The sequence below is a fragment of the Balaenoptera ricei genome, unplaced genomic scaffold, assembly GCF_028023285.1.
Source record: "Balaenoptera ricei isolate mBalRic1 unplaced genomic scaffold, mBalRic1.hap2 scaffold_354, whole genome shotgun sequence".
Classification (NCBI taxonomy): domain Eukaryota; kingdom Metazoa; phylum Chordata; class Mammalia; order Artiodactyla; family Balaenopteridae; genus Balaenoptera; species Balaenoptera ricei.
In genome coordinates, this window is record NW_026777562.1 from 97372 (window position 1) to 216243 (window position 118872).

The 118872-nt window shown below is 41.8% G+C and overlaps 2 pseudogenes; both read left to right on the forward strand.

Moving 5' to 3' along the window:
* Nucleotides 1-46682: 46682 nt before the first annotated feature.
* LOC132358767 (aromatase-like) lies at nucleotides 46683-78171 on the forward strand (annotated as a pseudogene).
* A 13598-nt stretch (nucleotides 78172-91769) lies between these two features.
* On the forward strand, nucleotides 91770-98840 carry LOC132358768 (programmed cell death 6-interacting protein-like; annotated as a pseudogene).
* The last annotated feature ends 20032 nt before the right edge of the window (nucleotides 98841-118872 follow it).

Below are 118872 nucleotides of genomic sequence, written 5' to 3' on the forward strand. Positions count from 1 at the left end.
GTGACATGCAGCTTCCTACTGTCCTCCATTCTTACTCTCAAGATCAGTACTGAATCAACACTCTGGCTCAGAGACATTCTAATTGACCCAGAATCCAGGTAAAAGGGAGAGGTATCCAAAGTGGTCAGGGATGGGCATTAGTAAAGCAGGAAATATTTGCACTTTGCTGTATACCTGAAACTAACACAATGTTGTAAATCAACTATACTTCAATTTTAAAAAGTAGGAAATACTTGAACTTAGAATTATCTGGACCATCTACATGGCCTAAACATATGTTGAAATAGGCCTGTGCACCTGGATATGTCTGTAGTCAAGTCTAGACAAGCATCCAAATAATCCAGATCTCCAAAAGACAGTCCAGGATTTTAGACTTAATGTCTAAATTCATTAATTTGCATTAACTCACTACATGACTGTAAACACACAGTTTACTGTGACTAGAGCTGTACAGTAGAGGAAAACAGATTTTGGACCAGTGCACTTCACCCATCCAATTCCCTTGAACATCTACTGTATTTAATGTGTATACACGTAGCCAAGGCCATCATCTATACAGTCAAAGTGAAATGGAGGTGGATATAGTTGTCTATAGATAATGCAGATACAAAAATATGCTAGGGGAAAACAGGACTAGGAGGTGGAGACCAGAGGAGGACAGGAAGAGGGGAACTGCTGGTTTGCATGATGAAAGCAAACTCTCCCAGAATCAAATTATCTGGGTAATTACTCAACTTGAAATTCTCTTTCTCCTGTATTGACAAACCCCATATGTTTGTACAGGCTTGGTCTAAGAATTCTGAGTGTCATTGACTCTTCACTGGGCTGATGGGCCTATGTTTGAAAATCCTGTTTTCTCTTCAGAATTTTACCTCATTATTAAGTACTTAATGTACTTAACATAGCACTCTGAATGTGTTGTGAAGTCTGTTTTCATTAACTCTCAGAAAACTGGGATGTACCAAAATGAAAACAAATAAGGAAACACAAGCTTTAAATGACACATTAAACAAGATGGACTTAATTGATATTTACAGGACATTCCATCCAAAAACAACAGAATAAACTTTCTTCTCAAGTGCTCATGGAACGAACAATCTCTAGGATAGATCATATCTTGGGTCAAAAATCAAGCCTTGGTAAATTTCAGAAAATTGAAATCATATCAAGTATCTTTTCTGACCACAAGGCTATGAGACTAGATATCAATTACAGGAAAAAAATCTGTGAAAAATACAGACACATGGAGGCTAAACAATAAATAACTAATACTTAATAACCAAGAGATCACTTAAGAAATCAAAGAGGAAATCAAAAAATAACTAGAAACAAATGAAAATGAAAACACAACGAGGAGATTAGTTCAAGATGGCAGAGTAGAAGGACATGCGCTCACTCCCTCTTGCGAGAGCACTGGAATCACAACTAACTGCTGAACAATCATCAACAGAAAGACACTGGAACTCACCAGAAAAGATACCCAACATCCAAAGACAAAGGAGAAGCCACAGTGAGATGATAGGAGGGGCGCAATCACAATAAAATCAAAACCCGTAACTGCTGGGTGGGTGACTCACAAACTGGACAACACTTAAACTCCACAGAAGTCCACCCACTGGAGTGAATGTTATGAGCCACATGTCAGGCTGCCCAAACGGGGGTCCAGCAATAGGAGGAGGAATTCCTAGAGAATCAGACTTTGAAGGCTAGCAGGATTTGATTGCAGGACTGTGACAGGACTGGGGGAAACAGAGACTCCACTCTTGGAGGGCACACACAAAGTAGTCTGCACATTGGGACCCAGGGGAAGGAGCAGTGACCGCAGGGGAGACTGAACCAGACCTACCTGCTAGTGTTGGAGGGTCTCCAGCAGAGATAGGGGGTAGCTATGGCTCAACATGAGGACAAGAACACTGGCAGCAGAAGTTCTGGGAGGTACTCCTTGGTGTGAGCCCTCCCAGAATCCGCCACTAGCCCTACCAAAGAGCTGGGTAGGCACCAGTGTTGGGTCGCCTCAGGCCAAACAACCAACAAGGAGGGAACCCAGGCCCACTCAACATCAGAAAAGTGGATGTAAGTTTTACTAAGCTCTGCCCAACAGAGGAACACCCAGCTCTACACACCATCAGTCCCTCCCATCAGGAAACTTTCACAAGTCTCTTAGATAGCCTCATCCACCAGAGGGCAGACAGCACAAGCAAGAAGAACTACAATCCTGCAGCCTGTGGAAGAAAAAACCACATTCACAGAAAGATAGACAAGATGAAAAGGCAGAGAGCTATGTACCAGATAAAGGAACAAGATAAAACCCCAGAAAAACAACTAAATGAAGTGGAGATAGGAAACCTTCCAGAAAAAGAATTCAGAATAGCGATAGGGAAGATGATCCAGGACCACAGGAAAAGAATGGAGGCAAAGATCAAGAAGATGTAAGAAATGTTTAACAAAGAACTAGAAGAATTAAAGAACAAAGACCTAGAAGAATTAAAGAACAAACAAAGAGAGAGGAACAATACAATAACTGAAATGAAAAATACACTAGAAGGAATCAATAGCAGAATAAGTGAGGCAGAAGAACGGATAAGTAACCTGGAAGACAGATGGTGGAATTCACTGCTGCGGAACAGAATAAAGAAAAAAGAATGAAAAGAAATGAAGACAGCATAAGAGGCCTCTGAGACAACATTAAACGCAACAACATTCACATTACAGGGGTCCCAGAAGGAGAAGAGAGCAAGGCTCTGAGAAGATATTTGAAGAGATTGTAGTCGAAAACCTCCGTAACATGGGAAAGGATAGTGACCCAGGTCCAGGAAGCACAGACAGAACCAGGCAGGATAAACCCAAGGAGAAACATGCCAAGACACACAGTAATCAAATTAACAAAAATTAAAGACAAAGAAAAATTATTGAAAGCAATAAGGCAAAAACGACAATTAACAAACAAGGGAACTCCATTAAGGTTAACAACTGATTTCTCAGCAGAAACTCTACAAGCCAGAAGGGAGTGACATGATATATTTAAAGTGATGAAAGGGAAGAACCTATAACCAAGATTACTCGACCCAACAAGGATCTCATTCAGATTCGATGGAGAAATCAAAAGCTTCACAGACAAGCAAAAGGTAAGAGAATTCAGCACCACCAAACCAGCTCTACAACAAATTCTAAAGGAACTTCTCTAAGTGGGAAACACAAGAGAAGAAAAACCTACAAAAACAAACCCAAAACCATTAAGAAAATGGTAATAGGAATATACATACCGATAATTACCTTAAACGTGAATGGATTAAATGCTCCAACCAAAAGACACAGGCTCGCTGAATGGATACAAAAAACAAGACCCATATATATGCTGCCTACAAGAGACCCACTTCAGACCTAGGGACATATACAGACTGAAAGTGAGGGGATGGAAAAAGATATTCCATGCAAATGGAAATCAAATAAAGCTGCAGGAGCAATACTCATATCAGATAAAATACACTTTAAAATAAAGAATGTTACAAGAGACAAGGAAGGACACTACATAATGATCAAGGAAACAATCCAAGAAGAAGATATAACAATTATAAATATATATGCACCCAACATAGGAGCACCTCAATACATAAGGCAACTGCTAACAGCTATAAAAGAGGAAATCGACAGTAACACAATAAGAGTGGGGGACTTTAACACCTCACTTACACCAATGGACAGATCATCCAAAAAGAAAATTAATAAGGAAACAGAGGTGTTAATTGACACAATAGACTAGACAGATTTAATTGATATTTATAGGCCATTCCATCCAAAAACAGCAGATTACACTTTCTCCTCAAGTGCACACAGAACATTCTCCAGGATAGATCACATCTTGGGTCACAAATCAAGCCTCAGTACAGTTAACAAAATTGTAGTCATATCAAGCATCTTTTCTGACCACAACACTATGAGACTGGAAATCAACTACAGGGAAAAAAAGGTAAAAAACACAAACACATGGAGGCTAAACAATACGTTACTAACTAACCAGGAGATCACTGAAGAAATCAAAGAGGAAATCAAAAAATATCTACAGATAAGTCACAACGAAAAAACGACCATCCAAAACCTATGGGATGAAGCAAAAGCACTTGTAAGAGGGAATTTTATAGCAATACAGGCCTACCTCAAGAAACAAAAAAATCTTAAGTAAACAATCTAACCTTACACATAAAGGAACTAGAGAAAGAAGAACAAACAAAACCTAAAGTTAGCAGAGGGAAAGAAATCATAAAGATCAGAGCAGAAATAAATGAAATAGAGACAAAGAAAACAATAGCAAAGATCAATAAAACTAAAAGCTGGTTCTTTGAGAAGATACCAAAATTGACAAACCATTAGCCAGACTCATCAAGAAAAAGAGGGAGAGGACTCAAATCAATAAAATTAGAAATGAAAAAGGAGAAGTTACAACAGACACTGCAGAAATACAACGCATCCTAGGAGACTACTACAAGCAACTCTATGCCAATAAAATGGACAACCTGGAAGAAACGGACAAATTCTTAGAAAGGTATAATCTTCCAAGACTGAACCAGGAAGAAATAGAAAATATGAACAGACCAATCACAAGTAATGAAATTGAAACTGTGATTAAACATCTTCCAACAAACAAAAGTCCAAGACCAGATGGCTTCACAGGTGAATTCTATCAAACATTTAGAGAAGAGCTAACACTCATCCTTCTCAAACTCTTCCCAAAAACTGCAGAAGAAGGAACACTCCCAAAGCCATTCCGTGAAGCTACCATCACCCTGATACCAGAACCAGACAAACAGACTACAAAAAAAGAAAATTACAGACCAATATCTCTGATGAATATAGGAGCAAAAATCCTCAACAAAATACTAGCAAACAGAATCCAACAACACATTAAAAGGATCATACACCATGATCAAGTGGGATTTATCCCAGGGATGCAAGGATTCTTCAATACATGCAAATCAATCAAGGTGATACACCATATTAACACACTGAAGAATAAAAACCATATGATCATCTCAATAGATGCAGAAAAAGCTTTGGACAAAACTCAACACCCAGTTATGATAAAAACTCTCCAGAAAGTGGGCATAGAGGGCACCTACCTCAACATAATAAAGGCCATCTACGACAAAACCAAAGCAAACATCATTCCCAATGGTGAGTAACTGAAAGCATTTCCTCGAAGATCAGGAACAAGACAAGGATGTCCACTCTCACCACTATTATTCAACATAGTTTTGGTAGTCCTAGCCACGGCAATCAGAGAAGAAAAAGAAGTAAAAGGAATACAAATTGGAAAAGAAGAAGTAAAACTGTCACTGTTTGCAGATGATATGATACTATATATAGAGAATCCTAAAGATGCCACCAGAAAACTACTAGAGCTAACCAATGAATCTGGTAAAGTTGCAGGATACAAAATTAATGCACAGAAATCTCTTGCATTCCTATATACTAATGATGAAAAATCTGAAAGAGAAATTAAGGGAACACTCCCATTTACCATTGCAAGAAAAAGAATAAAATACCTAGGAATAAACGTACCTAGGGAGTCAAAAGACCTGTATGCAGAAAACTACAAGACACTGATGAAAGAAATTAAAGATGATACCGACAGATGGAGAGATATACCATGTTCTTGGATTGGAAGAATCAATATTGTGAAAATGACTATACTGCCCAAAGCAATCTACAGATTCAATGCAATCCCTATCAAATTACCAATGGCATTTTTTACAGAACTAGAATAAAAAATCTTAAAATTTGTATGGAGACACAAAAGACCCTGAATAGCCAAAGCAGTCTTGAGGGAAAAGAACAGAGCTGGAGGAATCAGACTCCCTGACTTCAGACCAGACTACAAAGCTACAGTAATCAAGACAATATGGTACTTGCACGAAAACAGAAACATAGATCAATGGAACAAGATAGAAAGCCCAGAGATACACCCATGCACCTATGGTCAACTAGTCTATGACAAACGGGTACAGATATACAATGGAGAAAAGACAGTCTCTTCAGTAAGTGGGGCTGGGACAACTGGACAGCTACATGTAAAGGAATGAAATAAGAACACTCCCTAACACCATACACAAAAATAAACTCAAAATGGATTCGAGACCTAAATGTAAGACTGGACACTATAAAACTCTTAGAGGAAAGCATAGGAAAAACACTCTTTGACATAAGTCACAGCAAGATCTTTTTTGATCCACCTCTTAGAGTAATGGAAATAAAAACAAAAATAAACAAATGGGACCTAATGAAACTTAAAAGCTTTTGCAAAGCAAAGGAAACTACAAACAAGACGAAAAGACAACCCTCAGAATGGGAGAAAATATTTGCAAACGAATCAACGGACAAAGGATTAATCTCCAAAATATATAAACAGCTCATGCAGCTCAATATTAAAAAAACAAACAACTCAATTCAAAAATGGGCAGAAGACCTAAATAGACATTTCTCCAAAGAGGACATACTGGTGGCCAAGAAGCACATGGAAAGTTGCTCAACATCACTAATTATTAGAGAAATGCAAATCAAAACTACAATGAGGTATCACCTCACACCAGTTAGAATGGGCATCATCAGAAAATCTACAAACAACAAATGCTGGAGAGGGTGTGGAGAAAAGGGAACCCTCTTGCATTGTTGGTGGGAATGTAAATTGATACAGCCACTATGGAGAACAGTATGGAGGTTCCTTAAAAAACTACAAGTAGAATTACCATATGACCCAGCAATCCCACTACTGGGCATATACCCAGAGAAAACCGTAATTCAAAACGGCACATGCACCTCAATGTTCATTGCAGCAGTATTTACAATAGCCAGGTCATGGAAGCAACCTAATTGCCCATCGACAGACAAATGGATAAAGAAGATGTGGTACATGTATACAATGGAATATTACTCTGCCATAAAAAGGAACAAAATTTGGTCATTTGTAGAGACATGGACCGATCTAGAGACTGTCATACAGAATGTAGTAAGTCAGAAAGAGAAAAACAAATATCGTATATTAACACATATATATGGAACCTAGAAAATGGTACAGATGAACCAGTTTGCAGAGCAGAAACTGAGACACAGAAGTAGAGAAAAAACGTATGGACACCAGTGGGAAAGTGGTGGGGGGATGGTGGTGGTGGTGTGATGAATTGGGAGATTGGGATTGACATGTATACACTGATGTGTGTAAAATGGATGAGTAATAAGGAAAATAAATAAATAAATAATAAACATTAAAAGAATATAAATAAATAAATAAAACTTTTAACAAAGATGTGGTACATATATACATTGGACTATTACTCAGCCATAAAAAGGAACGAAATTGGGTCATTTGTAGAGAGGTGGATGGACCTAGAGACTGTCATACAGAGTGAAGTAAGTCAGAAAGAGAAAAACAAATATCGTATATTAACACATTTTTGTGGAACCTAGAAAAATGGTACAGATGAACCGGTTTGCAGGGCACAAATAGAGACACAGATGTAGAGAACAAATGTACGGACACCAACGGGGGAAAGGGGAGGGGGGGTGGTGGTGGTGTGATGAATTGTGAGATTGCGATTGACATATATACAATAATATATATAAAATGGGTAACTAATGAGAACCTGCTGTATAAAAAAGTAAATTAAATTCTAAAATTCAAAAAAAAAATTTGGTTATTCAATGTCAAATAAAAAAAAAAAAACCACGACAACCCAAAACCTATGGGATGCAGCAAAAGCAATTCTAACAGGGAAGTTTATAGCAATACAATCCTACCTTAAGAAACAAGAAACATCTCAAATAAACAACCTAACCTTACACTTAAAGCAACTGGAGAAAGAAGAACAAAAAACCTCAAAGTTAGCAGAAGGAAAGAAATCATAAAGATCAGATCAGAAATAAATGAAAAAGAAATGAAGGAAATGATAGCAAAGATCAATAAAACTAAAAGCTGGTTCTGTGAGAAAATAAAATTGATAATCCATTAGCAAGACTCATCAAGAAAAAAAGGGTGAAGACTCTTGTCAATAGAATTAGAAATGAAAAAGTACAAGTAACAGCTGACACTGCAGAAATACAAAGGATCATGAGGGATTACTGCAAGCAACTATATGCCAATAAAATGAACCTGGAAGAAACAGAAAAATTCTTAGAAAAGCACAACCTTCCTAGACTGAATCAGGAAGAAACAGAAAATATGAACAGACCAATGACAAGCACTGAAACTGAAAATGTCATTAAAAATCTTCCAGCAAACAAAAGCCCAGGATCAGGTGGATTCACAGGTGAATCCTATCAAACATTTAGAGAAGAGCTAACACCTATCCTTCTCACACTCTTCCAAAATATAGCAGAGGGAGGAACACTCCCAAACTCATTCTGCGAAGCCACCATCACCCTAATACCAAAACCAGACAAAGATGTCACAAAAAAAGAAAACTACAGGCCAGTATCAGTGACGAACATAGATGCAAAAATCCACAACAAAATACTAGCAAACAGAATACAACACAGCATTAAAAAGACCATACACCATGATCAAGTGGGGTTTAGCCCAGGAATGCAAGGATTCTTCAATATATGCAAATCAATCAATGTGATAGACCATATTAACAAACAGAAGGAGAAAAACCATACGAGGATCTCAATAGATGCAGAAAAATCTTTGGACAAAATTCAACACCGATTTATGATAAAAAACCCTCCAGAAAGCAGGCATAGAGGGAACTTACCTCAACATAATAAAGGCCATATATGACAAACCCACAGCCAACATCGTTGTCAATAATGAAAAATTGAAACCATTTCCACTAAGATCAGGAAAAAGAGAAGGTTGCCCACTGTCACCACTATTATTCAACATAGTTTTGGAAGTTTTAGCTTCAGCAATCAGAGAAGAAAAAGAAATAAAAGGAATACAAATCAGAGAAGAAGAAGTAAAACTGTCACTGTATGCAGATGACATAATACTGTACATAGAGAATCCTAAAGATGCTACCAGAAAACTACTAGAGCTAATCAATGCATTTGGTAAAGTAGCAGGATACAAAATTAATGCACAGAAATCTTTTGCATTCCTATACACTAATGATGAAAAATCTGAAAGAGAAATTAAGGAAACACTGCAATTTACCACTGCAACAAAAAGAATAAAATACCTAGGAATAAAGTTACCTAAGGAGACAAAAGACTTGTATGCAGAAAACTATAAGACACTGATGAAAGAAATTAAACACAATACAAACAGATGGAGAGATATACCATGTTCTTGGATTGGAAGAATCAACATTGTGAAAATGACTATACTACCCAAAGCAATCTAGAGATTAAATGCAATCCCTATCAAACTACCAATGGCATTTTTCACAGAACTAACACAAAAAATTTCACAATTTGTATGGAAACACAAAGACTCTGAATAGCCAAAGCAATCTTGAGAATGAAAAAAGGAGCTGGAGGAATCAGGCTCCTGGACTTCAGGCTATTCTACAAAGCTACAGTAATCAAGGCAGTCTGGTACTGGCACAAAAACAGAAATATAGATCAATGGAACAGGACAGAAAACCCATAGATAAACCCATGCACATATGGTCACCTTATCTTGGGTAAAGGAGGCAATAACATACAATGGCGAAAAGACAGTCTCTTCAATAAGTGGTGCAGGGAAAACTAGACAGCTACATGTAAAAGAATGAAATTAGAACACTCCCTAAGACCATACACAAAAATAAACTCAAAATGGATTAAAGACCTAAATGTAAGGCCAGACACTATAAAACTCTTAGAGGAAAACATAGGCAGAACACTTTATGACATAAATCACAGCAAGATCCTTTTTGACTCAGCTCCTAGAGAAATGGAATTAAAAATAAACAAATGGCACCTAATGAAACTTAAAAGCTTTGCACAGCAAAGGAAACCATAAACAAGACAAAAAGACAACCCTCAGAATGGCAGAAAATATTTGCAAATGAAACAACAAAGGATTAATCTCCAAAATATACAAGCAGCTCATGCAGCTCAATATCAAAAAAATAAACAACCCAATCCAAAAATGGGCATAAGATCTAAATAGACATTTCTCCAAAGAATATATACAGATTGCCAACAAACACATGAAAGGATGATCAACATCACTAATCTTTAGAGAAATGCAAATCAAACCTACAATGAGGTATCACATCACACCGGTCAGAATGGCCATCATCAAAAACTCCACAAACAATAAATGCTGGAGAGGGTGTGGAGAAAAGGGAACCCTCTTGACTGTTGGTGGAAATGTAAGTTGATACAGCCACTATGGAGAACCTTATGGAGGTTCCTTTAAAAACTTAAAATAGAAGTACCATACGACCCAGCAATCCCACAGCTGGGCATATACCTGGAGAAAACCATTAATTCAAAAAGAGTCATGTACCACAATGTTCACTGCAGCTCTATTTACAATAGCCAGGACAGGGAAACAACCAAAGTGTCTATCGACAGATGAATGGATAAAGAAGATGTGGCACATATATACAGTGGAATATTACTCAGCCATAAAAAGAAAAGGAATTATTTGTAGTGAAGTGGATGGACCTAGAATCTGTCATACAGAGTGAAGTAAGTCCAAAAGAGAAAAACAAATACCATATGCTAACACATACATACAGAATCTTAAAAAAAAAAAAAAAAAAAAGGTCTGAAGAACATAGGGGCAGGACAGGAATAAAGACACAGACGTAGAGAATGGACTTGAGGACACGGAGATGGGGAAGGGTAAGCTGGGATGAAGTGAGAGAGTGGCATGGACATATATACACTACCAAATGTAAAATAGACAGCTAGTGGGAAGCAGCCACATGGCAAAAGGAAGATCAGCTCAGTGATTTGTGTCCACCTAGAGGGGTGGGATAGGGAGGGTGGGAGGGAGACGCAAACGGGAGGAGATATGGGGATATATGTATACATATAGCTGATTCACTTTGTTATACAGCAGTAACTAACACAACATTGTAAAGCAATTATACTCCAATAAAGATGTTAAAAAAAAACAAACTGGGATGTATAGACTATTAGTGAAATGCATGAATATAAGGTTTCTATCATTTTCAAATTGTGAGGAAAACTGTAGTCTCCTGTCTTTGGATGTCCCAGACACCTGCCCCTGCCTTCATTGACATCTTACTCTTCCCTCCCCCAAATGGAAAATCATCTCATTCAGAAAGGCCCCACGTATTCAGAAATGCCAGCTGGGAGTTGTCACTTTTTATTTCTAAGCAGCACCCTTCACCATTCACGGTGCTAATATTCCACAGAAGTGTGTGGCATTGGCCCATGGAAAGAATGTTAGCTGGGCCCTCCTCAATCTCCTGTATTAGTTGGTCTCTGGGACTGAAACTCTTATCTGTACTTGTAGAAAGTCAGGCTAAATTAAACTTTTTCAAACTGACGAGTCGAATGGAATTTGTGTACTTTCAGATGGATATGTCAAAGTCTTAAGTTCTTAAGTTATGAGACATGGAAGTTGAGCCTGTGGCCCAGGTGATTTTTAAAGTTCCTTTCAGCTCTACGAATCTATAAAAAAGGAGGCAATGAAGCCTTGAATCTGGGCTCAGCCATTTCTTAAATGTATGCTTTGGTCAAACTGTTTAGTCTTTCATACCTCACTTTTCTCATCAATCCAATGGGGATAATAAATTCCTCATAAGGTTGATGTGGCGATTAAAGGGATAATTTACGTGCCGCTCTCAGCACAGTGTCTGGTATAGGGCAACATCTCAATAAACCTTGGGCCTGAAAATAATGATGCTCAGTAATTAGGCTGATCATGACACCCTGAAACCTCTTTTCATGCAGTGGAGGGGGCAGAAGATGTGCCAGATGCTTCAACATTACGATCTCATTTTAAGCTTCATGACAACTCTCACATTACTATAACTGCCCCAAGAAGCCCCACATTATTGATGACAAGACAGAGGCCCAGGGATTTGGGGAGACTTGCCCTCAAGGACCCAGCCAGTAAAGGAGCTGGATTCTAGTCCATTTCTCATCCCAAAGTCTTGGCCCCTCCATCATGCCACCTCTTTGCAGCAGGACTCACTGCTGGAAGGCTGAGGAGTCTAGTCCCAGGTTCCTGGCTCTCCCCCATGTGGTGTTGGGTAAACCCCTTTCAAGCCTTGCTCATTCCCTGCCTCATTACCCAAGGAATCTAAGTCAGGAAATACTTTACTTTCTTCATCCAGAAAATCTGGATGATTCTACCTGCCTTATCCACTTCCCATGCATGTTTGGAGGCTCTTTCTCAAGAGACGTAGTGCATGGGAAAGTGCTGTAAAACTTCACTTAGTATAAGGTGGTAGTATTAACGTGTGGATTCTATCAGCTGCCTCAACTGGAAATTATCAGATTCCATTAAGTTATGACCTAACCACTAGGAACACTTTTAGTTTTGCACAATTTCAATTCATTTCAGATGTGGTCCTGCATGAAAAAAAACAGACAGTGGAGAAAAAAGTAGTAATTTACTATAAACACACAGGGGGCAAACTAGACCTCATGATGGCCATAAAATTCTCTCCATTTAGGCCAAACTGACAAGTGCTAAGAAGCCCATTATGATGGAGACAGCTGTTCGGCAATCTCTTCTTTTGGCAAGGATGTTAGCTATGAATGAAATAGTCACTCATCTGGTTATTTCCAAATGGCCAGGTGTTTGGCATGGAGGAGACCCAGCCAGACACAGGCACGGAGGCTTCCTCTTCTAGCCTAGTGCAGCTTGGATGGATGAGGAGCTGAGAACACTTCACTCTTCTGCCTCTTTCCCATTCCAGTTTATTGTGACAGGTGTTCATTCTTTCAGACCAAGAAAAACAATAGTAACTGTACTTACTTTCTTATTATATTAAGTCCTTTACATAATCATTTCATTTAATTCTCCCAACAATACTAAGTGGCAGGTACACCCCCATTTTACAGATAAATTCTGCCCTTCCATCCACTTATATTCTTTTGCTACCTGCTTCATAGAGTTTCTCAAACCTACCCACACAAACCCCAACACACAGGCTCAGTGTCTCAAGTTCTCTTATCAAAACCTGCCCCCCCCCCGATTTTTTTCTTGATCTGCTAAACTTAACTACTCACGTTATAAAGCATAGCTAATATTCAAAATGTTTTCCTCCCTTCCAACATAGGTTTTTGTTTTTCTAAGGAACTGTCTAAAAGAATTATAAGCATCAGCAAGCAGGGTTCGTGGAAGTAAAGGAGGGAAGAAAGGAGGTGCTGCCTTCCAGATACCCCTAAAATAATAGCACCTACTTTACCTACACATGAAGCTGGTCCTACCTATGGAGTGGTGGCTAGCTAGTAAGGGTTCCACAATCAGAATGTCTAGAGGAGTGAGACACCTATGATCAGGACAACTGTAAGGAGAGCTTGTGGAAGAAAAGGAGCACGTCTCACCTACAGGCATTGAACGTAGGTTCAGTGTTCTAAAATTCAGTGTCAGACAAACCGAAGTCATCCATGAGCTGGATCAGGCTCACTAGTACCTCCCTCCCCAGGGGAAATTAACCCGTTGCCTGGCCACCAAAACTTTCCCTCAGGCAAGCTTACAACCTTCCCCAAATGCAGCTTGCTACTTTTACTACTCACAGAGATTTAGAAACAACCAAAAACTGGAAAAGAGAAATCAGTTGTCACTTTGGAGAGATTCCCGCCTGTGATATAGCAGGTGTGGATGACATTTCTTTGTGTGTTGTCCTGGAGGCAAGTGGAAGACGAAAGAATTGTTATAAATTGTTAATGAGCCACACTAACAGCTCTCCATCTCCAAGTGCTTACCATGGACCAGGTTATCTCATTTAAACCTCACAACAGTCATGCAAGGTAGAAATTATTCCACATTTTACAAATGACAAAACTGATTCTCAAAGAGTAACTTGCCCATATCTCTTAGCTAAAAAGTTGAATCCCTGACTTATGCAAAGTCTATGATCTTTCCTGAAAGCTAAACAACTAAGAGTGGGATTTGGTCCTTTGTAAAATCAAATACAGTATAAATATATATGCCTGTAATTTTTCATTGGTAGAGATGTTAAAATTGTGGTATGGGGTGGCAGAAATTCAGGTATTGAGAAAGTGATACATTTTTGCTCCTATTTTAGCTCTGATTAGCCACTCCACCACGGGAATGAGCCCAACAACAATGACCTGGGACTCTGGCCTGTCTCTCCAACCACCAGCCAAGGGTGGGTCAAACCAGTTATATCGATTTGTCTATATTAAGGAATCAAAGGAAATTAATTGATATATTTTCTCTAGTCATTTATCTATTATTCATCTCACTATCTGACACAAAGCCTGAACTCAGTACATTTTTGGTGGATGAATGAGGAAAGAATCTTTGAGCCAACAAGAAAACCAAGTTCTATTAGATTCACAAAAATAATTGGTGTCACATGTACATATTCTAAACTGTGTCCTTTGCATGTAAGGCCACTAAATGCCAATGAACCAGCCTGACATGGACAGTGAACAAGACCTGGCTACACATTTAAAACAAGAGAAACATGGCCAAGCAGGGGGAGCTGGATACCTCTCCGTCAGGGCTACTAGGGAAGGGGTTCCTGCTCATTAGGGAGTTACACTACATGAACCTTGGGACCTCCTCTGCCACTGAGATTCCTCAAGTCTGTGAGTTGGTACCAGTTCTAAAACAAAGTGGTCAGCACTTGAACATTTTCTAAAGGAAGCCAAAGAACTGGTCCTGTGGAATATACAGTCTCAAGAGGCCATCTTCCAGAAGAACCTCTCTTAGCTTCATCATCAGTCCTGACCACAAGGATCCCAAGTATGTGGTATTTTGTGCACAACGATCATATTTGATCACACTGGTTACCAGGAGAGGTAACACTATGTGTATTTGTAAGTATAACTCATTTGCAAATCAACTAAAAGAACATATTTTGTCATATTTCAATGCAATTATTGCTGGTTCTCCATCTTAGATCTCATTCTATTCTCTCCAGTAACCTGTGCTCCTACTTCTGGTAGATCTTTTGTGGCTACTTCCACAGGGGTTCTCTTGGTAGCCCCTGCCTTCTGTAGTGCCCCTCAGCCTGTCTCAGGTCAGGGAACCCCTGCCCTGGCTGCTGCTCCCAGGCCTGCTCTCCTCTCCCCTCAGACATGCCCTGTGTTTGTATTTGCTTTCTGTCCTTCTCTTTCTTCTTCCACTGCAAATCCACCTCCCACATTTCACTCATCTTCCTGAACCTCTGTTATCTCCTTTTTCTTTCTTTTACACCCCAGCCACCTTCCTGAATTGCTCTGGGCAGGGGTTCACCAGTTCACTGGTTTCATGGGCCTTTTATTGTGAGCTGTGAAGCTGAGGCGCCCAACCCCCTTTTACTACAACAAGCTCTTGCCTACATGAGGTGTGGCTTTTCCTCCCTGAATCAATTTCCTGGACCATCCCTAACAAACTACCAAAAACTAGGAGGCTTAAAACATCAGAAATGTGTTCTCTCACAGTTCTGGAGGCCAGAGTCTGAAATCAGGATGTAGGCAGGGCTGCTCTTCCTGGGAGCCTCCATGGGATAATCCTTCCTATCTCACCAGTTTCTTCTTGGCCTGCTGAGCTTGTGGCCACATCACTCTAATCTCGGCCTCTGTGGTCACGTCGCCTCCTCCAGTTTGGGTTTGTCTCAAATCTCTCTCTGCCTCTCTCTCCTAAGCACACTCATCATTTGATTGGGCTCAGGCAGGTAATCCAGAATGATCTCATATCAAGATCCTTAGCTACATCTGCAAAGATTCTTTTTCCAAATAAGGTCACATTCACAGGTTCTAGGGATTTGGATGTGGACATATTTGGGGGGGGGGCCGGGGCGGAATCATTATTTACACTCCCCCACTATACCCCCTCCCAGGACATGGCTGGCAGTTCTCACTTTCTAGAGCAATGTTTGCTAAACTTGAACATCTGAGTCACCTGGGGATTTTGTTACTAACTCAGTAGGTGTGTGTGGAGCCTGAGATTCTGTACCTCTATCAGGCTCCCAGGTCATGCTGATGCAGACCTAGGTGGTCCAAGGTGAGCACTGTTAAAGTCTTAACAGTGAAGTCCATACAGCAGGAGGAGCAACACCTGGGAGCCTGTTAGGATGGAGACTCTCAGGACCAACCCAGACCTGCCGAGCCCAAATCTGCATTGCAACATGATCCCCAAGCAATCTGGTTGCAAGTTAAAGTTCTACAAGTATTGATCAAAGGAAGTTTTCACATTCCTACGTGACACCCAAGACCCACTCACCGTACTCTGCACCTGTGCTTATTGAATCTTCATCCCTGTTTGGTCAGGTCTTCAGTTCCCTGCGTGGCTGTAACTCCCTTGGGACCCTGAGGGGAAGGCCCTGGAAGGAAATGCACCCCGTCCTTCAGTTCTATTGCACAAACCGCCCATCTTGAGACCCAAGGCAAGCAGCCACTTGCCCCAAGACTGTGAATATCACACTGTATGATCCCAAAGAGCCACAGCTCACAGAAGCTACCAAATGGCATCTTGTCCTTCTCAGAGAAAGTGCTACAAAACTCTCCTGGGAATCCTGGACTTTCTTCCTGATATAGGATCAATTCCATGTGCTTTCCCCACCCTTCTGATACTCAGAACAAACTGTTACAAGGAGTCAGACAATGCAGACATGTCCCTTCGTGCCTCCCAATATACTAAGAAAAAGGATCCCACAACAAAAATCTTCTCTCAGGCATCTTCCATCATCACTTCTGTGGTTTCTTTGCTCAGAGAGTTTACCCTGAAAAAGAGCCCACTCCCTTTACTGCCCCGTGCTGCCTCCACTAGATGTGCACAGTCAGGCAAAGGCTGAAACTAGTTGAACCTAGGATTAAATTCTAGCTCTGCTGTTTACCGCTATGTGTCAGGGGGCAAGTTGCGTAACTTCCCAGAGCCTAGTTTGACCCATCTGAAAAACTGGGTATAACATGTGCCCCCCAGGATCCTTTGATTAGACAGAGATTGGAGTACTGGATAGAACCACACACGGAAGGGGCAGCGAAGGGGTTCAGAGAGTGTCCATGTTCTTTCTTTGCTCTTCCTTTGGTCCTCTCTTCCCATGGCCCTTAGGAAAATGGATGGTCCAGTGCATCTTTCCGTTTTCTTCCTCCACCTGTCTCTTCCTGGCTCAGTGGTCTTTCATATAGTTCACTTTGAAGAAAAGATGGGTCCTAATCTTGTCTTAAGAGGTCTATCTACACTCATTTCTAGATCAAAATTAAATTATGTGAACGCTAAATAAGAAACACTCTGAATTTTCTAAATGTCCATAATTGAATTGCTTTTCCTAATGCTTATGCAACTTCCATCTTGCAACAAAAATAATGCATTCTTGCCCCATTACTTATTTCTTCAACAAACATATATTAGCACATCTATGTAGCCAGGCCCTGTTCTAAGTGCCTGTTCCCTTGCAGTTTATATGTTGCAACAGAAAATAAATAAGCTAACAGATAATAAGCAATATCATTTCACATAATGGTAAGGGCTGTGAAGGAATTAAACTGGACGATGAGATATGATGGGGTTAGAGGCTCTGTTTTAACGTTAGATGGTCAGATAAGGCATCCCTGAGATACTGAAATTAAGACCAGATTGACAGATTAATTTAACATCTGGAGAAAAAATTTTCTAGATAAAGGAAGAGCAAGTAAGAAGGCCTTGGGTTTGATGAAGCTTGAAGTATTCCTGGACTCACAGGTGGTCTAGCTGCAGTGTCATGATCAGAAGGGAGCATGAAACAAGGTGAAAATGATGAGGAATGAAGATGTTATGGACTGAATTGTGTTCCTCCTAAATTCATGTGTTGAAGCCCTAAACACCAATGTGACTATATTTGGAGATAGGATCTTTACATAAGTAATTAAGGTTAAGTGAGTCTTCCCATAATGTTAGGAAGAGTAGGACCTAATAGGATTAGTAACCTTTCAAGAAGAGATACTAGACAGCAGTTTAATCACATGAGGACAAAGTTGGAAGGCAGCCGTCTACAAGCCAAGAAGAGATTCCTCACCAAGAACTGAACTGGCCGGACCTTTATCTGAGACTTTAGTCCCCATAACCGTAAGAAAATTAATTTCCGTGTTTAAGCTACCCAGGCTGTAGTATCTGGTTGTGGCAGGTTGACCTAAGACAGCAGACAATGCTGGGCCACAAGGGCCACAGTAAGAAGCTGGCTTTTAAGAGGGTTATGCTGAGTCCACCTCTTCGCAGCTCACACAAGTCAATTGTTTGGGTTTCAGGAATTTTGTGAGCTGTTAACTGTCAAGTTGGCAGCTAGAAGTTGTCCATAATGGGAGTATTTACACCATGGAAATAGGCAAATACTACTAATCAAGTCTCTTCTCTCTCCTCCCAGAAGCCCCTTCCAAGAGAACCAGTTGTCAAATATTTACCAGCACACTAATGAGGCATGTGCAATTTAAGTTCAATCAGATGTCTCTGGAAGGTTTAAGCAGGATGATGAGTTGACCTAATTTATATTTTGAAATAATCACTCTGGCTGCTGTGTGGAGAACGGTTCCTGGGGGATGAGAGTGGAAGCCAGAGGACCCAAGAAGAGAGGCTTCAATCCAGATATTATGACCCAAAGTCCAGTGGTCATTTTACTGTCACAACTGAGGACTGACTGCCCTTAGTAGTCCCTTCCCGAACCTACAGAATCTCTGCTCCTTTAATCTTTTGCTCAGGTGCCCAATTTCCTAAACCTTCAATCAGAGACCAGCTCTCCTCTGCACCCAAAATTACCATTAGGGTCAGGCTTCACATTTGAGACCCTCAAATAAATCGGAGCCTCAAAGACCCTCGGAGAGGCAGGGCCTTTACGAGCATATGGCTCAGACCTGGTCTCCACCCCCAACTCTACTCAATGTGGAAACTGAGCCCTGGAGAAGCTTAATGGCTTCCCCATGATAGACAATGGGTAGGGGAAGAGCATAAGAGACACTGGCTCCTTGTCCAGTGTTGTTTCTGCTACATGGAAAGGCTGAGAGACACTGAATGCAGAAGTCTGTCCTGCCATTCTTACTGCAGGTAAGACCAATAATAAACGACAATGACAGTAAACTTTTGCAAACTGTAAATTAAAAAAAAAAAAAAGATTTGCAACTTAGGACTAACATTGCTTACTCCTACCCTGGAGAGCACTAAGACTGAACTTTGGCTGCTTCGTCTGTATAGATCAGCCCTTGCCCTGCTCCTCTTGGCCTCGTTTGCCTCCTTGGATGAATCATCTGTGACTTGGTCTACGTGACCAGAGATGGGACATTTCCAAGAGAATTGCTGGATGCAGGTACCTACAAACAGGATCATCTTAATCCTTCTGAGTCCAATGCTGCCCCAGCTTTTACATTCCCTTCATCACAACCTGTCAAGTCATTTTCGGTTTTCCGGTTGGCTACGCATGTTTCCAATGATATGCATTCTGATCAGCACTCTCTGAGGCCTTTATGAGCATGTTTCCTGTCAGGCCACTTGGAACACATTTAACAACAGCATGGGGAGAAACAGCTCTTATGAAACAACCTGCTTTATACTCAATCTCAAGAAGATGTACCCTCAATGCTGATACTTTCTCAAAGCTTCTAGTTGTTTATGATATGAATGCCAGTAACTTAAAGGTGGCCATAAAGGCAATCAAAGAAGCTTTCATCTTTTAATCACAAGAAAACAAAAGAGAGAAGTTAATAACCCACCCCTTTCAAAAGACCTTACAATTATAGACCATGGAAATAAAAGTAACTTAAGTTCATTAGGATGAAACAATTGCATATTTTCTCATTAGGAATTAATCGTATCTCAGGGACTCAGGAGAAATTCTTTACATGATTTTTATTCTTTTCATAGATTTATGGAATGTTATTGCTAGAGCAAAAAGATCTACCATCTACAAACCCTGAAGGTTAGATGTTAAGAATTCTGCCTAAGGCCACACAGCTCATGAACACCAAAACAAAGAAGAAACTCAGTCTCCTGTTTCTCAGCCCAGTGCATGCCCACTCAACTCTCATTTCCCCCTCCAGAAAGCTCAGGCTACACCCAGCCCGGTATGTCAGGCTGTTCGCTGCCTCGATGGTGGTACTACCAGCCCAGGGATGGGGTCGAAATTTCAGTTCAGCACTGCATTCACTTCCTGGACTTACCTGCCTGTCCTCTGTTCCTGGCCGGACCCTGGTCCTCCCTTCCCAAAGCATAAAGCAAGGCAGTGTCTCAGAAAGCCTGTGCTAAGTGAGGCAGAAATGGCAAAAAACATTCTGCCCATTGATGAATGCAGCTGACTGCTTCAACACTTCACTCCAAAAACATCTGGATGTGGGCCAGACTTGGTCTACTTGGCCTGTATTCAAATTGTTTTTCTTGTGCCTATGAATCTTGGTTCTATTGATTACAGGGGAAATTGTAGGAAATGAATTGACATATGAAGTTTTCATGTCATTCTTGCATTTCTAAGGATTGGCATCAAGCTCATGGTAACAACACAGGTATGAGATGCTCAGGTGGGAGATGTGAACTGAAAACTCACTTTTTTACCTTTCTCTTTTATAAATTGTTTTTATTCTGGTAAAATACACATAACACAAAATTTACCACTTTAACCATCTTTAAGTATACAATTCAGTGACATTAAGTACAGTCCCATGGTTGCACAACCATCACCAAGATACATCCCCAGAACACTTTTCATCTTACAAAACTGAAACTCTATACCCATTTAACAATAACTTCCCAATCCCTCCACCCTCCAGCCCCTGGCAATCATTATTCTACTTTCTGTCTCTATGAATTAAACTACTCTGGGTATCTCATATAAGTGGAGTCATACAGTATTTGTCCTTCTACAACTGGCTTATTTCACTTAGCATAATGTCCTCAAGGTTCATTCAAGTTGTAGCATGTGTCAGGATTTTCTTCATTTTAAGGCTGAATAATATTCCACTGTATGTATATACCACATTTTGTTTATCTATTCATCTATTCATAGGCACTTGGGCTGCTTCCACATTTTGAGTAGTGTGAATATGCTTTTTTGGTTATGTACCAGAAGAGGAATAGCTGGATTATATGGTAATTCTATTTTTAATTTTTGGAGGGACAGCCATACTATTACTATTTTCCATAGTGGCTGCACTATTTTACATTCCCACCAGCAGTGCACCAGTTTCCAATTTCTACACGTCTTCATCAACACTTGTTAATTTCCATTTTTAAATAGTAGCCATTGTAATTAGCTGAGGTGGTTGAAACCCCACTTTTAATCCATATTCTTCTATTGGATTCTTCCTTCTGGCTCTGCTCAGAGACTTGGTCTTCTAGAGAAGGGATGCAGGTGGGGAATTCTCTCAATGCTGGTATCTGGTCTACAGAGTTCAAGAAAAACCAACACAAACATCAGCTTTTCTTTCTTAGTAAGGGCTTTACCTGTCTGATTTGAATACTTGCCTCAGGGCAGAAGATGTTGAAGGACCATGGTGGAGAAAGTAGCCTATGAAGATGGAGAGTGTGGGATGAAGAAACTAGAGGACACATTGAGTACAAGGAAGCTGCTGAGAGGACCAGGGTGGGTCATGGGATGGGAAAGAGGAAGGACCAGGAGGTGCCGGCTAAAGGTGGTTATCCCGGACCCTCAGAAGCAGTGTGTGCTGAGACCTGGTGCTGACCAGACTTCCGCAGGACACAGACAAGCACAGGGAAGTTAAACTCTAAACCACAGGACTGCCTGAGCATAAAACAGTAACTGAAATTACTTGGGAACTCAGTTATCCTCAGAAGCCTTGGATAGACTTTGGAAAATTATATGTCTTTCCAACTATCTGTTCCACATAATTTTCAAGTGATTCTCTTACTTTTGCTTGAACTGACATAGCTTGAGGGTGACCCTAAAATTATATTGTCAGTTTATGCTCTTCTGGAAGAGCCCATTTGAATTATTTCCATAAATCTCAAGTTACTAGATGATATAATGAAAAACTTCTGGGGTTCTCTGGGTGTGCCAGCCATGTTCTGTTTCTCGATCTGCTGCTTACATGCATATATGTTCACTTTGTGAAAATTCATTGAGCTGTGCCTTTTTCTACAAGTTTTATATTAGATTTCAATAAAAAATTAAAACAACAAAACAAGAGATCCATGGGTCTTGACACAGCAGGTTCCAGAGAGAGCAGTGCACCATGTGGCACCCACCCCAGTGACACAGAGGAGTAGAGAGTGACCAGGGAGTGAGGCATGACCACCAACTCCGTAGCTGGCTTCCTAGGGTAGTCAGCTAACTCACTCATATCAAGACGTGGTTGGATTAAAGAAACTAAGCAGTGCCATGGCACCTTCATTTCCTGAGTGCAGGCTGAGTGTCGCAGAACCACCTGGCCTGGGTTTGAATTCCAGCTCCACCACATGACCCAACAGCATGACCCTGGGTTAGCGCCATAAACACCTGGCGCCTCAGTTTCCACATCTCTAAAATAGGGGTAGTGATAGGTTTGACTACATTAGATTTGGATCCATGTCCCACACAAAGTAGAAAGTAAGGGTTTGGTTCTGTTATATCTGTGTACCAGGCACTTTAATCCTCACATCAACTGTAAGAAGTGGACTCAGGGAAGAAGTGATTTCAATGAGGCCACATGCCTAGTAAAAGCAGAATTGAGATCTGAATCCCAGGTTTGCCTGGTTCCAAAGCCCACAATCTAAGGCTTCCTGACAAAGAGGGAAAACTCTGTCCCAGAAACCAGGAAAGAGAGGAGATGATCCAAGGAAAATCATTCAAATGCGAGGAAAAATGTAAGACTTTGGAGTAGGCAAAGGAGATTACTGGATAGCCTTTCAATGGGATGCTGGAATCTTTTCTGATTCTGTGAGGGCTCTGTGCCTCTCATTGCCTTTGAGTTATTTTACAACTCTGAAAATTCAAAATAAGGTATAGCAATGCAAAGAATTCTTGTCTAAAGACAAGTAAATAAATTCTTGAACTCCTAAAAAAATAATAAAGCAAGTTTCAAGTCCGTATACAAGGTTATTTTAACATTCCTTTACCTCATACAAATCTGCGGTTCTTTTGACGGCAAATGAGAACATCTTATCCATGAACTCATTCGATCAATGAGTTAGATAAAATCTTTGGCCAAGTCTTCCTTTTATGTTTGCATAAGACTCATGATTTTACTGGGTTTTTTTTTTTTTAATCTTCTAACACACAGAAGAGGACAAGTTCAAAAAAAAAAAAGAGGACAGGTTCAGATTTGTGTCTCATGGTCTCCTCAGGAAGGTCCACTCTTTGCCACAAATGCAGTATTATGATGGACACCCAAGTAGCTTATCTTTATATTTTTACTTTTTTTTATTATTTTGGCTGCACCACACGGCTTGGGTGATCTTAATTCTCCGATCAAGGATTGAGCCCGGGCCCTTGGCAGTGAAAGTGCCAAGTCCTAACCACTGGACCACCAGGGACTTCCTGCAAATCTTTAGATTCAACGATAAATGTTTCTATTTTATGAAAGTCTGTATTTTTTAAAATGACATAAGTTTCAGCCTATAGACACAACTCTTCAAAGAGCTTGCCCTTACAAATTACTTTGTCTCTGGTGCTGTAACTGTAGTCAAAGTTGTCCACAGTCTGAGAAACATTTACACTGGACAAGTATATTATTAGACATATCAATGTTCAGCTTGAGGTTTACCTTTGGAAAATAACTTGTATATTGTAGCTGGAGGATGTTTCCTGAGCTATTATGCCACTAAAACCTCTTAATGAAGAACAAGAAATGAAATAGTTGGATAAGGGCGTTGGCACTGTAATGTGGACCCAGGTGAAGGACCTAGAAATATGGATGGAGGCTGCCTTGAAATGACTGAAATTCTCTGACCAGAGAATCAGGAATGAGGAGGTGAAGAATTTATTGACCCTGCATTCAGGAGCAGAGGGTAGGCTCAGCCCTCTTGGATGTTCCAATCCAGGCCCTGAAAATCCTGACAGAGATTCCTGAGTCCTTGGAATACACCAGGGCCTCTTTCAGCTCCCCATCATGGAAGGAGGGCCAGAGAGCGCAGGTCACAATGCCACTCCCCACCTACGCTCAACTGAAGATGCGTCCCTCTCTAGGGGAAACGAGCTGAGACATCTGCCCCTGCCTGAAAGTTCTGGGGTCTACCACCCTCACCCTCATCCGAACTTAGACATTCCCTGTCCCTGGCTGGATATGGCCCCTGAGATGTTCCATGGTGCTGTTTGAAACAAAGGAACAAGAAGCTTTTAGGGCCAAGGAACACACTGCACTCACCAGGAGGCCCCAGCAGCTCCTAATGGAATCAGCATGGGCCATGACACAGACTCCTTCGTTTTAACTCCTGATCTGCTACCAACTGTGAGATGTTAAGCAAGTTGCTTCATCTCTCTCATGAGGCCCACATTTCTTCATCTATAAAGTGCAGATAATACTGTATAGGGGTGTGGTGGCCATATTGAAAGTATGCACAAAGGAAAGTATTATTAAAACACCCAGTACAGTTATTGGTCTGGTAATATGTTGATGCTAGCCTTGAACTGTTTGCATTACTTTCTAAAAATAAAAAGGCTGTTAAGAAAATTTTATGAGAATTCATCTTTCCACTTGTATAATTTTCATTAAAAACTCTGGAAATGTTAGCATGTAAAGAATGCCAGATACTCATTTTCTTTATAAATATATCTCAAAACAGAACACAAGTAAATTATATGCACATCATTAATCACAACCTTTTGTCTCATTAATAAAAGCTTATTGAAATGTGAATTAGGAACATAAGGAGCATCCTTGAACTTTCTGATCCATTTCTTCAGGCTTAATTGAAGAACCATACAACACTCCCCCCTCCCTGAACTAAATTCAAAGGAAGAGAGAGAATGGAGAATGAGCCAAACCCCAATACTTGGGGATGCCCATGCTTAAAATGTTGGGGAAGAATGCTCCAAGTCATTGCCACTCAAAATAAAAATTAAAACTACTAGAATAGCTAAAATTACAAGGGCTGAAAATACCAATGTTGATGAGGATGTGAAGTAACTGAAACTCTCATAAACTGCTGGTGGGAGCGTAAAACGGTACAGCTTTGGAAAGGTTATTTTCTTATACAGTTGAGCATGTACCTGTTGTACATCTGCACCAAAGTGTTTGCTCAAAAGAAATGAAAATGTATATCCACAAAAAGACTTGTGTAAGAATATTCATAGCAGTTTATTTTTTATTTTTTTTTAAGATTTATTGATTGATTGATTGCTATGTTGGGTCCTCGTTTCTGTGCTAGGGCTCCCTCTAGCTGCGGCAAGTGGGGGCCACTCTTCATCGCGGTGCGCAGGCCTCTCACTATCGCGGCCTCTCTTGTTGCGGAGCACAGGCTCCAGACGCGCAGGCTCAGCAGTTGTGGCTCACGGGCCCAGCTGCTCCACGGCACGTGGGATCCGCCCAGACCAGGGCTCGAACCCGTGTCCCCTGCATTAGCAGGCAGATTCTCAACCACTGCGCCACCAGGGAAGCCCCCTCATAGCAGTTTATTCATAATGATCAAAAGCAGAACACAATACAAATTTCTACCTCCAGGAAAATGAATAAATGAACTGTGGTATAAGATGGATACTACTCAGCAATAATCATCAACAAACTACTGATAGATGATGGGTGAATTTCATAGACATTATGCTGAGTGAAATAAGCCAGTCATAAAAGAGCAGACAACATATGAATCTATTTACATGAAGTTTTACAAAAGACAAAACTATCTATAGTGAAAAAAAATCAGAAAAGTGGTTTACTCCGGAGAGGCATGAGGGGACTTTCTGGGGTGACAGGATGTTCTATGCCTCAGTAGGAGGAGGATGTGTGTGCTCATGTGTCATAGCAGACTGTACACTTATGATACGTGCATTTTACACTATATAAATTTTACCTAAAAAATGATTGAAAACAAATGCTGAACTACAGTTAGTAGACTGCATTTCTCAGTTCATGGGTGAGTAACTCTGAAACTACTTTCTGTGTATCCTAGTTTTGAGCAAATGAGTAAATTTTTAAGAGGACTCAGGGCCAGATTTCTTACTATCAGAGAAAAGAGTTACAAACATGGATAAAGGAAACATTAGCATGTTCCCTGAGGTTATAGATTGAAATTGGAGGTATCCATATGAACTCATGCTTTTTAACAGATAAATAGGTATATAAATAATTTTCTAGCTCTGTCCACTGAGAGCACTTAAAGCAGTGACACCCCAATAGCAATGAACACATCTAGCACTTATGTCTTGTTTTCTAGCTACCATTATTCACTAAAATGACCAGGGATCCTTGGAGAAAAGCCTTGTATTCCAGAACTGGACCATGAAAAGCACAAGATGAGCCTGGGACATCTTTTTGTACCAGAAACTAAGGAGATGCTCAATGAGTACTTGGGAAAATGACCCAGGATCAGCTCAGAGGAACTTCTACTGGCCAAATCTGCAACAATTTGAGCATCAATAATAAAAGTGTGTTATATTCCACTGTATAAAATAAGAATCCATAAGATCACACAGTTATGAATAGATACATACATACATTCATAAGTAGGGGAACGGATAAAACTCTTCCTTATAGAAAAATGCTAACTAATAAATACAGAAGGAATGATGGAATTAAAAAATCATCAAAGGACACTAAAACTAGTTTGATAAGGGTGAAAACTTAATTAGGAACAGGTATTTATCTAGTCTCAAAGTATTTCCTAGCAAATTATTTACTTCTTACAAAGGAAAAAATGGTAACTTTATGGTGGAGAAACCTGGCAGATGCCACCTGTTCCAGTTACTAGGGCTACATAACAAATTATCCCCAAACTCACCACCATTGATCAGCCATTCATTATGCTCATGGATTCTGGGGTTTAGGAATTTGGACAAGGTACATCAGTAATGGCTTGTCTCTGCTCCATGATGTTGGAGTTCTCAGCTGGAAAACTTGAAGTCTAAAGGCTAGAATCTTCTGAAGGCTCCTTTACTCACATACATCACCTACTTGATGTCTGTTACTGGGAGCCTCAGAACTTCTACATGTGGCCAGTTGGGCTTCCTTACAGGATGGTGGCTGCCTGGATTCACTACTGTACAGTTACTACTTCTCACTTTGTTATTAGTAAGTAGCTTATAGGGAGATAGTTTGAGACTGTATAAATACTGTATCTCAATCATGACTTTTCCACTACTTTTAGCATCTACTGATGATTTTTGCCTGCAACAATTGTAATTGCAGTATTGTTGCAAACTCTATTTTTAAATGCCAGTTTACTTCACAGACATCTACCTTTCTTCAAGAAGTCCAAAATCCAAACAGAGCAATTCTTAGAAGCATAGAATCCGTTTGTCTGGCTCACAAGCCTTCACCTTTGAAAAAGTCCCTTGGTTTTTCTAGGTTGACAGTCTTTGCTAATCTCATAGGTTTTTTAAAAGGTATCTCATCATATGTTTAATCGCATTTCTTTTTTTAAAAATTTTTTTAAAAAGACTTTTTTAGAAAAGTTTTAAGTTCACAGCAAATTGTGGGAAATAGAGAGTTCTCATTTACCTCCTATATCCCAACCACACAGTCTCCTAAACTATCAACATTCCCCACCAGTGTAGTAAGTACATGTACTAAAATCATTGAATGTGCACTGACACATCATAATCACCCAAAGTCCATAGTTTACATTAGGGTTCACTCTTAGTGGTATTTGTTCTACGGGTTTGGACAAATGTATAATGACACGTATCCACCACTATAGTATCATACATAGTAATTTCACTGTCCCCAAAAGCTTCTGTTCTCTCCCTCCCCAATAACCCCTGGCAACCACTGATTCTTTCACTGTCTTCATAGTTTTGCTTTTTCCAGAATATCATATAGTTGGAATCATACAGTATGTAGCCTTTATAATCTAGCTTCTTTCCCTTAGTAACACGCATTTAAGCTTCCTCCATGTCTTTCATGGCTTGATAGTTCTTTTTTTTTCCCCCCCTTTTAGTGCTGAATAATATTTCATTGTCTGGATGTATCACAGTCTATTTATCCATTCACCTGCTGAGGGACATACTGGTTGCTTCCAAGTTTTGGCAATTTTGAACAAAAATGCTATAAACATTTGTGTGCAGGTTTTTGTGTGGACATAAGTTTCAACTCCTTTGGGTAAGTATCAAGGAGCACAATTGCTGGACTGTATGGTAAGACTATGTTTAGTTTTGTAAGAAACCACCAAACTGTCTTCCATAGGGATTATACCATTTTACATTCTCACCAGTAATGAATGAGAGTTCCTGATGCTCCACACCCTCCCAGCATTCAGTGCTGTCATTGCTCTGGATTTTAGCCATTCTAATAGGTGTGTAGTGGTATCTCCATGTTTAAGTGAATTTGTTTGAACTGAAGTATAGTTGATTTACAGTATTGTATTAGTTTCAGGTGTACAGCAATGTGATTCAGTTATATATATATTTTTAGATTATATTCCATTATAGGTTATTATAAGATATTGAATATAATTCCCTGTGCTATATAGTAAAACCTTATTGCTTATCTATTTTATGTATAGTAGTTTGTATCTGTTAATCCCATAGTCTTAATTTATCCCTCTCTTCCTCCCTTTCCCCTTTGGTAACCACAAGTTTGTTTTCTATGTCTGTTAGTCTGTTTCTATTTTGCATATAGATTCATTTGTATTATTATTTAGATTCCACATATAGGTGATATCATACAATATTTGTCTTGCTGTCTGACTTACTTCACTAAGTATAATATTCTCTAGGTCCATCCATGTTACTGCAAATGGCAATATGTCATTCTTTTTATGGCTGAGTAATATTCTACTGTGTGTATATGTATGCATATATATACATATGCCACATCTTCTTAAGCCAATCATCTGTTGATGGGCACTTGGATTGTTTCTATTCTTGGCATTCTTAGCACTTCTATTATTATACACTGAAGTTGAACATCTTTTCATGTTTGAATCATTTATATTTCCTTTTTTGATAACTTTGTTCTTATTTGTCTATTTCATATTTACTTGCAGAAGTTTTTTTACATATGAATAAATAACTTTGGAATAAAGAAATATATTATGGAAGATAGCCCCTTATCAGTTACACAGGTTGTAAGCGTTTTTCCCAGTTTTGTGTGGCCCTTTCTCCTTTTTTTTTTTTTTTTTTTTTTTTTTTTTTTAATAGCTACTTTATTATTTATTTATTTATTTTTGTTTGTGTTTGGGTCTTCGGTTCGTGCGAGGGCTTTCTCTAGTTGCGGCAAGCGGGGGCCACTCTTCATCGCGGTGCGGGGACCGCTCTTCATTGCGGTGCGCGGGCCTTTTCACTATCGCGGCCCCTCCCGTTGCGGGGCACAGGCTCCAGACGCGCAGGCTCAGTAGTTGTGGCTCACGGGTCCAGCTGCTCCGTGGCATGTGGGATCTTCCCAGACCAGGGCTCGAACCCGTGTCCCCTGCATTAGCAGGCAGATTCTCAACCACTGCGCCACCAGGGAAGCCCCTTTTTTTTTTTTTTTTTTAAACATCTTTATTGAAGTATAATTGCCTTACAATGGTGTGTTAGCTTCTGCTTTATAACAAAGTGAATCAGTTATACATATACAATATGTTCCCATTTCTCTTCCCTCTTGCATCTCCCTCCCTCCCACCCTCCCCATCCCACCCCTCTAGGTGGTCACAAAGCACCGAGCTGATCTCCCTGTGCTATGCGGCTGCTTCCCACTAGCTATCTATTTTACATTTGGTAGTGTATATATGTCCATGACACTCTCTCACCCTGTCACATCTCACCCCACCCCCTCCCCATACCCTCAAGTCCATTCTCTAGTAGGTCTGTGTCTTTATTCCCGTCTTGCCACTAGGTTCTTCATGGTCTTTTTTTTTTTTTTCCTTAGATTCCGTATATATGTGTTAGCATACTGCATTTGTTTTTCTCTTTCTGACTTACTTCACTCTGTATGACAGACTCTAACTCCATCCACCTCATTCCAAATACCTCCATTTCATTTCTTTTTATGGCTGAGTAATATTCCATTGTATATATGTGCCACATCTTCTTTATCCATTCATCTGTCGATGGACATTTAGGTTGCTTCCATGTCCTGGCTATTGTACATAGAGCTGCAATGAACATTGTGGTACATGACTCTTTTTGAATTATGGTTTTCTCAGGGTATATGCCCAGTAGTGGGATTGCTGGGTCGTATGGTAGTTCTATTTGTAGTTTTTTAAGGAACCTCCATACTGTTCTCCATAGTGGCTGTATCAATTTACATTCCCACCAACAGTGCAAGAGTGTTCCCTTTTCTCCACACCCTCTCCAGCATTTATTGTTTCTAGATTTTTTGATGATGGCCATTCTGACCGGTGTGAGATGATATCTCATTGTAGTTTTGATTTGCATTTCTCTAATGATTAATGATGTTGAGCATTCTTTCATGTGCTTGTTAGCAATCTGTATATCTTCTTTGGGGAAATATCTATTTAGGTCTTCTGCCCATTTTTGGATTGGGTTGTTTGTTTTTTTGATATTGAGCTGCATGAGCTGCTTATAAATTTTGGAGATTAATCCTTTGTCAGTTGCTTCATTTGAAAATATTTTCTGCCATTCTGAGGGTTGTCTTTTCATCTTGTTTATGGTTTCCTTTGCTGTGCAAAACGTTTTAAGTTTCAGTAGGTCCCATTTGTTTATTTTTGTTTTTATTTCCATTTCTCTAGGAGGTGGGTCAAAAAGGATCTTGCTGTGATTTATGTCATAGAGTGTTCTGCCTATGTTTTCCTCTAAGAGTTTGATAGTGTCTGGCCTTACATTTAGGTCTTTAATCCACTTAGAGTTTATTTTTGTGTATGGTGTTAGGGAGTGTTCTAATTTCATTCTTTTACATGTAGCTGTCCAGTTTTCCCACCACCACTTATTGAAGAGGCTGTCTTTTCTCCACTGTATTAAATGTGTTTTTGATATATATCTATTTAGATCATTACATTTATTTGGGGGGGTATTTTATCTGTTTTGTTACTATTGCAAATGAATTCTTTTCTACCATCTTCTGATTGCTGCTCGTACACAGTTAAATGTTTATAAATAGTTAAATAGTTCAAAAGTTCCCTAAGTTTATATCACTTAATGGAAGGAAGAAAATTTTATTTCTTTCTATATCAGTCACCAACACACAGTAGTAGAAAATGAATCTAGGTCTACATACAAAAGCTAAAGAACATTTTGTGTCCTCTTCTTACCTAATCTTAAAACAACCTCATGAGGGAGATGTTATGATAATCCTCATTTTACAAGAAATATGAGATCAGTGCAGTGCATCAGTTTGATGGCTCACCCCAGCTCCACAAAATCAGTGATTCTGTTCAGGCAGCTTAAACAACCTTCTCGGTCCATCTTCAACTGGTTCAAGAAGTCACCCCTACCACAAGGCTTTCGTCCCTGTGTTTTGTGTGAAAATCTATGTAGGAAGAAAGAGGAAAACAGTGCAGTTTCTTTCAAACCTCAGAAAAGGCAGAAATAAACTTCACAAAATCCTAGAACAGAAACTGAGGCAGATGGACAGAACTCAGAAAGAGAGCCAGCTAGAACCCCTGGAGGGATGAGTTTCTCAGGAAAAGTCAGGCAGGATAGTGCCCGGTTAGAGAAAAAAACAAGTCGCTACATTTGTCTGTATGTTTATTCTGAATGGTTTTTCCACTCCTTATATATATATACATCTTTGGTATATTTTCAACTGTTTTATATAATGAAGTTTTGTGTGGTGTTTTACAAAGAGAAATCTATTTTTATGGAGCTAGAATATGGTGAGGCTAATTTTGTAGCTTATCAAAAAGCAGGTGCTCTGCAGGGAGGCAAGTGAGCCTCTGTGGACACTTAGTGAACATTTCTACATGGGAAACAGCAAAGGAAGGTTCTGAGGGACAGCCACTGAGAGGCCAGGGCAGTCTGGGCAGGAAACCCATACTCGTCATTTCTGAATAGAAGCACATGGTATTTGAAAGATCTTGAAAAATTGCTTGCAGTATTTAAGGTGAAGCAACACAAACAGAACAGGAGCTCTCACCTGATCTATGTGCCATGCTCCTCTTCTGCTCTGCAATACTATTTCCACATTTTCTCTTAACTAGAGTGCTGCTTTGTTGACCTAAATATCCGTATTCAGTGTATGGACCCTGTGAGCTGATAGTACTCTATGTTCAAACCTGATTTACTTGATTCTTCCACCTTCAAACCTGCCTTCGCCTGTGACACGTGCCCTCCTTGTTCTCCAACTACTACAGCCTGTCATCCAAGCCTATCATTTTTGCTTTCAAAATAAACTAACCCTTTCTCCTTATTTATTAAACACATTTTGACTGGGCACTGACTGCTGGTATATTCAGCCACAGCACTGGGCACAGGGTAGAGAAATGAGGGCGGTACCACCTGTGGTCATGGGAAAGGGCGTATTGAGAGAAGGTTTCAGGTGAAACTGTGCAGCTCAGGTCAAGAAGGATGAGGAGCTTCCCTGCTGGGCTTCCTGACATGAACTCTTTCTAATTCAATCCACCATGCCTTCTCTTCAGCCTGACTGCTCTCCTTCATTCCTGACTCAAAGCTTTCAAGTTCCTTCCTTCATCCATTCAGTTCATACACCGAGTCTGTATGGCTCTGTGCTCAGATATACATATGGGGTGAGATCCAGTCCCTGGCCTTAAGGAGCTCAGCAGAAGAAAGACCAGCAGACCCACAATTACGGAGAGAGCAGCCTGAAGCAGGGGTAACAGGTGCTCTGCGGTCTCAGAGAGGGCATGAGAAACTCTGCTAGGCAATGGAAAGAGCTGGCCTGAAAGATGACCCTGAAGAAGTTTATCAGCTAGAGGTGGGCTAAGGTTAGGCAGAGAGCATCCCAGGCACAGGGAGATACAGGTGGAAAGACACAGAAGAATGAACGGAGGGCTCAGGGATAGCAGTCCCTCTGCACGGTGGGAGAGGAGGTGTATGGTTAGTGTGGTAATAACCCAGATTCCGACCACACCACTGGATGTGATGGCCATATGTTCCCTCCACCCTGTGGATTTACCATCCCTGAGGATGCCTGAGGCAATAACCACTAATAATAAGGTTTCAAATGAATGAAATCCCATGCAGCCACTTCTGACTCTCATCTCACATGCCGCTGCATGGACATGGCTGGGCTTGTACGGGGCTCAACAGTCACTGTGAATCAGGCTCTGGGATCAGGGTTCATATTCACAAGTCACAGTGTGGACTGAAGGAGTATAAGTTGTACAACTGAGGCATCTATTGCCCTAGCTGCAGGAGTGTTGGCATCTTATGGCTCAGATGAATTTTCCTCTAGGACTTGCTCTCATTTGAAGAGAGCGACCTCACCCAAAGCCATGACCCCTTCCCGTAACTCACATCTGGTGATAACCCACAACCAGTGATGGATGCAGGGAACAAAGCCTGGGCCCCTTACCTTGATACAGAACAACTCTAAGGGACCACTCCAGCTCCAGGGCCTCCCATGGGACTGGCTGACCTTGTCACTCTGCATGGCCATTCAGCTCCCTATTCCTAATCCTGCTTCCTTCACTCCACCATAGGTGTTCATCCCAAGAGCACTCCCAATGCACACGAATCTCTGCCTCAGAGTCTGCTCTCCAGAGAACTTGATCCACAACAGATACCCTAGGCAGCCTGGTTCCCATTCAAACAAGACCAGATAGTATTAACATAGTTTCAGAAAGACTGAATCAATCTGAAGAAAGCTGGTCAGCCGTGGAAACCAGGTAAGGTAGTTACTGGCAGTGCTCACTCATGCGCTGTGCTGGAAGAAGGGGACTTGTCAGGGCCTCACAAGCTCTGTTCCACCTGGAAGAACACGTCCCTCCCGGGGAGATGGGTCTGTAGGGCTGCTGAAATCTGGTGCCATTAAATGAACCCACATCCTATAACTAAATCCTCTTTCCCCTCTCTCATGCTCATCAAGAGACAGTGTGATTCTCATCTGCCTTTCTGTGTACCTGCAGACAGAGAGTGCCTGAATGTGCAGTCCATCTGGCAGTTACGCTTTCTTATTATCAATCAGCACATTGACATTTAGGCTTGGAGTTTGTCTCTGCAAACTCCATCAGCCTGAGTGGACTGACGGGTGCTGAGAGTGGGGAAGACATATGCACAAGCCCACAAGGCAGAGTTCAAAACTTAGATGATAGTCAATCCTCCATGGCAATGCCCTTCTGGGGTCTCTTGGTGCACAGACAGTCCACTTCTTCTTATGATATCTCAGCCTAGACTTTCAAATGTCTATAGACTTAGCTCAAAGGCAACACAGAAACAGCTGTGCTTTCCCCACTGTTGCCCCTTCTCAGACCAAACTCACTAGGAAACAGACCTGTTTTCCTTCAGATGTCAGGGGGAGATGACTATTGGGAGGCTAAAGAGCTTTTTCACAAGCAAAGGAAAGGAATTGAGAGCTTCCCCTGGAATGAAATACGACTAAGGCCCTCCTGTGAGGAGATATAGTTGGTATATTAAAGCAAGATTTCTACAAATAATCCCCTTGAAATAAAGGAGATGATTTTGCTGTTAACTGCTTTCTGAGTTCACTTTAATACCTCAACAGTAAATTGACTGAAGTTGGTAAAATAAAAATTCACATTTTAAGGCAAGACCAGAAAAATTTCAACATAAAGCTTTTTCTCTGCCCTTTGGCCCCTTTCCTCCTCTCTAATGTGCATTGTGCATCTGCATTATGCATTAACCAGACCTCCCCAATGGCAGAAATACCTGCTTAACCATAAAGATCACTTTTTCTTCTTCTGACGCCAATCACGTAACTACTTAGAAGATAACATTTCTTTCTCATTCCTGTAATGGTTATAATGACCCACCATTCACCTTGTACATGTAAACATCTTTGGAATACTTTATGTACAAAGCCAATATATCATTTCCCTTAATGATAGTGGTTGGTGCAGGTCAGACTGGTCAGACAACCTGGGGAGATACTGGACCAAACTTAATGGAAGTCCTTAGCTTAAATACTTACTTATGATCTCACCAATGTTATTAGCTATATTACCTGTATCTGCCTATTTACAAGATGATTGTTTCTTCCATTACTAAACATGTGACTGAGCCTCAGATAAAATGAATGATGATTAGGCAACCTGAAATTATTCACCAAATATATAGTCCTAGAAGATAAATGATCTCAATAGTGTAACTCTAGATATGGGAAGAAACACAAGAGGGAACCATTTCCTGCACCATAACAGACTAGTAAGACAGGCAGTCCAGAGACTTGGCTACTGTTAACAGAGCCTAGTCTAGTAATAAGTAATAACAAAATCCTCACATGACATGGGAATGAAGCTTCCTGGCACCTTAGGACAAATTGGTCATGAAATGCCTACCAAAACTTGGTTGAAATTAAGACCAAAAGGAAAGTGATTGTAAAATAAAGAGGGTTGCCCACCATCCAGTTCGACAAGAATCAAGTCATTAGCCACTGCAGTCACTCACCTACAGTACCCACTGAATGGAATTCAGGCACAGGCCTTCAGATAATTTGATATTTTCCAAAGAAATTTTTTTATGTACCCAGTTTCTTGCATCTTCAAATAGTCAGAAAAGCACTGAAGCCATTAACTGTTTGTTTCTCATGAATACTAGCAATCCTGTACTGAAATGAGTGCTTCATTGCACGTACCCCTTCACCAAAATCACATATACGCTGACCTCCCACCGTGACTCTTTGAAACAGTTCTCAGAACTTTTGCAGAGACTGTCTCCTTGGTTATAAACCTCAGTTGGCTCAAATAAAAGTTTCCATTTACTGCTTAGATTGATTAATTTTTTCATTGGCCATATTGTAAGTAAATAGCCAGTCAAAATCGTGTCAGCCCAGCTGCTTGATGCCTAAAGAACATCCACTCAGCTTCCAGTCCCCAAGAGCAGGAGGCCAGGCTATTACCTTCCAGATCCTGTCTTTGAAAAATGGAATTCTCGATGGACATTTCCTGTCTCTCACAATCTGGCATTTCTTTGTGGGGAGAGGGGTATTCTCCAAGTCTCTGATTTTGAAAACTGACTTCAAAATGGAATTTAGGAAATCACTCTCATCTCTACACCACCTCTATCTCCTCCCTAATCTCTCTCCTCAACACCACATTACATCCTGCTCCTACATGACGTGTGGGTCCTCAGAGGTCTACCGGAGGAGAACATGTACAACCTCTCGTCATTTGGTCAGTTGAGGTGACTTTCTCCAAAACAGGTGTCTGTGTCAGGTGGACATGGTGACATGACGGCAGAGGTGCCGGCAAGGCCTGTCTCAGAGTGGCAGTGCTGGTGGAGAGCTCCAACTATCTCCCCAAGCCCCTCTCTTGCTCCTTAGGCAAAGGAGGCTCAGGGAGTGTCATGAGCAGAGCCCAGAACTGATTCTTAGACCAGGGCGCCTTCCACCAGGACATTTGCTCAGCTGTTTCACTAACACACTAACCAATCACACATTTACACAACTACCTAGTCCACAAATGTTCACTAAGCCCCTACCATGGGAAAGCACAGAGCTTGGGTCACTAAAAGGAGTGGGAAGAAGTGCGGGTGCTGGTGGGGGGAGCCATAGATGGGCACATGCAGAAGGACACGATATAGACCCTGGAGTAGTAGCCCGTGTCTGCAGGAGGCCTTAGCTCCAGGGGACAGAAGAGGATTCGAAAGGTCATATGAAGGGCCAGGGGAAACATCCCCACCTCACAACTTGGTAGAGGGCTCCAGGTGCTTCGAACAGAGGACAGCCACTGCCAGCCAGGACCGGCTTCACAATCTGTGGGACCCAGAGCAAAATTAAAATCTGAGGCCCTTTGCTCAAAAAAAAAAAAAGTATTAAAATCAAGACAGTAAGAGCAGAACATTAATCCAAGCATGGGGCTCTTCTAAGTACAGGACCCCATGTGACTGCACACTTCACATGCCCATGGAGCTGGCCCTGATGCTACTCATATTTACCATTTCATTCACAAAGCCAAGGAATGTCAGACCACCCAGTACCTAATCCAGGCAACTCCTGACCAAAAAAGGAAGCAGAGGCCCAGAGAAATGAAGTGACTTGTCCACGGTCTCACAGCTGGTTACTGGCAGCCAAGTCTCCTTAGAAATCAGCTACACCTTGCTTTTGCCAATCAGAATTATATCTTATAGATTTGTCTACTTGCTTGTTTACTTCCTACTGTAAAGCTGGCTAGGTGTAGGATAAAAAGAAGAAAATACGCTCCTTTGAACATAAAATAAGGCCCCCCAAACCTGAAGGCAGAACCCTTTATCTGCCCCAGATTCTCCAGTCACCACTGCTGGCTCCTCTTTCTGGGGAAGCAGCCCAGGTCCACCCAGGAAGTCTTTCCACTGTCCAGATGCTCAGGCATGGCTCATGGCACTCCACCACGTGACTGGCATCTTTCGAGGGTCTCCTGACCATCCCTGATGTGGGTGAGGGGGGGCAGAGCACAAATCACGACCTGTCACCGCTGAAAGGACCATGGAGATGAGCAGAATAACACTTCCATTCTATAGATCAGAGACCTGAGGCCCAGAGAAGGGCTGTGGAGAGTTGGGAGAAGAACAAAGGTCTGCTGGTAGAGAGCTCCCCAAATGCCAGTCTTGGCTCAGAGGCTGTGTGTGACCATATTGTCAGCTGTACTTCCTTCTCTACAACATTGGGAGGTAAGCGGAGAAGAAAGACAAGAAGGTGTGATGGAAGGGGCTTCTGAGCCAGATAGACCTGGCCAGTTCTGCTGCTTTCCAGCTGTACAAGTTTTGCTATCATGGAAATAGTAAGTCTCAGTTTCCCCATCTAAAAAATGAGGATAGAATGTACCCCACACTGGATGTAATGAGATGAGATGCCTAAGAGGCCCTGATCCTGCCATTATAGCATGTGCTCAACCAAGGTTGTGTCATGCCCACCCTCCCTCTCTTCATCTGCATCAGGAGTTCCAGCTGGGGCCACAAGCAGATTTGGAAACCTTTCATGGGTGGTGTGAGGTGAAGCATCCCAGCATCTAGTTGCATCTCCTGAAAGACATGGACCCGAAGACCTTTCGAGAAAAGACTTTAACCATGTATACAACTGGGGTTCTGACTCACTGGCAAACTAGGGTTCAGTGTGAGGGATAGGGAGAAGCAGGGAGATCCTCATTATGGATCAGCAAAGGCCTGGCGTCACATCAGACACACCCAGAATGCCCAGAAATCTTTGAGGGAAGAGGGAACCTTGAAATAGCTGCTAAGACCCTGTGCGCCAGCAGGGGAAGTTAATAAGTAGTAAAATCCATGAGCTCCCATTAAGGAGGTCTCCTCGTTACTCAGGCTGCTGAGGCCTGCAATTGCCTCCACCCCACACAATGCCATGAAGAAGCCTACAGGGGCCCCTATGGGTGGAGGACTCCAAGGATTGCCCATTGGCCATTTCTGTCACCAAAGGTGCTCCTTTGCAGCTCACCACTCATGCACCCTCCTCCATGTACCTTTCATCCTCCTGCCTTCACTCCTGCTGACTCTCAGCTTAAAAGCCCCTTTGTACCCAAAGAAGTCTTCGCCCGTCTCAGCGCCTCTCCTTGGGGAAGCTCTTCTCAACCCATCAGCAGGAACCTCGAACACATTTGTGGTCCTTCACACTGGCCTGGATCTCTCTCCCGTTGCAGCCTCTCCCTGGGGCTGGGACCCAGGCCTTTGTCCCCAGACACTGTGAACCTCCTGGGGCAAGAAACTTTAAACTGGTCACCTCTGTACGCTCCTCAGTGCCTGACACAGTGTTGGTGAGTGTCTTTGGTTCAATAAAATGGGATAATTGGGTCACTAATTATTCCACACATGTGCAAGTCTCTGCCCTCTACATTTCAGTCCCAGCGTTTGAGAAAAACAGAAAAGCGGGGCAAGAGGCCCAGATGCATCCCTTCCTGTGCTGAGAGCAGCACTGGGGGAGTAAGCAGAAGCCCACGGCACCCTTCCCCACCTCCTGCACCACACACACCAACCAGCACATGCACATTGCAGAGCCTTCACTGGTTTCCGGGCATTTCATTATCTTCGCCATTTTTCCGATGGCCTATGGGTCACAGAAAGGGGTCACACATGAGGTCACTGGGAGGGTTTACACCATAATCTCCCTGCAATTCACTGGGGAAATCCACCCCTGCAGACCCACCACCTACAGGTTTTCCACAGCCCTGGTCTCCCAAGTGCCAGCCCTCAAGACCCCTTGCTTCCGCATGTCCTCAGGCACTCGGAGCTCCCCAAGGCTTCCATGTCCTGAGCAACCCCTCCTACCCAGAAGCACCTGTCTCTGAACCTGTGTATCCAGCCTTGGCTCTCTCTGCAGTGCCATGGACTCTGATTACAGACACTCCCATCAGAGTTCCTGCAGGGGACAGGGGCACATTTAAAACCATGCACATAAGGATGGAGGGCTGAGTTCTGGAGCATAGGCACTTCTGCGGAGAGAAGAGGGGGTGAGGGCTTGGACTTAGTTGTACAGTTCTAGTTCTCTAAAGTGACGGGCAGGGGTTCTAAAGCCAATGTGGCAAATAGGAGGGGTGTCCATGGTTGGCAAAATACTCTGTGTGTTGTGTGCACGCATATTTCATAATTTAAATTTTATAAAAAGAACAAAAGCACTTGAGGATATAAGTACAACATACTTCAGAAACATATGACAGCAGTAGGACTCTCCTAGACCTTCTGTTCATTCTTAGGCATTGGAATAATTTTGGCCTCAGTCTGCTCCCCAAATCAGCTCTCCTGAGGGACCTTCCTCCCCTCCTCTTCCCTAGCCAACCCTGGGTCCCTGCTCCTTCTTCCCTCCTGCCTGTGGCTGGCCTGCACCCCTTTCTTCCTGGGGCCCAATCATCTCTGCTTCCGAGACCAAGCCTGGCCCTACCAGCCCCCAAATTCTCCCCCATCCTGCACATTCTTATCTTCTTCCCAGTGGCCCTCAGGCTGCTTAGGGCTGCCAGCCACAGAGCCCACATTGAAATTAACAAAAGGAATGCCTACAGAATCCTCACACATTCCTTCAATCTCATAGGAAGGAGGGTGTGGCCAAGAAGATCCTGAACTCCTTTCCTCCCAGGGTCACACCAAAATTACGACTATTTACAGAGCAACTACTGATGAGAAAGGTCTGAAGACTAGCAGAAATGATCTTCTACAACTAAAGATATAAAGAAGGAACCACAACGAGACAGGTAGGAGGGACAGGAGACATGGTTAAGACCCCTACATCCCAGGTGGGCAACCCACTAATGGGCGGATAATTATGACTGCAGATGTCTTCCCCAGTGAGTCAGACGTCTGAACCCCACATTGGGCTCCCCAGCTGGGCATCCTACATAAGGAAGAGGAGCTCCCAGAACGTTTGGCTTTAAGGCTAGTGGGGCTATTTTCCAGAGAACCAGTGTGCTGCGGGAAGAGAAACTCCAGTCCTAAAGGGCGCACATAAAATCTCACATGCTCCAGGACCAAGGGCTAAAACAGTAATTTGAAAGAAGCCTGGGTCAGACCTACTTTTTCATCTTGGAGAGCCTCCCAGAGAGGCAGGAGGCAATTGAAAGTCAGCCTAGGGACTTAAGACACTGGCAGCAGTCATTAATGACAGCACATCCCACCAAGAGAACACTCACTGGTGCTGGTAATCACCATTGTGGAATTCTCTGTTTAGATTATTAGTACAGGGACTTGCCCTCGCCCACTTGCGAGTCTGTGCCAGTTCTGGGAAGCCCCAGTCCAGGCAGTTAGCTGGGCAGGGATACTGCCCCACTCACCAGCAGGCCTGCTGCCAAAGGACACCCTGGGAACCCAGCAGCCCCAGGACTGGCCCTACCCACCAAGAGGTCAGCAAAGTCCCAGGACCTCCAAGACCCTGACGCTAGCCATCAGACCCAAGCCCACCCACCAGAAGGCCTACATTAGCCCTAAACCTGGCCTCACCCACAAGGGGTTAGGTCCCAGCCCTTGCAGGCTGACACCAATTCTGGGACCCCCAGGGCCCTGCTGCCAGAGACCCAGGACCCAGCTCTACCCACTAGGGTGCCGGCACCAGCCCTGTGACTCCGTTGGCCCTGGCACTGCCCACAAGCAGGCCAACACCTGTTCCAGAAACTCCAGACCTTGCAGCCAGAGACCCTAGCACACAGCTCCAGCCACCAATGAGCCGCCCCAGGCCTGGGACCTGGTCTCACGCATGGGTGGACACCAGCCTTGGGACCATCAAGGAATGCAGCCAGCTATGTTAGGATCTGGGGCACTCACCAGTGGGCCAGCACCACCCCCAGGACACCCTGGGCCCCGGCACCACCCACGAGTAAGCCAACACCAGGTCCAGGAATACCAGCCCCATAGCCAGAGAAGCCAGGACTCAGCTCCACCCATTAGTTTGCCAGCACAAGCCCCAGACCTTGGCCTCACCCACCTGTGGGTGGGAACAATCCCTAGAAAGCCCTGGGGCCCAGCTCCAACCACCAGTGGGATGACAGTGGCCCTAGAACCACCACAGCCTTGCAGCCAATGTGTCAAGACTCAACCCACACATTAGGAACCCAGTATCACCTCCCGACCATGCCCTGGGTCCCAGCTTTGCCCAGCAGCAGGCCTGAACCAGCTCCAGGACACCTTGGGCCCCTCAGCCAGCAATGACAGAATCTGGCCCCAATCACCAGCATGCTGTCACTAGCTCTGGGTCACCCCAGACCCCACAGTCACCCAAGTCAGGAATTGGCCCTGCCCACCAGTAGGAGGACACCAGGCCCGTCTCCTTCTGAGCCATGGCCCCATCATCAACAGGCTGATCCAACTCTGGGAGCCCTGGACCCACAGCCAGCCACCCCAGGACCAAGCTCTGCCCACCACCAGACCAGCATTAGCATAAGGACCCCTTTCCCAGGGCTCCATAGCCAGTCACTCCCAGCCCTGCCCACCTACAGGTGGCAGCCTATGCACAAGGCAGGGCCTGGCAACAAACGTACGTGGGTGCAGCCACATCAACCACCACACCCACAGTAGTCAGCCTGCCACAACAGACAGACACACGCAGTCCACAAAGAGGATATCCCTAAAGCATATTGCTCAGGTGACCAGAGGGGTGTGCACTGCTGGGCCCCATAGGACATTTCCTACATAAGGCCACTTCTCCAAGATTGGGAAACAAAACCAACCTACCAGTTTAAGAGAGGTTTCGCAAAACATTAAGCATACTAGCATTCACATTATAGGGGTCCCAGAAGGAGAAGAAAGGGGAAGAGAACACATTTGAAGACATAGTAACTGACAAATTCCCTGCCCTGGGAAAGAAAAGAGACATCCAGGTTCAGGAAGCACAGAAAGTCCCAAATAGAATCAACCCAAAAAGGACCACACCAAGGAATATTGTAATTAAAATGGCAAAAATTAAAGATAAAGAGAGAAATTTAAAAGCAGCAAGGGAAAAAACAAACAACAAGTTACGTACAAGGCAAATCCCATAGACTATGAGCTGACTTTTCAGCAAAATTATGCAGGCCCAAGGAGTGGCAGGATACATTTAAAGTTTTAAAAGAGGAAAACCTACAACCAAGAATACCCAACAAGTGTTTCCTTCACATTAAAAAAAGAGAGAGCAAAAGTTTTACAGACAGGAAAAAGCTAAAAATGAGTTCAGCACCACAAAACCAGCTTTAAAAGAGATGTTTAAAAGACTTCTCTAAATGGATAAGACTCCCAATAACTAGAAATATGAAAATTTCATTAGCAAAGGAAAAAAGTCTCACTAGTAAAGGCAAATATACAGTAAAGGTAGTAGATAAACCACTTACAAAGCTAGTGGGATTTCAAAGACAAAAGTAGTAAAATCTTTTATATCTACAATAAGTAGTTAAAGGATATGAAAAACAAAAGGATCTAAAATATAGTTCAAAAACAGTAAGTGGGGTGGTGGTGGGGGGCAATGCAGAGTTGTTAAAATGTGTTCAAACATAAGAGATCAGTAACTTTAAATAATCATGTATTTACATAGATTGCTATATTTAAACCTCATGGTAACCACAAACCAAAAAATCTGTAATAGATACACACACTTAAAAAGACAGGAATCCAAACATAATACTACATATAACCATCAGATCAGAAGAGAAGAGAGCAAAAGAAGAAGAAAGGAACAAAAGAGAACCATAAAAACAACCCCACAAAATGGTAACAAGTACATACCTATCAATAATTACTTTAAATGTAAATGGACTAAATGCTCCAATCAAAAGACACAGAGTGGCTAAATGGATCCAAAAACAAGACCCACATATATGCAGCCTACAACAGATTCATTTCAGCTCTAAAGACACATGCAGCTTGAAAGTAAGGGGATGGAAAAGATATTCTACACACGTGGAAATGAAAAGAAAGGTGGGGTAGCAATATTTATATCAGACAAAATAGACTTTACAACAAAGACTGCAACAAGAGACAAAGAAGGACATTACTTAATGATAAATGGAGCCATACAACAAGAGGATATAACAATTGTAAATACATATGCACGTAAAAAGGAGGACCTAAATATACAAAGCCAATATTAACAGACATAAAGGGCGATTAATCAACAAAACAAGGGGACTTCCCTGGTGGCGCAGTGGATGAGACTCCACGCTCCCAATGCAGGGGGCCTGGGTTTGATCCCTGGTCAGGGAACTAGATCTCACATGCATGCCGCAGCTAAGAGTTCATATGCCACAACTGAGGAGGCTGTGTGGTGCAACTAAGGAGCCAGCGAGCCCCAACTAAAGGATCCCTGGAACCACAACTAAGGAGCCCACGTGTACAACTAAGACCTGGTGCAACCAGATAAATAGATAAATAAATATTTTAAAAATCTACCACAGAAGAGGCAAAAATGTACAATGGGGAAAAGACAGCCTCTTCAATAAATGGTGTTGGGAAAACTAGACAGCTACATGCAAAAGAATCAAACTGGACTACTTTCTGCACCACATACAAAAATAAATTCAAAATTGATTAAGGACTTAAATCTAAGACCTGAAACTATAAAAATTCTAGAATAAAACATAAGCAGTATGCTCTTTGACTTCAGTCTTAGTAATATTCTTTCGGATATGTCACCTCAGGCAAGCGATACAAAAGCAAAAATAAAGAATAGGGACCATAGCAAACTAAATATCTCTTGTGCAGCAAAGGGAACTATCAATAAAACAAAAAGACTACTGAATGGGAGAAGATATTTTCAAATGACATATCTGACAAAGGGTTAATATCCAAAATATACAAAGAACTCATATAACTCAAAAAAAAAAAAGAAGAAAACCTACTTAAAAATGGGCAAAGACATTTTGCCAAAGAAGATATACAGATGACCAACAGGCACTTGAAAAGATGCTCAACATCACTAACCATCAGGGAAATGCAAACAAAAACCGCAATATCACCTCACACCTGTCAGAATGGCTATTATCAAAAAAACAACAAATAACAAGTGTTGGCAAGGATATGGGGAAGAGGGAACCCTCATGCACTGTTGGTGGGAATGTAAACTGGTACAGCCACTATGGAGAAGAATATGGGGATTCCTCAAAAAATTAAAAATAGAGCTACCATATGATCCAGCAATTCCACTTCTGGTATTTATTCCAAGAAAACAAAAAACTAATTAGAAAAGATATATGCACCCCTATGTTCACTGAAGCCAAATTATGGAAGCAACTTAAGTGCCCATCAATAGATGAGGATAAAGAAGGTGTGTGTGTGTGTGTGTGTGTGTGTGTTTAATGGAATATTGTTAAGCCATAAAAAAGAATGAAATCTTACCATTTGCAGCAGAATGGATGGACCTAGAGGGTACTGTGCTAAGTGAAAATAAGTTGGACAGAGAAAGAGAAATACTCATGATTTCACTCATATGTGGAATCTAAACACCAAAACAAATGAACAAACGTAGTCAAACAGAAATAGAGTCGTAGATACGGAGAACAAACAAATAGTTGTCAGAGGGGAGGAGGTTGGGGGGAAGAAAGAAATAGGTGAGGCAGATTAAAAGGTACAAACTTTCAGTCACAAAATACATGAGACATGATTATGAAATGTACACTTGGGGTATATAGTCAGTAATTATGTAGTATCTTTGTACAGTGACAGATGACAGCTAGATTTATCATGGTGATCATTTCTAACTGTATAGAAATACTGAATTACTATGTTGTGTCTAGATACCAACATACTGTGTAGGTCAATTATACTTCAAAAACAAAGAAACAAACTCACACAAAAGAGATCAGATTTGTGGCTACCAGAGGTGGGGGTTTGGGAGAGGGGTGAATTAGATGAAGGTGGTCAACAGGTACAAACTTCCAGTTATACAATAATAAGGACTAGGGATGTAATGTGCAACATGACAGAGATAATTAATACTTCTGTACATTATATATAAAAGTTGTTAAGACAGTAAATCCTAAGCGTTCTCAGAAAAAGGAAAAAATATATTTTTTCTATTTCTTTAGTGTTGTATCTCTACAAGATGATGGATGCTCACTAAACCTATTTTGATAATCATTTCAGGATGTATATAAGCCAAATCATTATGTTGTACACCTGCTGTATGTCAATTAAATCTCAGTAAAACTAGAAAAAAATATATCTGCACTCCAATTTAAAAAAACAAAAAACAAAAAAAACAGAATCATCAAATCAAACTGAAAATTGTCCTCCACAGGAGACTGGCTGCTGTGGGGAGCTTGGTTGCTGAATGGCACCTGAGCCTATTTCTGGTGGCAACTACTATGTCTGTCCTCTCTTTTCTTCCTGCTTCCCTATTCCTTCTCTTTCTTCTCTCCCTTTTTCCTTCCTCTCCTATTCTTCTTTCCTACTCACTCTGACATTGGCCTCCATGTACACTGCTTCATCTAGCGTGGTGCAAGAGATTTTAAGCCTCATCAAAGCCAATAGAAAAAGACTGCCCTGAGTGAGTTACATTGAATTCAACAGACAACTTTATGGGAGGCTCTGAGATTGCCTCAATGATGCCCATGAAACACCTTCTTACTGGAGAAGCTTACCCTTTTAGGGAAGTAATTTTGAGCAAGGAAAGGGGTTGGAGGATGCTTTTTTTTTTTTTTTTTTTTTTTCAGTTGATTTGTCCACCAGGGAAAAAGACTGCCTAAACAAAATCTGCTGATGAAGTCACAGAATGACTCCACCACTGGAATGAGCTTCATTTTCATGTATTTTGTAAGAAATTTAGCTCTCAGTTGAGAATTCAGTCACTCTTACCTACTCAACGGCAAGATGATATGGTTCTATCAGACCAAGAGTCTAAACAAACATGAGATTCTACCAAGGTCAGAAATGCTGCACTTCAAGCCAAAAGATCTCTCTTGGGCTTGATTGTTTTGACTTGTAACTACAAATCTGTCTTGTCTAAGTGTCCAATCACGTTATCAAACAAAGCACCCATCTCTACAGTACAGCATCCTCTGAAGCAACAGGAGTCCTAGATGTACCTTTGGGGGATTCTCTAATTTTTCTGCCACTCTGATTTCCACAGGACTTTAAATTGCTTCCCCTAAGATCAAGCAACACAAGATGGTTTTGGAAGTGCTGAACCCAAGGCATTATAACGTCACCAGCATGGTGACTGAAGTTGCGCCTGTTGCCAGCATTGCAATCCTGCTGCTCACTGGCTTTCTTCTCTTGGTTTGGAATTATAAAAACACATCCTCAATACCAGGTAACACAGTCATTTAGCTCTGTATCTAAGGAGAGTGTTTCCTTGGGCTTTTGGTCCATGAGGGTAAAGGAAATTTGCAAAACAGCGAAGAGTAAACCTGAGGAGATGGCTGAAGCCCACAGCATATTAGCAAATGAATTCAGGTGAATATTTTTTTTTAAACATCTTTATTGAAGTATAATTGCTTTACAATGGTGAAGGTGAATACTTTTATACCAATTATCTGTACATGTTAAATGAAAGCACTAAAAAATATATTAGATAACCGCTTCCAGTCGGCATTTTGTTTTGGTAAGATAGACTTGGCACAAGTATCCTTTAAAGTAAGTTTGCGATGGAGTGGAGCAAGGTAAAATTCCAGGTGTTTTTTTTTCATTCAAATTCATTCCAATTTTGCTCTAAAGGTGAACATGTCTCTGGAATGCCTTCTGTACTCCTTTCTGTCTCCCTCCCACTTTGCCTCATCCATGTCCTCTGCCCTCTCCCTTTCTTGAACCTATTCCTTCTCTTTATCCCATTCTTTATTTTCTTTTATTTTGGGGCATGGTGGTGATGTTGGTGCCACCACAAGGGCTGGATGGGACCTGGACAGTGGAAGAAAAATGGGGATGACTATAGTTCCCTTGAAAACCTAAAAAAAACTTCCACAAGCTCTGTGGATCAATCAAAAGTAGAGTATAATATAATTATCCAGATAATTCCAGTAGAAACCCCATCACTCCACACTACCAGATTAACTCAGAAATATCAGATGGTTTTTTAGTTTTCAGGGAAAACTCCTCATAGCAGGCATCTGTCCCCAGTTCCATAAGATATCCGATAAGGCTTTATTTCAACAGCAGAGTCCTTACACACTTTCAAGCGTCGTGGGTCTCTTCACGGAGTGATGTCGAGTGGGAGTGTGGCGCTGCTGCAAAGTGCCCTGGGTCTGGATTCTCCATCGTTTTCCAGAGAACTGACTGTCTCTCTGCCCAATTCAGCCTGGTATTTTAGTTTACTATAAGGCTCAATGGAATGGAATGTTTAGTTTGTTTTGTTCTCTACTCCTGATGGGGGTCTGAAGGAAGACTGTTCCACAGTCTTTTAACTTGAACCCCTTCCCCACCACTGCTCCTTCCTCACTGGATTTCTCCTCCCCCAGTGGGCACCCAAGTCAGGGTCCGTGAATGGTGGAGGTGAGGGAGGAGGTATTTTTTAACAAGTCCCCCCAGATGTTTATGTTGCAGGTGATGGTAGAACTCCCTTGGACCTTTGGGGAGGGGCAAACACAAGAACTGGCATCCTTGAAGCCCTGGACCAGGAGCCTAGCTGGTAGCTCACTCTGTCCACCACCTCTGGGCTGGGGACATCATGCTGTCATACACTGACAGTCTATGACACTATCACATAGTCCTGTGGTTCTCAGCCCTGCCTGAGGAGGGTCGCCATGTGGGTTTTTGATTTTTTAACATCTTCCCAGGTGGCTTTCCTGAGCAGTCAGGGTTGAGAGCCACGGAATGGAGCCCAACCCGTTCATTTGACAGAAGGGGAAACTGAGCCTCAGAGAAGGGCTCTGCCTTGTCCAGGCAAACCGTTGTGACAAGTATGAGTAATTATGGAGTTCAAACTCCTCAGTTCACGGGGGAGGGCTTAAAGCCACAGAAGGGAGATGGCTTGCCAGCATCTCAACTGGAAGGAGAGTGGCAATAGGGGAACCACCAGGAAGACCTAAATCCCAGGTAGATGATCATTTTGCTACCAGCGAGCTTCTAGTTCCATGCTTTCCTTGGGAAAATGTGAGGTCTGGTCAGAACCTTCTAGTTCTAGGAACCTCTGGCCCAGGCTGAGATCCCGTGACTCCTGGTTGGGGAAGGGAAGGTGAGGACACTGGCCTTGTTGGATGGGTCTTGCTGACCAATACTTCTGAACTCCTTTTGCCAGATCCCTCCAAGCACTGGCTCTCTGGGTTCTTAGCTTTATACATATGGGGAATCTCAGGGTCAGTGAAGCCAAAGAGTTGAGAGGGTACAATGAGCCAAAGCCCTCTAGTAAGTTACAGTTTTCAAAGCAGTTTCACACCCACTTTCTCCTGTGAACCTCTGGGCACTCTGGTGAGTAGAGTGTGTTGATGCCTATTTTACAGATGAAGAAACTGAGACTTAAAGATGCTAGGTGTCCATAACTAGTAAGTGATGAAACTGGGACTCAAATCTAAGCTTCTTAAACCCACACTTACTGAGAGGCCCTGTATTATCAGGTGATGGGGACAGGGGGCTCGAGGAGTGTGCAAAGGTGACACACATAGGCAGAGGACTTAGTGCCAGCAAGGGCCGTGAGGGTTCAGAGAGGAAAGAATCATTCCTATTTGGGGGTTCTGTAAGCTTCAATTTGGGGAAACTGCCCCAGTTCACTGATCTCTGCCAGGATTATAGTCACCTGGCACGTGGCAGCTCTCCCTTCCCCAAGGATACAGGGCAATGCCCAACCGTGCATGTGGGTCCTCTCCCCCAGAGGCCCTCTCTGCCCTGGGCACCACATTCTTTATGGGAGCACTGGAAAAAAAGGACATGGCAATAGTCTCCTTTTGCCCATTAAAAATCTGTTTTACAGAAAATGCACAAATAAACATGTCATCACAGACCAGGACAAGAAGTAGCATGTTAGCAGCATCCTAGAAACTCCTCTTGTGCCTTTTCAAACATACCCACTCTCATCCCCAGAAGTAAACAACCTTCTATTTCTTACCGATTGCTCCCCTGCTTTTTTATAGATTTCTCACCTAATTTCATATTCCAAACAACGTACTTTAGTTTTGCCTGGTTTTACATGCTTTAGCAATAGAATCCTACATTATTCTTCTATCTTGCTTTTTTGCTCACTTTTTTGCCTGTGGGTTTCATCCAGGTTGTGGCATGCAGCTGCAGTTCATATGGTATGCAGTTATATGAACACCCCATGGTTTAATCTCCCATTCTACTGGTGATGGACATTTAGGGTGTCTCCAGCTTGGGGCTATTGTGAACAGTGCTGCTATGAACATTCGTGTGCACAGGGTTCTCTAGGGTATACACCCAGCATGGAACGTAACAGCTTCTTGATTAGGACAGAGGGTGGGAGGCCCCAGCTGCTGGCTTCATGGAGGCCATCTCTGCACAAAAATGCAGTGACGTATTTACTGCTCCCCTGGGGGTGTGCAAGAGACTCCTGCACTCACACATGCCTAGATGAGCGTTCCCAAATCTGAGAAGCAGAGAGCAGTGTAATGTGGACACAACCAGAGTATTTCCCTAATATTCTACCAAAATTTCTCCCCGCCTAGAGCATTCTTCTCTCCAACCGGAAGGTATAAGATATACACATTAAGTGAAAAGATCATATTGTGTGATAATTATTTGATTTTGTGCTTTTTTTCACATTTCTTTTCCCTGCCCAGGATCTGATGGGGACCTAGTTATACCTATCATACCATCACAGGTCTAACTTGGAGCTATATCTATACCTAGAAGGGTCTCAGTGTTTGTTGGATGAATTAAGCTGACATAAGATGGATCGCTAAGGACTCAAAACTCTAATTCTCTCTGGTTAGAACACTCAGGTTCTCAACTCCTAAGGGAGTTCAACACAATCACAATCTCCCTTTTTCAGGAGATACAGCTCTCCACTTTCATATTTTAAATTAGAATGGTGGTTCCCAAATACTAAGACTTTCTACATGGCACGAAACTTTTACATAAAAACTGAAAAGTGAAGCCTTGATTTGTATGTCTTTGTTCCTCATGGCCCTAGCATATGAAGTAAATGTTTGTTGAATAAGTCTATTCCCAAACAGACAGACGTTTGACTTCACATGGACTAAATGTATGAGAAATAATATATTTTTCCATTTTTATCAAAATGTAAATACACCTAAAATATTCTAAATAAGGATAACATTTAAATCTTCATGCTTTACACAAGTCTAATTAACTTTTAAAATTCATTCAGGAAATATTTATTGACAGTCTACAATGTTTCAAGCTGTAAATATTTAGCAAAGTATTTTGTTATTATGCATAATATGTCAGTTGATAAGAGGTCAGTATATCTGATGATATTTTAAGGAAATATGTATATAATCAAATCAGCTTGCTTAATTCTTTTAAGAACTTAATGAAATTATTTTAATATAAAGTCAGTCATCTATTCATAGTACTATTAGAACAATCCTAAGATTAAGACCCTCTGACCAAAGAAACTAAAATTCGTTTTGGTTCTGTAGACATTAACAAAGACCTTCACTTTAGAGACAAAAAAGCAGACAGTCTTGTCCACATTAACCCAGCTACTTCAGATTAAGGAGTAATCCTTGTTTGTCAAATCTGGGGCTAAACTTCCAATTTAGATGATTCATGCAAAAACTTAGGTTATGTAGATTATTACAGAACTCCAGACCAGGCAGTGAGAGTACTGTACTGTCTCAGACAGTTGTGTGAGTTTTGGCTCCATGACTATTTCACTGACAGAACGGAATTAAAGGAGTAATATATAGAAATGGTATAACTTTACAATAAAACTCCTAAAACCATTCCAACAAGCTTTCGACAAACTTTTCACCACCACCACCACTAAAATCAAGCTGCCAAGTTTGTTCTCTGACACAAGCAACAGCAACTCCCCTGGCTGCTCACCAGATTCACAGTCTTCACAATTCTGTCATCGTCTGCATCAGCAAGGGTGTAAGGGCCACGGCTCTTCACTAAAACCACATCACTGGACTCAGACTCTGGTCTAGACACTGATCAGACCCACTGCCTCATTCCTCAATGCTTAGTTTTATTTTGTCTAATGAGATTTAGCTTAAGATTCTCTTCCTAAACCAAATCCTTTTGAAGGAAAAAAAAGAGGAATGGATGTTTTTGTTTGGACATTGTCTTTGCAGACCATGTTTCTCACAGTTAAACAGATGACACCAAAACCACAAACTAATTCAAACCCACCCATTCCGTTGACCGGTGCTTTCAAACCCAAAGCTTTCAGACAAAACTAGGCAGCCAGACAGACCTGTCAGCTTGTCACTTGTCCTGGTTTTCATGCCTGCTACCAGAGGGACTGATTGACTTGTATTTGAAACTCATTGACACCGTTTAACACAGCAAGAATAGACAACTGGGGCTTCCCTGGTGGCGCAGTGGTTGAGAATCTGCCTGCTAATGCAGGGGACACGGGTTCGAGCCCTGGTCTGGGAAGATCCCACATGCCGCGGAGCAACTGGGCCCGTGAGCCACAACTACTGAGCCTGCGCGTCTGGAGCCTGTGCTCCGCAACAAGAGAGGCCACGATAGTGAGAGGCCCGCGCACCGCAATGAAGAGTGGCCCCCGCTTGCCACAACTAGAGAAAGCCCTCGCACAGAAACGAAGACCCAACACAGGCAAAAATAAATAAATAAATAAATAAATAAATTTAAAGAATAGACAACTACTCCAGTCCATTCAGAATGAAATGCTTGAGATCAAATGGAACTGGAGTACTATGTATTCTGGAATACTTTTTACTCGGAGCTGTGAAGAGCCTCATGTTATGCTTATGTTGTTTTTTAAATCTTTTTCCCTTTTTCTTTTTAAGTAATTCACCTATATGTCAGAAGATTAAAAGAACATTTAGATAAAAAAGAACAAGAACATCAGTAAGTTAAAGTAATTGCTCCTTCTGGTGTTGAGGAAATACTGATTGTAATCTGATGACTTTCCTAGGTCCTGGCTATTTTCTGGGAATTGGGCCCCTCATTTCCTACTGCAGGTTCCTCTGGATGGGGATTGGCAGTGCCTGTAATTACTACAATAAGACATATGGAGAATTCATGAGAGCCTGGATATATGGAGAGGAAACTGTCATTATTAGCAAGTAAGTCTGTTAATAATCAAAGATGTATATTTAATATCAAGGCTGGGATTTTTCCTTTTAAAAAACAAACTGATTTTGATATCTTGCTGTCTTTGTTTCGAAGACTATGTTTTTACTACTTAAAGGAAGGTGAGTGATTTCCAGGTAAAAATCTAAAACTGTAGACAAGTGGAATAATTGGGCTTTGCTTGAAGCCAAAGGTACACAGATAAAGAACTCTGGAAAGTTGAGAAATCATTCAAAATCTCCCTGAGCAGTGAATGTAGAAACTTAGATCCAGGTGATTTGGCTTTGACAAAACGTACTTAGAGAGAGATATTAACTTTTTACTTTCCTAAGTTGTTAGTCTTATCTCTACCATAAGCATAAAACAAACAAACAAACAAAAAAAACAATAACAGAAGCAAAAGCCTGAGACAGAAAAATCTGACTATATCAATTTGTTGTCGTGTTTCTAATGCCAGGCTACCAAGAAACTCCAGGAGGGTAGACAGTGAAGAAGGCGCCATTCATACACTGCTATCCCATTGGTGACTCTGTGCCAGTGTCCTTGCTGAGTGATTTTACATAAATCAGAAATAATATTGCCGGTTAAAAGAAATGGTGTTCCCCCAATTCCCCCTGCTCTGTTATATTTTCTGGATAACTAGAAGATTGAATTCACTCCAGGGTTAACAAAATGTGCGCCCACTGTGAAAAACTAGGCTTCTGAAATATTAGTTTTCTTACTGATTGGTCATAGAAAACGGAGAGTTTAAAAGAGAGCACACTTCACTAGATGTTCTGAACATTCAGCTCTCTTTCTTAGACTGTCAGCAAAGCTAGCTTCAAACTGTCTCATTCACGATTTTTTTATATTTATAATCCTTGATAGGATTTACATACAAACTAAGACTGACCAGGGGATTTTACTGATTTATTAGAATCATTTGTTCAGATACACACTATTGCCCAAAAGTAAGTAAAGCATTTCTGGAAACTACATTGATTGTTTTCAGGCCAAGATAATGAACATCATTTCATAAAACACCATGATGAACTCAAAGCCTAATTCCTTGAACCAAATACATGAAAGAAGGGAACAGGGGAGAAAAATGTTATTCTTCCAAATATTTCTTACTATCCTAAAATGTTATTTTCAACCAAACAAATATCTCGGTTTTTGCCTTTTTTTTTTTTTTTTTTCATTTCACTCAGTTTGGTGTTGTAAAAGTTTGACGAGTAGCTAAGGCAGACCGTGTTACACATCTAACCATAAATAGCTTCAGGTGGAAATGTCATTTCATTGGGTTCACAGTGAAACACCCCAGTGCAGTGGTTCTCAGACGGTGGCCCCCAAACCAGCAGCATCCACATATTTGGGAACTTGTGAGAAATGCCCATCCTTGGGTCCTACCCTGACCCACTAAATAAGAAAATCTGGGGGCGGGGCCCAGCGATCTGTTTCCACGAGCCCTCCAGGTGATTCTGAGGCACACTCCAATTTCAGATCCACTGCTCTAATGGCGAGGCCAGAGTTACTCTTGGATTTTACTTCTCTTGGTCTATGGAGCTCTGCCTAGCCAAATTTAAGTGAATTTGATATGCTCTCATTTTCAAAATCAACACTTTACTCACTTGTACAACTGACTAGAGCCTCAGAAATGTCCTGGAACAGATGGCGATTGGGCTTGGAGGACTGGGACACTGCCTTCTGCTCTTGCATCCCCCAGCACAGCAAGTTGCCTTCCAGCCCTCCTCAAGTCAGCGTCTGCCTTCCCTGTCACCCCTTTCCCTCAGATACAGGCAAAGGGACCTGCAGGATATTCATCCAAAAGGATGACGCCTGCAGCTCAGGATCTAGAGCAGTGCTTCTCACCCGGGCTGCACATGAAAGTCACCCAGGGAGCTGTTCAAAACCCCACTGCCCAGGCCACAACCCAACTGTTACAGTCTCTTGATGGGGTGGACCCAGGCATCGGTAGTGTTTAGAGCCCCAGGTGATTCCAATGTGCTGCAACGCTTGAGGGAGGAGAGAAGGTAAGAAGCTTCTGGGGCAGGGGGCCTTTCCCTGGGGTTGGGGAAACACCTAAGCAGGTTGGAGGGGTTCTGTCTAATTTTCTTACCCTTAAGTGTAGCTCAGGTGGTGGGAGTGCAAGACTAGACCTGGAGGGAAGAATGAAGCACGTGAGAAAGGACCAGAGGACCAGGATAGAAATTGCTCTTAGACACTAGATACTTAGATCACCAGACAAATTCCCAGGAACCCCAAAGGCAATTCCTGAAATAGGATCCTCGTTACAGCACAGGTGGCATCTGATCACTCTGCTATCTTAGGTAGGAAGGTGACCTTAGCCACCCTGACAGGGTCAGGTGCTGATTCACGCTGAGGACCTGGACAACATCCCACTCTGCCCTTCCCCCAGCTCTCCCAGTTCTTTCCCTGTTCTGTCCTCATAGGCTTTTCTCTGGTTGGAGTCTCTGTGTTCTCTATAATTGCCTCTGAGCTGCTCAATTTTGTTGTTAAGGGCTGAGCTCCCCGCGGGAATAGGACATGTTTGTCCCCATCTCCTTCCCTTGTCTGCTCTTCAGGTCCTTCCAGAACTACCCGTACCTCTTGAAAAGACCCCATTGGACCTCAGAAAGCTTTTTCTTTTTCTTTGAATAGTTTGCCAGATTTTTTCTCTTTCAAAAAGTTTGACATCTGTAGTCATTACAACTGTGCTGAGATTATGCCCCAACTTTCAAGTCAGCTGAGTTCTGAAGTCGGGGGTGCTGCAGAACTTCAGGGGGGGACGTCAGGCACGAGTGTTGCCAGGATTCTGCCTGAGCAACTGGGGGCTCTGGAGGGAGCTCCATCTGATCATCTTAAAGTGCGTAAAGTGTGCACGATTCCCAGGCAGGGATGCTCTAAATTACTGAGGGTCTACAGACGTTACACATGACACTGTATGTTGTGTGTATGTATTAGTGTTTGTAATAGTATCAAAAAGGAGAATGTGGGTAGCATCCATAAAGGGGAATTAGCAATTAACATGCTAATTGGGGTCATATTTGCACATCTGTTAGCCATTTAAATACTAATTATTGTTATAGTATTTGTATACCTGTATTTATTGTGTATAAATTTATAAGGAATTCATTCATTTATTTTGTAAGCATCCACTATTGAGAATTATACTAAGCACTGGATGATCCTAAACTACCATAGAAATTATTGGCTCTCCATTCATTCATTAAATAAATATTTATTGAGAACTTTATTATGTACGACAGGTATCATCATGAACAAATCACTCCCTAATCCCTACCCTTGTAGAGGAATATATTGTTACAGTATTAATATACCAACAATAAAAGGCTAAAACATAGTATTATCAGTAGGGTGAACAACTGTCTTGGTTTACTTGGAACCAGAGGATTTCCCACACTGTGGGATTTTTAAGCTGGGCAAACCAGGATGGTTGTCCACACCATTATCAGGTAGATATGGGCTATATAGAAGATGAGGTGGGTGGAGCAACTTTGCGATGGGGAGAAATCAGGATTCCATTTCAGATATTTTGACTTGACTTGCCTAGTACCGCTGAACAGGATATTAAGATATCTAGGATACATAGGATATCTTTTTCTCTTGCAGTGACCTCAGTATCAAACCATTCAGACCTTCCACTGTAGTCAGAAACTAGCAAAGGAGGCTGAGAAGGACAGCCACACAGAGAAGGGAAAACCAGGAGAGCGTGGTGGTCTGAAAGCCAGACAAGAATGCATGTCAGAGAGGATGGAATTGTCAACTCTCCAGATAGTGCCACATGACTGGACAGAGATGTGAGCATTGCATTTAGCACCAGGGAGGAAGGTCATGGGTGACCTTGACAAGGGCAGTTTCAGTGTAGTGCTGGGGGCAAAAGTCTGACCACTGTAGAGAATGGGGAGAGAAGAATTGGAGGCAGCAGGTATAGACACTCTTTCCAGGAGTTTGCCATAAAGGAGGCAGAGAAATGGAACAGAGCTGAAAGGGATGTTTGGTCCAAGGAGTTTTTATTTGTTAAGATATAAGATATTATGACATGTGTGTTTTGATGGGAATGATGAGTTACAGAGGAAAGTGTTGATGCAGCAGACAGGAGGAGTGTGCCAGGTGAGATGACAAGCGGGTCCAGGTAACAAGTGGATGTGGCCTTGAAAAGGGACCTGGAAGTTCATCCACAGTAACAGGAGGGAAGGTTGAATATATGGGCACTGATCCTGGTGGCTGGACTTGCAGAGGTTCCAGTTGCTTCTGTTTTCTCAGTAAAATAGGAAATAAAGTCTGTAGCTGAAATTAAAGGTGAAGAACTACAACACTGGGGGACAGAGGAGACAGGATATAACAGTCATCCAGGAAAGCAAGAGAGTGACTGGACTTGGGAAATGTAGTAGAACTGCCAGCTGCACTAAGGGCCCACTTGAAATTTAACTGAGACCTGCCAGTGTGAGTGTGTGTGTGTGTGTGTGTGTGTCCGTGTGCATGTATGGATTTTTCCCCGGCCCCATTCAGCTGCCAGGTGCAAGCACAGAGTAAGCTAAACTGAGAGCTGGATTCAGCCAGGGTTGAGGTTTTACCAGGCAACTAGGACAAAGTAAGCAGAGGGTCAAGGGAGTTGAGGATGCATGAAAAGGAGAGACTCTAAAGATCGACAAGAAAATACTTTTCCAACTTTCTAGTAAGAAAAGTTCAAATGAACAGGAAAGTTAGAAGAGCAGTCCTCCGCCTTTTTTCCCCATGGCCTTGACCTTCTGAAGAGACCACATCAGTTGTCTTACAGGATGTCCCACATTCCAAATTTCTCTCATTGTCTCATTATGGTGTCATTGAACATATTCTTCTACTCCTGGTATTGCTTATAAACTGAACACTAGGTCTATAGGCTCTATTCGATTCAGGTTAATTGTTGTGTAATAATACGTTCCTGTTAGTCCTAGGCACTTCACATTGCATCACATCAAGAGACCAGGGAAGGTGGTCCCATATTAGTGATACTAAATTTGATCAGCTTAGGGTGGTTACAGTCAGATCTCTTTGTTACAAAGATTCTTCTTCTCTTGCAGTGACCTCAGTATCAAACCTGGGTAAGGATATTAGAGGGCAAAGGACAGGGAAAACGTGGTAGAATTGATGGAGTGTAAGTCACAGGCACAGAACAGGTCTACACAAGGCACGTGTTTTTAAATGTTTGGTACCAAATATTCCATTGATTGCCTCCCCCCTATTTCTAGTACTCATCAATCTTGAACCTGACCACAGGTGTGTGAGTTCTTTAAACTCAGAACGGGAGGGTGGCTTTTTCTTTACCACCTAAGGACTTACTTCCTGGCTACTTTTCATTTTGAAGAGACGTTAGGTTTGCCATCTTTGGGGATGTCTTTTGACTTCAGTCACGTTTCAAGAAGAATAATGACCCCAGGGATCAGGCATCTTACACTGCCCACTGTCCCTTCTGAGCTTGGGGACTCACTCTGTCTCTCCTCAGTGGTGAGAACTCCTCACTCTCCCAGCCAGTCAGTCAGTCAGTCAGTCAATGTAACATCTCCCTCACCTGGTGTTACAGGCCAGCCCACACTGTGGGAAGGAGACCTCTGGTGTTCTCCTGAATATCAGGGGAGCCCTGGGCTGACATCCCTAGTTCGTCACCAACCTTCCCTTCTTCACTTTCCTGATTTACTCCAGTTAGATAAAGCCAGCCTACTTTTGATAAGTGACCTTATTTTAAACTGCTCGTCCTTGGTGACAGTTTGCTTGCTATGTGTATCACTTCTGTCTTGCCTACTTCATTCTTTGCCAAGTCAGAGCCTCTGTCTCAGGATAACTGAGATGTTGGCGCCCCCTAAAGGACAATTGATTTAACGTTCGCTCTTTATTAACTAACATTTAATTGGGTTGAAGTTTTTAATTGACCAGTAATTCCTCAAAACATATGGACAGACCAATGTGTTTCACGATATACGGAAAAGCTCTGAAGGTCAGACCAGAAAAATAGTATTCTGCTTGTTGTCTAAACACTTAAAATTTGCAGATATGAGTTTGTGAATAAAGAGTATACAAATTACTTTCTGCTTTGATTATAGAGTAGGGGAAGACAAGAATAGCTAAAGTTCTGAAATCTACTAATTAATAAGAATTTTAGTCCTTACTATAGCATGATGTTTCTACACAGGACAAAAATTTATCTGTGTGTCAGTCAAATTAATTCCCTGGAATGTACATAAGAAGTATCTGGATTTTTGTTTTTTGTTTTTACAGTTGCTAGCAAGAGAAAAACTTGTCCAAAACTCAGGATAATTTGATGAATATTATCTTGCATCAATGCAAGAATATATTTGACTTAGTAGAGAGCATTTTGATTAAAAATAGAGTTTTCTTCCTGAAACAAATATCAAGTAAATAATTCATTCGGGTACTAATCGTGTTTTCACTTCTCTCCATTGCCATTATTTCAGGGGCTTCCTTTTAAAGCTCTTGGAATACATCACAAATGTGATGGATTAAATACTTAGCCTACAGCCTAATCTACTCAGCCAGAGATGAGCTCTTTGGCCCACTGTCTTCTATGGGAATATGTCCTCACAGACATTTACTGAACAACCTCACTGAGATGAAGTCATCCTCTTAGGAGCCAAATGTCAACTCAGAGAGAGAGGAACTAATGAGAAGATGGCCACCCTAGCCCAGTGTAAGAAAAGTTACATAGGCTATAGTAGCCACTCCCCATCTTTGAGGGTTATGTGTTCAGAGAACACCCATAGTAGGAAAATTTGCAGTTGAGAAACAAAACTTCAGTGGAGAAGTGGGGACAAAATAGCAAAGCTGCAGTGAACACCTGTTTACTCGTGTTGAACTTAAAAACTTCAACAATATTAAGTTCACCAAAATAAGAAAAGATAACATCTAAAATAAAGCTAACACCAGAAATGTTATGCATCTTGAATTTGCGCAGTTGAGCACTGTGCAATTCTTTCCATCTTCTATCCCCTGCACACCAGATTCTCCCTCATCTGCAGTATCAAAAAGATGTTCATAAACATATTTTACTTTCCTGCAATAATGTGCGTATTTTCTTTTTATTCCTCTGCCCAAATGTTTGGTTCCTTTCTGATGTTATGATCTGTGTCTCTGAACTCCACTCTGGCCTTGGAGACATGGGATAATGGGTAATCCTCATGTGGGAAAGCTCTGGAAGATCTATTTTAACTTCCCTAGCAGACCTGAGCAGGTTACCTCTCGAGCCCCGAAGTTAATGGTTCTATCACTTTAGCTCTGCCTATTGGCAGCTCCTCACCAGGGCACACAGGATGGGCAACTTTTATATACGTTCTGGCTCCTGCCCTGTAAACACGGCCAAAACACAGACTAATGCATTGGCTTTCTTCATGTATCCCGTAGCTGCAATGCAGAAAACCTCTACTCCTTCTCTGCTCTCCACTCTGCCCCTTTTTAATTCCCAAACTCCGCTTCCTTTTTCTGATTATCTCCAAGAAAAATGGCTATCAATTTAAAGCTACTCAAGTGGAAATTTTTTGAAGTTGCAGAACTGCCATGCTTACATATTACCAAGGGGAATTTGCACTTGGCCGTGTGGTCCATGTATAAACACTGTGACATAAACCCTGTAATCTGAAGAGCCTGTTGTCCTGCCCCACAGAGGAGTCTGGATAATGTGCTTGGAACAGCTTTGCTAGCACGGGGAGGTGGAGGGTGATACATGAGACCTTGTCTGTATCTGAGCACAAACCCTGGGGTCCTACTGTCTACTCAGCAGCAGAGTCAGTCGAGGGCCCCACGCCTCAGAGGTGGCATTACCAGGGTCATAGGTAAAAAAGCTGAACTTGGAGGGAGGTGGCTGAGACATGACTTCTCTCTCCTCCCTCCCTCACCATATCTAGGTGCCCCTGTGGGTAAGGATTTTGGGGTGGCTGTCTGCACCTCCTTCTGCCCTGGTCTGTCTGCCGTGTATCCTCACTGAACTGACTTTCCTCTGTACCTTTAGATAATCTCATTTGATTTCTCCAAGGGGTGTTTGGTGTTCAGTCTTCGCCTATAATACAAACACTGGCACTTATGAAAACAATGGACATACAAACACCACATGTCCTGCTTATATATTCCTATGCTCTGATAAACTCCATCCCGTCTGTGTTCATACCCCCTCCATCTCACTCACCATAAGGAGGGTCAACCACATAGCTTATTAACGAGGACATTTTGGACTTCCAGCTTCCTGAGCCATGCTCATCATGGTCACAGACACCACTTAGCCCTCACCCAGGTAGCCTGCTTCTGTCTAAGCCCTGCATGAACCTTTTCCAACCGCAGCCCCGTTGCACAGGAAATGCAGTCACCTGCAGAATTTAATTTTTCTCTTGGTAGATGAAAATTAGTTTATACCTCCCACACCTGATTCTTAACTTCATGAGTTCCCAACAGACATTCTTTTCTTCTAAAGTCCCTCTTTCACTGAGCAGTGAATGAGGAGTCCCTCTCCTCCCCAGATCGTCATAAACATGGGTTCATCTCAGCTGTTTCCTCTCAAGCCTTCCTTGTGCTGCTTGCATCCACCATCTAATAAACCCACCCCACCTTTTATCTTGAAGAGAATAACTATCCATTTATCCTTTATCCTCTCAATCATCAAATTATTTAAATGATCCATTTATCCTTCCAATGCCATAGCCTAATTTATAAGCAATCTTAATAAAGCATCTTCTCGGGACTTCCTTGGTGGTGCAGTGGTTAAGACTCCATGCCCCCAATGCAGGGGGCCTGGCTTCGATCCCTGGTCAGGGAAGTAGATCCCACGTGCATGCCACAAGTAAGGAGCCCACATGCCGCACTAAGGAGACCGCCTGCCACAAGTAATACCTGGTGCAGCCAACCAACCAACCAAATAAATAAATAAATAAATAAATAAATAAAACATCTTCTCAACAAAGTGAGTCTCTGCAGAAGAATTCTGTACCACTGTCCTAAGAAGACAATATTCTCCTCACACACGGAGGTCCCATGACGTCTTCATTTAGGATTTTACAACATGTTATAATGCTCATTGCCTTATCGTGCCCCAATTAGACTGGGATTTGGGGCAGAAAGCAAGTCCTAGAGGAGGAGATGGGTGGGGAGGGGCTGCCTGCTCCTTCCTAGTTGCTCTGAAGGCCCAGCTCAGGCCTTAACAGCCGGGCCTGGGGGTGGGAATAGAGGGCAGAGCAGTGGAAGAGGAACCAGGAAGTTCAAGGAAGCCTGGGTTCCTGGCAAGGTCCCAGGGTTGCCACAGCAAGGGCTATCTAATGGCTCAGCGTGTCCTATGTCCTGGGAGAACTCTGTGACCCTGGAGACCTTGATGAACCATGATGGATGCAGAGCCCCAGGACAGCTGCTGTCACCACCACAGACAGCCTTCCAGCCCAGCCCAGCCAGCCAAGCCCAGGGCCAGAGGTGCCCAGGAGATGTCCTTCAGTCCTAGAATGATACCCCCCTGGAGGGACCAGGCCTGATTAGAGCCTCTGGGGGATGGGTGGTACAAGGCAGAACTGTTGCTTCCAAACTAAAGAGGTAAGACTTCAGTTATTCCAGCAACTTCTGATTATGAGGCTCACTTCTACATGGGGAGCACTGTCTGGAGTGGGGCTGCTTGAGGGCTGGAGGCTCTCAGGAATATGGTGTTGTGGAGGGTTCAGTTTCTTACAGCCTTGCAGCTCTGACAACGTTAGAGGGTCGTATTTTAGTGACTTGGAGTTAGGTACGGGGAAATAACGAATAACTCTGTGTGTGTGTGTTCGATCTTTAGGGATGCTCAAACAGAGAGCTAGCAGGTAGAAATGTTTCAACTGGAGAAGGAGGTTCTTGTGCTAACACAAGTGCTTATTTAATCTGAATACTAGAAATTATGCATTGCATTTAGATCAACAGGCATTTGGTATGAGAGCCACCTGGTAAGCAAACTCGTCACACTGAGTCCTCCTGACCCTCAACAAGTAACCCCAAGGTTTGCTTTCTCTGCAGGTCCTCAAGTGTGTTCCACGTAATGAAGCACAATCACTACACATCCCGATTCGGCAGCAAACTTGGGTTGCAGTGCATTGGCATGCATGAGAAAGGCATCATATTTAACAATAATCCAGTCCTCTGGAAAGCTGTTAGAACTTACTTTATGAAAGGTATTCAGATGTCTGGCTACATTCTGCTCTTTTGTCTATGAATATGCCTTCTTGAAATCATTTTTAACTTCTGCTGCTTCACAGTTTTGAAATAGTAAGAGCTAACATTCATTATACATGTACTATGTAGTAGGCAGTGTTTTAAGTACTTGTTACTTTAATCCCACAGCAACCCCATGTGGTAAATACTCTTTATCACTTATATTTTACAAATGAGATAACTGAGGCATAATGAGGTTAAGTACCTTGCCCAAGTTTCCACCATTAGTAAATGGTAGCATAGGATACAACCCCAGATCCTACATATTTAACCACCACAAACTCTGTTTTTCTTGTTAACACACAAACAATTTCACGAATGTGAAGGGGAATTGGCACCCTATATACTTAAGGTCACTTCAGTTAAGAATTTAGTGTATCAGCCATATAGTTGATTTAACAATGCCAACATGTTTGCTGAATCACTGACTGACATCCCAGATGTTTTAACAGAAAGAAATTTGCAAATTAGAGAATTTTAGAACTGAGAAGGGCTGTATCTTGTCTAGCCTCTGAGTTTTATACTTAAGTAAATACATTTTTAGAGCGCTTCTGATTTCCCCCCAGGCAACACAGCGAGGAATCAATGAGCAGAGACCAGATCCCAAACCTCCCTATCTAGTGATTTCCCTCTTTACTATATGCCGATGGAATGGAAGCCTTTGGGAAATAAACATGACCAACCTTTGACATTAACATCAGAGAAGATGGTCATGTACTAGAAACCTTATCATTGATGGACTCTGGTGCTAGATGGGTTGTAGGTCTGACCAGGGACCATGGATATTCTTCCCTCCAGCCAGCCTCTGTAGTGAACCTAGATGCCTCCTGTGTAGCTGCCGAGACAGGGAAAAACTATGCCTGTCCCAGTCTAGTGGTGATCCCCCTCCACAGAGCTGCCCATCACCAAGACTCAGCACAACTCTAGCACAGATTCCACTACCTTAGTTTCCTATTGCTGCTTAACAAATTGACACAGACTTAGTGGTTTCAAACCACACGTTCACTACCTTACAATTTGATGGGTCAAAAGTCTGACATAGGCCTCACAGGGCTAAAATCAAGGCACTGATAAGGCTGTGTTTCTTTCTGGAGGCTCTAGGGAGAAAGTGTTTCCTTGACTTTTCCAGCTTCCAGAGGCTGCCCACATTCCTCGGCCTGTGACCCTTTCAGTGATATTACATTCTGTTTATATGTTTGAAATGTGGCTTCAAGCTCTTGAACATAGAGGCAAATCATACATCAGCCTGGGAGTGATAAAGCCGACCCTTCCATGCAAAGTACTGAGTCATTAAGGAATCATTTGTCCTACTTGTGGATGTGACAGTCACCCAGGAAACAGCATCCTGGCCTTTCATATCTCCAAGTCCCTCCTAAAGTAAGAAAGTATGCTGCCAACCCAAACTTCTTTTTTATATATGGGTGGAAATGCTTATAGTCTAGGACCACTCACCAGGTCTCCTTTCTTATTTGCAAAGTGTGCCTTCAGGGGCTTCTGCAGCACAGCTGATTTGTTTTGTCTGAGGACTCTGCCTTTAACAGCAAGTCTGAATAAAAAAGACATAAAAGGGACTTCCCTGGCGGTCCAGTGGTTAAGACTCCACGCTTTCAGTGAAGGGGGCGTGGGTTTGATCCTTGGTCAGGGAACTAGGGTCCTGCATGCCACAAGGGGTGGCCAAAAAAAAAAAAAAAAGTGATTACTACTAAAGAAATCTTAAAGAAACTTAGAACAAGGAGAGAAAGAATTTTTAAGAGTTAAACTCTCAGGTTAGACCACCTACCTTCAGGACCACTAGCTGCTCAGAGGGTTAGGAGCCAAGCAAAGGGAGAAATCAGAGGCAGTTCAGTCTATCTGGTTTCATTCATTTCATTCACTCATTCATTCATTCCTCAATTTGACAAATATAAATCAAGGGCCACCATGTACTATGGACTTGAAGTACAATGTTAATAGGTTGTCACTGCCCTAAAACAGTTCCCAGTCCTGTGAGGAAGACTGCTCAAACAACAAAGATTTGTTTTGCTGTTATGACATTAACTAAGTACAATAAATCTGGATTTGTTTGAAAAGAAACCGAAATTAAGAGAAGGGTACATTTGGTAATTTAGGAGCCTAGCATTTTACACATATGAACTACAATTAAACAGGAAGCACCTTAGATCTAAAAGGTAAGATCCAATTTGAATAGTTCTATAGCAATATTCTGCCACCCACTGAAACATAATACATCACCCTGGCCAAATTCAAACCTTCTTTAGAGGAAAATGTATATAATAAATATGGAAAATCATTGATTTGTGATTTATGACCACAAGTAATGTTTCATTTGCTGTCTCACAAATATGTCATCATATGAAGAAAAATTTAATTTTGAATAGTTTGTTTTAAAAATACTTATTTATTTATTTATTCAATCATTCATTTTTAACCATAAATGTGATAACCTGCTATGGAGAAAATTAAGAGAATACAGAAAAAGTATAAAGAAGAATATGAAAATCTCCACCCATAATAAAAATGTGGACAATTAAGCTTCAAACACAAAACGCCAAAATTGCCTGATAGTTTGTGTGCCCTGGAGTTGGAGGCGGCTCACTCTGACGTGTACCCTTCAGCTTTGTCTGGCCCCGGCCTGGTGCGCATGGTGACCGTCTGTGCTGATTCCATCACCAAGCATCTGGACAGGCTGGAGGAGGTCCGCAACGAGTTGGGCTATGTGGACGTGTTGACCCTCATGCGGCGCATCATGCTGGACACCTCTAACAAGCTCTTCCTGGGGATCCCCTTGGACGGTACTGAAATTTTCATTCTTGTGACTTGACATTCAGCCCTTTATTAAACAGGGCATGAGAAGGATAACAGACTCAAGTAAAGATATGCTCTTTTGTACACTGCTCTTCTTTAAACTTTTCTAAGTATTCCTAAAAATTGTTCCTGGTATGTCTGCCTTGTTCACTTATACGATCATAAATATCCATAGCAGGCGCCATCTTCTATTTCTTTTGTATCTCTCCTCATTGCACTAGGAAATAAGATTCTACCCACAGCTGAAACTTAACAGATGTGATCATTTGATTTATTCATAAATATATCCTACCACCAAACCTATGTATTTAACCATTTCCAACCATTCTTTTTGCCACAATGTATAAATATGTACATATATACATATATATATACACACATACACACATATACATACTATATATATATATGAATACACATACACACCTCTCTCACAAAGCCAATAAATATGAAAACTTTGACTCTATCTATATGATGATAAGGGTACTGCTGCTGCTGGAAATGATGATAACTAACATTAATTTAGTGTCTACTATGTGCCAAGCAGTATAAAAAGTTGCTTCACATAAACTTTGTCACTTAGCATTTATAACAATCCTGGCAAGATGTCTCACTCAAGAAACTGCTTTCCTCACTATATTACAGAAACAAATATTAAACACATACATGCAACTCTACCGCCAACAAAAGAACAAACATTAATCATGTGGATTCATTCCATTCTGCTGCTGTCAGCTTAATGTAATTTCTCCTGACTTGATTTCAAGCAGTGTTCATTGATTCATACATTCATTCAACTAATATTTATTTTTTAATTGTACTGAAGTGTGGTTGATTTACAATGTTGTGTTAATTTCTGCTGTACAGCAAAGTGATTCAGTCATACATATATATATTCTTTTTCATATTCTTTTCCATTATGGTTTATCACAGGATATTGAATATAGTTCACTGTGCTATACAGTAGAACCTTGTTGTTTATACATCCTATAAATAATTATCTGCACCTGCTAATCCCAAACTCCCAATCCTTCTCTCCCGCACTGCCATCCCCCTTGACAACCACAAGTCTGTTCTCTATGTCTGTGAGTCTGTTTTTGTTTCATTGATATGTTCAATTGTGTCATATTATAGATTCCACATATAAGTGATATCATATGGTATTTGCCTTTCTCTTTCTGACTTACTTAGTTTAATATGATAATCTCTAGGTCCATTCATGTTGCTGCAAATGGCATTAGTTCATTATTTTTAATGGGTGAGTGATATTCTATTGTGTATATATACCACATCTTCTTTATTCCTATGTCGATGGACATTTAGGTTGTTTCTACGTCTTAGCTATTGTGAATAGTGCTGCTATGAACATAGGGGTGGATGTATCTTTTTGAATTACATTGATAGTTTTGTTTGGGTATATGCCCAGGAGTGGGACTGCTGGATCATATGGCCACTCTTTTTTTAGTTTTGTGAGGAATCTCCATACTGTTTTTCATAGTGCCTCCACCAATTTACATTTCCACCAACAGTGTAAGAGGGTTCCCTTTTCTCCACACCCTCTCCAGCATTTATTATTTGTAGAATTTTTTTTTTTTGGGCCACGCCGCACAGCATGCAGGATCTTATTTCCCCAACCAGAGATCAAACCCATGCCCCCTACAGTGGAAGAACAGAGTCCTAACCACTGGACCACCAGGGAAGTCCCTGTAGACTTTTTAATGATGTCCATTCTGACTGATGTGAGGTGGTACCTCACTGTTGCTTTGATTTGCATTTCTCTAATAATTAGCAATGATGAGCATCATTTCATGTGCCTATTGGCCATCTGTATGTCTTCTTTGGAGAAATGTCTATTTAGGTCTTCTGCCCACTTTTTGATTGGGTTGTTTTCGACTAATGCTTAACTGATTGCCTATTTTATGCCAGGCTAAGGTTCTGGGGACAGAGCAGTGGACAAGACAAAGTCCTTGCCTTCAAAGAGTTTACATCCCAGTAGAGATATGTATGGTAAACAAGTAACTATCTAGTAATATTTTAGGCAATAATAAGTGCCTTGAAGAAAAAACAAAGCAGGGCAAAAGTCTAAAGAGTGAAGGGGGAAGTCAGAGGGAGGCCGAAGCTCTTGTGGAGAGAAAGCGTGGTCAGGAAGGCCTCTGTGGAGAGGACATCTGAAAATAGCCCCAAATGAAGTGTGACCATGAGCCATGTGCAGATCTGAGGGAAGAACATCACAGGCATAAGAACAAGGCACGATCTTCACACTTGCACAAACCAGCTGAGCTATCACACCTGCTCCCTGATTGACCACATTTGGACAAGCAGACAAGCAATAAGCCCTCCCTTTCTCTGCTCCACTCTCCCCGCCTCATCTCCCCAGCTCTTTAATGATTCCTTACCAGAGTCATAGGAACCCCAGCTGATTGACATTAGGATGGGAGCCCCATTCACTCTGAGGACATTAGTCACAGCCTCTTGCCTCATCCCCTTTCACACAGGGACTCTGAAAGTCCTGTTTGCCTGTTCCACGCACATCTCTCCTAAGGTATGACAGGTACCTATTTTAGAAGTCCCTGCTCCTTGGTTCCCCACTGGCCTTGATTCTTAGGAGGGATCAAGCAAAGGGAATTGTACAGCTCTCTGTTAACTTATGGATGCAGACTGCAGTCTAAGAACCTGCATAACCCATACAGACTTATGTGTATTTCCCTCTGCTCACTGGGTCCTTGTTAAACTCTCATTTGGCCTGAGGGACCCAGTGCACCAAAGAGGAAAGGACATGGCCCTGAGGTCAGACAGAACTGAGCTCCAGCCTAGGGACTTCCTGCCACACTGGCTCTACGGTGTTGGGCAAGCTTCTTCATTTCTGTGACCTGCAGCTTCTACAGCTGCACAATGATGACATTCTCACTCCCCTAGCAAGACTGTAAGGATTAAATGAAATCTCTTTTGTAAAGCACCTTACCCTGATCCTGGTATTTAGCAGTTGAAAATAAATGCCTCTTCCCTTCCCTTGTTTATAATTTGAAAAAAGCAGGGGTTTTCTTTTCTCTAGTATTCAATTTAGTTCAAGAACATCCATTAAGAGCTGACTGTGCACGAGACTCAGGACAAGGTACTGAAGATTTCAAGAAGAATTCTACACTCTGGACTGAAATATAAATAGCAGAGTGGTGAGGCTTTTTGCCTTTCCAGGTACCAGAATTGAGGACATAATGGCCATAATTACTAGTACCCTTCTTATTTCCCATGGTCAGGAAAATAGGAGGGAGTTGGAGGCTCAGCCAAGGAGAAGGATGTGACATTCTAGGCTGTGTCTCTAGCAGACTTGAAAACTGGCAAATCTCTAACTAACTTGGCCAATTTAGAAGACAAGCAGAATAAATTGGTCTTGATTTGTTTGGTGGCATTCATGTGGCTGAAACACCCAGTGAAGGTGGAACCTTGCCCTGCTTAGAGTCCCAGATGGTAGGAGAGTCTCCAGGGGATTTTCTCTGATCAGTGTACAGTTCTTGGGCTCACATTTTTGCTCATCTGCTCTGATCTTTTTCTGTTTTTCCAGAAAGAGCCATCGTGGTTAAATCCAGGGTTATTTTGATGCATGGCAAGCTCTCCTTCTCAAACCAGACATCTTCTTTAAGATTTCTTGGCTATGCAGAAAGTATGAAAAGTCTGTGTAAGTAACACATTTTGGAATATTTATCGGTGAGATTGATTTGTGTTGTGTCTTAGCTATTGCTGGCCTCTTCGGCAAGCTTTCTCCTCTCCAGAACCACAGGGAGCTGTTGATTAAGTTGCTGATGAAACACTTCTTATAGCAATTTGGCAGCATGTGGCCAGACCACAGAGGAAAGGAAGCCTTTGGCCCAGGGCAGTTTTCCCCTAGGAGGCTGAGAACTCCATCTCTGGAACTGTGACACTGCAGTGTATTTTGAGTTGAAGAGAAAGGTTGGCTGAATCTATCATTATTATTTGTCAAAATTCTCTCTACATGTCTAGAAAAATGGAAACATGAAATCATACTGTTGTGCTGCTTCTGAATGAATTTAACTTAATTCAACTTGTAGGAACTGACAGTAGTTGCAAAAGAATTTTTTCATGATGAACGTTCATGAGATGTGTTGTTTATTTAGTTATGTATCTTTGGGGACCCTAAAATTGTCATTGAGTGGCTTTGCTTTGGTCTCAGACTAGTCTAGCAGAAGACTGGACAAATGTCTAATGGCCTATTGGATAATCAATGGGTTTTTAGAGTGTAAGTAGCCAGCCACTATACATGCCACCTCTAAACACCAGTGTAAAGTCCAAGGGATCTAGAGGTAGACAGACCTGGTTTGCATCCTGTCTCTCCCACTTAGTAACCATATGGCCTTGGGAAATTATTTAAAGTAAAATATAACCCACCTTCTGGGGTGGGGATATAGGTTAATGAGATCCTATATGTAGTGCAATTAGCAAAGAGCATGACATATAATAGGCAATAAATATGGTAGCTTTCCCCATCCCACAGTTCATATCTTCTCCAGATGTACCCGACTATCTTAAATTCTTCATTTCTAAAATTTCCCAAACTTGTTTAAAGGCCCAACTTTATCCTGTTTGTGTATTTTGAAATTCAGTAATATTAGTCTCCAGGGAGGACGTCAACTTGATTTTGCTTTATATATTCTCAAGTGGTTGGTGAGTATCAGGTAGATGATTTGGACACTTGGTTCTTTATATTGAATACATTTCACTTAGCTTATTGTGATCTGAACCAATAAGATAAAGGATTCATCCCTTCACTGTGGTCAGGTTTGGTGGTAGTCTGAAGAGTCTCACTGTATAGTTCTTGGAGGTTAGTTTAACTTTGTTATGGTCAGAAGGCCCATATAAATTTATGTATAACACTTTAACTGTATAACAGTTTCTCTTTGATTTCTTTAAATTTAGCTCAGCAACATTCCATCTCTACATAATATTTGCCAATGGTTAGTGAACTAGTTTATATCTTCTATCTCCTACTACGGTAAAGACCTAGAGAAAGCTTTTAATCTCCTTCCACAATGCCCCTGCAATAACGTCAATTCTTTCTTCACTGAGGCATAATTGACATATAACATTATGGTAGTTTCAGGTGTACAGCATAATGATTCAATATTTGAATATATTGAGAAATGATCATCACATTAACTCTAGTTAACATCTTTCACCATACATAGTTACAAAATTTTTTCCTTGTGATGAGAACTTTTAAGATCTACTGTCTTGGCAACGTTTAAATATGCAACACAGTATTATTAACTGTAGTCACCATGCTGTACATTACATCCCCATGACTTACTGAGCATATAACTGGAAGGAAGTTTGTACCTTTGACCCCCTTCACCCATTTCACATCCATCCCAACCCCCAACCCCCATGGTAACCACCAATCTGTTCCCTGTAACAATGAGGTTGAGATTTTTGCTTTTGTTTTTGTTATTGTTTTTATAAGATTCCACATATAAGTGAGATCATAGACTATTTGTCTTTCTCTATCATACCAATACTTTTTAAAAATATTTATTGAAAGGATTATGTGACATCAGCTTCCTTCCCTATTTATTCAATTGTATATTTATGCCTCTTTGAATTCCCAATATTAGAGCAGTATTATTTTCTACTTTTTATTTTGTCAAGTGTAAGGCTTTTCAGCCCCAGAATACATTAAATAGGTGTTTGTGGCCTGGACTAGTAACCTTGCCACCATTATTTTGGTATAAAGTACATTCAGAGTTCCAAACAACAGACTCACAGAGGCATTCTTGTAACACAAGTTTGTAAGTCAGAGACTTCCTATTTCCTAGAAACTGCCCTTGATCTCAGTTCTCCTAGTTTTTAATGGCATACATATTCAAATACATACATTTAAGCAGAAGCAACTTTTAACCTGAATAGGAGGACACAGTGGATATTCACAGGCCCCTGAATCTGGCCCAGGGAGGAAGTAGATGCTTAGAAATGGATGCAGCTCTATCAAGAAATTCTCTATGAAGTCAAAGTCTAGGGGCATTTCAATACATCCCAGACCATTTGGGGGCCACTGCTCAGGTAGGAATGCTATGAGCATTCTAGCCCCCCACTGAATAAGTGTAGGAGATACTCAACAAATATTTGCAGAACAAATGAATGGGTAGATGAATGAATGAATGTGAATATATCCCTGCTGTATATTTGGAATGGTGTGTGTGTGTGCCTATAAGCATACTCACAGAGATACACAACAGTAGGCATCCTTATTTAGAAGGACACAATGAAAATACTACCCTGAAGAATATCTCTCAGAATGTTTAAACATCTTCCTTGAGATGCCCAAAAAAACTTTTAAAAATAGGAGGAATCGGGCTTCCCTGGTGGCGCAGTGGTTAAGAATCTGACTGCCAATGCAGGGGACACGGGTTCGAGCCCTGGTCTGGGAAGATCCCACATGCCGCAGAGCGGCTAGGCCCGTGAGCCACGACTACTGAGCCTGTGCGTCTGGAGCCTGTGCTCCGCAATGGGAGAGGCCACGACAGTGAGAGGCCCGCACACCGCGATGAAGAGTGGCCCCCGCTCGCCAGAACTGGAGAAAGCCCTCGCACAGAAACGAAGACCCAACACTCCCAAAAATAAATAAATAAATAAATTTATTAAAAAAAAAAAAAATAGGAGGAATCTTAAAGAATCCTCCCTTACTTTCCTGCTGAACTACAGTAAACACAGAGACTATTTAGGTCAACAGAGTATTTAAGTGTGTAGGCAACTGTGTCAACAAGAATTTGAAAGGAAGATTTATTGTACATTTAACATAATACAGAATACTGTTCCCTGAGATTGGCGGGAACAATACAATTATACGTGAATGCATACACTTAAAGACAAAGTCAAAGATAACAGAATTGAGATCTCAAGGTGGCCTTATTGTTCATCTAGCCTGATCCCTTCACTTTAAAAGAGACATAAGACTCAGAGACTTAAACTAGGTTATGTGGAACGACAACAACCTGGACCAGAACCTGACCCTTTATCCAAGGTGCTTTTCCCTCCTCCACACTGTCAAAATGCATATGCATATTGATGCAGCCAGTCATTCGTTCAACAAATATTTACTTAGTCTTACTATGAGGCAGAAACTGCAAGGTATGAGATAAATATCAGGAAGAATACTTCCTATGTAGAAGAGGAACCTCAAACTCAATAGTCTTAGGGACTATGAAGATAAAAGTAGGCTGGGTGAATATAAGACACAGGAAATGCAGGTGCCCATGGCAGACTGGAGAGTGCATGCTCCCACTAAAGGCATTCACTGGCTTTGGTTTTTGACGTTTAATTTAAGCACTGTGCTGGCCCAATCAAATAGCAGAAAACATAATTGGATTTAGCCATTTGGTACCAGTTTTCAACCCTTAACTACAGTTACAGCCTTGATTTTGCTACCACTGCCGAGATAACTGGGCTAACTCTGGTTCCTTAACATGATATAATGTGTATGTAATTTAAGGATATCTGTGAAGAATTAAGTATAAATTCAGTTATTCATGAGCACTAATGGCTTCCACTAAAGCAGATCATTTTATTTTTAAACATGGCAAACAAATCCATTTATCTAGATGTCATACCTGTGTACAAGTAGATAATATTTTCACTGCTTTTTCCAGCAAGGAGTTGAAAGATGAAATGGAAATTCTGGTAGAAAAAAAAAGACGCAGGATTTTCATAGCAGAGAAACTGGAAGACTCTATGGATTTTGCCACTGAGTTGATTTTGGCTGAGGTACAGACCTGAACTACCCATAATTCCCATACAAGATATGTGTATGACTGTTTGTGTATCAGTGTCTAAAAATTCTCTCCTGTTAATTGTTGCATGTTTCTGCTTTTGACTATATGCTCCAGTATTTCTATAATGCCTAATCCAATAGCCCCCAATTAGACATCAGGTAAGATTGACCTTTAAGACTGAAACTTCTGTGTTTCTGCACAATAAAAATATGAAAACTGGGGAGTCTAAAGACACTAAACACATAGGTATTTGGTTAAGTTCTTCAGCTTTGAGCTGAAGATTGTTAATGCAAATGTCCATCATCCGTCCCAGAGACACATAGTTTCTATGATTTCATTTTGTTGAGGTTATTAATCCTTGAGTGCCACCTCCCCTCCTGTTCTGAACCGTTCATTCATGTTGCCAAAGTTTCTCCCCACTTTCAATTGTTCAGAAACGTGGTGACCTGACAAGAGAGAATGTGAACCAGTGCGTACTGGAAATGCTGATCGCAGCACCGGACACCATGTCCGTCTCTGTGTTCTTCATGCTGCTTCTCATTGCAAAGCACCCCCAGGTTGAAGAAGCAATAATGAAGGAAATCCAGACTGTTGTTGGTAAGAATTTATCAAACAAATAGTAGAGATTAGAAAATAATTCCTTTTGAATATCTGCTACTATGTCCTAAAATTCTTATGTCAAAAATCTTTTCTGGAATCCACGCAGAGAACAATAAAGCAAATCATTGTGTCATATTTTCATTACGCCAGACAGCTTTCTGTGTTTTCCTAATATAAAAAAATACACGCTCATTGGAAAAACTCCAAATAACAGAGACATGTATAAAGCAGAAAGTACTATCTCCTGATCTCTTCCGCTCTCCTTCCCATTCCCCAGGGGGAATCACTGTTAATATTTTGATGTGTATTCTTCAAGGTCTTTTCTGATGGGCACATGAACACATATATGCGGTTCTATTTGTCTGTGTTTAAAAAAACATGGGATCATCCACAAGGATTTGCTACCTTATCAGTGACAAAAGGCTTTTGAGGGTCCACCCAGGGAAATGGCTATCATTTATTGCAGTGTTTCTGGGTTTCAAGCAGCCCGTTCTTCCAGGTGGTGGCAGAGGGAGGAGGAAAGGGTGATGATAGCAGAGGCAGGGGAGCGAGCAGTTTCCCTCCCCCACCCTCTCCTCCTCCTCTGCAGGAGAGCCTCCAGGTCCCTGCTCAGCTCTTCCCAACTCTGCCCCCTCCCTCCTCTGCCTCTGCTTCAGCATCACTCTGCCACTGCTTCTGATATCCCCACCCTACCCTGGAGACACTGCCACATTCAGAAGAAGTCAGAATTGCTTTCTGGAGAAAACAGAATGCCTTATTTGGAATGTGCTTCACATAAGTAATCTCTTTAGGAACACATTTCAGACACATGCGAAGGGGTATCAGTAATGATATAGATTTTTCTTTCTTAACTTACAGGTCTCTGTGAAACAACCTATTTTGTTGTAAAAAGGCACCATGTATTTTTTAAACTTTTTATCTTATTTATCTTTAAAACCATTTGAGTGCTGCTTGAAACAGATGACATGGGGAAATTTCATACAAGGATTAAATATGTGAAAGTGTTCTGCAGATGTGTTGCCATAGGACGGCCACTGCCTAGGAAGGTAGATAGCAAGGAGCCAGAATGACATCCGGGTTTCAAATTCTGGAATGTTTTCTCAAGCACCCTTTTCAGGTTATGGGTCCTGTGCCAGATGCAAGGGCACCGCGGTGAACAAGCCAGTGCCATCCCTGCAGTCCTGGGGCTCTCAGTCTCGTGAGAAAAATAGAATTCAAGAAACAAGCTCAGTGGAGTGAGAGAGAGAGTCACAGAATGATGGGGGTACAGGCAACACAGGGGAAATTGCTCTTGAGATCATTAACCTTTAATACAATTTCCTTGAGAGGTGAAAAGTGCTTGCGCCCCATGATGTTCCCTTGATGCTTCAACAGACCTCTGCACAGATGGAAAGCCCAAACAACCACTAGCACATGTGTACGTGTTCCCTCTAGACCCGCATGCCTGGTAATTAATTCCAAGGGTACTCGTTTGGTTACCTACTCCATCATCTACCCTCTACCTCCCCACCCCAGATAAACACACCCCATTAAACTCTTAAGTGTACAGAGAGCAGTATGTGAGGGGCTGGGTGGTTAGAGCTCTCTGACTAAGTGAGACCACTCCTGAATAACACAGTTGTACAGGAGACAGAGCTGCCTCAGGACCCTGGGTTGATTTTGATTCTGCAGAAGTGGTACCCCATTTGAGGATGCTTTGAAGTTTTGCCAATTCTGAGAGTAATCTGAACCTCTCTGACGAGTGTGAGGCCAACCTGAGACATCGGGGGGATCCGTCAATCCCCAGTTCAACCAGGGCTGATCTGAGGCACCCCTTTTGTTGTGGTGGGGAGAGGGGGTTCTTGCCACACTACCACACCAGGTTGTTCTTGATGAGATGAGGAAGAGGGACTATCAGTGATATTTTCTAACAAATGACTGCACAGGATACCAGAAGAGAAAATTTCTTTGAACCTGATTAAACTTACCATCTCACTTTGACTAGAAAAGGAATGAATGCCTTCTAGAATTTAGAGTAGGAGACAAAACTCAAGAACCTCAAAGGCGGCAAGTAAATGTTTGAAGCAGTTTGGGTAGGTCTACATGATGCTGCAGAGAGGGTGTCCCTCTAAAGGGCTCATCAGCCATTCAACGTCAGCTCACCGTTGCCATGTGGGGATGTGGGTCCAATTTTACCTGTTTTTTTTTTTTTTTCTAGAAATTTAGACTTTAATACGAAAACCCCAGGTATTAAGAAAATTGACTTCAAATCTGAATTTTCATAAGATACTCTGTGGACCAAACATAAGATATTTTACCCAGGTTGCTGGTTTACATTAGAATTATAGATATAAATTTTTTCAACCAAGAGAAAACTGTTCTATCGAAAGTGTAGTATTTTTAATACTGATCGTATATTGAAACTAACCTGAGCTTTGACTATTTTATCTTCTTCTACAGGTGAAAGAGACATAAGGAATGATGATATTCAAAAACTAAAAGTGATGGAAAACTTTATTTATGAGAGCATGCGGTACCAGCCTGTTGTGGACCTGGTCATGCGCAAAGCCTTAGAGGATGATGTCATCGATGGCTACCCAGTGAAAAAGGGGACTAACATTATCCTGAATATTGGAAGAATGCATAGACTCGAGTTTTTCCCCAAGCCCAATGAATTTACTCTTGAAAACTTTGCCAAGAATGTAAGAGCCCTTCCTTAAAACTAAGTTTGCCACTCTTGAAAATGTCAACTGTTAAATCCTCTCTGTTTCTGTCTTTGCACCGTGTATATTTCATTCTATTTACTCATTCTCTTCACACCTCACTAGGAAAATACATTTCCCCTAGTTTGGAACATGGCCACCATGTCTGTCCTCAAGCCAAGGAGGCTGGCTCTCCAGCTCTCAGGAATGTCTTCATGGAGGCCACACAGTATGTCAAAAGGTGAACAATTCAGGCCCTTAATTTGCCTAAAATGAGGCGAATTTTGTTTAACCAACCCATATTTCCATTTAAACTTATCACCTTGTCACCATGTAGATTCAGCCGTAGCATCATCTAAGTCAAGGAAATCCACTTCTGCTTCAGATGGAAATCAAATGAGAAGAAAAGATTTGGTTTTCGCAGTGGGCCTTTGGTTTCCCAAATGGCCCCACAAGCACTAGGCCCCATTCTAACAAGCCTCATCTTGTTCTTTTTCTATAACTGAAGTGTACTGGTGATTATGCCTCCATTATGTCAAATTCTGGGCAATGATTTGTTTTAACCTGAATTATCCAAATAGTTCCCGCTGTGCTCCCTTTTTCCATTTGCATATGGGGAAGAGATATGATCTTAGTTAAACCAGTTCTCTAATTCATTCCATTTCTATATAAGCAACCCATGCCATGTTGGTAATTGGTCAAAAATAATTTATTGAGCATCTATTACGTGTCAGGCACTATGTGAGCCCAAACGGGGATTAAAAATATTTAGATCCTTGGCACTAATAGGTGGGGAATCCACAAGTTTGCCTAAATTAGTCCTTTTCATCATGTTATATGGCCTGGCACAAAAAAAATCTTTGCCTCAATGACTGGCAGAACAGCAGTAAAGCCATGGCCTTCCCACAGAGCTAGTTGAATATTTACATGAAAAGCAAAACTGGGGATTGTTTGAAGTTGTGTCCATATCACAAAGGGTGAATCAAACTGGAGGGAGAAAGAGGCTTATCTGAGTTACAGTCATTCCTCTCCGTGAAGGAGCAGTATGGCCAAGTCGCCGAAACCGAGCATTCTGACTCACAGTGTTTTCAGGATGAATCAAACAGATATGCATGACTCTAGCCTTTACTTCTCTGGCTAATTGTCTGATCATTTTCCTAGGTTCCTTACAGGTACTTTCAGCCATTTGGCTTTGGGCCCCGGGCCTGTGTGGGAAAATACATTGCCATGGTGATGATGAAGGTCACCCTGGTCACACTTCTGAGACGCTTCCACGTGCAGACGTTGCAAGGTCAATGTGTTGAAAAGATGCAGAAGAAACATGACTTATCCTTGCAACCAGATGAGACCAGCGACCTGCTGGGAATGATTTTCATCCCAAGAAATTCAGACAAGTGCCTCGACCACTAAAAGAGTTTGGTCAGTCCCTGCCCTGGAGCACTACTCAACAGTATTCCACATGGAAACCACCCACCTTTGCCAGGTAGTCCTCCTCCCATGAACAACCGTGGCCTCTGGACTTTTATACACTTACTTCCTGTGGGGTGTCACCGGTCATCTGGGCGCATCCAAACCAGAAACCAGACTGCAGGAGAAAATACGGAGGCCAAGATTTGTGCAGGAAACTGCAGCCCTAAAGGCCCAGTTCCACAAAACACGCTTTGGAAAAGACAAGCCATCAGCAAGACTCATGCCCGACTCCTCACTGTCCTGCCCTGAGATGGGAGCTTTGTAATGACTGGGGCAGAAGCACTCAAGTCAATTACAAAGGCCAGGCCAACACTGGGTACCTAGGGCTAAACACACCCACTAGTGTGAATAAACGGTTTTGATTTTGTTTTCGGTGGGTTGGGGACTGCAATATTCACACCTTTGGAGAAATGCTTACAAATACAGCATTTGACTTTTGCTATGTATTGTATTCAATTAACTCTTGTTTATTCACATGTGATTTGTTGGTGGCAAAAGCTAAATCAAAGACTATCCTTTCCCAATCTCTCAATTTATGCCTCAGCCAGACCATATATGTGCTGTAGGAAAAAAATTCAAACGATGTGCTTCAAATTCAAATAAAAGTTCATTTTTCATGTCTACATTGTTGCTTAGCTCCATGAGTGGACTAAGAAAGAGAATACCTTAGGTAGTAGCACCTATTAACTCTTATCACAGCTTCAGTGATTTGGGGGAGGGGAAGTCTCTGAATCTATATCTAATTCTACAACCCAGTGAGTTCAAACTTCTAAGGAGTGCTCCTCATATACCATTATCCTTCTCCCTCAACATTTCTCCCCCTCTCTTTCTTTCCATGATCCCAAAAGCAAAGAGCAACAGATCAGTAGAAAACGTGGCTAGGGTAGAACCCCTGCAATCACATTTTAAACTAGCTCAGACTTAACAGTTACCTTAGAGATTTAACAGTTATCTAGTTTATCTAATCACTACATGTAGCCATGAGTAAAATGCACACCTCGGAATTAGCTCTTGAGAGGAAATCAAATAGATGAGTGAATTTTCCAAATACCAGCTTCCTTGTGTTATATCACCAATAGGAATGTATCTACTGAAGGTCACTTAAAAACTGAAAAATTAAATTCATTTAAAAACATGTAAATGTTTGCCAGTATGTCAATATGAATATTCTTCTCATCCTGCTGCTTGGCAATAGGGCAACAGCTGAGTGTAAAATGAGAGTGTAAGCTCCTCAAAGTGGGAGCTCTTTTCCTTCTTTTGGAATCCATGCCTGTCCCCCATTCTTACTCTCAAGATCAGTACTGAGGATTACCTCAAGATGGCAGAGTAGAAGGATGGGCACTCACCTCTTCTTAAGAGAAAACCAAAATCACAACTAACTGCTAAACAACCACTGACCAAAAAAAACGCTGGATCCTACCAAAAAAGACACCCTACATCCAAAGACAAAGGAGAAGCCACAACGGGATAGTAGGAGGAGCGCAATCACGATAAAATCAAATCCGATACCTGCAAGGTGGGTGACCCACAAACTAGAAAACAATTATACAGCAGAAGCTCTCCCAATGGAGTGAAAGTTCTGAGCCCCATGTCTGGCTTCCCAGCTGGTGGGTCCAGCAATGGGATGAGGAGTCTCCAGAGAATCTGGCTTTGAAGGTCAGTGGGATTTGACTGCAGGACTTCCACAGGACTGGGGGAAACAGAAACTCCACTCTTGGAGGGCACTCTCAAAATTTTTTGTATACCAAGACCCAGGGGAAAAATGCAGTGACCCCATAAGAGACGGCCAGACCTACCTGCTAGTATTGGAGGGTCTCCTGCAGAGGCAGGGAGCAGCTGTGGCTCGCTGTGGGGACAAAGACACTGGAAGCAGCAGTCCTGGGAAGTACTCATTGGCATGAGGCTTCCCAGAGGCCAGCATTAACCCCACCAAACAGCCTATAGACTCCAGTGCTTGGTTGCCTCAGGCTAAACCACCAACACTAGGAAAAAGAGCCCCACCCATCAGCAGACAAGCAGATTAAAGTTTTACTGAGCACAGCCCTGCCCACCAGAGGGACAAAACCCAGCTCTACCCACCACCAGTCCCTCCCGCCTCATCCACCAGAGGGCAGACAGCAGAAGCAAGAAGAAATACAGTCCTGCAGGCTGCAGAACAAAAACCACAATCCCAGAAAGTTACACAAAATGAAACAGCAGAGGATTATGTCCCAGATGAAGGAACAAGATAAAAAACCCAGAAAAACAACTAAGTGAAGTGGAGATAGGCAACCTTCCAGAAATAAATAATCAGAATAATGATAGTGAAGATGATCCATGATCTCAGAAAAAGAATGCAGGCAAAGCTCCTCGCCGGATCTGTGGATCTCTCCGGCAGTCGGGCTGTCTTTGAGGACTCTGCCCCGTGACTGGGAGAGATGGAGCAAGCCTGGCGTGGGGTGTGAATGAGGACGCAGTGGGGCAACTGCCTGCTGGCATCCTCTGCACTGCCCTCTGCCCCCCACCCAGTGTGGGAAGTAAAGATCAAACCCAAAGGGAGGGAAGCTGGAGGCAGGAGCTGGCAGAGTGATGGGAAGGGCATGAACTGGGCTGAGAGGGTCTGGTGCTCCAGCCAGGTGTCAGGCCTGAGCCTCTGAGGTGCGAGAGCCGAGTTCAGGATATTGGTCCACCAGAGACCTCCCGACCCCTCATAATATCAATCAGCATGAGCTCTCCGAGAGATCTCCGTCTCAACACAAAGACCCAGCTCCACTCAACCACCAGCAAGCTACAATGCTGGACACGCTATGCCAAACAACTAGCAAGACAGGAACACAACCCCACCCATTAGCAGAGAGGCTGCCTAAAATCATAATAAGGTCACAGACACCCCCAAACACACCACTGGATGCAGTCTTGCCCACCAGAAAGACAAGATCCAGCCTCATCCACCAGAACACAGGCAACAGTCCCTTACACCAGGAAGCTTACAGAACCCACTGAACCAACCTTATCCACTGGGGGAAGACACCAAAAACAATGGGAACTATGAACCTACAGCCTGAGAAAAGGAGACCCCAAACACAGTAAGTTAAGCAAAATGGGAAGACAGAGAAGTACACAGCAGCTGAAGGACCAAGGTAAAAACTCACCAGCCCAAACAAATCAAGAGGAAATAGGCCAGTCTACCTAAAAAAGCATTCAGAGAAATGATAGTAAAGATGATCCAAAATCTTGGAAATAGGATGGAGAACATACAAGACATGTTTAACAAGGACGCAGAAGAACTAAAGAGCAAACAAACAATGATGAACAACACAATAAATGAAATTAAAAATTCTCTAGAAGGAATCAATAGCAGAATAACTGAGGAAGAAGAACGGATAAGTGACCTGGAAGATAAAACAGTGGAAATACCTACCACAGAGCAGAATAAAGAAAAAAGAATGAAAAGAATTGAGGACTGTCTCAGAGACCTCTTGGACAACATTAAACGCACCAACATTCGAATTATAGGGGCCCCAGAAAAAGAAGACAAAAAGAAAGGAACTGAGAAAATATTTGAAGAGATTATAGTTGAAAACTTCCCTAATATGGGAAAGGAAATAGTTAATCAAGTCCAGGAAGCACAGAGAGTCCCATACAGGATAAATCCAGAAGAAACATACCAAGACACATATTAATCAAACTATCAAAAATTAAATACAAAGAAAAAATATTAAAAGCAGCAAGGGAAAAGCAACAAATAACATACAAGGGAATCCCCATAAGGTTAACAGCTGATCTTTCAGCAGAAACTCTGCAAGCCAGAAGGGAGTGGCAGGACATATTCAAAGTGATGAAAGGGAAAAACCTACAACCATGATTACTCTACGCAGCAAGGATCTCAGTCAGATTCGATGGAGAAATTAAAAATTTTACAGATGAGCAAAAGTTAAGAGAATTCAGCTCCACCAAACCAGCTTTACAACAAATGCTAAATGAACTTCTCTAGGCAAGAAACACAAGAGAAGGAAAACACCTACAATAACAAACCCAAAACATTTAAGAAAATGGGAATAGGAACATACATATCGATAATTACCTTAAATGTAAATGGATTAAATGCTCCCACCAAAAGACACAGACTGGCTGAATGGATACAAAAACAAGACCCGTATATATGCTGTCTACAAGAGATCCACTTCAGACCTAGGGACACATACAGACTGAAAGTGAGGGGATGGAAAAAGATATTCCATGCAAATGGAAATCAAAAGAAAGCTGGAGTAGCAATTCTCATATCAGACAAAATAGACTTTAAAATAAAGACTATTACAAGAGACAAAGAAGGACACTATATAATATCAAGGGATCGATCCAAGAAGAAGGTATAACAATTGTAAATATTTATGCACCCAACATAGGAGCACCTCAATACATAAGGCAAATACTAACAGCCATAAAAGGGGAAATCGACAGTAACACAATCATAGTAGGGGACTTTAACACCCCACTTTCACCAATGGACAGATCATCCAAAATGAAAATAAATAAGGAAACACAAGCTTTAAATGATACATTAAACAAGATGGACTTAACTGATATTTATAGGACATTCCACCCCAAAACAACAGAATACACATTTTTCTCAAGTGCTCATGGAACATTCTCCAGGATAGATCATATCTTGGGTCACAAATCAAGCCTTGGTAAATTTAAGAAAATTGAAATCGTACCAAGTATCTTTTCCGACCACAACGCTATGAGACTAGATATCAATTACAGGAAAAGATCTGTAAAAAATACAAACACATGGAGGCTACACAATACACTACTTAATAACGAAGTGATCACTGAAGAAATCAAAGGGGAAATCAAAAAATACCTAGAAACAAATGACAATAAAAACACGATGACCCAAAACCTATGGGATGCAGCAAAAGCAGTTCTAAGAGGGAAGTTTATAGCCATACAAGCCTACATCAAGAAACAGGAAACATCTCGAATAAACAACCTAACCTTGCACCTAAAGCAATTAGAGAAAGAAGAACAAAAAAACCCCAAGGCTAGCAGAAGGAAAGAAATCATAAAGATCAGATCAGAAATAAATGAAAAAGAAATGAAGGAGACAATAGCAAAGATCAATAAAACTAAAAGCTGGTTCTTTGAGAAGATAAACAAAATTGATAAACCATTAGCCAGACTCATCAAGAAAAAGAGGGAGAGGACTCAAATCAATAAAATTAGGAATGAAAAAGAAGTAACAACTGATACTGCAGAAATACAAAGGATCATGAGAGATTACTACAAGCAACTCTATGCCAATAAAATGAATAACCTGGAAGAAATGGACAAATTCTTAGAAAAGCACCACCTTCCTAGACTGAACCAGGGAGAAACAGAAAAAATAAACAGACCAGTCACAAGCACTGAAATTGAAACTGTGATTAAAATCTTCCAACAAACAAAAGTCCAGGACCAGATGGCTTCACAGGCAAATTCTATCAAACATTTAGAGAAGAGTTAACACCCATCCTTCTCAAACTCTTCCAAAATATTGCAGAGGGAGGAACACTCCCAAACTCTTTCTACGAGGCCACCATTACCCTGATACCAAAACCAGACAAAGATGTCACAAAAAAAGAAAACTACAGGCCAGTATCACTGATGAACATAGATGCAAAAATCCTCAACAAAATACTAGCAAACAGAATCGAAAAGCACATTAAAAGGACCATACACCATGATCAAATAGGGTTTATCCCAGGAATGCAAGGATTCTTCAATATATGCAAATCAATCAATGTGATACACCATATTAACAAACTGAAGGGTAAAAATCATATGATCATCTCAATAAATGCAGAAAAAGCTTTTGACAAAATTCAACAGCCATTTATGAAAAAAACCCTGCAGAAAGTAGACATAGAGGGAACTTACCTCAACATAGTAAAGACCATTTATAACAAACGCACAGCCAACATCGTTCTCAATGGTGAAAAACTGAAACCATTTCCACTAAGATCAGGAACAAGACAAGGTTGCCCAGACTCAACACTACTATTCAACATAGTTTTGGAAGTTTTAGCCACAGCAATCAGAGAAGAAAAAGAAATAAAGGGAATCCAAATCGGAAAAGAAGAAGTATAACTGTCACTATATGCAGATGACGTGATACTAAACATTGAGAATCCTAAAGATGCTACCAGAGAACTACTAGAGCTAAACAATGAATTTGATAAAGTAGCAGGATACAAAATTAATGCACAGAAATCTCTTGCATTCCTATACACTAATGATGAAATATCTGAAAGAGAAATTAAGGAAACACTCCCATTTACCACTGCAACAAAAAGAATAAAACACCTAGCAGTAAACCTACCTAAGGAGACAAAAGACCTGTATGCATAAAAGTATAAGACACTGATAAAAGTAATTAAAGATGATACCAACAGATGGAGAGATATACCACGTTCTTGGATTGGAAGAATCAACATTGTGAAAATGACTATACTACCCAAAGCAATCTACAGATTCAATGCAATCCCTATCAAAATACCAATGGCGTTTTTCACAGAACTAGAACAAAAAATTTCACAATTTGTATGGAAACACAAAAGACCCCGAATAGCCAAAGCAATCTTAAGAAAGAAAAACGGAGCTGGAGGAATCAGGTTCCTGGACTTCAGACTATACTACAAAGATACAGTAATCAAGACAGTATGGTACTGACACAAAAACAGAAATATAGATCAATGGAACAGGATAGAAAGCCCAGAGATAAACCCATGCACGTATGGTCACCTTATCTTTGATAAAGGAGGCAAGAATATACAACGGAGAAAAGACAGCCTCTTCAATAAGTGGTGCTGGGAAAACTGGACAGCTACATGTAAAACAATGAAATTAGAACACTCCCTAACACCATACACAAAAATAAGCTCAAAATGGATTAAAGACCTAAATGTAAGGCCAGGCACTATAAAACTCTTAGAGGAACACATAGGCAGAACACTCTATGACATCAATCACAGCAAGATCCTTTTTGACCCATCTCCTAGAGAAATGGAAATAAAAACAAAAATTAAAAAATGGGACCTAATGAAACTTAAAAGGTTTTGCACAGCAAAGGAAACCATAAACAAGATGAAAAGACAACCCTCAGAATGGCAGAAAATATTTGCAAATGAAACAACAGACAAAGGATTATTCTCCAAAATATACAAGCAGCTCATGCAGCTCAATATGAAAAAAACAACCCAATCCAAAAATGGGCAGAAGACCTAAATAGACATTTCTCCAAAGAACATATAGAGAATGCCAACAAACACAAGAAAGGATCCTCAACATTACTAATCATTAGAGAAATGCAAATCAAACCTACAATGAGGTATCACATCACACCGGTCAGAATGGCCATCATCAAATAGTCTACAAACAATAAATGTGGGAGAGGGTGTGGAGAAAAGGGAACCCTCTTGCACTGTTGGTGGGAATGTAAATTGATACAGCCACTATGGAGAAGAGTAGGAGGTTCCTTAAAAAACTAAAAGTAGAACTACCATATGACCCAACAATCCCACTACTGGGCATACACCCTGAGAAAACCATAATTCAAAAAGAGTCATGTACCACAATGTTCACTGCAGCTCTATTTACAATAGCCAGGACATGGAAGCAACCTAAGTGTCCACTGACAGATGAATAGATAAAGAAGATGTGGCACATATATACAATGGAATATTACTCAGCCATAAAAAGAAACGAAATTGAGTTATTTGTAGTGAGGTGGATGGACCTAGAGTCTGTCACACAGAGTGAAGTAAGTCAGAAAGAGAAAAACAAATACTGTATGCTAACACATATATATGGAATCTAAAAAAAAAAAACTGGTTCTGAAGAACCTAGGGGCAGGACAGGAATAAAGACGCAGACGTAGAGAATGGACCTGAGGACATGGGGAGGGGGAAGGGTAAGCTGGGACGAAGTGAGAGAGTGGCATGGACATATGTACACTACCAAATGTAAAACAGATAGCTAGTGGGAAGCAGCCACATACCACAGGAAGATCAGCTCAGTGTTCTGTGACCACCTAGAGGGGTGGGATAGGGAGGGTGGGAGGGAGACGCAAGAGGGAGGGGATAAGGGGATATATGTATACGTATAGCTGATTCACTTTGTTATACAGCAGAAACTAACACAACATTGTAAAGTAATTATACTCCAGTAAAGATGTTTTAAAAAAAAAAAAAAAAAGGAGGAGCTATGCCTGATCTATGAAAATCAAAGGAACACATTTGTAGGTATTCCTTAAGAAATTAATTGATATTCAGAAAAAATCAAGGATGATCCAAAATTTTCCCTTTGCAACTTGTTTATGACATTTCTTCCATTGGGAATCCCCTGCTTATCTCAAAATAGGTATTTGATAAGCACTGAATTAGTATAGCAAACACAATTCTTTTTCTAGATTACTGTTTTCATTTTTGTAGCCTTAGCATTATTACATTTTATTATAATTTTAATGTAGTCTAAAATTTCTTTTTAACAATCTCCATTATCCTCTATATTTTACATCTTTACATTTTGGGGAGAAATGATATATTAAAATCTGTTGCTATATGAACTTATGGGCCTAAAGGGAAAGCTGAATTTCCTTTTGAAACAAAACTGTATTTTGTTAGAGGGAGAAAAAATTGATAGATTGCAAAGTTGTAAAAGATAAGTATAACATAAATCAGAGATATTTTAGGCATAGATTTAAATGACTACATAGTAAAGTGATAAGTATGTGACATATTGATGGCATTAGCAGGGACGTTGTTTTGTTTTGTAGGGTTGGTTTGCTTGTTTTATTTTAGGTTTTGTTTTGTTTTGTGGGATTTGTTGTTTTTTTTTTTATGGATTTCGTAAGAAGCAGACATGCAAGTAGGAGGCTTAGAACTTCAAGTGGAAATGGTGAGGGATTCCATACGGAGAAGAATGCTTGTATATTTCTAAGAACAGTGATGTGTGAGATTAGATTGAAAATTGTTTATTTGACTATTAAACCCTCTCTTTTACACATAAAATGATTGGTTAAGGTCTATTACACATTAACTTTATGTACGTTGTCCTTCAACAAATGAAAGAAGAAGGAAGAGCATCCTGGTGATCCAGGCAATGGCCAGGGATAAAGGGAGCAGAGGCCTGTGGCAGAGCTGGGACATGGTTCCGAGATCAGCGATCATGGATAATTGAGATGCAAAGAGAAGTGGGTCAGAAGTAAGCGTTAAACCAACCACACCCGATATCACAAGTGGCCACTGACACTGGTAGTGGAGGGACTGGTGAGGGAGGGTTATGACCCTCCTATGTATAGAATGAGTATTTGAGCTGTTTAATTTGACTAGTAAAGGGAAGGATGATGCCAGAAAGCAGGAGAAAACTTTGTGATATTCAAGTAACATACACTCTGATTCCATAAGTGTAAGTTGTATAAAACATTTTGACACATTTTATTGATTTGGGCTTATTAGAGTTGTCTTTGTCAACAAACAAAACAAGAAAACCCATATTGTTCATCATTGTCTCTTAGAGAATCCATCACCTTTGGGATAAATGAAATAAAGCAGGTTATTTTTCTCCTGGGGCCGGTGAGTGAGGTGAGGTGTGTGGATATACACACCCACAAACACACATAATCATATATTCTAAGATAATGTATTTTTTTCCCCACTGGTCATGTGAGTGTTCAACAGACTCACAATTTAAGAGACTCACTTATGCAAGGGGTTCAAAATATTTTGGTTTTCCTTTTTTGTCTCTGACCACCTTTACTGATACCCCTTACCTCCAGTAGATCAGTCATGTGCTGTACAGCTGGAACAGTTTGCAAGTATCAAAGGAAAACTGTCACTGCTTGTTATGTCAATCATGTGTGACAAATTTTATTGCTCTCCCAAATCTGAAATTGGTCTCTATTTAACAAAGAAACGCTTCTCTGTAAACTGTCTTCTAGTTTCCATTCTTGTTCACCGCGGCAATGATGTCCATCACTGAGAGACAGGCAGATGCGCCCCGCAGGGAACAATATCACCAACCTCTCACGTGGTAATCTTCTTCAACCTCCTTAGCTAATTAATTCTTTCATTTACTATTTGTTTTCTTTTTCAAAATATGGATGACTTCTAAATTTGAGATAATCTTATTTTGTGGAGGAATTCAGAGTTGGCCATATATCTTAATTATCCTCAACACTGAAGAAACTCTCAACAACTACAGTTTTGTTTAATTCAGCTTCTTAGTCAAGGTATTCTATTATTCAGTGATCACCTTTCTCCCTGCCCAATCTATATTTTCTTTTCAATAGAAGAGTCCTTCTCTTTCAAATGAATGGTTGAAATCTCTTACAGATATGATTTTCTCTTGGACTATTTATATGAGTCAATTCTGGACTATTTGTATTATATGAATCAATTAAATTTATGTGAATCACATTTCTAAGACTGGGATTCTCTTCTGTGATTCAATTTCCCTATAGAGCTGTAGTATCTGACAATGATTTTTTTTTGTTGTTAACTAAGATTTAAGTGCCAAGTCTCACAACTCTTGGCATATAGAAAAATGCCATTTAACTGATCACTGTCTAGTTGTCTTACTGCTACTCTGCACTCTTAACAAAAGAACTTTGGTTGGGCCGAGTCATTTTAACTCCAGTGGTGAGTTTTAGTGTCAAAGTGAATAACATGTGGTATCAGGAACAACAAAGAACAATTGGACATGATTGGATTGACAGTGCTGCCACTTGACACTTCTTACTTTCTGTTTATAAAAAATAATCTAAATTTTAAAACTTCTTTCTAATTTCCAATATTCTATAAATTTTTTCTTTGATGTCATTAGTGTGATTTTATCTTCCCATTTCAATTATATTCATTATTCTATCAATAAATAAAGTATCATTGTAAAAAAAAACAAGAAGAAAAGAAAAGCTGAAAGCATTTCCTCTAAGATGAGGAACAAGACAAGGATGTCCACTCTTGCCACTTTTATTCAACATAGTTTTGGAATTCCTAGCTATGGCAATCAGAGAAGAAAAGGAAATAAAAGGAAACCAAAATGGAAAAGAAGAAGTAAAACTGTCACTGTTTGCAGGTGACATGATACTATACATAGAAGATCCTAAAGATGCTACCAGGAAACTACTAGAGGTCATCAATGAATTTGGTGAAGTTGCAGGTTACAAAATTAATACACAGAAATCTGTTGCATTTCTATACACTAACAACAAAAGATCAGAAAGAGAAATTCAAAAACAATCACATTTACCATTGCATCAAAAAGAATAAAATACCTACAAACAAAGCTACCTAAGGAGGTAAAAAACCTGTACTCAGAAAACTATAAGATGCTGATGAAAGAAATAAAAAAAACCCACAAACAGATGGAAAGATATACCGTGTTTGCAGATAGGAAGAATCAATATTCTCAAAGTGACTATACTACCCAAGGCAATCTACAGATTCAATGCAATCCCTATCAAATTACCAATGGCATTTTTCACAGAACTAGAACTAAAAATCTTAAAATTTGTATGGAGACACAAAAGACCCTGAATAGCCAAAGCAATCTTGAGAAAGAAAAACAGAGCTGGAGGAATCAGGCTACCTGACTTCAGACTATACTACAAAGCTATAGTCATCAAAATAGTATGGTACTGGCACAAAAACCAACACATAGATCAATGGAACAGGAAAGAAAGCCCAGAAATAAATCCACACACCTATGGTCAATTAATCTACGACAAAGGAGCCAAGACGACACAATGGTAGAAAGGCAGCCTCTTCAACAAATGGTGCTGGGAAAACTGAACAGGTACATGTGAAAACAATGAAATTAGATCATTCTTTAACACCATACACAAAAATAAGCTCAAAAAGGATTAAAGACCTAAATGTGAGACTGGACACTATAAAACTGTCAGAGAGGCAGAACACTCTCTGACATAAATCACAGCAATATCTTTTTCGATCCGTCTCCCAGAATAATGGAAATAAAAACAAAAATAAACAAATGGAGGGACTTCCCTGGTGGCACAGTGGTTGGGAATCTGCCTGCAAGTGCTGGGGACACAGGTTTGATCCCTAGTCTAGGAAGATCCCACATGCCGCGGAGCAACTAGGCCCGTGTGCTACAAGTACTGAGCCTCCGCTCTAGAGCCCATGAGCAACAACTACTGAGTCTGCATGCCAAAACTACTGAAGCCCACATGCCCTAGAGCCCACGCACAGCAACTACTGAGCCCACGTGCCGCAACTACTGAAGCCCATGTGCTCTAGGGCCCGCGTGCCGCAACTACTGAACCTGCGTGCTGCAACTACTGAACCCTGAGCACCTAGAGCCCATGCTCCCCAACAAGAGAAGCCACAACAATGAGAAGCCCACGCACTGCAACGAAGAGTAGCCTCCACTCACTGCAACTAGAGAAAGCCCACGCGCAGCAACAAAGACTCAATGCAGCCAAAAAAAAACACAAATGGGACCTAATTAAACTCAAAAGCTTTTGCACAGCAAAGGAAACCATAAACAAAACAAAAAGACAACCCACAGATTGGGAGAAAATATTTGCAAATGATGTGACTGACAAGGGATTAGTCTCCAAAAATTACAAACAGCTCATGAGGCTGAATATCATCAAAACAAACAACCCAATCAAAAAATGGGCAGAAGACCTAAATAGACATTTCTCCAAAGAAGACATACAGATGGCCAAGAGGCACATGAAAAGATATTCAATATCGCTAATTATTACAGAAATACAAATCAAAACTACAGTGAGATATCACCTCACACCAGTCAAAATGGCTATCATCAAAAAATCCACAAATAATAACTGCTGGAGAGGGTGTGGAGAGAAGGGAACCCTCCTACACACTTGGTGGGAATGTAAATTTGTACAGCCACTACGGAAAACAGTATGGAGGTTCCTTAGAAACCTAAAAATAGAGCTACCATATAATCCTGAAAATCCACTCCTGGGCATATTTCTGGAGAAATACATGGTCCAAAAGGATACATGCACCCCAATGTTCATTGCAGCACTGTTTACAGTAGCCAAGACATGGAAGTAACCTAAATGTCCAGTGAGAGAGGAATGGATAAAGATGTCTTACATATATACAATGGAATATTACTGAGCCATTAAAAAGAATGAAATAATGCCATTTACAGCAACATGGACGGACCCAGAGACTGTCATACTGAGTGAAGTAAGACAGAGAAAGAGAAATATCGTATGATATCGCTTAAATGCAGAATCTAAAAAGAAATGATACAAATTAACTTATTTACAAAACAGAAAGAGACTCAGGGACTCAGAACGAACTTACGGTTACCAGTGGGGAAGGGTGGGGGGAAGGCATAGTCAGGGAATTTGGAATTGACATGTACACAATGCTATATTTAAAGTGGATAACCGGAGCACAAGTCCCTTAGCCCGTCGGTCGGCCAGTCCGCCGACCTGGTACCCCGCGCGCCTCGGCCTTCATCGCCGTCCAACGGTCTCCTTGGCCTGAAGGGTGGCCGAGGCACTCGCCATGGTGACGTTCATCTCAGTGCAGCTGAAGAAGACCTCGGAGGTAGACCTGGCCAAGACGCTGGTGAAGTTCATCCAGCAGATGTACCCGAGTGGCGCAGAGGAGCAGGCCCAGTATTGCACGGGGCAGAGGAGCTCAGCAAGCCGTGCCACACTGCGCTTGGCTGACTGCTGGACAAGCACAAGGGCGCACTCGAGACGCTGCTGAGATATTATGATCAGATCTGTTCCACTGAACCCAAATTCCCATTTTCTGAAAACCAGATCTGCTTGACATTTACCTGGAAGGATGCTTTTGATAAAGGTTCACCTTTTGGAGGATCTGTAAAATTGGCTCTTGCAAGCCAAGGTTATGAAAAGACCTGTGTGGTGTTCAGTTGTGCAGCCTTAGCTAGCCAGATTGCAGCAGAATAGAACCTGGATAATGATGAAGGATTGAAAATCGCAGCTGAGGTCTGGGCAAGATGGTGGAAGAGTAAGACGCAGAGATCGCCTTCCTTCCCACAGATACATTAGTAATACATCTACACGTGGAACTGCTCCTACAGAACACCCACTGAATGCTGGCAGAAGACATGAGACCTCCCAAAAGGCAAGAAACCCCCCACGTACTTGGGTAGGGCAAAAGAAAAAAGAAAAAACAGAGACAAAAGAATAGGGACGGGACCTGCACCAGTGGGAGGGAGCTGTGAAGGAGGAAAGGTTTCCACACACTAGGAAGCCGCTCCGCGGGCAGAGACTGCGGGTGGCAGAGGGGGGAAGCTTCGGAGCCACGGAGGAGAGCACAGCCACAGGGGTGCGGAGGGCAAAGCGGAGAGATTCCCGCACAGAGGATCGGTGCCGAGCAGCACTCACCAGCCCGAGAGGCTTGTCTGCTCACCCGCCGGGGCGGGCGGGGGCTGAGAGCTGAGGCTCGGGCTTCAGTTGGATCGCAGGGAGAGGACTGGGGTTGGCTGCGTGAACACAGCCTGAAGGGGTTAGCGCACCACAGCTAGCCGGGAGGGAGTCCGGGAAAAAGTCTGCAGCTGCCGAAGAGCAAGAGACTTCTTCTTGCCTCTTGTTTCACGGTGCGCAAGGAGACAGGATTCAGAGCGCCGCCTAAACGAGCTCCAGAGACGGCCGCGAGCCGCGGCTATCAGCGTGGACCCCAGAGACGGGCATGAGACGCTAAGGCTGCTGCTGCCGCCACCAAGAAGCCTGTGTGCGAGCACAGGTCACTCTCCACACCGCCCCTCCCAGGAGCCTGTGCAACCGGCCACTGCCAGGGTCCCATGAGCCAGGGACAACTTCCAAGGGAGAATGCACAGTGCGCCTCAGGCTGCTACAACGTCACACCGGCCTCTGCCGCCACGGGCTCTCCCCGCATCCGTACCCCTCCCCTCCCCCCGGCCTGAGTGAGCCAGAGCCTCCGAATCAGCTGCTCCTTTAACCCCCTCCTGTCTGGGCGGGGAACAGACGCCCTCAGGCGACCTACACGCAGAGGTGGGTCCAAATCCAAAGCTGAACCCCAGGAGCTGTGCGAACAAAGAAGAGAAAGGGAAATTTCTCCCAGCAGCCTCAGAAGCAGCGGATTAAAGCTCCACAAACAATTTGATGTACCTGCATCTGTTGAATACCTGAATAGACAACGAATCATCCCAAATTAAGGAGATGGACTTTGGGAGCAGGATATATTAATTTTTCCCCTTTTCCTTTTTTTGTGAGTGTATATGTGTATGCTTCTGGGTGAGATTTTGTCTGTATAGCTTTGCTTTCACCACTTCTAGGGTTCGGTACGTCCGTTTTTTTTTTTTTTTTTTTACTTGAAAAATTTTTTTCTCTTAATAAACTTTTTCATAATAATTTTTTCCTTATTTTTTATTGTAAAAAATTAAAAATTTTTTTTCTTAATAATTTTTTTCTTATTTTTTATTTTAAAAAATTAAAAATTGTTTTCTTAATTTTTTTCTTACTTTTTATTATAAAAAATTAATAAATTTATTTTAAAAAATTAAAAAGTTTTTTCTAAATATATTTTTTCTTAATAATTTTTTTCTTATTTTTTATTATAATAGCTTTATTTTATTTTATTTTATCCTCTTTCTTTCTTTCTTTCTATTTTTTCTCCCTTTTAACCTGAGCTGTGTGGATGAAAGGCTCTTGGTGCTCCAGCCAGGCATCAGGGCTGTGCCTCTGAGGTGGGAGAGCCAACTTCAGGACACTGGTCCACAAGAGACCTCCCAGCTCCACGTAATACCAAACGGCAAAAATCTCTCAGAGATCTCCATCTCAACATCAAGACCCAGCTTCACTCAACGACCAGCAAGCTACAGTGCTGGACACCCTATGCCAAACAACTAGCAAGACAGGAACACAGCCCCATCCATTAGCAGAGAGGCTGCCTAAAATCATAATAAGGCCACACACACCCCAAAACACACCACCAGACGTGGACGTGCCCACCAGAAAGACAAGATCCAGCCTCATCCACCAGAACACAGGCACTAGTCCCCTCAACCAGGAAGCCTACACAACCCACTGAACCAACCTTAGCCAATGAGGACAGATACCAAAAACAACAGGAACTACGAACCTGCAGCCTGTGAAAAGGAGACCCCAAACACACTAAGATAAGCAAAATGAGAAGACAGAAAAACACACATCAGATGAAGGAGCAGGGTCAAAACACACCAGACCTAACAAATGAAGAGGAAATAGGCAGTCTACCTGAAAAAGAATTCAGAATAATGATAGTAAAGATGATCCAAAATCTTGGAAATAGACAAAATGCAGGAAACATTTAACAAGGACGTAGAAGAACTAAAGAGGAACCAAGCTACGATGAAAAACACAATAAATGAAATTAAAAATACTCTAGAAGTGATCAATAGCAGAATAACTGAGGCAGAAGAACGGGTAAGTGACCTGGAAGATAAAATGGTGGAAATAACTACTGCAGAGCAGAATAAAGAAAAAAGAATGAAAAGAACTGAGGACAGTCTCAGAGACCTCTAGGACAACATTAAATGCACCAACATTGGAATTATAGGGGTCCCAGAAGAAGAAGAGAAAAAGAAAGGGACTGAGAAAGTATTTGAAGAGATTATAGTTGAAAACTTCCCTAATATGGGAAAGGAAATAGTTAATCAAGTCCAGGAAGCACAGAGAGTCCCATACAGAATAAACCCAAGGAAAAACACGCCAAGACACATATTAATCAAACTATCAAAAATTAAATATAAAGAAAACATATTAAAAGCAGCAAGGGAAAAACAACACATAACACACAAGGGAATCCCCATAAGGTTAACAGCTGATCTTTCAGCAGAAACTCTGCAAGCCAGAAGGGAGTGGCAGGATATACTTAAAGTGATGAAGGAGAAAAACCTACAACCAAGATTACTCTACCCAGCAAGGGTGAGTCTCAAATCTGAATCTCATTCAGATTTGATGGAGAAATTAAAACCTTTACAGACAAGCAAAAGCTGAGAGAGTTCAGCACCACCAAACCAGCTTTACAACAAATGCTAAAGGAACTTCTCTAGGCAAGAAACACAAGAGGAGGAAAACACCTACAATAACAAACCCAAAACATTTAAGAAAATGGGAATAGGAACATACATATCGATAATTACCTTAAATGTAAATGGATTAAATGCTCCCACCAAAAGACACAGACTGGCTGAATGTATACAAAAACAAGACCCATATATATGCTGTCTACAAGAGACCCACTTCAGACCTAGGGACACAGACAGACTGAAAGTGAGGGGATGGAAAAAGATATTCCATGCAAATGGAAATCAAAAGAAAGCTGGAGTAGCAATTCTCATATCAGACAAAATAGACTTTAAAATAAAGACTATTACAAGAGACAAAGAAGGACACTATATAATATCAAGGGATCGATCCAAGAAGAAGGTATAACAATTGTAAATATTTATGCACCCAACATAGGAGCACCTCAATACATAAGGCAAATACTAACAGCCATAAAAGGGGAAATCGACAGTAACACAATCATAGTAGGGGACTTTAACACCCCACTTTCACCAATGGACAGATCATCCAAAATGAAAATAAATAAGGAAACACAAGCTTTAAATGATACATTAAACAAGATGGACTTAACTGATATTTATAGGACATTCCACCCCAAAACAACAGAATACACATTTTTCTCAAGTGCTCATGGAACATTCTCCAGGATAGATCATATCTTGGGTCACAAATCAAGCCTTGGTAAATTTAAGAAAATTGAAATCGTATCAAGTATCTTTTCAGACCACAATGCTATGAGACTAGATATCAATTACAGGAAAAGATTTGTAAAAAATACAAACACATGGAGGCTACACAATACACTACTTAATAACGAAGTGATCACTGAAGAAATCAAAGGGGAAATCAAAAAATATCTAGAAACAAATGACAATGGAGACACGACGACCCAAAACCTATGGGATGCAGCAAAAGCAGTTCTAAGCGGGAAGTTTATAGCCATACAAGCCTACATCAAGAAACAGGAAACATCTCGAATAAACAACCTAACCTTGCACCTAAAGCAATTAGAGAAAGAAGAACAAAAAAACCCCAAGGCTAGCAGAAGGAAAGAAATCATAAAGATCAGATCAGAAATAAATGAAAAAGAAATGAAGGAGACAATAGCAAAGATCAATAAAACTAAAAGCTGGTTCTTTGAGAAGATAAACAAAATTGATAAACCACTAGCCAGACTCATCAAGAGAAAAAGGGAGAAGACTCAAATCAATAGAATTAGAAATGAAAAAGGAGAAGTAACCACTGACACTGCAGAAATACAAACGATCATGAGAGATTACTACAAGCAACTCTATGCCAATAAAATGGACAACCTGGAAGAAATGGACAAATTCTTAGAAAATCGCTGCTAAGCATTATCAGTTTGCTAGTGGTGCCTTTTTGCATATTAAAGAGACGGTTTTATCTGCCGTGAATAGAGAGCATACTGTGGACATATCTCCAGATACCATCGGGACCCTCAGTCTTATCATGCTGGCACAGGCCCAAGAAGTATTTTTTTTAAAAGCCACTAGAGATAAAATGAAAGGTGCCATCATAGCTTAACTGGCTAATCAGGCTGCAGATTATTCTGGTGATCCTTTAAACAGTGTCAGTACAAAGATACTCTCCCCAAGTATTTTTATTTCCAGGAGGTGTTTCCTGTCTTGGTTGCAAAGCACTGTATCATGCAGGCCTATGCTGAGTATCACCAGTCTATCCTGGCAAAACAGCAGAAGAAATGTGGAGAAGAGATTGCAAGGTTACAGCATGCAACAGAATTGATTAAAACAGTGACATCTCGCTATGATGAATATGTCAACGTGAAGGAATTGTCTGACAAAATCAACCATGCCCTTACTGCAGCAAAGAAGGATAATGACTTCACTTATCACGATCGAGTTCCAGACCTTAAAGATCTAGACCCTACTGGCAAAGCCACACTTGTGAAATCTACGCCAGTCAATGTGCCCATCAGCCAGAAATTCACTCATCTGTTTGAGAAGATGGTTCCTGTGTCAGTGCAGCAGTCTTTGGCTGCCTATTATCAGAGTAAGCTGATTTAGTTAACAGATCAATTGCTCAAATGAGAGAAGCCACCACTTTGGCAAATGGAGTGTTAGCTTCACTTAATCTTCCAGCAGCAATTGAAGATATATCTGGAGATACTGTACCTCAGTCTATATTGACTAAGTCCACATCTGTGATTGAAAAGGGAGGCATTCAGACTGTTTATCAGCTGATCAAAGAGCTACCTGAACTTCTACAAAGAAATAGAGAAATCCTAGACGAGTCATTAAGACTGATGGATGAAGAAGAAACAACTGACAATGATTTAAGAGCAAAATTCAAGGAACGCTGGCAAAGGACGCCATCCAATGAACTCTATAAGCCTTTAAAAGCAGAGGGAAGCAACTTCAGAACTGTTTTGGATAAAGCTGTGCAAGCAGATGGACAGGTGAAAGAGCGTTACCAGGCTCACCAGGACACCACTGCACTTCTTTGTAAGCCGGAGCCGGAGCTGAATGCTGCCATCCCGTCTGCTAAACCGGCGAAGACCATGCAGGACAGCGAGGTTGTAAATGTCTTAAAATCCTTACTGACAAATCTTGATGAAGTAAAGAAGGAAAGAGAGGGGCTGGAGAATGACCTGAAATCAGTGAATTTTGACATGATGAGCAAAATTTTGACTGCTCTGGCTCAAGGTGGTGTGATAAATGAAGAAGCTATTTCTGTTATTGAACTGGATCAAATCTATGGCGGTCTTACAACTAAAGTCCAAGAATCTCTAAAGAAACAAGAAGGACTTCTTAAAAATATTCAGGTCTCACACCAGGAATTTTCAAAAATGAAACAGTCTAACAATGAAGCTAATTTAAGAGAAGAACTTTTGAAGGATTTAGCTGCTGCGTATGACAACTTTGTTGAACTTGTAGCTAATTTGAAGGAGGGCACAAAGTTTTACAATGAGCTGACTGAAATACTCGTCAGGTTCTAGAACAAATGCAGTGATATAGTGTTTGCACGGAAGACAGAGAGGGATGAACTCTTAAAGGACTTGCAACAAAGCATTGCCAGAGAACCCAGTGCTCCTTCAATTCTTACACCTGCGTATCAGTCCTCTCCAGCAGGGGGACACAAGCCAACACCTCCAACTCCAGCGCCAAAAACCAAGCCGCCTACTAAGCCTCAGCCCCCAGCCCGGCCTCCACCCCCTGTGCTTCCAGCAAATCAAACTCCTCCTGCTACTGCTCCAGCTTCAGCTCCAGCTCCAGCGAGTACTGGGACCACTGCACCAGCTCCATCACAAACTCCTGGTTCAGCTCCTCCTCTGCAGGCCCAGGGACCCCCGTACCCCACCTATCCAGGGTATCCTGGGTATTGCCAAATGCCCATGCCCATGGGCTATAATCCTTATGCATACGGCCAGTATAATATGCCATATCCGCCAGTGTATCACCAGAGCCCTGGACAGGCTCCGCACCCAGGACCCCAGCAGCCTTCATACCCCTCCCCTCAGCCACCACAGCAGCCTTACTATCCACAGCAGTAATATGTCAGCTCAGAAGCTCAGCTGGTTCAGCTCAAAGGGAAAGAAATACAAACCCTGCAATAAGTGTACTAAACCCTTCGCTCTGGTTAATATAACGTACTCTAATGTACTGAATGCAGTGTATAATTTCTGTCTGCGGCTAGAAGTTGTGCCCCAGTTCCACATTTGATTGCACATGGGCCATTTGCTGCTGTTGCAGTATAAAGACTAATTATAATAGGATTTGAAATAAATTACATTACAGTTCATAAAAGCTGAAAATGAGAAATTAAACCCACAAGTGAAACATTTGAAATTATTATACTTATGTCTACGTAAGACATGACTGGAACATCAGATGCTTACAATGATGGTTTCAGTACTGATATTCAAGAAAACTAAGTTATCTTTCTCTTTTGGCTTGTTGATTTGGTTTAATTTTCATTATGCTATTTTGCATAATCAAAACATTGTAAATCTTATAATTTAAAAATAAATTCCTTAAGAACAGTTTAAAAAAATAAAAATAAAATAAAATGGATAACCGACAAGGACCTACTGTATAGCACAGGGAACTCTCCTCAATATTATGTAACAACCTAAATGGGCAAAGAATTTGAGAAAGAATAGATACGTGTATGGGTTTGCCAAAAAGTGTGTTAATTTTTTTCCGTAAGATGGCTCTAGTAGCGCTTACCTGTCTTTAACTTCATTCGAAACAACTTTGTTAGATTGTATTCTGACAGCTGTCATAGCAGCATGCATTTAAAAAAACTTAGCAAAATTGGTGAATTTTGGGGTAGCCATTTTAATACTGAAGATGGAAGAAAAAAGCAACATTTTTGGCATACTATGCTGTATTTCAAGAAAGGTAAAAATGCAACTGAAATGGAAAAAAAGATTTGTGCAGTATATGGAGAAGGTGCTGCGACTGATCAAACACATCAAAAGTGGTTTGCAAAGTTTTGTGCTGGAGATTTCTCAGTAGATGATGCTCTACAGTCAGGTAGACCAGTTGAAGTTGATAGTGATCAAATTGAGACAGTAACTGAGAAAAATCAAAGTTATACCACATGGGAGATAGCCAACATACTCAAAATATCCAAATCAAGCAAAGAAAATCATCTGCACCAGCTTGGTTATGTTAATCGCTTTGATGTTTGGGTTCCACATAAGCTAAGCAAAAAAAACCTTCCTGACCATATTTCCACATGCAATTCTCTACTTAAACATAATGAAAACGTTCCATTTTTAAAACAAATTGTGACGGGAGATGAAAAGTGGATAGTGTACAATAATGTGGAACGGAAGTGATCATGAGGCAAGTGAAATAAACCACCAACCACACCAAAGGCCAGTCTTCATCCAAAGAAGGTGATGTTGTGTATATGGTGGGATTGGAAGGGAGTCCTCTATTATGAGCTCCTTCCTGAAAACCAAACGACTAATTCCAACAAGTACTGCTCCCAATTAGACCAACTCAAAGCAACACTTGAGGAACAGCATCCAGAATTACTAACAGAAAACGCATCATCCTCCATCAAGATAACACAAGACCGCATGTTTCTTTGATGACCAGGCAAAAGCTGTTACAGCTTGGCTGGGAAGTTTTGATTCATCCACCGTATTCACCAGACAGTGCACCTTCGGATTTCCATTTATTTTGGTCTTTACAAAATTCTCTTAATGGAAAAAATTTCAATTCCCTGGAAGACTGTAAAAGGCACCTGGAACAGTTCTTTGCTCAAAAAGATAAAGTTTTGGGAAGATGGAATTATGAAGTTGCCTGAAAAATGGCAGAAGGTAGTGGAACAAAATGGTGAATGCATTGTTCAATAAAGTTCTTGGGGAAAATGAAAAATGTGACTTATTTTTACTTAAAAACTGAAGGAACTTTTTGGCAACCCAGTATATGTATAACTGAAGCACTTTGCTGTACACCTGAAACCATCACAACATTGTTAATCAACTATACTCCAATATAAAATAAATGTTAAAAAAAAATCAGTACTGAATCAATACTCTGGCTCAGAGATACTCTAACTGATCCCAGAAACCAAGTAAAGGAGATGCAGGCATCCTAAAAATTCAAGGATGGGTATTAGTAAAGAAGGAAACACTTGAACTTGGAATTATGTGGACCATCTATATGGCCTAAACATATGTGGAAATACATCTATGTATCTGGATATGACTGTAGTGAAGTCTAGACAACCATCCAAATAATCCAGATCCCCAAAAGAAAGGCCAGGATTTTAGACTTGATGTATCCACATTAATTCACTAGATATGTATAAACACACAGTTTACTTTGCCTCGGGCTGCAGCTGTACAGTGGAGAGAAACAGACTTTGGATCAGTGTACTTCACCCATCCAATTCCCTTGAACATCTACTGTCCTTAATATGTACACATGTAGCCAAGTCTATCACCTATACAGTCAAAGTGAAGTGGAAGGTGGATATAGTTATATACAGATAATGCAGATTAAAAAGTATGCTGGCAGGGAGATCAGCTCAGTGCTTTGTAACCAGCTAGAAGGGTGGGATAGGGAGGGTGGGAGGAAGGGAGACGCAAGAGGGAAGAGATGTGGGGATATATGTATATGTATAACTGATTCACTTTGTTATATAGCAGAAACTAACACACCATTGTAAAGCAATTATACTCCAATAAAAGCGTTAAAAATAAATTTAAAAAATACCTAACCCTTAAAAAATAGATATAGCCATCACCTGACATGGCATAATATTAATAATCAAACAAAATAAAAAACCTACATGGATAATTTAAAAAAAAATAGTATGCTGGGGGGAAACTGGGGTGAGAGTTGGGGGAAAGGCAAGGACAGGAAGAGAGGAAGTGTTGGTTTTCAGGACCTAAGCAAACTGTCCCAATCAAATTATCTGGGCAATTGTTCAACTTGCAACTCCCTTTGTCCTGTACTGACAAAATTCATATGTATATACAGGCTTGGCTTAAGGAATATGGAATGTCATTAACTTTTCAGTGGGCTGATGAACATATATTTGAGAATCCTGTTTTCTCTTCAGAATTTTGCCTCATTGTTTAAGTACTTAATTGTCACTCTGAATATGCTGTGGATTCTGTTTTCACCAGCTCTCAAAGAGCTAGGATGTATAAATTATTAGTGAAATGCATGCATATAAGGGTTCTATCATTTTCAAATTGTAAGGAAAACTGTAGTCTCCTGTCTTTGGATGTTCCAGACACCTGCCCCTGCCATCACTGACATCTTACTCTTTCCTCCCCAAAATGGAAAATCATCTCATTCAGAAAGGCCCCACGTATTCAGAAATGCCAGCTGGGAGTTGTCACTTTTTATTTCTAAGCAGCACCCCTCACCATTCATGGTGCTAATATTCCACAGAAGTGTGTGGCATTGGCCCATGGAAAGAATGTTAGCTGGGCCCTCCTCAATCTCCTGTATTAGTTGGTCTCTGGGACTGAAACTCTCACCTGTACTTGTAGAAAGTCTGGCTAAATTAAACTTTTGTCAAACTGACAACATGAAAGGAATTTGTGTACTTTCAGCTGGACTTGTCAAAGTCTTAAGTTATGAGAAATGGAAGTTGAGCCTGTGGCCGAGGTGATTTTTTAGTTCCTTTCAGCTCTACAAATCTATAAAAAAGGAGGCAATGAAGCCTTGAATCTGGGCTCAGCCATTTCTTAAATGTATGCGTTGGTCAAACTGTTTAGTCTTTCATACCTCACTTTTCTCATCAATCCAATGGGGATAATAAATTCCTCATAAGGTTGATGTGGCGATTAAAGGGATAATTTACGTGCCGCTCTCAGCACAGTGTCTGGTATAGGGCAACATCTCAATAAGCCTTGGGCCTGAAAATAATGATGCTCAGTAATTAGGCTGATCATGACACCCTGAAACCTCTTTTCGTGCAGTGGAGGGGGCAGAAGATGTGTCAGATGCTTCAACATTACGATCCCATTTTAAGCTTCATGACAACTCTCACATTAGTATAACTGCCCCAAGAAGCCCCACATTATTGATGACAAGACAGACGCCAAGGGATCTGGGGAGACTTGCCCTCAAGGACCCAGCCAGTAAAGGAGCTGGATTCTAGTCCATTTCTCATCCCAAAGTCTTGGCCCCTCCATCATGCCACCTCTTTGCAGCAGGACTCACTGCTGGAAGGCTGAGGAGTCTAGTCCCAGGTTCCTGGCTCTCCCCCATGTGGTGTTGGGTAAACCCCTTTCAAGCCTTGCTCATTCCCTGCCTCATTACCCAAGGAATCTAAGTCAGGAAATACTTTACTTTCTTCATCCAGAAAATCTGGATGATTCTACCTGCCTTACCCACTTCCCATGCATGTTTGGAGGCTCTTTCTCAAGAGACGTAGTGCATGGGAAAGTGCTGTAAAACTTCACTTAGTATAAGGTGGTAATATTAACGTGTGGATTCTATCAGCTGCCTCAACTGGAAATTATCAGATTCCATTAAGTTATGACCTAACCACTAGGAACACTTTTAGTTTTGCACAATTTCAATTCATTTCAGATGTGGTACTACATGAAAAAAAACAGACAGTGGAGAAAAAAGTAGTAATTTACTATAAACACACAGGAGGCAAACCAGACCTCATGATGGCCATAAAATCCTCTCCATTTAGGCCAAACTGACAAGTGCTAAGAAGCCCATTATGATGGAGACAGCTGTTAGGCAATCTCTTCTTTTGGCAAGGATGTTAGCTATGAATGAAATAGTCACTCATCTGGTTATTTCCAAATGGCCAGGTGTTTGGCATGGAGGAGACCCAGCCAGACACAGGCACGGAGGCTTCCTCTTCTAGCCTAGTGCAGCTTGGATGGATGAGGAGCTGAGAACACTTCACTCTTCTGCCTCTTTCCCATTCCAGTTTATTGTGACAGGTGTTCATTCTTTCAGACCAAGAAAAACAATAGTAACTGTACTTACTTTCTTATTATATTAAGTCCTTTACATAATCATTTCATTTAATTCTCCCAACAATACTAAGTGGCAGGTACACCCCCATTTTACAGATAAATTCTGCCCTTCCATCCACTTATATTCCTTTGCTACCTGCTTCATAGAGTTTCTCAAACCTACCCACACAAACCCCAACACACAGGCTCAGTGTCTCAAGTTCTCTTATCAAAACCCGCCCCCCACCAATTTTTTCTTGATCTGCTGAACTTATCTACCCATGTTATAAAGCATAGCTAATATTCAAAATGTTTTCCTCCCTTCCAACATAGGTTTTTGTTTTTCTAAGGAATTGTCTAAAAGAGTTATAAGCATCAGCAAGCAGGGCTTGTGGAAGTAAAGGAGGGAAGAAAGGAGGTGCTGCCTTCCAGATACCCCTAAAATAATAGCACCTACTTTACCTACACATGAAGCTGGTCCTACCTATGGAGTGGTGGCTAGCTAGTAAGGGTTCCACAATCAGAATGTCTAGAGGAGTGAGACACCTATGATCAGGATGACTGTAAGGAGAGCTTGTGGAAGAAAAGGAGCACGTCTCACCTACAGGCATTGAACGTAGGTTCAGTGTTCTAAAATTCAGTGTCAGACAAACCGAAGTCATCCATGAGCTGGATCAGGCTCACTAGTACCTCCCTCCCCAGGGGAAATTAACCCGTTGCCTGGCCACCAAAACTTTCCCTCAGGCAAGCTTACAACCTTCCCCAAATGCAGCCTGCTGCTTTTACTACTCATTGTGATTTAGAAACAACGAAAAACAGGCAAAGAGAAATCAGTTGTCACTTTGGAGAGATCCCTGGCTGTGATATAGCAGGTGTGGATGACATTTCTTTGTGTGTTGTCCTGGAGGCAAGTGGAAGACGAAAGAATTGTTATAAATTGTTAATGAGCCACACTAACAGCTCTCCATCTCCAAGTGCTTACCATGGACCAGGTTATCTCATTTAAACCTCACAACAATCATGCAAGGTAGAAATTATCCCACATTTTACAAATGACAAAACTGATTCTCAAAGAGTAACTTGCCCATATCTCTTAGCTAGAAAGTTGAATCCCTGACTTATGCAAAGTCTATGATCTTTCCTGAAAGCTACAACAACTAAAAGTGGGATTTGGTCCTTTGTAAAATCAAATACAGTATAAATATATATGCCTGTAATTTTTCATTGGTAGAGATGTTAAAATTGTGGTATGGGGTGGCAGAAATTCAGGTATTGAGAAAGTGATACATTTTTGCTCCTATTTTAGCTCTGATTAGCCACTCCACCACGGGAATGAGCCCAACAACAATGACCTGGGACTCTGGCCTGTCTCTCCAACCACCAGCCAAGGGTGGGTCAAACCAGTTATATCGATTTGTCTATATTAAGGAATCAAAGGAAATTAATTGATATATTTTCTCTAGTCATTTATCTATTATTCATCTCACTATCTGACACAAAGCCTGAACTCAGTACATTTTTGGTGGATGAATGAGGAAAGAATCTTTGAGCCAACAAGAAAACCAAGTTCTATTAGATTCACAAAAATAATTGGTGTCACATGTACATATTCTAAACTGTGTCCTTTGCATGTAAGGCCACTAAATGCCAATGAACCAGCCTGACATGGACAGTGAACAAGACCTGGCTACACATTTAAAACAAGAGAAACATGGCCAAGCAGGGGGAGCTGGATACCTCTCCGTCAGGGCTACTAGGGAAGGGGTTCCTGCTCATTAGGGAGTTACACTACATGAACCTTGGGACCTCCTCTGCCACTGAGATTCCTCAAGTCTGTGAGTTGGTACCAGTTCTAAAACAAAGTGGTCAGCACTTGAACATTTTCTAAAGGAAGCCAAAGAACTGGTCCTGTGGAATATACAGTCTCAAGAGGCCATCTTCCAGAAGAACCTCTCTTAGCTTCATCATCAGTCCTGACCACAAGGATCCCAAGTATGTGGTATTTTGTGCACAACGATCATATTTGATCACACTAGTTACCAGGAGAGGTAACACTATGTGTATTTGTAAGTATAACTCATTTGCAAATCAACCAAAAGAACACATTTTGTCATATTTCAATGCAATTATTGCTGGTTCTCCTTCTTAGATCTCATTCTATTCTCTCCAGTAACCTGTGCTCCTACTTCTGGTAGATCTTTTGTGGCTACTTCCACAGGGGTTCTCTTGGTAGCCCCTGCCTTCTGTAGTGCCCCTCAGCCTGTCTCAGGTCAGGGAACCCCTGCCCTGGCTGCTGCTCCCAGGCCTGCTCTCCTCTCCCCTCAGACATGCCCTGTGTTTGTATTTGCTTTCTGTCCTTCTCTTTCTTCTTCCACTGCAAATCCACCTCCCACATTTCACTCATCTTCCTGAACCTCTGTTATCTCCTTTTTCTTTCTTTTACACCCCAGCCACCTTCCTGAATTGCTCTGGGCAGGGGTTCACCAGTTCACTGGTTTCATGGGCCTTTTATTGTGAGCTGTGAAGCTGAGGCGCCCAACCCCCTTTTACTACAACAAGCTCTTGCCTACATGAGGTGTGGCTTTTCCTCCCTGAATCAATTTCCTGGACCATCCCTAACAAACTACCAAAAACTAGGAGGCTTAAAACATCAGAAATGTGTTCTCTCACAGTTCTGGAGGCCAGAGTCTGAAATCAGGATGTAGGCAGGGCTGCTCTTCCTGGGAGCCTCCATGGGATAATCCTTCCTATCTCACCAGTTTCTTCTTGGCCTGCTGAGCTTGTGGCCACATCACTCTAATCTCGGCCTCTGTGGTCACGTCGCCTCCTCCAGTTTGGGTTTGTCTCAAATCTCTCTCTGCCTCTCTCTCCTAGGCACACTCATCATTTGATTGGGCTCAGGCAGGTAATCCAGAATGATCTCATATCAAGATCCTTAGCTACATCTGCAAAGATTCTTTTTCCAAATAAGGTCACATTCACAGGTTCTAGGGATTTGGATGTGGACATATTTGGGGCGGGGGCCAGGGCGGAATCATTATTTACACTCCCCCACTACACCCCCTCCCAGGACATGGCTGGCAGTTCTCACTTTCTAGAGCAATGTTTGCTAAACTTGAACATCTGAGTCACCTGGGGATTTTGTTACTAACTCAGTAGGTGTGTGTGGAGCCTGAGATTCTGTACCTCTATCAGGCTCCCAGGTCATGCTGATGCAGACCTAGGTGGTCCAAGGTGAGCACTGTTAAAGTCTTAACAGTGAAGTCCATACAGCAGGAGGAGCAACACCTGGGAGCCTGTTAGGATGGAGACTCTCAGGACCAACCCAGACCTGCCGAGCCCAAATCTGCATTGCAACATGATCCCCAAGCAATCTGGTTGCAAGTTAAAGTTCTACAAGTATTGATCAAAGGAAGTTTTCACATTCCTACGTGACACCCAAGACCCACTCACCGTACTCTGCACCTGTGCTTATTGAATCTTCATCCCTGTTTGGTCAGGTCTTCAGTTCCCTGCGTGGCTGTAACTCCCTTGGGACCCTGAGGGGAAGGCCCTGGAAGGAAATGCACCCCGTCCTTCAGTTCTATTGCACAAACCGCCCATCTTGAGACCCAAGGCAAGCAGCCACTTGCCCCAAGACTGTGAATATCACACTGTATGATTCCAAAGAGCCACAGCACTTGTGACGCTCACAAAAGCTACCAAAGGGCATCTTGTCCTTCTCAGAGAAAGTGCTACAAAACTCTCCTGGGAATCCTGGACTTTCTTCCTGATACAGGATCAATTCCATGTGCTTTCTCCACCCTTCTGATGCTCACAGCAAACTCTTACAAGGAGTCAGACAATGCAGATATGTCCCTTCATGCCTTCCAATATATTAAGAAAAAGGATCCCACAACAAAAATCTTCTCTCAGGCAACTTCCATCATCACTTCTGCAGTTTCTCTGCTCAGGGAATTTTTCCTGAAAAAGAGCCCACTCCCTTAACTGCCAGCCTGCTCCCTCCACTGGACGTGCACAGTCAGGCAAAGGCTGAACCTAGTTGAACCTAGAATATAATCCTAGCTCTGCTATTTACCAGCTATGTGCCAGGGGGCAAGTGGCTTAACTTCCCAGAGCCTAGTTTGACTCATTTGAAAAAGTGGGTATAACATATGCCTCCCAGGATCCTTTGATCAGACAGAGACTGGAGTACTGGATAGAACCACACATGGAAGGGGCAGCGAAGGGGCTCAGAGAGTGTACATGTTCTTTCTTTGCTCTTCCTCTGGTCCTTTCTTCCCGTGGCCCTTTGGAAAATGGATGGCCCAGTCGCATCTTTCCTTTTTCTTCCTCCACCTTTCTCTTCCAGGCTCAGTGGTTTTTCAGATAGTTCATTTTGAAGAAAAGACGAGTCCTAAACTTGTCTTAAGCACTCTATCTACACTCATTTCCACATCAAAATAAAACTATGTCAAAAAAACCCACCTCTGATGCGAATTTTATAGATGTCCAGAATTGAACTGCTTTTCCTAATGCTTATGCAACTTCCATCTTGCAACAAAAATAATGCATTCTTGCCCCATTACTTATTTCTTCAAGAAGCATATATTAGCACATCTATGTAGCCAGGCCCTGTTCTAAGTGCCTGTTCCCTTGCAGTTTATATGTTGAAACAGAAAATAAATAAGCTAACAGATAATGAGCAATATCATTTCAGATAGTGGTAAGGGCTGTGAAGGAATTAAACTGGGCGATGAGATATGATGGGGTTAGAGGCTCTATTTTAATGTTAGATGGTCAGGTAAGGCAACTCTGAGATATTGAATATAACACCATATTGACATTAATTTAACATCTGGAGAAAAAATTTTCTAGATAGAGGAAGAGCAAGTAAGAAGGCCTTGGGTTTGATGAAGCTTGAAGTATTCCTGGACTCACAGGCGGTCTAGCTGCAGTGTCATGATCAGAGGGGAGCATGAAACAAGGTGAAATTGATGAGGTAGGCAGATGTTATGGACTGAATTGTGTTCCTCTTAAATTCACGTGTTGAAGCCCCAAACACCAGTGTGACTATATCTGGAGATAGGATCTTTACAGAAGTAATTAAGGTTAAGTGAGTCTTCCCCAAAGGTTGGGAAGAGTAGGATCTAATAGGATTAGTGTCCTTTCCAGAAGAGGTACTAGAGAGTACTTTAATGACATGAGGACACAGTTGGAAGGCAGCTGTCCGTAAGCCAAGAAGAGATTCCTCACCAAGAACTGAACTGGCTGGACCTTTATCTGAGACTTCTAGTCTCCATAACTATAAGAAAATTAATTTCTGTGTTTAAGCTACCCAGGCTGTAGTATTTGGTTATGGCAGATTGACCTAAGACAGCAGACAATGCTGGGCCACAAGGGCCACAGTAAGAAGCTGGCTTTTAAGAGGGTTATGCTGAGTCCACCTCTTCGCAGCTCACACAAGTCAATTGTTTGGGTTTCAGGAATTCTGTCAGCTGTTAACTGTCAAGTGGGCAGCTAGAAGTTGTCCATAATGGGAGTATTTACACCATGGAAATAGGCAAATACTACTAATCAAGTCTCTTCTCTCTCCTCCCAGAAGCCCCTTCCAAGAGAACCAGTTGTCAAATATTTACCAGCACACTAATGAGACATGTGCAATTTAAGTTCAATCAGATGTCTCTGGAAGGTTTAAGCAGGATGATGAGTTGACCTAATTTATATTTTGAAATAATCACTCTGGCTGCTGTGTGGAGAACGGTTCCTGGGGGATGAGAGTGGAAGCCAGAGGACCCAAGAAGAGAGGCTTCAATCCAGATATTATGACCCAAAGTCCAGTGGTCATTTTACTGTCACAACTGAGGACTGCCCTTAGTAGTCCCTTCCCGAACCTATAGAATCTCTGCTCCTTTAATCTTTTGCTCAGGTGCCCAATTTCCTAAGCCTTCAATCAGAAACCAGCTCTCCTCTGCACCCAAAATTACCATTAGGGTCAGGCTTCACATTTGAGACCCTCAAATAAATCGGAGCCTCAAAGACCCTCGGAGAGGCAGGGCCTTTAAGAGCATATGGCTCAGACCTGGTCTCCACCCCCAACTCTACTCAATGTGGAAACTGAGCCCTGGAGAAGCTTAATGGCTTCCCCATGATAGACAGATGGGTAGGGGAAGAGCACAAGGGACACTGGCTGCTTGTCCAGTGTTGTTTCTGCTACATGGAAAGGCTGAGAGACACTGAATGCAGAAATCTGTCCTGCTACTCTTACTGCAGGTGAGAGCAACAATAAATGACAGTGGCAGGAAACTTTTGCAAACTGTAAACTAAAAAAAAAAATTTGTAACTTAGGATTAACAATGCTTACTCCTACCCTGGAGAGCACTAAGATTGAACTTTGGCTGCTTCGTTTGTACAGATCAGCCCTTGCCCTGCTCCTCTTGGCCTCGTTTGCCTCCTTGGATGAATCATCTGTGACTTGGTCTACGTGACCAGAGATGGGACATTTCCAAGAGAATTGCTGGATGCAGGTACCTACAAACAGGATCATCTTAATCCTTCTGAGTCCAATGCTGCCCCAGCTTTTACATTCCCTTCATCACAACCTGTCAAGTCATTTTCGGTTTTCCGGTTGGCTACGCATGTTTCCAATGATATGCATTCTGATCAGCACTCTCTGAGGCCTTTATGAGCATGTTTCCTGTCAGGCCACTTGGAACACATTTAACAACAGCATGGGGAGAAACAGCTCTTATGAAACAACCTGCTTTATACTCAATCTCAAGAAGATGTACCCTCAATGCTGATACTTTCTCAAAGCTTCTAGTTGTTTATGATATGAATGCCAGTAACTTAAAGGTGGCCATAAAGGCAATCAAAGAAGCTTTCATCTTTTAATCACAAGAAAACAAAAGAGAGAAGTTAATCAACCCACCCCTTTCAATATACCTTGCAATTACAGACCATGGAAATAAAAGTAACAAGTTCATTAGGATGAAACAATTGCATATTTTCTCATTAGGAATTAATCATATCTTAGGGGTTCAGGAGAAATTCTTTACAGGTTTTTTACTCTTTTCACAGATTTATGGAATGTTATTGCTGGAGCAAAAAGATCTACCATCTATAAACCCTGAAGGTTAGATGTTAAGAATTCTGCCTAAGGCCACACAGCTCATGAACACCAAAACAAAGAAGAAACTCAGTCTCCTGTTTCTCAGCCCAGTGCATGCCCACTCAACTCTCATTTTCCCCTCCAGAAAGCTCAGGCTACACCCAGCCCGGTATGTCAGGCTGTTCGCTGCCTCGATGGTGGTACTACCAGCCCAGGGATGGGGTCGAAATTTCAGTTCAGCACTGCATTCACCTCCTGGACTCACATGGCTGTCCTCTGTTCCTGGCCAGACCCTGGCCCTCCCTTCCCAAAGCATAAAGCAAGGCAGTGTCTCAGAAAGCCTGTGCTAAGTGAGGCAGAAATGGCAAAAGACATTCTGCCCATTGATGAATGCAGCTGACTGCTTCAACACTTCACTCCAAAAACATCTGGATGTGGGCCAGACTTGGTCTACTTGGCCTGTATTCAAATTGTTTTTCTTGTGCCTATGAATCTTGGTTCTATTGATTACAGGGGAAATTGTAGGAAATGAATTGACATATGAAGTTTTCATGTCATTCTTGCATTTCTAAGGATTGGCATCAAGCTCATGGTAACAACACAGGCATGAGATGCTCAGGTGGGAGATGTGAACTGAAAACTCACTTTTTTACCTTTTTCTTTTATAAAATTTTTTTATTCTGGTAAAATACACATAACACAAAATTTACCACTTTAACCATCTTTAAGTATACAATTCAGTGATATTAAGTACAGTCCCATGGTTGCACAACCATCACCAACATACATCTCCAGAACACTTTTCATCTTCCAAAACTGAAACTCTATACCCATTTAACAATAACTTCCCAATCCCTCCACCCTCTAGCCCCTGGCAATCATTATTCTACTTTCTGTCTCTATGAATTAAACTACTCTGGGTATCTCATATAAGTGGAGTCATACAGTATTTGTCCTTCTACAACTGGCTTATTTCACTTAGCATAATGTCCTCAAGGTTCATTCAAGTTGTAGCATGTGTCAGGATTTTCTTCATTTTAAGGCTGAATAATATTCCACTGTATGTATATACCACATTTTGTTTATCTATTCATCTATTCATAGGCACTTGGGCTGCTTCCACATTTTGAGTAGTGTGAATATGCTTTTTTGGTTATGTACCAGAAGAGGAATAGCTGGATTATATGGTAATTCTATTTTTAATTTTTGGAGGGACAGCCATACTATTTTCCATAGTGGCTGCACTATTTTACATTCCCACCAGCAGTGCACCAGTTTCCAATTTCTACACGTCCTCATCAACACTTGTTAATTCCCATTTTTTAATAGTAGCCATTGTAATTAGCTGAGGTGGTTGAAACCCCACTTTTAATCCATATTCTTCTATTGGATTCTTCCTTCTGGCTCTGCTTAGAGACTTGGCCTTCTAGAGAAGGGATGCAGGTGGGGAATTCTCTCAATGCTGCTATCGGGTCTACAGAGTTCAAGAAAAACCAACAAAAACATCAGCTTTTCTTCCTTAGTAAGGGCTTTACCTGTCTGATTTGAATACTTGCCTCAGGGCAGAAGATGTTGAAGGACCACAGTGGAGAAAGTAGCCTATGAAGATGGAGAGTGTGGGATGAAGAACCTAGAGAACACACTGAGTATGGGGAGGCTGGTGAGAGGACCAGGGTGGGTCATGGGATGGGACAGAAGGACCAGGAGGTGCCGGCTAAAGGTTGTTATCCCAGACCCTCAGAAGCAGAGTGTGCTGAGAACCTGGTGCTGACCCAACTTCTGCACGCAATGGACAAGCACAGGGATGTTAAATCATAAACCACAGGACTGACCGAGTATAAAACAGTAAATGGAATTATTTGGGAACCGAGTTATCCTCAGAAGCCTTGGGCAGACTTTAAAATTTATATATTTTTCCAACTATTTGCTCCACATAATTTTCAAGTGATTCTCTTACTTCTGCCTGGTTTGACATAGCCTGAGGGTGACTCTAAAATTATACTGTCAGTTAATGCTTTCCTAGAAGATTCCATCTGAATTATTTCCCTAAATCTGAAGTTACTAGAGGATATAATGAAAAAGTTCTGGGGTTTTCTGTGGGCGCCCATCATGTTCTGTTTCTTAATCTGCTGCTTACATGCATATACGTTCACTTCGTGAAAATCCATTGAGCTGTGCATTTTTCTACAAGTTTTATATTAGATTTCAATAAAAATAAAAACAAACAACAAAACAAGCAGATCCAGGGGTCTTCACACAGCAGGTTCCAGAGAGAGCAGTGCACCATGTGGCACCCATCCCAGTGCCAAACAGGGGTAGAAGAGTGACCAGGGAGTGCAGTGTAACCACCAACTCCGTAGCTGGCTTCCTAGGGTAGTCAGCCAACTCACTCATGTCAAGACTTGGTTGGATTAAAGAAACGAAGCAGTGCTGTGGCACCTTCATTTCCAGAGTGCAGGCTGAATGTGGCAGCAGAACCAGATGGCCTGAGTTTGAATTTCGGCTCCACTGCATGGCCCAACAGCATGACCCTGGGTCAGTGCCTTAAACACCTGGTGCCTCAGTTTCCACATCTCTAAAATAGGGGTGGTGATAGGTTTGACTACATTAAATTTGGATCCATGTCCCACACAGTATAAGTAGCAAGTAAGGGTTTGGTTCTGTTATATCTGTGTACCAGGCACTTTAATCCTCACATCCACCGAAAGAGGTAGACTCAGGGAAGAAATGATTTCAATGAGGCCACATGCCTAGTAAATGCAGAATTGAGATCTGAACCCCAGGTTTGCCTGGTTCCAGAGCCCGCAATCTAAGGCTTCCTAACAAAGAGAGGGAAAACTCTCTCCCAGAAACCAGGAAATAGAGAAGATGACCAAGAAAATCATTCAAGTGCGAGGAAACATGTTAGACTTTGGAATAAGCAAAGGAGATTACTGGATAGCCTTTCAATGGGATGCTGGAGTCTTCTCTGATTCTGTGAGGGCTCCATGACTTTCATTGCCTTTGAGGTATTTTACAACTCTGAGAATTGTAAATAAGGGATGGCAATACAAAGAATTCTTGCCTAAAGACATACAAATAAATTCTGGAACCCCCTAAAAATAATTTAAAAGCCAGTTTCAAATCCATACACAAAGTTACTTCAACATTCCTTTACCCCATACAAACTTGTGGTCTTTTGACTTCTACTTTGAAACAGTTACAACATCTTACCAGTGCCCTCATTCAATTAGTGAGTTAAATGAAATCTTTGACAAGTGCTCACTTCATGTTTGCGTGAGAATGATGATTTTACTTTTTTTTTTAATCCCCTAACACACGGGAAGAAGACATGTTCAGATCTGTGGCCCTGGGGTTTCCTGAGGAAGATCTAGTCTTTGCTCTACTGAAATCTGTTGGCAGGAGCCCAGGTGGCCCTCATGCTGCAGGCATGAGGCCAGAGCCCCAGGTTTGGCCTGTACTCTGCTTCCTGCCCAGGATTGGCAAGGACAGCGAAGGCTGGCTGGACCTTGGAAGGAACTCTGGCCAACCAGAAAGCAATTAATGAGTAGGGAGGGATTCTAGCAAAGCCAGGGCTGTGGGCACCCTCTCAGTTTGCCTAGTGGCTCAGGGGCCTGCAAAAAAGAAAAAAAAAATTCTAAGCCTGAGATTTTAATACTAGATCTTGAAGGATTGGGGTTTAATTCCTTTCTCTGACCATTTCTCTTGATGAGTTATAATTCCCCAAGTTTCATTTCTTCTTCTTTAAAATGTGGATAATACCAAAGTACCTAACTTTCTGGTGGGGAGAAGGATGTGAAAATTTAGTAAGGTGATATATGTTGAACTCTTAGCACCATCTCTGCCCTTAGCATGTGATAAATGGCAGCTATTTTATTGTTATCATCAGTGGGAGACCCTGCAGCTCCTGATGGAGGATGCAGTGAGGAAATGCTTGTGACTCTTGGGGTTTTTGATCAATGGAGCACTATTTATTACTGTTGTTTCCCCTTGACATAAGAGAGGATTGTAACCTGCACTAGGTGAAATATAACCCAGTCTAAAAGCAGGTCAAGTTCTTGTTAATTTATCAAAGCAAAAGTAAATATTTTACAATTCTTAACCACATGAACAAAGGTGAATTAAGGTATTCTTTTAAGAGGAAAGAGTAGCTCAGGATGGGGATAATAATGGCTGGCATTTGCTTTCTGCCCAACATAATCCCTAGGGCTTTTAGCATTTTCTCCCTTCAAGACAACCTCATGAGGCGGGAAGGGTTATCTGCCCTTTCTGTTGGAAAGTGAAGTGAAGCTGGTATTTAAACCTGCGCTAAGACACTCACCCCCACCATACACAGATCACCCTGGGAGGGCCTGATCCTAGACCTAGGCTGCGAGGATGTGCATCTAGAATGGTGGGTCTGAGGTTCTGGCAGGACCTCCAGGTGGTGCTGTCCAGCCAGAAGTTGAAAATGTAGGACTGATGCTAAGGAGAGGTCAGATAATTTATCCATTCAACAAGTATTTATTGTGGGTCTATTATGTGTCAGGCACTGTTTCAGGCTGACTAAAACAGGCAAAAATCACTATTCTCATACAGCTAAAATTCCAGTGGGGGCAGTTAGATACTAGACATAAATGAAATACATAGTAATGTTAGATATGGGTAAGTTTTATAGGGTAAATCAAAGAAGAGAAAAAGGATTTGGAGAATTAGGGAGGGGGGGTGGGGGTGGTGATGCAAATATACTTAGTGTGGCCAGAGAAGTCCTCAGTCAGAGGGCATTTGTGTAAAACCTGAAGTTAGGTGAGGTAGTAAGCCATGCAGCTATCTGGGGGAAGAACATTCTAGATGAAGGGAAAAGTGGTGCAAAGGCCCTGTGGTAAGAGGGTACTTAGCATATTTGAGGAACAACAGGAGGCCATGTGGCTGTACCAGAGTGCACAGAGGACAAGCAGGTCAAAGACGAAGCTGGAGAGTGACAGGAGGTGTAGATTAAATAGAGCCTTTTATGCTCAGGGAGATGGGGAAGGTTCTGAGCAGACCAGTTACATGACCTGACATATTTGAAAAGAACCACTTCATGGATGATGAGCTGTAGTGGGGCAGAGAAGCAGGAAGCCAATTGTAGTAGTTCAGATAAGAAATGACTGGAACAGATTGGTCACTGGACATGGTGAGAGGTGGTCAGATTCTGGATACATTTTGAGCGTAAAGCCAGAGAGATCTGGGAGTGTTCAGAAACCTTTGAGACCATCCTTTAAGGATCTTCTAATGAGGCCCAATCCCAAAAACCTTTCTTGGAAAGCCCTCTCTTGGTGTCTCCAAGATAATAGATCCTATCACCCTTGGAAAGAAAGCTTCCTGGCCTTTGCCAAGTGCCAGGGCACTGTGCCAGCCTTTCCTCTCCCCTGTGGATTCTGGGCCCCTCTCTAAGATGTGGAGGGCATCAGATAATAAGCAATGCAAGCTCCTCTCATTCCCCTCAGATTTCCCTCATGATTGACGCAAATACCACCAGGAACGATGTTCCAGTTTTTATTACTGCATTGAAAACCACCCCAAAACTTAGTGACATAAAAAAATATTATGCTCTTGGATTCTGTGGGTCAATAACTCAGACAAGGTAACAGCTGATGGCTTGTCTCTGCCCCACTGTGTCTACAGCGTTGGCTGGGAAAACTCAACAAGGGGGCCTGGAATCATCTTGAGGTGTCCTTACTCACATTCTGGCTATTGGTGCTGGTTGATGGCTGGGTGTTGGCCAGAACATCTCCACAGGGCCTCTCCCTGTGGTGTCTCTCTATGGCATGGTTTGGGCTTCCACATCTTGGTGGCAGGTTACAATGGCATGTATGTTTGAACATAAGACCTAGACCTGCAGCAGCCAACTTATAAGGAAGGGAGATACCCCAAAACAAGATCAGCACACGGAAGATGGCACAGCAGGGAGATGTAAAGAACCAGAACCACTGAATTTAGCCCGGAGCACTCTACCTCAAACTCCCTATTCAGTGAAATAAGTTTTCTGTTTGTTTGAACCAGTTTGAACTGGGGTTTTCTGTTACTACTACATACTGTGCTGGGAATTAACACACCCAGGAAGTGCTGGGAATTAACACACCCAGAAAGCAGCCCTCAACCCATGCTCCTTGAATTTGGTACATCAATGCCCCAGCTCTCTCACCCTTGGTGGAAGCATTCTGAGGGATGTGTCTGATACTCTTTTCCAGAGCTCCCCCCAGGACTGAGCTCTGTTTGCCTGCTGTGATAGCTGTGGTATTAATGAGCCCTTCGTTGACTGCTTTCCTTCCCTGTATCACTTTCCTACTGGGGTTTTTGACCCCTCCCAAATCAATTACCTGTGCTCAAATCTTTGCCTCAGCATCTGCTTTTGGGGGAGCCCAAATTAAGGCAGTGATCATAGGGCAGTGGTTGGGGAATGTAGGAAAGGTGGTGAACAGCGAAGTCCCTGAGGGATGAAATGACAATCTAGCTACAGTCTTCTCTGTATTGGGAAGTGCTAGAGGCATGAAACCAAGGCTTTTGGGAATTGCCAACTGGGAGATGAGCCTCCAAAGTTTTCAAGGCCCACATTTGAGCATGAATGCCCAGTTGGTGAGGCCTTCAGTACAAATGGGTGTCAGGACACTATTCATATGCTCTGACTGGATTCCAAACCCAGCAGCACCTTTGGGTTGTGTTTCACTCTGACGATCGACTCATCCACTCAGCCCCCATCTTCAGGCAGCTGAGGGAATCTCTCAGCAGTGATCAGCATTGAGAATGGATCTTCTTTTGTTCTTATCCATTCAATGTGTTTATTTTCAAGAATGCATTTGTGGAAAGCATTTAAACAGCACCATTTAGAAGAAAACAAAAGTCACCAGATGGAAAAACAGAATAAAAGACATGCACACACACAAAATTCACCAAGCAATATAGTCAGGGCAGTGGGAGTTATTGTGGTCCTGCTGTTGTGAATAATGCAGCTGTGTTGGAAAAGCTGCCTACTCTTGACAGCCCAGAATTTTCAAAAGAGAACTGAACACAGGTCAACAGAATTCCATGCTGTAATTTATATCTTGAGAAAGTTTGACAAACCTTCCTTCTTCTTCCCTCTAGTAAAGACAGAAGAACAGTTGCTAGGACTACCATATATATTGAATTATAAAATACGGGCAACTTCTTCTTGGAATAATGCCATCTGGTTGGCCCATATCTTATTTTGACAGGCTTTGTTCTCAAATGCCTAAGCACCATCCTTAGCCACAGGCTGGCTGCAAAGCCAGACGGAGAGGAAAGCAAGAGAGATGGTAGCTGCTTCTGAGGCTGAGACAGACATCCCCTCCCATCCCTTCAAGAAATCATGAGAACCAAACTGCTTTCCCTCTCTTTCCCACACCACCACCGTATACAACACAATTTTGCTTCCAGGAGGAGTTGAAAAACTTCAGCAATATGCCAAGGGTGGCAGAATGACCAACTTTCATTCACAAGTAGGCCCTAGTCATTGCTTCTTCCCTGCCTTCCTTTCTCCCAGTGGCCAACACAGGGAGGAGAAAGATGGCAATGAGAAAAGGTACTCCAGTCAGGATGGTGGTCTGGGTGCTATGAGGAGGAATCTTAACATTCCCTGACCTTAACTGGGCTCACAGCTCCCACACACAGCCATGCTGGATATAAAGTGTCTAGGGCATTCCCCCATCTGCCCAGAAGAGGGAATCTGGTCACAGACAGCAGCAGCGGAAATTATGTAGCATGATGGCCCCGGCAGTGGGAGGGGAATATTGGCCACATAGTCAGGCACTCTCTGCCCTGCCATTTATCAGCTGTGTGACACTCAATAGTTTGTTTAACCTCTCTGTGCCTCATCTCTCCATCTGTAAATAGTAGCTCGTACCTCATATACTTAACATGAGGATTAAAAGAATATAAAATGTTAGTGCCTAACACATCATAAGCTCTCTATAAATGGCAATTCCTATTACTACTGTGGGAATATGGCTGTGGCTTCTAACGCTGTGAGCAAGTATGGGCTAATAACAGCTGTTTCCA